A 144,179-nucleotide genomic window follows, 5' to 3' on the forward strand; every position below is an offset into this window, starting at 1 on the left:
GCCACTTTTTACTTGATGGAAGTAATAATAGTATTTCATAATAGTATTGATAGTATTGAAAACACATAAACTCATAATAACAATCTATAGTGCATTAATGATAAAATTTATTTCAACATATTAGTTAGCTACTTGCTTAGAATTATATTCACTTAGCACGTAGACTGGTTAAGACCAGGGCTTCTAACAGAATGTCTTCCATAATTTACCAGTTAAATTTACAGATGGTCATTATCAGGGGTATTTACAACTTGATAGGTGCTATGAATGTTGATTGTATTTAGTACTTTTTGTACTAGTCAAGAAGAAATAGTTCCTCAGATGTTTAGCATTTAGCTTTATGTTTAAGAACACTAGCCTGAGAGACCATATAGATCAAATCCTCCACTTTATTTGTATCATATTAAAAAAATCAAAGTCATAGCAACAAAAAGAATCCAGAATGCGATAAAATATTCATAAAGATATTTGTAAAGAAATACAGTCATACCTAAAACAAATGGCAGTAAATGAAAGAAAGTCTAAAAAGTGGAGGGAATGGATAATATGAAATAAAGTAAAAATAACCCCCAAACATTTTCACAGGCTACGGAAATCACAGAAGGGAAAAGATATATGTCTATGACAGAGTGAGGGTCTCTTTAAAATGGACAAGAATTTTAAAGGAAAGATCAAAACGGGTGAATTTTAAATATTGTACCCATTAAGCAGTCAGTATTAAACAAAAGCATCGTTGAAATAAATATTTTAACATCAAAGGGTGTAAATTTCCATACGATTTGTTTAAAGAAAAAAGCTACCTTAGTCTTTGTTTAAATGTTGCTGCCTGACAAGGATTTTGTGATTAATTTTCTCTCAGGTTGAGGAAACAAGAATTGAGCAAAATCATTTGGGTGTGGGGTCTGGAAGATTTATGTAATTTTCAACGTATATTACTCATTGGGCGAACATGGTTTAAGGAAAGTCAGTAAAATCAGAGAATGTGGTCTCATGGTAAGTCTTGATTTTAGTTTGTAAGAAAACTTGCATATACAGGTAACCAACTTTCTGGAAATAAAAGAGAATAAAAGACACATAACGTTAACCTATGTGGACTCCTCACCCTACCTTCCTTTTCTCTTTCTGTACAGTTAGCTTCCCACGCTCGTGTCAGCTCTTGGGTTTATCAGAGCAGTGTTTTCGCAGAGCGGCCTTGCAACGCTACTGTTGTACCCCGAGTTCCAGCCGGGTCCCCCGCTCCAGGAGCCCCAAACCCAGGCTCCGGCCAGTTCCTGCACCGAAAGCACCGCTGGCTCCCGGGGCGTGGGAACCGGAGGCGCGGGCTCCCCTCCCGACTAGGCGGAGCCGGGCCGGTGGGGGGAAGGGGGCCAGAGCCGCTCCGCAGGGCCTCAGTCGGGGGTGGGCTCTGCTGCGCGGCGCGCGCAGTCAGGGACGCAGTCACATCGCTCCCGGGCCGCGAGGGAAAGACTGGGGGTCCGCGCGGGGCCAGCATCGGGGCTCGCCGCCCCCAGGTACGCCCAGGAGCCTCGCCCCGCCCCGCCATTCCAGCAGGTGGCCGAACCAGCTAGACCAGCCGAGCGCGCCCCGGTTCCCGGCAGCAGCAGGTGGCCCCGGACTTCCCGCTTCGCCGCAGCAGGGCGGGCAGCGCGCCCCGTCGCGCCCCAGAGCACCCCCAGCTACCCGCGCCCGGCGGCATGGAGGCGGACGGGGTCCGGGAGGAGCTGGCCCGGCTGCGCTCGGTCTTCGCTGCCTGCGACGCGAACCGCTCGGGGCGCCTGGAGCGTGAGGAGTTCGGGGCGCTGTGCGCGGAGCTGCGCGTGCGGCCGGCCGACGCCGAGGCCGTTTTCGAGCGGCTGGACACCGACCGCGACGGCGCCATCACTTTCCAGGAGTTCGCGCGCGGCTTCCGCGGGTTCCGCCGCGGGGGGCGGCACCGGGGCTGGGGGCCGCGGGAGCCCGCGCCGGCAGGGGCCCACGCGGGGCCGGACTCCGGGGACAGCGAGGAGAGCGAAGGCGATGAGGACGCCACGGCGGCGCTGGCTGCACCCTGGGACCCGGCGAGCCCCGGCCGGGCTTGGCAGGACTTCCAGGCGCGACTCGGGGACGAGGCCAAGTTCATCCCCAGGTGCGTGAGCGGGTAGGAGGGCGGGAGGGGGGGAAGAAGGTGTTCCCGTCGCTCTGTGCATTGCCTTCTCTCCTTGTTAACCCGCGGAGTGCGCGGACCCACTCTACCCTACTCTTCCCTGGGAGCTGCTTTGCGCCATCCACCACTCCAACTTTTGCAAGAGAAATCCGGAGACATGAGGAGAGGGAATGCGCTCATACGCAGGGTTTGGGAAGAAAGTTTCACACGGTCATTTCTGAGTCCCGCAAAAAGCACTGTTAATTTCCTGGGGCCTGAATGAAACCGTAGCATCTGGAGATTTTTCCGGGCGTGGGTTTGGGAGCGCTGTCCACGACCCTTCTGACCCGGTGACGTCACCTTCCACACCAGGTCTCCTCTGCACCGGGACCAGCGACCCGGGCCTTCAGCCAACTCTGCAGCCTCTGTAATCGTTTTTGCATATGTTGTTTTTCTATGACTACCTAGAAAACGAGACATTGTTGGCATTAAATTATTGTACACAAATATTCGGTGATATCTACTGCGTGCTAGGTGTTTTACCGAGTTCTTCTGCTTAATTTTCAGAACAATCCTGGGAGGTAGACTTTCTTACCTCTGATTGATGCAGACACTGAGACCCCAAAATTTAGACCTGCAAGACGTTAAGGAACTTGCCCTGTGAATAAAAGAGCAGGGATTTGATCACAGATGTTGTGAACCTAAACACTTTTGCTTCTTACACAATCGAATAAAATAAAACCATACAGTAAATTCTTTACTCCTATGACTTGGACAGAAATGATGTATTAATATCCTTACTAACTTAATTCTCAGGGGGAAAGGGGTTGCCTGCAGGTTCAGAGCATGAAGGGAAAAGTACTGAGCTTTTATTCTTTGAGGTTAATTTGTGTCTATCCATGCCTAGGTGTCATGGTTTGTCTCCAGCTGCTACTGTCATTTCTTCACCAGGCACTACCAACATGTCAGTGCTGTCACATGTTCTTGTGTTCTGTGGATTTTAGTTGAGATTTTATGGTTCTCTGGCTGTGATTGTTGAGAAGATCTGAAAGGTATCATTTTGGTTGACAATTCACCTGTCTGAGACATAAGACTCAGGAAAGGTAATAGCCCTGGAAGACATCTGTGGCCTTGCTCACCCATTAACAGTTAGACCTGCAGGGCTGGGAGTCCTCACTTCCTTCTCCGTTCAAGTGTTCCCTCAGGTTTGGAAAGTCGGGAACACGGGGCACGGACAGTGACTCACCACAGTATGACAGGGATTATGTAGAGAAAGTGGGTGTGATACCCATCTTCTTTATTATTGACAAAGGAATTACCATGCACTGTCTTTAGGGAATTAGAACAAGTTCAGCATTGCTATAAACTCCACTCTTTGAATCATCTTTCATCTGTAAGTTGGTTTGGGTCCAGCTAATTAAGAAATGTAATAAGGTAATTAAGTATAGGAATAAGGAAGGGTGAGCCCACAGGGTATTTTATACACACGCACACACACATGAACCTACTTTGCACAGTTGTGAAGTCTCAGCACTGAATATTTGACACTTAACTTTTAAATGATTAAAATGACCTTCTTAGGATCAGTGTACAAACCAGGACTTAATATTATTGGTGACATTGTTATTATGATGTCTCCCCAAACCCTTCAGAGGTTATTAATTTAATGGGTACCTGTGTCACCTGGTAGACCTGTGTTTTAAGCCCCACCCCCTTCTGATTCAAGATTAACAAATATAATATTTGCCTTCCTGTACTTGTTCAATTGGAAAAGAACTAAACTGAGTTTCTTTGGCTGATTGTTACCATGACAGCCATGGACTGTTTAGGTAAATTGGATTGCTTCTGCTCCACTTCTGCATGCAGCTGTTCACCTTCCCTTTCTCCCATCCAGATGTAATAAAAAATCTTTTGGCGATTGACGATGCTGTTGCCATTATTTCAGCCAAATTAACTCTGCAAACATTGTTGAGTGCCTGTTGTGTGTCAGACACTATTGTAGGTACTGCCCTAGGTCCCTGGGGACAATGAGAAGGATGAGCTGTATTCATGCCCTCAAAAAGTTCATAGCATGGGTGAAACGTTTCTCAACAATGTCATCAAATAACATTTTAAAGGTAAGAGGGTTGTGTGCAGGAAATTCCATATACTGTGGACATAGCCCAACAGACTGCTGCGAGCAGGAGCTTTTTGTGAAGTTTTGAGTGAAAAGGTCATGTATTTGCTCATTTTGCTCCATAATATATTTGGGCTTGTTTTAATATTAAATACTGTATTTTCTTCCAATGAGAAAATTGTTCATCCAGGAAGGTATTTCATCTGGGGGCTTTGTTTCCCACCTGACACTCCATCTTACCCCTGGTAGCATCCCCCATGCCTATCTCCACGGGTATCCGTGTCCAGTTTGAGAAGGACATATATTCCATATAAGAATGTTTGGTTCTTGTAGAGGCAAAATATGATTGTATTGACAGGATTTCCATTTCAAAGATATTCAAACTCTTAGTTCAAAATATTAAGCAAGTTTAGGTTAAGCTTGGCAGTCCTCAGTAATTGTGATATTAGAGGGACGATAATATTGTATTGTGAAGGGATGAAATGGTCTCTGGGACATGTGTCAACATGTTCATAGCTTGGCCGCATGGGGAAGGGAGAGGAGAGATGGAGGCAGAGAGAGATCAGCAAGGGGACAGGGCTAGAGACATGGAGTGAGGGAGGCCAGGGTGAGAGGAGGGGAAAGACAGAGATCAACAGACAGACGGACTGATGGATTGACTGGACAGTGCCTCGGTTTCCCGTCTCTTCCCCCTCAGTGAGTTTATGGCCCAGAGTCAGCTTGAGATGGAATAGGCAATGCCACTCTGCTGTGTTTGATCTCAGCTCTTGAGTATCTTCAAAATGTGAGCATCTTGGTTTGGATTGTTCTGGTTGTGTTCGAAGATAAATACATATCTTTTTCATTCATATGGCCAAGATCTGGTGCTCATCCAAGGAGATGAAGATTTGTTCCAGCTTTGGGGCATGATGGTGGGTTGGACCCCAGTACTGGAAGAAGGTTAAGGGTGTTTTTGGCTATGTGTGATATTTATGTTTGGTACTGGCTTTGGGACCTGTCAGTGTACCAGCCACAGGCTTTCCAGAGACTGCCTGCCTTTTCTAGGTTCAGAACTGGGTCTAGGTATATATCTACTTCTCTTTATTTTCTGTTGCTGGTCTGTTGCTGTCTGTTTTTTTCTCTTTACTGTATTTCTGTCACAGCTGTGTGCATCTTCACCCTGCTGCTGAGTGAGAGAGACCTGTCAGGAAACCACACTCTGCCTCACGCCTTCCGAGCCTTTCTCCTGGGCATTGCAGGAGTCTGCATGGCTTAGCTTCTATTCTGTGGGTTTTACTTGCTTGTGGTCCCTTTTGGTTCTGGTATTTGAATTTCATCTCAAGGTAGTAACTTCTTTTTGACTTCCTGACTCCAGAAAAGTATTCTGGCCTTCCCGATCTTAGAGGATGATCAGTTTTGGCCATATAAGCAGTGGTCTACTCTCTCAGATATTGCTGATAATTCAGAGCTTTACTGTCAGGTTTTGATGAGAGACTCTTTACTCTGACCTTATGGTCTGGGCCAAAAGAAAAAGGCTTATTGTGGGGTGTCACTGGGAAGACTACACTTCAAAAACCACAGACTCTCCTCTAGCTTGTCTTTGAACCTGAAATTTTGATTTATACTTTTCCCAAATCACTGTTCAAATTCATGATCATACTACTCCTTTCACTGAGCATGTAACAGTCTTCACCTGTTTGATTTCTACCTGGGGTATATGTCAAATGTAAAATGGAAGTAGCTGCATTATGCTAATCTGCTTTGTTGGGAGGTTTGGAGGCTGACGAAATAAGAACCTTTAGATGGTGGGAGAGGCTAGAATGCCATGGCGACTCAAATGCCTGTTTTAATTTTTCTCCTGTGATTGTACATACAATGCACATTCTTGCTTCATGTATAAGTTGTTAAAGATTAGGTAGCACCTGACTGCAGAATGTAGTTGGAAAGAAGAAATGGGAAGAGATAATTTGTCATGGGTAATCTGCTTATACAGGGGTAATCTGACTATATTAGTCTCCTATTGGGTTATAAAGTGGAATGTAAACACTCTTTCACAGAAGGAAGTTGTAATGGTGGAATTATTGTATGACACATGATTTCCTTGGAATTAGTTATTCAGAAAAACAACTTTGTTGCTTCAACTTGTAAATATTTGGGCTCTTACAAATTATAATTGCTTTTGTCAGAGTAATAAAAAGAGAAGAGTGAATTTTTATCTTTAGGATCCTAGACTATATGTCCTATAAAAATGAGATGCAGATTTTGCAGTAGCTCAAACATGTTTCTTTAATCTTTTCTCTAACTCACTTAGTGTCCTAGTCACAAGAGAGGCTTCGTAGGCTTGACCCTTTCCTTCAAGGGGCTTGTTGTCTCACCTCCGTAGGGGGAGTTTCTGTTCCTGAAGGACTGGGATGCACTGTAATGAATGGAAAAATACCTCCTGGCTTGTGCCCGAGACTACGGACATTTCATGTCAAGAGTGTTTCTCAAATTGCAGGCCACATACCCTTTGGGTCTTTACGCATATGCTCCTGGGTCTTAGAAGACTAAAGATTTTTGTTTTCGTTTTGGTGAAACAGAAAACAAATTTAATTTGAGCACATTTGGAATCACCTGGATGACTTTTCCATTACAGATTTGGCCACATGATTTCAGACCCTGTCCTTGAGTTTAGGATGGTACAGATCTCACAGCACTACATTCCCAGTCTCGGCTGATGTGGGAAGGCAGAGCTACAGGCTTAGCATATGGGTAAATGTGTGAATTGGAAGTGGCTGACAACACAGAGTGTTGGATTGCCTGTGGACTCGATAGAAAGAGATGGGAGATTGGATGTTGATCGTGGAAGTGTGCTCCAGAGAGCCACACGCAAGCTGCCTGTGCCATACGGACCTTGGCTGTGGGGATTCAGTTCCAGCTGGAAGTGCATTCTGTCAGGTTAGAAGGACGTAATGTATATTAGTCTCATAAATGTTTTGAAGCTGGGAGTATAAGGGGTTTATGTATGGTTTATGTTTGTTCATGGTTAAGTAACATGATATAAACAATATTTATATCAGCTCTGGAATCCATAGGAGACATTTTCTTTGATGAAGTCTGCATGTTAACCAAGTGTGAGAAATAGTGTTCCAAAAGGCCTAGGAACCCTCAAAAGCTCTGTAGGATGGGAAACATTGGTTTCTCTGTTTTTCATTGCTTATTGGTCCTGTCTGTCATTTAAATTGAGGGCATAATACTGTGGAAGAAGTTCATCTTAAGTTGTTCCCAGTCTTGTCATTTTTCTACGGAAGAGATTCTCCTTGCCCTTTTCCTATGCCTGCCTGCTTGCATGTCCTTCTTTTAAAAATGTTTTTCGTATCCATGTATGGCTGGGACAGTGCTAGGCACTGGGTCCTTTAAAATAGTGTCCTGTCAAAAATCAAAGCTTCTTGGCCAGTGTCTTCCCACCCAGGGGTGACAGTACCACTGAGGGTTATAAAAAGGGAAGAGTCGCAGGTGAATGGTCTGAGTCCAGCTCCTAATTGGTGGTCACATGTCAAGTAGATGAACTAAATTCTGGGAGATTCCTCCTCACATCAGTAGAGGAGTTTTCTCCATTTGTCTCCTGCGGTGGTGGTGAAATTCCAGCAAGAGAGAGACCCTAGACTCCTGTCAGATGATCTCCAAGTTCCTGTCTCTTGCCATCCTGTGGTTTGGGCATTGGAGGGGGGCTCACAACCTCAGAGGCCTCTGGGGCCAGGTGGGCGATGCTGGCCTGGTGGAGGGTAGTCTGGGCCCAGTACCAGCCTCCACCTCAATGGCTGGGGACACACAGTTGCTGTCGTGCCGCATATAGGCCCAGTGATGCCGACTTATAAAGGACAGTGACAAATCCAGACTTTAGTGGAATTCTCAGTTTTGCATCCTCTGTGAAGGTCAGTGCATGCAGGAGGGAAAAATGCTGTTTCCCATTTGCCTCCTTTGTTTCCTGCCTGGGAATGTGCACTGGTACGTCCCTGTTTCAGGTGTGATCCTGCTTTGCTGGCCCGTGTTGACGTGAGCAGGTCGCTCCATGGCACCCTGGCTCAGACCTTTAACTGTGCTGCTCCTTCCCTTTCCCAGCATGGGGGGGTAGTATTTTGACCCAAAGACAGTCTATCTTTACTCTCTTTTCCTGTTCACAGATGTTACTGTAATTTTCAGTGTTACCTTTTTCAGGCTCAACAGATGGTACTGTACAGTATTTTCTACCTCCAGGTTATGCTGCCCTGAGAAGTGCGTCCTTGGGGAGGAGGGCTGAGCTCTGACCATGTTGGGATGTCGAGGACACCTTTTCCCCTTGTCTTTCTTTCTCTTCATTTGAAGCTGGAGCAGTTCTAAGACATGTCACAGGTTTTAAGCATGTCATAATTTTTAAAACATGTAAAAAAATCACCAGGAGGCGCTCCTCTCTCTGAAGTCACCCGCACTTTCTAAGTGCATAACCTTTTAACCTTAAACTTTGTCTCTCCAAACCTTTCAAGGCATCTCTCCTTGCTGAGGTTGCCTGCTGCACTTCTCTCTTTAAGTAACCTTAAATAAGACTTTCACTCTGCTTCAAAAAAAAAAAAATCACCTGGAATGCAATGAATTCTGATAAAAAATAAGGGGATTTAGTTATGAGAGGTCATATTTTCTGGAAGGCAGTGGTGTTTTCTTTCACTGTTGGAATACTTTGTCCTTCAGGCAGAAAGTTTTTTATGGGGATGAAATGTTGCTCAACATCATTAATCATTGGGGAAATGCAAATCAAAACCACAGTGAGATATTGCCTCACATAGGTTAGGATGGCTGTTATAAAAAAAAAAAGTAAAAATTGCTAGTGAGGATGTGGAGAAATTAGAATGCTTGTGCACTGTTGGTGGGAATGTAAACTGGTGCAGCAGCTGTAGAAAACAGGATGGAAGTTCCTCAGGAAGTAAAAAATAGAACTACCATATGACCCAGTAATCCTACTCCTGAGTTTGTCTCCAGAAGCATTGAGATCAGGATCTTGAAGAGATGACTGTATCCCCATGATCATTACAGTGTTATTCACGATAGCCAAGGGGTAGAAACAATCTATGTCCACTGACAGGTGAATGGATAAAAAAAACATGGTATATACATACAGTGGAGTATAATTCAGTTCTAAAAAGGAAGGCATTCCTGCAATGTGTGACAGCATGGATGAACTTGGAGGAATTATGCTAAGCGAAAAGCTAGACACAGAAGAACAAATGCTGCCTGATTGCACTTAATATGAGGGAACTACAGTGGTCCTACTCTTAGAAAGAATGGTGGCTGCAGGGGCTGAGGGGAGGGGGAAAGAGGGAGTCACTCTTCAATGCGTATAGAGTTTTAGTCCTGCAAGATGAAAAAATTCTAGAGATCTGCTTGATGACAATGTGTGTGTTGTCAACGATACTGTACCGAACACTTAAAATTTTAAGAAGGTAGATTTTATATTATGTTTTTTACCATAACAAAGACAAATATGATGGAAATAGGAATTTTTCTTTACAGAGATAAGATATTTTAATAGCTACAAAAGCTCTGCCTTGTTTTTTTTTTTTGGAGCAGTTTGAAATACACGTTCTGCCAAGCTTTGCTCCTTAAATGTACTGATACCTGTCACTTTAAGGTCACCAAGTAGAAACACGGAAGATACTAACACATTCTGAGAGCTACCCCTCCCCCACACATCAAGGGCAATCACTCCCTTTAATTTCAATTTTTTGAATTTAGTTTTGGGACATTTTATAAGGGACTGGTCAGCCGTGAAAGCCCATTGTGATCATTTACACCTGTAAAATTATGGAGCATGCTCACGTGGCCCTTTTATTTTAGTGGTATCTTTGCCCAAGAATCATTTTTAAATGTGTGGATGTAAATAAAAAAGGGCAGATGAGTTACTTGTTCTGAAATCTGAATGCAGGGCTGGAAGTATCACCTGCCACCAGCTGCCTGGCCCATCTGGGCCACAGGTAGAGGGGCCGGTGGTGGGTTGTGCAGGATTTGTTGACTTTCTGTTGCAGGGTTTGTCGTCCATCTGCTTAGGCATGGCAGCTACACCATGGCATCCCCTGACATGACAGTCACCTTGTAGTTCTCACTTCTGTAGAACAGAGCTCTGGGCTGAGGTGGAAGGATTCCTGAAGAGTCAACCAACATTTGCCTAGAGAAGTCATGTGTTGAGTTGTTCATCTGTCATGGTTTCTGTCAGACATGCAATAAACTAGGGCTAGTGTTTGTGACACAAATACTTTTTTTCTTCCTCCGTGGGGATCTGTTGACATAGCATTACTGAAGTCTGGCAGATATAGTTTGGGGATGTTAATGAGTGAATTACAGTGCAGGCATTTCTGCTCTAACACAATATATATATTCCAGGAAAACTTACTATTCTGCAGACACACAGAGGGCATGGGGAAAAAAAGGGATGAGGGCCCACTACTGAATATTTGTATGACTTTGTATCCAGAATACTCAAAAACCAGTAACAATCCTAATAAGATACCAATACAATAAAAAAAAAGTCACATTGGATTCTTCATAGACATAGAAATAAACCCATCCAGAAAACCTGTGGATGTTTTAAAAAAGCAAAAATACAGGCTCTTGCAGCTTGTTTTTGAAGATGTGGGTAGGCTGATGCAATGTGGCATATGGGCGCTGGCTGCTGAGTCATGGGAACAAGGACAAAATGCACGAAGATCTGAGAGAACGAAGGCGAAGCACACGGGCAGGCTGCCAAGGGGAAGCCCAGGGGCGAGTGGGTGCTGTGTCCTGCTGTGTTGCCCTGAGCCTGCTGCCCTCAGCTGTGGTGATGGACTTGCACTTGGTAGCTGTTACTTGGGGATGCAGAGCATTAACATGCTGGGAAATGCACTCTCCACTTGAGCATCATTCACTTGTCGCCCTAGGGAATGAGCTAATTGATGCTAAAGGATCCTGCATTGTGGTCTCAGTCTGTCTGGAGCACAAATTCATGAGAGGCTACAGTAAGGCCCAAAGCCAGAAATGGATGTTAGATTGATCTGTGTGTACAGACTCAGAGGTTTAGTACTGGTCTAATGGGTAATGCATTGCCTCTCTCCTAATAGGTTAACGTGAATAAGCTGTCTTCAGGCTAATAAAAATTTGTCAGTGAACGTAGGTTGAATCCACAACCTGTGAAGTCCACAGATATATGAAACAGGTTGGTACAATCCTAGTGGAACTCTGGCGACAATGAAAATATTATGGTATAGCTGAGTATTTGGGGCCTTAAAAAGTGACCTACTGTATCATGTTGAATGATACTTACAGTTCTTATTCAGCAACTGAGTAAGAATTTAGTTCTTAACTGAATTCAGCTTATTCAGTTGAATAATCTTATTCATCTCTTGGAGGTGGGACTAGCATATGTTCCCTGTGAAACTGGTATATTTGTTTATATAGGATATGAAAGTGCAATGACTTAAGTCACTATATTAGTTGGATTCTCTAGAGAAACAAAGCCAATAAGACAAGAATGTGTGTGTGCATGGGTGTGTATGAGGGAGAGAGACTGATTGAGTTCTAAAGAATGGCTCACTTGATTGTGGAGTCTGGCAGGTCTAAAATCTGCAGGGCTGGCTGGCAGGCTGCAGACCCAGATATGGATAAAGTGAAGATTCCTATGGTCAGGATTCTCACCTGGCCCTGGTCGGCTTGCTCACTACACACATGTGGGCAATATGTTGTTATTGGCTCTATATAAAGAGCTCCGTCCATGCTCTGGGTGACACGGTGGCATGGCTGCAAGGCTGCAGGAGAGCAGAGACTGGAGTGGTGGCAGCGCTGAGGACAGAGACTGAGACGTCTGCGAGGGCAGAGAGGCCCAGAGGCAGAGACCGGCTTGCTGCATGCAGACTCGCTGAGTGGATGGGATTCTAGTGATTGACCTGCCACCATGGGTATAAAGTTGGGTATAAATCCTTTTACCCCAAGAACATTCCACTGTCATTCCTCAGTCTCATTGAATCCATAGTGAACTTGCCCAGGGCTGAAACCCATTGGCAAGACACCAGGGAAGAGTTGATGGAGCAGTTACAGCCTGAAGGCAGTTTCACCTCTTCCTTGGGGGAAGGTTTTCAACTAATTGGATGAAGACTGACCACATTATGGAGGTGTCTTGCCAATGGCTTTCAGCCCCGGGCAAGTTCGCTATGGATTCAACGTGACCAAAGAAATTGACAGCAAAACACTCTTGGGGTGAAAGCATTATACCCAACTTTATTTCCAGGTGGCAGGTCAGTCACTAAAATCTCATTCACTCAGAGTGAGTCTGCATGCAGCAAGCTGGTTTCTGTCCTCTGGGCCCCTCTGCCTGCACAGCCATCCACACAGCCATCCTCTGGGCCTCTTTGCATAGTCGTCCCACACAGCCAGCCTCTGTCCTGGGCACTGCCACCTCTCCAGCCTCTGCTCTGCTCTCCTGCAGCCTTGCAGCCATGCCTCTATGTTGTGCTCAGAGCACTGGATGGAGCTCTTTATATAGTCAGCGGCAATGTATTGCCCACAGGTGTGCAGTGAGCTAGTCAGCCAGGGCCAGGTGAGAATCCTGGCCACAGGAACTCTCATTTTATCCACAGGAGGGTAACCTTGCTTTACTCAAAATCTAGTGATCTAAATGTTAACTTAGAAATACCTTCACCACAGCAATATCCAGACATTCATTTATGACCATGTATCTGAGTACTGTAGCCTAGCCAAATTAATATATAACATTAACCTCCACTAAGAAACTCTTTCATATAGTCTCAGTTTTTGAGATTCCCTGTTATGAGAATCAGTTTTGAAAAGCTCAGACAGCATTTTTTTTTTTAGTGCTTGCAGCTTTATAAAATATGTACCAGAAAACTTTCCAAAAAAAAAAAATCCTTACATATGTTATATTCCTCCTGTACCCTTTCCAAATGTCTAAACACTTCAAAACAACATACCAAATTTCAGTGGCAAATTTAAAGTTGTTAACATTTTTCTGTCTGCCAGGAAAAGGCCTGCCCTGCCTGTGTCTGTGGCTCTGGAATGGCCCCCTAATTATAAGAGGGCTATACTTCACTCTCGTCTCCCCTTTCCATCCTCGCCATATAATCTCACTCTTCATCAGGATATGTGTAGCCCCAAACCGCACACCTCACAGAAGAGACATTTTGGATTTAAGTAGCCTCCGCCATCGGGCAAGTTGTGCCAGCCTTTACATGGCTGCGCTTTTCCAGGCAAGCTAACTGCTTGCTTGCTCACATCCTTTCTGCTTTTCCCTTCTTCCTTTTCCCTTCTGCAAGAAGGGAATTCTGCTAAGAAGTCCAGAAGCTGAAGTTTTAATGAGAAATAGTATGAAATCTCTTAGAGTAGGAACAACTTCTTACTCTGCTGTCCGCAACTACTAGTTTTTGCCCCTGAGTTTGTATTTTCCAATTTGAGAGGCACAGGGAAGCCCAGAAGTGTTCCAACAGATACAGGTCCTAAAATTCAGCTGTAAGAAAGCTGCTAGTTCTGTGCTCATGTTCCCAGGATGGGGCATTTTTCAGTTTCCGGAGCTCAGCAGACACACCTTGTCTCAGGTGTTGCTTCTCAGGGGCCTCAGAGGAATGGCACTGGCAACACCTGGGAGCTGTTCTAGACACGCAGACTCTGATCCCCACTGTTGTCAGGCAGCTGCATCTGGAAGGTCTCTCCCTGTGCACCAGGTGGAACCTCAACCTGGACTGGGGTGGGTTCTTGACTGAGAAAGAATTCTCGAGCAGGTCGGAGGAGTGTAAGTAAGGAAGGAATTCACCAAAGCAAGACTAGTGGTGGATGGCAGCAGCTGTGCAGGCAGCAGAGAGCAAGGAAGAGCAGAGGGAGGAAAGGGAAGCTCATTGAACTCCTTCTTGGCATAGGGAAGATCCCTTGCCAACTCCTGAAGCCAGAGGCATCTGGTGTCCAGTGTCTGCTTGAATCTCCCCAGCATGGGAACTAAGCCCCTACCATCCCAGGATTTGGGGGAGCCACAGAGTCTGGATAGGGTGAGATTATGTTCTGAGAACTTCCCAGAGGCAAAGAAAGGAGATTTCTGGGCAGGCTACTAAAAAGCATGATTGTACAGCTACAGTTCTGTCTGAGTCACCCAGGCAACAGGAGTTTGCAAGCCCAAATCCGAGATCTTAATAATCCTTTGCTACATATCTGAAGTAGAACAGTGAAGACTTGTGCTTACATCTAGGAAATTGTATAAAATAGTGAAGTAACAAAGACGCTTACCACTGGGAAAAGGGGTCTTTTATTAGCCTCCCAAGAGGCTTGGAAGAGTACAGAGACAATGCAGTAAGTTAAGCAGCGAGAAGTCTTTATTTAAGGCAAAGTACACACTCAAAGAAAGGGGAGTGTGGGCAACCTCAGAGAGGAGGCATGCTTAAGGGTTTAGGATTCTGTCTTTTAAGGCTTTCAAGAATGGGGCAAAGGTTGAGGGCAGGGAATTGGGGGTGGACATAGGCTTGATATGTGGTCTTGTGTTACCTATCACCAGTGAGAGACATTATGTCATCATCCATAGTCTGTACGATAAATTTAACAAGGAATTTCTTGAACCTGTTTTTCTCTAAGATAGTGATTACCCTCAAGCAGTGGGGACATAAAATTTAGGACTACTTGCCCTGCCTTAAGAAAGGGTAGGTTGTTGGTTAATCACCATAAAACATGTTAGGAATTTTACCTCCTAATTCCCTGGTTTTAAAAATGGAATCTTAGCCTTAGGATGGAGTCCCTCCTGTTCTTACTCTACTGCTTATATCTCAGCATTTTTCATCATAGGCTGGAAAAATTAATCATGATGCTTGTCCCATGTCCCTGCCCTCGCTCAGCACCACAAGCCTGCTTGAGGCATCTACATTTTAACAAGAACCCTGGGTGACTTGTGCATGTGGAAATGAGAAATGAAGATATGGGGTGTGGCCATGTTTGGCTGGGACCTGTTTTTTAAAAAGTAGAAAAGGCCTAGGGAGAGAATGTTGAATTTAGGCAACAAGATGTACTTCATATACTTCAGAATTTTGCCTTGGGTGCCTCTGGTTGTTTGAAATCTGAATTGTGAAGTGGTGATGAGTTTACCATGAGGATAAGTAATGTATACTCTATCAAGTATATTGCATATTTTCTGAATGTATTCTTCAGAGACAAATAGACAGAAGAGGGTGCAGAACTTAAATGTACAGCTTGTTGGGTCTTCATAGATCGAATGCTCATACAGTACAACATCTAGAATGAAACAGAACTTCTTACCATATTGCAAAAGTCCCTTAGTGCTCCCCTCCAGTTATGACAGCCCCATTCCCAGGGTGATCATTATCCTTTGCCTGTCTTTTTTACTTGCATACATGGCCTCAAGAGTGTACTTGGCTTCTTGCACACAGTGTGATGTTTGTGAGCTTGTAGTTGTAGGTCTGTCTTTTCCATTGCTGTAGACTATTCCACTGTGCAAAGATACCACAATTTTATTTATCCATTTTACTACTCATGGCCATTTGTGTGGCTGCTGCTTTATGACTGTTTTACACACATGTCTTTTGGTAAGCATACGGACACATACAATACATTGCCTTTAATTAAGTGCTTGCAAAATACTTTTTTTCCTTGCTAAGTCAGGTCATCACAATGGAGTCTAGTTTCATCCTGAGCTGTGTGTAGGATATTCCCAGGACTTGTGGAGGTGGTAGTTCATCTTGGCCAGTTGAGTTCCTGAATGCATTTTTCTGCTCTTGCTCTCAGGCTGCTAGGTTATAGTTTCCTGTTGCTGTTCTTCCTCCCTTTCTGGGCACCTTCCTTTGCTGGGAATTCAGGAAGAAACTGATCAGATATAGTAGAACTGCATTCTAAAATCCCTCTTTGAGTGAAGGCTATTCCCTTGCCAAGCAGGAGTGTCTCAGAGGCTGTTTTACCTTTTTTCCTGACTTTCAGTCTTCTTTTGGATTCTCCATGGTTTTCACACCTGAGTTTCAGATGGTTGGAGGGCTGCCATCAATTTGAAATTATTTTTTTCAGTTTTATTCCTTTTCCATTTTTACTCATGTTTTAACTCTGTTTCCCATTTTGTTCATTTTGAAAGTTTCTCAGAGTAGACACTGTGGTTTTAAATTATATTTATAGAAATTATGCCATTTAGAAATATAAGCACAAACCATGGATTTATATTATCATGAATATATGTGAGAAGTAGATGTCTAGCTAAGAGTGGACGTGGGCTTATGTAGAGATGAACTCATGGGAGTCTGACAAGATAGGGGCTCGTACGTGTGTGTGGGTCCCAGCCCAAAAGTTTTCAGTCACTGAAATTATTTTTAGTGCTCTTTTATTTTTTTGTTTTGGGGAAATGCTACAAAAACTATCTATACACAGAGGTAAACAGATACTACTGTTCTGTGGTTTCTCCTTGTCCACTCAAGCCAATTATTGTAATGACTTTATGACAGCTCTTTCTTTGCTGCTTGGATTTCATGTAACTGTTCAGCATTTATTTCCATTTTTAGCTTTTGGGGCAGCTGTGCTGCCCAGAGGGGATGTTATCCACACAGGTGAGAGAGAAGAGCAGTTCATACGACAGGGAACAGGGACTGGAAGCCAGGGAAGAATAAAGGTTTGAGATGAAAAATGTAAACTGAGATGAAAGTAAATACACAGCTCACAGAAATTGCTTTTTGCTTATCTGATGAACCAGGGAGTTAAGATGATGACTCAATTAAAAGAAGACCTGCTTTTCCTTTCTGGGCTCTCCTGAGGGGCTGAGGTCAGATTCCTCCAGGAAATAGTGTTTGAAAATCTGAAGGTTGTTTGCTCTCTTAGTGGGCTGAGTCTCTGGGAGCTCAAGAGTGGACTAGTTTTCAGGATAACTGGTCCAGGTATAATGTGAAAAAGTCAGATTTTAATAGGATTTTTGGCCACCGTCTTTGTTGAATCACATTCCAGAAAATCACCCTTCAGTTCCTTAGAAAATCAAATGAAAAAGTCATTAAACTTCCTGCAGGATGCTTGGAAAGCAGTGAGGTGGACAGTTGATGAGCAGTGGAGTATATCTTGGGAAGCTTTTACCTTGGAAAATACGCCCCAGGGAGCATGGAATGAGGCGGAGAGCCTCTCAGGGTCTTAACTGTTGAATTGTCAGATTAAAGACATCAACATTTTATTTTAAAGGATATGTGTTCAAGAAAATTTTAAGAGAATTTCTACAACTAATTGTGCTCTAGTTTGATATTTTGGGTCCATCTCTTTGCATAAAACAGATTGTTAAACTTACTGATGTAGCTTTATGTTTGAAGGTTAGATAACAAGGTAAGGTAGGTAGGTAAAAATCAATGATTCTATAAGTTAAAAGTAGATTAAGAACATTCTTTCTATGATGTGTTTTTTATACAGTAAACAAGCAAACACTACCATGCCTACAAATAGTTTTAATTTAAGAGAATTCAAAGATGCTATGGAAAAATGATCATTTATTACATGATCTTTCAGAGTCAAGTCTTTGAGAGAGGCTTTTAAGAAGGCCAGAGCAAGTTGTATAGTGTGCAACAAGTTTTTTCTTGCCAATATCATCTATACTCAAGTGTTAAGTTTGAGATTTAACCATTGAAGAAAATGTGACGTTAGTTTAGGCACCAGTTATTTTTCCATGATAAGTTTGAGATTTAACCATTGAAGAAAATGTGATGTTAGTTTAGGCACCAGTTATTTTTCCATGATATCAACACTAATTTAGAGTTAAATGCTGGTAATGCAATAATTATTAGTAGGTGTTCAATATATATTAAATACAAATTCAACAAATAGGTTTGCTGCTGAGTGAACAGGTAGAATGCACTTACATGCCTGAATAGGTTAATTTTAGGAGAGAAAATGTGCTCTTTATTGGTACTCATGGTTTTGTGTTTTATTAAGAAGTCATTTGGAGTTTTTAGAAAGACAAGAAAATTCTTATCTTCTATAGGAGCTTGTGGTTGGTTATCTGTGTAATACAACATTTTAAGTCTGTCTTGATTTACATAAAATTGTGATTTAATTTGTGTTTTTGGAACTACCATATATATTATAATATTTATAAACTTAAATGTACATACACTTTTGTTAAAATTGTTACTTGTTTAGTACTGAAGAAATATATTTAGGATTCACATTCTAAAATATATTTAGCCATTCAGCTGGCGTTCTGATTTCAGCAACCTCAACCCATAAAAACATAAATATGAGGTGGAAGGAAGAAAAGGGGCCTCTGTGTTTCAGAAATATTAGTTACAGGTTCCAGCAGGACAGTTTCTTGAGTTGAAAATTTCTCACTCTTTTCTATTATATCATTATATAATAACTATTGGGCAACCTCCCACCCCCATTGGAAACAATGAGAATGTCAAAAAGGGCTAAATTAAGCAATGGGAAGGCAGCCAGCTGGTTGAAAGATAGTAGCATCTGCTCTTTCTTGTAGAGTTCAGATGCAGTCTGCATGCTTTCTAGAATCTCTTTTCTCATTGTTCAGAAAGGGATTGACTCTTTCTGCTTGGCAATCAGATTTCCCAGGTTCGTCTCCTCACCGGCCGCGTGCCCGCTAATGTTCATCTGCTCCCTCCTCACTGATTCAGTCTCTGAGTCTGTCCAGACCTGCCTCTGATCTAGAACAAAACTGCCTTCTCCACTTCACCTCCCGCTGAGTCTCACCTCCCCTCATTCAGTCATGAATGTAACTAAAGAAGATTACAAGCAATTTTATAGGGAATGACTTTAGAGTTGCATTCCCCCTTCAGCCTCATTCAGTCATCAATGGTCAGAACTATGGGCTGTAGAGGCTGGTAGAGTAAATGAAAGGTAAAACATCCACAGAATCTCAGTACACTGATCTTTAGATAAAGTGTGGCAGGGGATCTGGAGGGGAGAGATTTCTTGTGGTTGGAGCAGTCAGGGCAGGCTTCCTGGAGAAAATGGCTTTCTAGATAGGAAATACAAAAGATTTAGATTTGGATCAGAGACCAATATTAAACAACACTTTGACTAGGGAGGGATAAAGCTATTCTGAACCCTTTTCAGTCTCAGATATTGAAAAGAATAGTTAAGGGATGGGATTATGTGAAATCGACAAAGATAACATGTATGATCTGAACATTGTCTCTTTTGTTGAAAATTTATGTGTTGTGTGTTGGGCACTGTGCAAAATATTTGAGGACAGTGAGCACCTAAGAGTGCTTAGAAAATGAGCAGGGGGAAGGAAATGAGATAGGAAGCAGAGTGGCCATAGGATTGATTCTCCAACCCTGAATTTTCTTGTGAATAAAATGAAAAGAACTAATATACTTAGAGTTATCTAATTTTATTGGAATTTTATTGTCTGACAAATTGCTTTTATTGTATATGTGGTCTTATAATTCTATTCAAAAAGCTTTTAAAAATAAGGTTATTTCTAAAATATATTAAAATTTTTTATGTGCATTCAAGCAAAGAAAATCTTTACATCAATTACATGAACATTAAAAAAATTGAGTAAGCAGAGTCATTTGGGAAAATATTCAAGCATTTTAATCACTAATTTATATCTATTTCTAATACTTTTCCCATAATGGCTTGATATTTTCTGCTATAAAATTGCTTGCAGTCTTTTTCAGTTACATGTTATGATTATTTTTCCCTATAAAGGGAAAACTGAGGAAATCTGAATAAAGTATGGCCTTTAGTTAATAGCAATGTGTCAGTGTCAGTTTATTAATTGTAACAATGCACTGCACTAATGTAAGATGTTAATTATGGCAGAAAGTGGGTGCTTGTAATATCCTTCTTTCCCTTCTTTAGAGTTACATTTTATGACTATAAGTTTGAAATTGTTGATACCAGCAATGACTCTTTTCTGTAGGTCATAATGTTTTTAATTAAAAAATTCTCTCTACAAGGGCTGAGATACAATTGTAGAGAAAATTCTTTGATAAGCCTAGAGCAAATTCTGGTAAATTCTCAGTCCTTTTTGATTTGGTATTGACATGTGAAATATTTATTACATGCCATATGTAAATATTTCAGCCCATGAATGTCACAGTATTGATGTTTTGGTCTTCCTTCAATGTACTTACTTTGACAAATACTTTGACAAGTTTCTTAACTTTTATAAGACAAGACTTGTCAAATCAGTTGTCTCCACTTACAATGCTTTTGAATGTTTTTCTTTACTTAGATGCTTCAAAATTGTAGGCCTTTTTAATTTAATTTAATTTTGGTGTTATTATTTTATATTAGAATATAAATTTAATCCAGTAAAAGTAGAAGGTTGAGATATTCCAAATCATAATTATGGAATTTAGGAATTAAATATGCACGGCCTTGTGGTGTCATTGTGTAATCTGGTCCATCCATCAGTACCTTCCTGTTTTCAGGCTTACTTTTTGCTTAATTCCAATCTGCTTCAAAGGCCAAGGTAGTTTTTGTAGCTCTCATTGTTGACTAATCTGACAGAAGTTTTCCAAAACATTTTGAACAAATGTAGTGAAAACTTGGGGAACTAGTTTACAAAAAACATAGGGTGATTTGCTAAGTAGTTCTTCAAAGTTTCAACCATTTCCAAAACCCCAATGATGACAGGCCACACAGAGATTAAGTAACCACCACCGAAATGTTTATAGATACTGTAACTATCTGTGTTATTATACTTGAACTTTTGGCAGCTGAAATAAAGCTTCTCTTTCAATTGGTAGAATAGCAAAGCCTATTTGGATGCAAATAAAAGCACCACCATTAATTCCAGGCACATTTCTACTTCACAGATGTCTTAATTTAGTAAAAATTTAATTTTTACTACAATACTTCACTCTTATTTTTCACTGAATTTATAAAAGTTTAGATTGATTTTTTTAAATCTTCAGTGGATGAACTTCCAAAAGCTTTACTTTGATTCCATGAAGTGGGTAGAAAAAAATCAAACCATTATTGGAATTAACTCAACTGATTTTCTTTTTGAAGCCTCTGATCAGACTGACATCAAACTAGCTTCATTCTGCTAAGGGAGACAATGTAAACACCTACTGCTTTACTGTTTGCATTTGTACAAGAAAACTTGAAATAAAAAATGCACAGTTAACTTAGCACTGCCATTTGATCTAAGGGAAAGGTCATGCTTTACAGGTAGTGTGGAAATGAACTTTCAGCAGATGCATGAGTGAAACTATAGACTCTGAACAAAGTTCTTAAGATGTAGATGCTGATGCTTTTTCAGGAGCTTTTTATCTTCTGTTTTTCATTTGCATAATGGTATCACTGTAGTCCACCATGGTGGAGACCAAATGTTGACAAACTTCTTTTTGTAAGCTTGTTTTTTTAGAATGTTTCAGATATATGGAAAAATTGTGAAGATAGTACTGAGTTCCCATATACCATTGTTACAAGTAAGGAACTGACATTGTTATTAACTGAAGTCCATACTTTATTCAGATTTCCTCAGTTTTCCGTTAATGCCCCCTTTCTGTTCCACACATTACATTTAATTGTCATGTCTCCTCTTGGCTGCAGTAGTTAAACATTGTGAGCAAGTTACACATTTATCACCATCTTTCTAATGGAAAGGAAATTTGGTACTTAACTTTTTATTCAGCATGCACCTTTGTTTTTGAGGTCAATGCTGCTAAAAGTGTTTATACAACATATAAAAGCATTACCATTCAATAAAATAGCCAGTCATATATTTAAGCTGTGATATAAATGGTTTAATCTCAGTAGCAAGAACATTCCAGTTACTTTCTATTGCTCTGTGGAAGGACTGTCCAAATTCTGTTTTCTGTACCTGTTTCATGTGTGTGTGCCTTTAATTTCCTAATTTCCCATTGGTTTGGCTGAATGGCCTCCTGTCAGCCCTACACTTCTCACCGGTAGGCCAGCTGAGCAGCCACCTCCAGTCTTTCTCCATCACCATCTGAGACCTAAGGACTTATCTGCCTCCAGCTTCTCTTGTCTGAGCTTAATTTATTTTATCAGTGAGCATTCTGTTTCCTGCTCTTGAAAGGAAACTTCTAGTTACATTGTCACTGGAAAGGGTCAGGAAAGTAGAGCTGTGTTTATCACGGATCATCTTCTGATTTAGCCACATATTAATGAGAAGTCTTTTCATTGCCCGAGTGTCTCACACACTACCAAGTGAGAGCTGGAGGTAAAAAGTACAGTTCCACCAACTCACTGTGTCTTATTTTAATGCAACTGTTAATAGCTTTAATGCATAGTTAGTAACAGTGTAATAATGATCACCAATTGTTCATGCATCTTTTTGATTAGCACTTATCCAGAAATTTCTTTTTTGTTGAATCAAAGTGGACAGGATACAGGGGAACAAGCATAAACTGAGACTGGGAAGGTGATAGATGTCATTTAATTCCCTTTTAAGATTTGCATAGGAACTGATACAGTACTCTTTATTTTCTCCCCAACATGTATTTTTCTTGTCAAAATAGAAAGAAATTTTCAGTGAAAACTAACTTTAATATATCTATTTGCACTAATATTATTAGATTATGCCTCATTTAACTTGACTGAAGGCAAGTTGATAGAAGAGAAATACTGGAAGCATGAATGTGCATTCTAAGATAAGTACTCTTAGAGATGTGCGTATTCTCGTGGACACACGTACAGCACATTGATAATGTGACATCCTTATTGAAAAAACTGATCCGCACCTAGGGGCAAGATGTGAGCAGAGGCCTGTTTTCCTGGATGTAGAATGGTTCGGTCTGCCTTGCCCCATTGTCATTACTGTGCTCAGAGCCTTATGTTAATTGACTATAACAAGGATCAAATGAAGGCCCATTTGGTCCTCTGCTTGTTTTATTGGAGCACAGCCCAATTTATTCATTTATGCGTTGTCTCTATCTGTTTTCATGCTACAACGGCAGAGTTTAGGAGTTGTAACAGAACTCATAAATATTTTCTATCTTGTGTTTTACAAAAAGGTTTACTGACCCCTGGACTACAAGCTGTGCAGACTGACTTCAGGCATGACCCAGCTGTCATGGTTCAGTTTTCCCTGCTCTGGCACCCACAAGACAACATTTCTGTCCATGGAGCTTCTACACCACAGCACTTCTTTCCTTTTAGCCCTTTCCCCAAACAGGAGATAACCACCTACTTGTTTCTGACTTATTTGAGTAAAGAGGAATAACAGATGATAGCAATGGCTAACTAACCTTTATCACTTACTACAGCGTGCCCTGTCCAGGTGTGTGCCGCACTGGGGGGGTAATCCTCATGTTACCTGGTAGATTCCATCACTATACTCACTTTCTGTCTGAGGAAGCTGAAACTCAAGGTTAAGTGTTTTGCCCTGGATCAGGAAGCCAGGATGTGGGGAGGAAGCATTTGGACTGAGCCAGGCCATCATACTTACCCGCACACTGTTCATTCATGGCTTCAGAAGCTGGTCAGGTGTGCCTGCTCTAAACCTTTAGCACAATGCCTCTTGCTGTTTCTGTCTTTTTCCCTCTGCTGGCAAACTCCCAGGAACTAAATGTCAGTGATTTCAAATAGGAAGCATTTGCAATTTGAAATGTTTCTAGACTGAAAAAAATCTAGTTATCATGCTCATGTCCCAGAAAGTTTCCATTTTAAAACCTTTTTGGGGGATGTTACCCAAATAAGCACTAAGGTAAGTAAAATATTTTTCAGGGTGACATGAATCCAGCAGAAATTTTACCTGCAGGAGCCGTATTTGGGTGGGGGGCCCTGGATGAGGCACTGGTCATTGCATACCTGGACTAGATCACCCTCTGACCAAGCAGAGGCAAAACAGAGGCCAGGAAAGCCCAGGCCACTGGTCTGGTTGTCTTTGTGAGTCTGCAGGATGGTGGGACCATGGTGAGGAGACCACTGTTTGTTTTCTTTGGAAGGAAGAGCCAGATAACCATTCTGTAACTGAATCAATGGGGAGTTTTAGACCTATTTTATTTTAAATTAAGGTATCATTGATATACAATCTTATGAAACTTTCACATGAACAACATTGTGGTTTCAACATTCACTCATATTATCAAGTGCCCCCCACCCACCCCACTGCAGTCACTGTCTATCAGCATAGTAAGATGCTATAGAGTCATTACTTGTCTTCTCCATGCTGTACTGCCTTCTCTGTGACCTACCTATATTGTGAGTGCTAATTATAGTGCCCCTTAATCCCCTTCTCCCTCCCTCCCCATCTACCCTCCCCAACCCCTCCCCTTTGGTAACCACTAGTCCCTTGTTGGAGCCTGTGAGTCTGCTGCTGTTTTTTCCTTCAGTTTTGCTTTACTGCTATATCCACAAATGAGTGAAATCATTTGGTACTTGTCTTTCTCCACCTGACTTATTTCACTAAGCATAATACCCTCTAGCTCCATCCATGTTGGTGCAAAGGGTAGGATTTGTTTTCTTTTTATGTCTGAATAATATTCCGTTGTGTATATGTACCTGTTTCTTTATCCATTCATCTATTGATGGTCAGTTAGGTAGGGGAGCTAGACCTTTTGTAAGAACAAAGACCAGAGTCATTTCCGGTTAGAGGTGGCTGAGGCAGAGGCACATCTCATCTGGAAAGAAAGACTTGAATTTCAGAAAGGGAATGAATGCTGCCCTGTTCTAATAGCACAACTGTATTTGGCCTACAGAATGTATTTTCTGGTTAGTTGAGGTTTATTATGATAGTAGGTGTACTTTGTAATAAAAGGTTTTTGAAATCAGGAATTTTGACTCAACTTGAATGGGGGAAGAAGGATAAGCCTCTCTACTTGCTGACTAATGACAGTGTGGCATTCAGATATGGCATCTAGAAAGACCAACTGGTGTCACCTTATGGGAATATACTCATTATTCTTATACCCAAAGAGATATAAGCTATTGTGTTTTTTTAAAAAGACTTTATTTTTTGGAATAGTTTTAGGTTTACAGAAAAATTGAAAGGAGGGTACCAACATCCCCCATGCACCCCTGCCCCTCCACATGCACAGCTTTCCCCATTGTCAACATCCTGCGCAAGAGTGACACATTTGTTACAATTGACAAACTTATATCGACACATCATAATCACACCAAAACCTTATTTTTCATTAGGGTTCACTCTTGGTGATGCACATTCTATGCTTTGGATAAATGAATAAGGACTTGTATCCATCATTATAGTATCATACAGAGTATTTTCACTGCCCTAAAAATCCTCTGCTCTTCACCTATTCATCCCCCCTCACTCCCCTCCAGCCCCTGGTAACCACTGATTTTTTTACTCCAAGTTCTGGCTTTTGAAGACTGTCATATAATTGGAATCATATAGTATGTAGTCTTTTCAGATTGGCTTTTTTCATGTAATATGCATTTAAGCTTCCTCCGTCTCTTTTCATGGCTTGATAATCTAATTTCCTTTTAGTACTGAATAAGATTTCCTTGTCAGGATAGACATAGTTCTCCATTTACCTACTGAAGACCATCTTGTTGCTTCCTGGTTTGGGCAATTATGAATAAATCTGCTATAAACATGCATGTGCATATTTTTGTGTGGACATAAGTTTTCAACTTCTTTGGGTGTGAAATACAAAGGAGCATGATTGCTGGATCATATGGTGAGAGTATGTTTAGTTTTCTAGGAAACTGCCGAACTGTCTCCAAAGTGAATGCAATTTTGCATTCCCACCAACAACGTATGAGAGTTCCTGCTGCTTCACATCCTTGCCAGCATTTGATGTTGTCACTCTTTTGGATTTTGTCCATAGGTGTATAATGTGTGTGTAGTGAGTACTCATTGTTGTTTTAACTTGCATTTCCTTAATGACATATAATGTGGAGCATCTTCTTATATGCTTATTTACCATCTGTATATCTTCTTTGGTGAGGTGTCTTTTAAGGTCTTTGACTCATTTTTGAATGGGGTGATTTGTTTTCTTGTTGTTGAATTTTAAGAGTTCTTGTGTATTTTAGATAACAGACCTTTATCAGATGTGTCTTTTGCAAATGTTTTCTCCCAGTCTGTGGCTTGTCTTCTCACTTGCTTGCATTGTCTTTCACAGAGAAGTTTTTAATTTTAATGAAATCCAGGTTATCAATTATTTAATTCATGAGTCACACTTTTGGTGTTGTGTCTAAAATGTTATCGCTACACTTAAGGTCATCTAGGTTGTCTCCTGTGTTATCTTTAATGGGTTTTGTAATTGTGTGTTTTACATTTAGAGCTGTTCTCTATTTTAAATTCATTTTGGTGATGGGTGTAAATTCTGTGTCTATATTCCTTCTTTTGCAAAAGGAAGCCCAGTTGTTCCAGCACCATTTCTTGAAAAGACGATCTTTGCTCCATTGCATTACCTTTGCTCATTTATCAAAGATTAGGTGACTGTATTTATGTAGGTCTCTTTCTGGGTTGTCTGTTCTATGCCATTGATCTGTTTGTCTGTACTATCACATTTTAGTGGTCCATAATTATACACATTCTATAGTAAAGGAAAGTAGAGATTAGTGAGAACTCCTGAAGTTGCAAATTTCAGGACTAAATGACAGTGGATTTAGAGTTACCTTTATCTCTGCAAACTTGATTTGAAATCCTTTGCTTAATTCTCTGCTTCAGCCAAAATGTTGTGCAGATGGGAATAGTTAAGATGCAAACCTGGTGATGTCATCTTGTCCTTTAAGCCTCCCAGTGGGTTCTCCTCCTCTCAGAATAGCTACCTCCCTCCCATCTCTTTACTGGGCTTCAGGCCCCTGTGTAGTCACTGGGCTCCTGCTAACTCCTCCCACCAAGTCCACATCTGAATCTGCTGCTCTCAACCCCTCTCCGTCTCTCCAGCCTCACCAGCTTCTTCCAGTTACAGGAAGTGCTGGTCTCTCCTCTGGGCCCCAAATCTCTTAGCCTGTGGATATTGGTGCCTGGGACAGGCTACCCACCTCACCTTTTTCCCACTTCTGCCAGGTTGACATCTGATCATCCTTTAGGTGAGCTGCCAAGGCCTGGCCGTGTTCAGCTGCTCTCTACTGTCAGCATCTTGTATTTAACCTTCACAGTGAGCCTCCTGAGGGAGGGAACCTAGTAGCTCCTTAGCATTTCAGTCCAGGATCTAACATGGTGCCCTTTGGATGGCATGGATGTTTGCCCAGATGTTAGGGTCATAGTGTCAATATTCTTATGGCAGTTTATTTGTAAGAGCAAACCTGGGGGAGTTTATAGCTACGTGGACACACCTTAAGACCATGCTTAGCTAAGCTTCCTGGTTAATACATATCTCCCGCTTTGTCATGTTTCATAGTTCTGTGGGTTGATTTTGAATCCAATGTCTTTTGCTGTTTTACACAATTGGGAAGCAGTAAACTGTTAGCGTAATGGTTGTGTGGTCTCTGCCTCAGACTGAGTTTGAATCCCAACTCAGCCGCTCAGTCACTGTGGTGACCTTGGGCCTTTCATTGTTCATTGTTCACTGTGGTTGCCTAGGTGTTTCTAGAATGATGTAGACATTGGCATTTAATGCTGTTTGCTTTTGCTCATAGAAAACCCTTTCTGGGTTTTAGATCTATGTAACTTATAGTTTGAAGAAGCAGGTGAGCTATCTCTCTTAATGCTTAAAGCAGCAAGACTTGTAATCTAAGGGATAATTTTCCTAACAGCCTTACTGGGTCACTGTGTTCCTTTATGTGGAGTGGTATTTCTACTCTTGACTATTTCCTGCAAGATTCCTGAGACCAGAGGTGTCCTGGCATTCTTACTACATTAGAAACACATAAACACAGATATAGATGTTCTTTTCTAAATAAAATGTTAATCCTATGAAAACGTGTGACCTTTAAAAAGTTTACACATCTTAGGCATAACTGTTGTCCTTCTGAGTTCATAATATCCTTTTTAGCTTCAATGGGGATAGTTGTAATTTAAAATTTTATTTCCCATTGATCATTTAAAATTTTTAAGTTGTGAATTTTTGATCGGTAATTAACCATTACCACCATCTTTCATATGAACAGTCTTGTAATTTATTGAACAAGAAGATGAATAAGCTCGGATTTTAAACATGTAAAACTGGTTGGTGATTCAGGGTGCATTTTTCTCTGATTGCATTTCATTTCTTTTTTTCAGACATGAATTAGCATTAGTGGCTCTCTCAGCACAGAAGTAGAAACTATTTTTGTCTTGACTAAAACATACAACCTGACTCTTAATCTTTACCTGGTGTTTGTCATGTATACCTATAAACAGGTTTGCATAGTGTTTGTGAATCCAGGTGTAATCGCCTTAGATGAGGCTATGGATTTAAGAGATTGAAAGTGCTCCAGGCCTTGTCACTACGTGAAACTCTCCTCAACACTCACATGTGCCACACTGGGTCAGGTTCTGATACAAACAGCTGCGTGTATAGCATTGTGCCATCTCTGCTTGTTTACACTTTGACGTCAGGAACCAGTACACCCAGGAGGCTGGTGGCGACTGTACTCACAGGAGCAGAAGAAAAGACTGTCTTGGCTCCTAGTAAGGCCCCAGTGTGCTGAGCTGAAGAATCCACAGGTGTTAGGCTGCCTGTGCAGGCAACACCTTGTAAATCTTACACAGATAAACCAGGTATGATCTCTTGTTACAACAAAGTATTTTTTATTTTTGTTTTGTTTTTTCTAATGTCACATGGTTCCAGTGTACCTGCCTGAGATTCTGGGAAGTCAGCTTTCTCTGTGTGCCCTAAAGGAGTAGGACAGATGGGTATTTGTGGCACAACAGTTAACCATGGAACAGATTTTCTGCTAGTGGCAGATAGTGGCAGATATTTTCTATAGTTAATCTATTTGTACACATCACTGTAAACTATTCCTGAAATTCTGTGTATTAACACCAGGACCAGCAAAGGATGCAAGAGAATTTACAAATCTTTATGTTTGTTTCTTATTTTAGAAATTTGCAGAAAGCAAGAGAATCTACTGAGACATCCAACTTGTGAATATTTTATTGCCGTGCAGTTAGCCAATAAACAAGGACTTGGTGATAGTATCTTAATGGCCATCCCTGACAGGCAGGTTGCTGTTCACAAGAAAGGTGTTATGCTTTGTATCCTACTGGCAGTCAGTAAAGGCAGAGGCATTAATGATCCTGTTATGCATTGAAATTACATGGGAAAATCTAAGAGTGGAGTTTTTTTCCTCCCTGCTCTCTAGTAAATACGGTTCACTATTGCAACAAGTATTTGAACTCAGCTCTCATGGAAGGAATGGTGACAGCTTTCTGTGTCTTATATCATTATCATCATATAAAGGGACTTACTCCTGCAGATTTATTAATAATATTTCACTTGAACAGTTCTTTTATCATAATTGGCCTCTGCACAGATTGAGTAGTTTATAAGAGCAAACTTGGGGGAGTTTATAGCTGCATGGACACACCTTGAGGCCATGCTTAGTTAAGCGTCCTGGTTAATAAATATCTCCTGCTTTGTAATGTTTCATAGTTCTGTGGGTTGATTTTGAATCCCGTATCTTTTGCCAAGATTCAGCTGTTTAACACAGTTTTTGCTTGATTTGCAAGCAATACACTGTTTTGCTTGATTATGTGGTCTCCAGCCTCATCCTGAGTTTGAATCCCAACTCAGCCGCTCGGTCACAGTGTGACCTTGGGTCTTTCATTGTTCGCTGTGATTGCCTGGGTATTTCTAGTAACAAATAACAGACTGGGTGACGTAAACAACAAAATTTTATTTCTTGCAGTTCTAGAGCCTGGAAGTCTGAGATCCAAGTGTGGGCAGGGCTGGTCCCTTTGAGGCCTCTCGCCTTGGCCTGCAGTGGCTACCTTGTCCCCTTGTCTTCACAAGCCCTTCCCTCTGTGCCACGTAGCGCAGCAGCCCCTTAACTTGAGTCAAGGGCCCTTCTAGCCTCATAGACTCACTCCTTTCTCCTCTAGCAGAACAGCTGCCCAGTCACCAAATTTCTTTTGAAACTATATTATATATATTATATATAATATATAAAAATGTTATATATATTAAATGTGTATATTATATATAGGATTCTATAAATATGACTATATGAAGTAATTTTTAACTGACTTTAAGATGATGGGTGTATCTACTCTTATGATCATAAAGGCTAAAGTACATTTTATTAGGGATTGGTGGAACATGCTATTAAGTACTTGGTTTACTGTTACCATCTTTTATGTTATTCTATTTGCCTTTCTACCGAAGACAAGAAAAACCAGCAGTGACCAAAAAAAAATCCTTCCCTATTAATCCCTACCTGTTCATTTCAATTCCCTTGTAGGCCTTCATCTTTTAATATTAAATCATCACATTCTACAGCTTTAAAAAAAATAATATTGTACAACCTAAATATATACCATTTCTCTTTGTCAGCCATACCTCAGTAAAGCTGGAAACAAAATAAAGTTGTTCCATTGTGAAAACAGTAATGTGGAGGGCAATGCACCCCCACCCCCCTTCTCTGAGATCTCTGAGTACTATGTTGCCTCCATTCTGGTCAATCCATTGTTGCCTTTTTCTTCTTTGTTTCTTTACTTATTTGTCTCTTCTCTGAAAGTATTCTGAATATTTGCCTTTTTATTTTTTACTTGGTTCAATTTAATTTTTAATTTCAATTTTTTTTTTTGGCAGAAAAGAGCAAGTTGGTACCTTGTATCAAAACATCAACCTTGTGGAGCCCAGACTAATTCAGCCTTATGAACATGTTATAAAGAACTTCATCCGCGAGATCAAACTTCAAAGCACAGAAATGGAAAACCTGGCCATTGCAGTAAAAAGGTAGTGAGGTCTTTGCTTTCTGAGTGGCACCTGGAGTCCTTTAGCTGACTCTCTGACCTGGGTGGTGCATGGACTGAGCTGCATTGTCACGTTACGGTATGGGTGGACTACCTGAACCTCAGGAATCTAGAGTTTTCTAAACTAAGCCAGCATGAGGGCAGTGGGGCCAGGCAGTGCTTTGTATGGTCTGCCAGCAGTCCATGCATAGGTCACTGTGATCCAAATATATAAACTCTTCAAGGCCAATGATTTCACACACAACAGCTCAAAGAGATTTGTTGCCTTATATCCATCCCCTTGAAACATGCAGGAAACAGCTCATCCAGAGCGGCAGGACTCATCTGAAGCCTGGCCTTGTCACTGACAGGTGTGCAATTTTTGGCAGGTTACTTACTCTCCCTGAGTCTTACTTCTGCATCTGCACGGTGAGGCCATCAATATCCACATCCTCCGGGAGTTGAGACTTGGTAGATGATGTAGTGGGTGAAGCCCCCCGCCCCTCACCTGCCATACGGTGGGCACTCAGCTGGGTCTTTCCCTCTCTCCAGCTCTCCCCACCCGGCCCCAACTGAAAGCCAAAAAATCATTGAATCCTTACTGTCATATGGTTTACAGGAGCTGTAGCTGAGCTGGCTTATGTAGGGTATCTTACTGGTTCTAACAGCAACTCAGTGCGAAAGAATAATGTGTATGTGTTGCAATCCAAACATCAGCCTCTTTGCTTCCTGGAAGAACAACACTCCTTTGACGTTAATGGGAAAGAGGGTATTTTGTTTGTCACAATTCCTGGCTGTTCTGCTCCACAGATGCTTCTCACTGGCAGCTGCTCTTCTAGCACTCCAAGTGTGCTGCACACCCCACGGGTCTCTGCTCAGGACTTGCAAATGGCCGCTTTGATAGGATGCCCCGTCTGCTTCCCTTCAACACAATGACGTAACTAGTTGACCCTTTGGAGTGACTGAAGAGAATTCACGTGTAGAAGAGAAAGCATTTTAAAATGTTGCTGCTAAATAGAACTTATTTGATAGCCTAGAGTCATGTAAGAGTTGAACTGTTCCCAGGAGGTTTCTTAGGAACCTTTCCAGGTCCTGACTCTGGTCTTCTCCCTCCAGTTTGCCTGCTAGGGGCCTTCAATAGGATAATTGGGTGGTCCTTGAAACTCTGCATTCTGTGGAGCATTATGGGGTGGGGGTGACTAGCAGCCATGCCATTGCATTTTTAGAATGCCCAGTGTTATGAAAACAGACTCACATGTGCACACACAGGTACACATACACAGCCCCACACAGGTATGTGGGGCACACACACACTCACATGACCTTTAAGGACAGCACCATGCAAACCCCTAAGGGAAAAAGAATGGCGCTCTTTAAGCTCTCTTCAGCTCGGCTGCTGCCCCCACCCTGTGGACTAGCGCACAACATTACATTGAGTTATGTTAGTGGTTCTGTCCTGCTGCCTGGGTGGGATCCAGAGCCAGTGTCTGATGGGAGCCTGGGACCTCCTACTGGCTCCTCTGTCTCTCAGTGTTTAAACGACTGCTGTGAGTGCCCCTTGCACTCTCAGCTAAGGGCCATCACCCTCACCTCTGTTTGCTGGCTGGGGAGGTTCTCTATCTTTTTGCTGTGTCCTTGCACCTGAAGAATGGGTTCCTGTGTCCTGATGGGAGTCCTGGACTAGGTTACAGTGGATCCACACACTCAGCCTTCTACTAAGAAGTAGGAATTGCTGGGGCAAACACTGTGTTGTTATAAACTACCCTGGTTTACCAAAAATAAAACAAAAGTTGAGAAGTGAAAAAGGCAGAAAAGAACACTTTCAGGAGCAGTCCCAGATGCCCAGATGTTTGGGACTGGATATCTAGAAGGAATGGCCGGAAAAATAGTCCTAACAAAGGGAGAAGGGATATGTGTGGCTTAGCTCTGTACAGAGTTGATCCAAAACACAAAACAAAGCAAAACAAAGTTGCTTTGGAGGTACAGAATTCCTAAACATCAAATGGCAAGTATTTATAAACACACTAGAAATAACAGACTTTCCAAACTTTGTTGATGTGACCTCAGCAGGCTGCAAGGTAAGAACAACGAAAACAGGAGCAGAAGTAGTTACAAAACTCAAAATTTTACTTTGGGGTTGTTCTCCTACCCCTCAATGCTGGTTTGGAACTTTAGAAATTAAGCTAAGGAACGAGCGGACTGTGCTGCATAGGTGTAAGAAGTGGAAAACAGGTGGGATGGTCAGATGCCATCAAACTGGCAGATGGGAGCTCTTACATTGAGGTCCTGTTCTCTGCTTACTGCTAGCAGCATGCCACTGGTCCCAGTGCACTGACTGTAAATCTCATGGTGTCTGCTTTCACGTCTCATATCCCTTAGTTGAGTGGGAAACACATACGATTGTGAAAATTCAGATAATTGGACATGTTGATGAGAGAGATCAAAAAGTCTCAACCATTCTAAAGTGACAGATGTCTCCATAGTAGACAATTGCTAAATAAAACTATTTGGAACTCTTCTCAATGAAATTGTCCCATTTTTAACTTTTTGGCAAAATAGTATGTTCTGCCTCCAGAGAGGTGTGACTTATTGATTACACTAATAAAAGAAAGAAAATTTTTCTGGCAACCATACCTACATTCTAGAAGTTTAGGGAACTTATTAAAAATAATTGTTGAGATCCCTTCCTTTCTTCCCTTTTAACTGTAGCATAGAACACTGTGTGTTTCATATAATAAAATTTCAGAATCCTACCTAAACCATCTCTTTGCTATGGAGTTGTTTTTTTTTTTTTTTGTCCTGGGTTGTGGCTCAGTCATGGCAGCTAAAAGGATTTTCAGTGATTTGGTATCTTTATCTCTTCTTTGCCACAATCTAGCTTAATATTGTTTAATCTAATTTACTCCATTTTTTAATATGTAGTTTTAATGTCATTTTCCACCCAAATGGTCAAATTGCCTATGTCATTTTATTATGTGCAAGGCACAGGGAATATTATTTTAAATAGTGTGTTTCTCATCATCTGTAAGATAGAGAGCTTGAAATAGATGCGTTTTCTCTTATGATTCGTCCGAGAGTGTAACAAAAAGGTGTATGTGCTCTTGAACTCCAGAGCCCAGGACAAGGCAGCCATGCAGCTGAGTGAGCTGGAGGAGGAAATGGACCAGAGGATTCAGGCGGCGGAGCACAAGACACGGAAGGATGTGAGTCTGTGGGACCAGCCCCCTCAGGGGCTCTCAACCCGGGCATTTTTAGTGGTGGTGGTTTGGGGGCAGGTAAGGGGAGAGAGAATACACAAGTCATTAAATAAAGCGGATAATTCAGATAGCGGCAGGTGCAGGTAAGAGAGTGTGTGATAGACAGGGACAGGGAGATGAGGCTGCTTCAGGCCGCGGGGCCACAGCCTCCTTGTAGAGGTGGCTCAAGAGCTGAGGCTCCAGGGAGAAGGCGGAGCCACCTGCAGGGGCAGGGTGGCTCCACTATTCGTGCCCAAGTCCACTGCCAACTTGAAATCCAGATTACAACGAAATTAAAATTCTCTCTGTAATCTCTGGTGTTTTATAATTTAATGTATTTTATCCATCATCACAGGAAGTCTTGTAGTTGAAAGTTGGAAGCTGCCTTCAGTGATTTGCACAGAAGACCAATTAAGATTTTTCCTTATTGAAGAAATATATTTAGGTGATGAATGTTTACTGAAAATAGAAAATCGACTTATTTCTTTGAGTAGCTTGGTGTTAGGTTGAACATTCTGTATTTTTTGGTGTTCATTTGCCTGCTAACTCCAAGAGGCAGCAAAATGGAATGGGAAGGCCTGGGTGTTGGCATTGATTGGCCTTAGTTTGGCCCCTGGCTCTGCCTTTGTGGAGGGCAGGTGGCGCTGGAAATACAGCCTAAGCTCTGACCTTTGCTGTTGCATCTTTAGGATGGGGTAGTGCCACCCTTCCACTTTCATGGGAAGTAAGCCTGATGATGGGCTTGCCTGCCTAACAGCGCCTGATGTGTGGGGGTGCCCCTGGCTGTTGCCAGCCTGCTCTTTCCTATTGCTCTGGGTACTTGCATGCTTTCAGATTCTTTGCCTTAAACTGCTTTGCCACATAAATGCCTTTGGGGGTCTTTCTTGTCTCCTCTCTTAATATCAAGTTGAATAACTGCTTGATGTCATATTCAATAGAGTAGGTAGTTCAGAGCCCATGGGCCAGCTTAGTGCAAGGGGTAGCCCATTCTTCTAGCACTTTATTTTTTGTAGTATAAAACAGGAAAATCACAGATTTTTTCTGCCTTTTTTTCTCGCCATCTATTCTGTACTCATTCATTAATCAAGCACTTTTCAACACATGTGTATTGTGCTAGTAGTCTCACTGTTTCTTCTCCCAAAGTGCTTTTCAGATTGTTACTTTGTAGTGGAAACCTTACCATGGCCCCCACCCCTTATAACTTAATGTTTTGTTAATGATAACATGTGGCTCACCTCGGCTCCCTGTGGTTCTTCACCATGCGGCTCTGGTCCGGTCAGCTTTCCCTCCAGCTGTTTTTTTTTTTTTTTGCCTTGGTGACTGTTGTCCCAGTCCTCCCCACTTTCCTAAATTCTGCAAAACTCAAAGTCCCCCCATTCTCTTTAATGCGCCTAGTCCTCTAGTCACTTCTTCCTAACCTTGACTCCGATTGCCCATGTACCGTATATTCCATTGTTTCAGTTAGGTTTTTTTTTATATTGTAACAGCTTTATTGAGGCATAACTGGCATACAATAAAAGGCATGTATTTAAAGTGTAGAGTAGGACAGTACTGGATATATGTACTGTATGTATGTCTGTATTGTGGTGATTGGACTTCATTGTACCTACAGATCGATTTGAGGAAAACTGGCATCTTAATAATATATTGAATGTTCTTATTCAAAAACCTGATGGTATTCAATACACAGATCTTGTAAGTCTTTTCTCAGATTTATTCCTAATGCAACTCTAAACAGTGTTGTTAAATATTTCAATTTTTGATTATTCATTGTGAATATATATAAATACATTTGATTTTGGTTTATTGGTCTTATGCCCTGTACAACTGTTTACAGTGTTTACACTTGGTAGCTTTTCTGGTAGAGAGTATCAGATTTTCTAGGTAGATGGTTATGTATTCTATGAATAAAGGCAGTTTTTCTTTTCTCTTTCTGATCTGGATGATCATTTTATTTATTTTACTTTCCTTCTTGGCATTGGTTAAAAGAAGAATAGTGATAAGAACAGGTCTCCTTGTCTATATTCAGTCTCAACATGAAGTATGATGCTGGAGCATGTTATTCTTAGATGCCCTTATTAAATTGAGCAGGTTCCTCTGTTCCTGGTTCATAAGACTTTTTGTTTTAATCAGGAAGGGGTATTGGATTTTGCAAAATGCTTTTTCTATGTCAATTGGAATGGTCACCTTTTTTTTGCCTTTTTAGAATATTAATATGGTGAATTATATGGATTGATTTTTTAGTATTAAAACAAACTTGGGATAAACCTCACTTGGTTATGATGTATTACCCTTTTTATATGTTGTTGAATTCATTTTGCTTAATTTTGTTTATCATTTTTGTATCCATGCTCATAAAATATATTGGTTTGTAGTTTTTTAATGTCTCTGCCTGATTTTTGTATCAGGCTAATGCTGGTCTCATAGAATGAGTTGGGAACTGTGCCCCTGTTTCAGTTTTCTGGAAGTCTGTGATGAGTTGGTCTGAACCACTACCATTTCTCATTTGTGTTTCTGAAGTGACGTCCTGTCTGACTCCCGGCACCTACCTGTTTTAAGTTAGGATTGGGAAGAACTCAATAGTGATAATTTCCCTTATAGAGCTTTGCATAAAATATTTTTAAGCCATAGAAGTTGCTATGTTTGGGGTTGTGGCCATGGATTTAGGGAAGAGATTTGCCTCATGGCAACCAAGTCCATTTTGATACCAGGAAGGCTGCCCAATCAGCCCCTCACTATCTTCCTCCACCCGTGAGGTGGGCGGGACTTGTTGCCTCACCTGTAAAGCTGGACGAAGCCAAGATACTCACTTAGGGAAAGGTTACCATGCATGAAGATGTTTCTCCTCTCCTAAGCATAGTACATTTAATTTATATGGATTACTCAATTTACTTGGATAATTTAATGTAATCTTCATAATAATCCAGTAAGGAAATGGGGGCATCAGGTAAGTTGTCCTGGCTAGACAGCCAGTCAGTGGGCAGGAAGACCCTGTAACTCAGGCAGCTGTTCAGACGGGGGATCATGCCACCTCTGTGGAGAGGCCCTACCTTACCCCCATCCAGCTCACTTCCTGTCACATCTCCCTGTTTTATCCTCTTAGTACCACTCCCTGAAATCATCTGTTTTCTGTCTTCCCCACCAGGATGCATGAGAGCATCCATTAATCTGTGTTCCTGCTCTGCTCCCCTGTGCCCGGGACTGTTCCTCGTACACAGTAGGCCTATCAGCAGATATGTGTATAATCAGTTTATGGGTTGTTAAAGGAGAACTTTCCTTGAATGTTGAACATAGGATGTAAAGTTCCATAATTTGTAAAGGGAAAAAGGAAACTTAAAGATGTCTGGGCTCATAGGAGCCTCAGGCCTTGACCTCCTGGGTGCCCTCTTGCCATCCCTGCTCCTGCGGGACACACTGGAGAAGTGCCAGCCCATGGGGAAGAACTCTGCACAGAGATTTGCTGGTGATGTGATTTGAATTCAGAATAGGCGCTAAGCTCTTGCAAAAAGGGTAAACCTGCCAGGCCTTCCGGGGTCCTGATGATGTGGTGGGATTCAGGCAAGCACTGGGGCCCCAGGCTGTTGCCGTATCTCTTAATTAATTATGGCAGCAATTAATTAAACCAGCTAATAAGCATACTGCAGCCCCTGTCACAAAGTGAGTAGCGGTCTCAGGGGCGTCCCTCCAGGTGGGGTGTCGGCTGTGGGATCTGCAGCTCCTTCCCCTTTATAGCTCAATTCCAGAAGTGCTGTCCATCTGAAGTCATTTGTTTTGTTTTACCACCCTTTGGTGTCAGCCTTAGTTTGACACAAAACATTTCTCACTTATGGGATTTTGAAGAACCTTTTTGAGTAAAATATATATTTTTTCCTTTTAGGAAAAACGCAAAGCTGAGGAAGCTCTCAGTGACCTCAGACGTCAGTATGAAACAGAAGTAGGAGATCTACAAGTGACAATAAAGAAGCTCAAAAAGGTTGGTTGTGGCATCTAGACTTTTAGGAATAGCCACAGTGTATCAGTGTGTCTGAGTTATGAGTGACTGGAAGTGTTTAGATCGTATTGAAATGGAATCAGATTTCAGAGTCAAATTGGACTCCTTGCGAAGACTTTTTTTAAGGGCCCTTGGTGTCCTTTCTGTTTCCAAGGTTAACCTGTCTTTTGCATATTTCTGACCCCCTGAACAGCTGTCCATCAAATCCCCATTTTCTTTCCTGAGGTCTTCACCAGCCAAACGCCCTCAATTCCCATGTGTCCAGTGGACTGTCCGCTAGCAAGCAGTAGTAGAGCTCTTTCCTCATCATGTATTCCTGTATCCCTGCCCACAGCTTACTGCAAGATACATGGGAGGTATTCCGTGAATGTTTATTAAATGAAATGAATATTCTTCTGTGTAGAAAGTTCCAGATCTAGGAGGCCCCTGATCAACAAGAGGTGGGAGAGAACTTGTTGAAGCGTGAGCAAAGGTGTGATGGAGTTTTGGTCTTTACTCTATTTGGCTTCTGATAAGTAGGGTATGTTGCCCTCGGTGGTGTGCTGGTAATGTTTAACAACTGGCTCTGGGGTGGGAGGCAAAGGGAGGGCTTTGTTAACACTTGCCGATTTACATGGTATAAATACTCCCACCATGACTGATTTCAAGCTACCATGTTAACATCACCTAATGCAGAGTTTGGGAAGAGATGCTTAAAATAGCTCCCACCTTCTGGTACCAATTGTCTCCAGAACAGCACTGGATTCACTTCTTGCATGTGGATTGTCTCCATAAATAATGGAAATATGTTGGCTAAAATGAAAATGGATACTGAAAAAATAATCACCCCTAAAAGTGGCATTGTGAATTTGGGCACAGCACTTTGCTTCTCTGGTTGTTCTTCATTTCACCTTTAATGCTTCTTCCAGTGTTTATATGCAGTGAGATTATGTGATGATTAACTGGTATTTTGGAGGCTATTGCAGCTTAGACATATGGAATTATTAAGAATTCACCCCAGGTGACTTAGCCTTCAGAGAAAACTGTTATCAATGTTGACCTTTTATCTAATTTTCCAAAGGCCATTAGACTATACATACGATGCTTGTGTTACTGAGTCTGAATGGACCAATCCCTTGTTTATGCAAAAGTCACAGATTCTCCTCATCACTATCTTCACTTACTTCCATGTCTTCCCAGACCTTTAGCCTAAGAGAAAGTTATGCAAGAAGATTCACAGAGTTTCATGCCCCAGCACAGCATATGATGAAGCACAAACAGGCACTGAGCAGAGTCACAGGTGATGGACCCAAGTCCTACTGTGACTGTGCTGGGGTCTGCCTGTTACAACTGGGACGTTGGCTTCATCTTTCTAATCTTTAGTTTCTCGAAGGCAAAATGGGATCAATATTTAACTGTCCAGGCTAGCCATAATGGCTGATGTTTCAATATCATATGCTATGGAGCTAGCTATTTTTCATAATTTGAAAAATCTAATTCTCAAACTTTGTGAGGATGGTATAAACATCCTACTTTTATGGGTGAGGACACCAAGTTCCAGAGAGGTGAAATAACTTGTTTAAAGTCACAGAACAAATAAGCAATGGAATGGTCTTACTATACGTCAGTGCTTTCTCTCTTACACCAGACTTCCTGCCTGCTTGATAGGGTTGTTCTGCAAGAGACTAAGAGATGATTTATATACAAGTACATTAAAGGCTGTAAAGAACTATAGGAGTTTACAAATTTATTAGAATTGCCATTACCTTATGCCACTGATTCTGAGAAACTAGTATTTCCCACAGTTTTTCTCCTCTGAAATGATCACGCACCTTACAGTCAGTGAGTCTTCTCAGTTGTAGTCAGACGTGTGGCAGTCATGCCCTATGTATGTGAGCACCTTCAGTTGATATGCCATCTGGCAAGAGGAGGAAAGTCCAGTGCTCAGTTACTTTGACTTTGACTTAGACTTAAGCTTGATGAAATATGCCATTCACTTGATCAATGCACACTCAGTGGAAACCCACAGATCCCTAAAATTCCCAGGAGATATAAACTGTTGATAGGGGAGACATTTTTGTTGCCCATGTTATAGATGCTTTTTGGCCAATTTAATCTGGTCATATAACAAGTCAGCCAGCAAGTGAAGCTCCTGGGTGTACTTAATGTACTTTTGTGTAGGTGTCTCTGGCTTCATGTCATACTTAAATTTTATTGGTTTCAGTCAGTGTAGTAAGCATTTCCTGAAATCCCAGTGAAGACAACATAGGTGAATCTGACAGCAACTCTGCTCTTAAAAATCTTAGGGTCTAGTAGGAAAGGTAAGATATTCATAAATAATTATAATGTAGGATAGAGGGTGTTAAGAACCGTTAAAGTTCTAGGAGAATATAAAGGTCCAGACTCCTATGTGATGTAATGAAAGGGTGAGGGTTGAGTTGCTTGCCAGTTTAATAGTTTCCCCAAAGACCTTTCCGATTGTTTAAAAGAAAATTCATTAAACAGCAAAATCCCCTTCTTGAAAGTTGAAATTATTTAAGGCAGATTTTCAAATCCTTATGGGTTATACGTAGTTCAGTGATTTATGAAGTTGTACAATGTTGAAAGTTGAAGACTGATAGAATTCCCATATCTCCGTTCAAGGATATTCCTAACTTGACTGAATCAATGCAAAGTGGGTTTGTAAAAACAACTTTTATTTGCTCTTTCAGCTAGAAGAACAGTCAAAACATATTAGTCAAAAAGAAGATGTGGCTGCATTAAAACAACAAATTTATGATTTATCAATGGTAAGGATCACCTTTTGACTTACAGAAATGTATTTCCTGTTCAACAGCTGTTTCCTAAACATAGTTATGCTATTATTTCAGTGTTCCAGGAATAGAATTTAGGTATAGCTTAAACCTATTTAAAAACATAAAACAGACAATGACTACAAGAGAAATTAATGCCACATTAGAAGTTAATACCAATTAGAGAAAGTCTTTGAAATAGCTCCAACCAAAAGTATTATTTATGTGGGCTTTTCTGTCAATGCTTACCCCACCTGTTGTGAATGCTTCTATTTATTTTTTATTCAAAACAATAATGGCATGGCCCTTAAACTTTAAATAGCTAACCCTGCATTCTTATAACATCAGCTCTGGTCTGTATCCTGGGCGGGGGTATTATTGCCCTACCCTTCCTCCACCTTTACCTTTTCTGTCCCTTTTCCATCTTCTGCTGACCAGATCTGTAGTCTTTCTGTTACCAAAATTGATAACATTTACATCTGTTCTATTATCATTAAGTTTATTTTGTTTTTAAGTTGAAGGCCAATAGCGAACATTTCCTTTATCATGACTTAAATATTCTCACTGCAGAGCCAAGAAGTGAGCCAGCATGAGCGAGACTTGTATTTCTTTTCCTCCAGTCATTATCCCTGTGCCCCTCAGAAGGGAAGTTTCCAGCTGTATGGTCAAATGAATCCCCTTTCTCCACCATCAGTTCCAAATTTCTGTCATGTCTTAGCTGGCTTTGTATTTGGATCATAACTTTCTTGTAGAGTTGCTTGTTTTTCTTGAATTTTCTGGTTGAGCTTTAGGTTTCTTTCTGTGGAAAGGAACCCTGCTATCCCCATGATCTCACTGATACAACTTCTTATTTATTCCTCCCAGTGCATGGCATTTATTTTTGTCTTCTTGAAGATATTAATTTTAGAGTCCACAAAACTTGAGCCATTATTGACTGATTGCTTTTCTGACTTGCTACCCGTCATTCTGGAATCTGATTTTAGGTCACTGGTGTAAGATTCCTGTGCAGATAGGTAAAGAGACTGCTCGACCTCAAGGCCTCTGTCCTGAAAGAGGGTCTCCCGAGGAGCCCCCTGTGTGTGAAGCTGGCTGTCAGAATGAGTGGGATATAGATATTCATAGAGAAGCTTTAGCTTTCCTTATAGGAGCATTCACTTCTTAAAAAGACAAACCCTGTCTTGTTACCTTGAGTCAGCTCTGGCTATCTGCTGTTCTTTGCTAGGGCAAGAGAGGAGATGGGCTGGGAGGGTGTGCATCAGTGTACACATTTGATCTCTCAGCTCCACCCCTCATTCCCAGTCTTTGGGGTTCCACTTGGCCAGTTACCTTCTATGTCCTGCAGCATAACTTTCAACACACATCTTCTATACCTTCTTTTCCTGTACAGTTCTCCCTTTGTCAGCATTTCCATTCAGTTTCTATCTTCCGGAAATGTGTTTTAAATCGTATCATTGCTGGTGGGCCCCTCTTCCATTCTTTTCACTTTGATTGGTTTCCTTTAGTATTTCATGTTAATGGGTCTCCAAAGGGAAAGAAGACACATTTATGTGCTCAGTCCACCATCTTGAACTAGAAGCTCCAGGGAATTTTTTTTTTTTTTTGGTAAAATATAGAAATTTCCTAACTACATTCATTTATTTTTAAGTGCAAGATTTAAAAATGTTAGGTGATAGGATTTATTATAAAAAGTAGTTAGTCTAACCTGGTATTAGTTACCATCAATTCACAGAATATTTATCTGTAGTTTCATGGCTCTCATTAGTGAAACAGATATTTAGATGTTTGGTTTCAATTAATTTGCCAATAATATGTTGAAGTACCTCATGTAAGCTCTTGACTATTGTAGTTCAGAACCAAATATCAAGTATTTAAAAACAAACTTGAGGATTTAGATTTTTGATAGTTCATAACTATTTCAAATTACCTTGAATTAATAATTAGTTCTCTGAAATCCTAGATTTGAAGGATTGTGGAGGGTGAGGGGTGTGTGGGAAGACTGCATCATGGAACTCTGCCTCTAATGACCTGCCCTGTTCCTTTTCTCTAGGAGAATCAGAAAGTTAAGAAAGATCTCTTAGAAGCACAGACGAACATAGCCTTTCTTCAGAGTGAATTAGATACTTTGAAAAGTGATTATGCTGATCAGAGTCTGAATTCTGAAAGGTATGAAACTTTGCGTTTTCTTTTATTGTTTGAGCAGAATATTTAGATGACCATCCATATAAATGAAGCTCAGCTATATAAAAACAAAGGGCTATTTATTAACTTTGTTAATATGTTCTTTGCTTTCTAAAGATTTTACTTTCAGTGTCTTACTTCCTAGTGCCTTTTGTGTTTTTAAGTTTTAAACAAACAGATTAATTAGCTTTATTATTGGCTACTCAGGACAGTGCAGGGCTTAACAAATGTTTGAATTACTGGAAACAGAAGAATATACCAAAATGTCAAAAGTTAGTTGTTAACTAAAGTGTTCCAAAGGTAGGAATCCTGGCTCTACAACAGAGGAGAAAAGTAGATTTCTTAGCAAGTTGTTTTATTTTGCTATGCTTTAGTTTTGTGGTATGGTGTTAATAACACAAGACCTAACACACATACACACACACACACAGGCATTTATATGTATACATGGATATTTATATAGGACATATAAATGGATATGTAAGCATAAAACACACATATATGCAAATATAAAATATATATGACTACTTACATATTTGCATATAAGTGCATATACACACACATATATACACACACACATACATACTTGTACACTTGGGAAAAAGATCTTTTTGTTTGTTTGCAAACTAATCAGAATTAAGTTCCTGTAATAGAAAGTAGTGAATCATTTATTAAGTACTTCTTTTATACAGATCCCTGAGCTAAATAAGGAGTTATGAGTATGCAGCATATGAAAAGAAAAGCTGTGGTCTCTCTTTGAGAGCTTCAAATCCAGTTGAGAAAGATAAAAAGCTAACAGGCTACAGAGTTAAAACATAAGTGCTAAAGAATGTCAGAAACGATACCCCTGGTAGTGGCACAGGTTGGGTCCACTGCCACATGAAAGGTAGGCACAGTGTTCTTTTAACTGTATTAAAGAGGAGACATGAGGCTGTAGTTTGGGAGGAGTAGGTGTGTTCGTCAAGGGGAGCAGAGGCAGGTACACTGCCCCCCTGGCACTCCTTGGTGCTCCACTAGTATTAATGCCTTCAGTCCATAGAGTATATGTGAGATGGGGATTTTCAGTATCCCCATTTCACAGATGGGAAAAGAGAGTCTCAGGAATGTCCCAGGTGAGGTGCTAACCAAAGCATAGGGTGAGCTCATAGGGTAGAGGAAGACTGGCTGGGGGAACAGTGGTCAGACCCCCAGACAAAAAAAGATACTTTGAATGGAAAAGTAAAAGTTTAAAAAAATTAAAAAATTTAAAAGCTAGCTTATACCATCAGGGTTCAGAATTCTTGGCTGAGAATTTAAATTCCTATAGGCAATTGGGAAATTTTTAGCTTTATTGCCTAAAGAGTGGATGGACAGGGAATTGTGGACAAAGCTTGCTTGATAGCCTGGGAATTTTTGGAAGCTGGTGATGGGGTTTGTCTGCTTAGAAATGGGGCTGAGGTAGAACAGGGCTGTGGGCAAGTGGCTGATGTTCTGAGTGGACATTGTGAGGCACAGGCCAGGGCTTCCTAATAAAGCAGAAGAGGAGTCACTGAGCACGAGTTTGTAGTGATCAGAGAAAGCCTGGTCCTGTGGGTTCCCCTGTGGTTTCTGGTGAGAAGGGGAGGGGAGGGGGAGCAGGAGCCGGGGCAGGCAGGGAGAGGAGGAAACAGCTGGGGTTGGGATTACATAGGTCTTGGAAGGAGCAGACACCGGTGAGAGGTGGGAGTGAGCTGCGGTGTAGGGGCTTGGAGTGAGCCTGGTGAGGGGGCAATGGGAGGTCAAGGGGTCGGTCCCAGGGAGGAGCAGAGCCAGCAGTGGTGGGCATGGAAGAGCTCACGGGGCTTGGCGGGGAGCAGAACCTTGTACAGGAAGCAGAAGGTGTGAGTGACCTTGTGAGTCTCACACGGGGAGGAAGAGCCTGCTGACGGCACAGGGGCGCCTAGGAGGACCTTGGTGAGATAGAAAACCATGGCCAAGGACCCATGTCTTTAAAAAAGGGGACTAACGGGTCAGGGAGGGTAGGAAGAAGTGTGGCAGGACTGAACACCTAATTCCCATTCAAATATATAATACAATTTTACAGGGACCTGGAAATAATCCGAGAGTACACAGAAGACCGAAATAGTCTTGAGAGGCAAATTGAAATACTCCAGTAAGTCCTTGTGTAAAACTCTCATTACATTTACATTTCACTTACTTTTTGTTAATAAAGCACATGCCACATATAACACAAGTTACCATATTGTAAAGCCTGGGTTTGCAGGTCCACACACGTTTCTTCTCTGTGTTGCTGCATTCGGCACATCCACTTAGCTTTCTGATGCTTCTGATCCTAAACCAACTGTTCAAATCCAGGGACTAGAGTGTAATTCTCTGAAAGTCCCTGCACGTCAGTGATGGGTCCAGCGTGTCTTGTGAGACCTCTGGAAAGAATAACAGCCTGACCTCACGGGCTTTCTCTGCAACTCAGCACACTGAGAGGTGGTCTGGCGTCTCATGTTAGTACAGGTCACAGGGCCAGGCTTACGTACTCATTCTTTCAAAGTTTATCGTGCTCTTGTAGAGGTATATTTTTCTTAGTTTTTTTTTTTTTTTACCCTATTGAAAATACTATATCTGCTCTGTCAAGCTCACAGCTGAGTCAGTAATTCCCACCTCTGAGCCTCCCTCACCCCTTTCTCTCTTTTCTACCTATGCATTGTTTTCTTCTGGGTTCACTTTCCCCAGTGAAGTAAGGTCAGGCTTGACAAACTTTTTTTCACCATTTTTAAATACTTCTTAAGTCTCACCTGTGGCAATCACCAAGTTGACATATTGCAATAATGAAGTTGATGTATTGCAGTACTGCTGTTTGATTATTTATTTACTCATGCAGCGGATTTTTATGCAGCACCTTTTATGGGCCAGGGGTGCCAGGAGCTGAGGATGGAGGGGCAAGTAGGAGACAAAAATCTCTCTCCTGTGGGGCCAGTCTAGGGGAGGAAGACTGAAACTGACCAATAATTATAGGCATAGATATAAAATGTCAAAAGAAAGCGGTGGGACAGATGGAAGGGGTGCATCCCCTGAGGGAATACACTAGAGAGTTTCTGCCCAGCCAGGTCCAGGGCCAGGAATTGTTCCCAGTGGAAGCAGCGATTGGGCTGAGATCTGAAAGACAAATAAGTCTTAAGTAGGGAAAGATTAGCCACCCTCCAAGGCAGAGGCTCTGTTATGATCCTCATTTTATAGAAGAGGTTGATGATGCTCTGACACGTCAATGATCCCCATAGGTCTTTTGGAAAATCCATGGTTGAGTTGGGATTTTAACCCAGAGTCAACATTGGAGCCTTTAACTGGTCCATGATAGTGCCTGGAAGGACAGCACCAGGCCATGAGCCAGGCGAGGAGTGGCTAGGAGAAAGAACATCTCCATCTGCAAACATGTAACATCTCGGATCTGCACCTGGCTGGAGCACATGTAGGGGGATAGAGAGCAGTGCATGGGGCCAGCCGGGGCCAGGCATTTAGGAAACTACCTGAGGGTGGAGTGGGCTCCTCAGCAGAGCTAATGCCTTCCTAAAATGTCTTGAGACTTTTAAAGAGAGCTAATACATCAATTGAATTGTAGTTCTAGTTATGGATTATAACCTCAGTTTATGAGGTTTGAAGGGAAGTGGTAGAAAGTTGCAAGAGGTCTTAAGTGAATCCACATTCTGAACATCACAGCCTGAAAAGAAAGTGGTGACATTCACCCCCACCTTCTTTTCAACTGTTTATTCATTTTATTTGCTTACTCTGTAGAACAGCTAACCGGAAGCTGCATGACAGTAATGATGGCCTACGCAGTGCCCTTGAAAACAGTTACAGCAAGTTCAACAGATCCTTGGTATGCAATAGAATTTTATAACGTGTTTTGTTCTTTCTTCTGGCAGAGTATTCTGGTGTAAATCATGTCTTTTATTAGAGGAGAACTTACAGTAAGGAGAAACTTCCATATGATAAGAGGAGGCAACATTCTTCCAAGTTGGAAAATATGTCAGCTCTCTGCAGAAATATATGTCTAAACTCTTTGTTAGATGTTCAAGGAAACCAGAGAAGGATGTATAAGGTGTGACCTGGCTCCTGGTCACACCTTTATATTTGTGTAGGGAGTTAAGTAGGGAACTAATATGTGCACAGATGGCAGTAATGTAAAAGAAAGTGGGAAATCCCATGGAGGTACACATAAAATACTGCCCATTTGAGGACTGTGAAGATGCATCCAGCTGAGATATGTTTAGACATATTGAGTATTCTTTATGCCAGTGAGATTATCCTAGTGGGGGACGTTGGATTTTAACACCTCCTACAGAAACAAGCTAAGCCGCATTTGGAATTTGGAAGACCTTGCTGAGACTACATGTGTCAGAAAGCCTGTTCTCCCACTTTTGGGGTTTGGCTCCAAGTGTGGGGTTCCAGTGCTGTAGGTTAGCATAACTAAGCCAAGTTCTGGTTCAAGAAGAGACAAATCCAAAGATGTTGGTATTGCAGGTCCCAGCAAATCTGGGGAACCGGGATGCCCCTTTATGGTTTATGCAGGAGGAGATGGACTTACAGCATGAGATGGAGAGAGTACTTGGGGCACTTACCTTATAATTTTTGCCTGGATTTTCATGCTCACATTTGTTCATACAGGATACCAAACTTTTAATTATATTCGACATTAACTAGTGTGCTGTAGTTAAAAAATATGTGTGTGTGTGTGTGTGTATCCATAAAAGGTATATGTGGAACAACAAAATAATACTTATGTATTTTATGTATTACAGCGCATGAATAATATATCACCAGGGAATACAATTTCTAGAAGCAGTCCCAAATTTAATAGTCATTCTCCTCAGCCTCTGGGCTATGACAGGTATGTCAGCACCTACTTAACTTCTTGTTTGAGCTCAGGTTAAAAGGAAAGTAATTGTCCTTAGAGGTGAATTAAAGTAATAGGATATATTTTAGGCCCTAATTTCTATTCCCTACTACCTTACTTAAAGTTTCTGGAACATGAAAACATGTAAAAATTAAAATTAAAAATGTTTCAGGGAGGGCAAAGTGGTTTACTTAAGACATTATCATGCTTGGTTTCACATATGCTCACCTTACTTCATCCCTGATCATGTCCTGTTTCTTAGAAGTGGGCTCAGTAGGAGGTGTCTGAGGGTAACCCGTGATGCCATGGTATGTGATGTCGTGGTGTATGATGTGAGACTCGGCGCATGATCTGTAAATGTGTGATAGTGCAGTATAATGCTGTATTAACTATGTATGAGGAAAAGGAAACTTTCAAACAAATAGAGATATGGCTAACAAATGTTTATGAGCTATTGGAGGAGTCACAGAGGCTTATCAGAAGTGAGAATTTAGCTCTATTTTTGATCAGTTTAATCAAATGAAGTGAAATAGTAGCCCTGCTGTAACTTGAGATCCAGCAGTAAAAATAAAAAGATTACATGTGTACACATTTGTGTACATATTCATGTGTCCAGTGTTGTTACTTAAAAAGTTAATTTCGGAGTATGTCAGAGTTTGAAAGTAGAAGGGAATGCGTAAACTACAGGTTTCTGGCTCTCCATTTCTGATATGACTTTCCAATTCATATTCATTCCTTTTTCATGAGAACTTTTGGTCTAAAGAATAATGTATCTAATATCCTGATGATAGCAAAATGTCAGGTTCCCTTTCAGGAAGGTCTGTTACCAAGGCTTATTGGTGATCACTTTTAAGAAAATTCTCTCCAGTTTTGAGACGTTTTTATTGTACACTGATTTGTGAAATAAAAATTTTAATGGCTTATTGATTTATAGGCAGCTTGTTCTGTTACTGAGAAAGAGCATTACTTTTTGAAAATGTGTGGGCACGATGCCATTTTTCTGGACTTATATTTAAGATCAGTTCTGAGCCCAGAGTGGAAAAGATATACATAACTGAAAATTATTTCAAAAATTTCACCATGATTCATTTTTGAAGAGTAGATACCATGAATAAGGCTCAGGGGTACTGGATAAAGAGCTCCTTGACAGTAGGTTCTAAGGAGCAAAGTGACCACTGTCCAGGGGCTCAGAGTGCAGAAACATAACACTCGTGTGTACACGACCTTGAACAGTAGTAGCAAGAGGGCCACCAAGGTCCAGACTAATGTTCCTTTTCAGAGGGCTGCTAGTTTGATATGACAAGTTAACATTTGATTTTCTTTTTGATGCCACTATAAAAACTTAAAATCATGTTGTAAATTTCATTTTTGTTTTTTATTAAATGAAACTTTATTTGAAAAATACTCTTAAGATTAGAATGCTATGCTTACTTGGATAAGAGAATTGTCATATCAGTTAAATAACAGTAGCCAAACCTAAAAGAGTGAAATCAAAATTAGCTTAGACAGAAACACCTTCAGAGCTGTGCCATGGCTGTGGGTGGTCAGGACCTGGCTGCCGTGAGCTGAGTCACACCTGCAGGTCACCCCTGCCCCCTGGTCCCTCACGGTGACACCCTCCTCTTCCTTCTTGGGGAGTCCTGAGGATTCAGGGGATCCTGGGACAGCTTGTGGCTTCCGTGGGCTGCAGGTGGAGCAACAGGAGCAGAAGGGCCACTTGGGAAAGGCTGCAGGTGGGCCTGGGCGTCGGCCAGCATTTGTCTGATGCGGTCGCCTTCTCTCAGCTTCACAGGCGGTTCAGGATCAGCTGGCCCATGAGTCCGGCGGCAGCCAGCGGGCCCTCCATGGCTGCAAGGGCTCCACTGCTCTGCCTCGGAGTGCCAGGTCCATGGTCACAGGGGATGGCTCAGAACCCTGCAGAGTTCTGTCACTCAGGGCAACAGGGGCCCTCATAACAGGGCAGGGCAGTTAGGTGGGGGAGGGGAGGCCAGCCAGGTTCTAGAGCACTGCTCTCCCTACCTGGCCCTGCAGCCGTCCTGGGTGACAACGCAGGGCCGAGCCACGTCCCTTTCTGTGTGTGAGGGCAAGTCAGGGCAGTGGTGCTGGGCCACGTTCCAGCTGAGGCCCTGTCTCTTGATTTTACATTTTCTTCTGCCTCAGGGATTTCCACTGCTATCCACCAGGGTCCTGGCATCTCCCTCGTCCGAGGCTCCCTCCCTCCTCGTGTTGGTCACTGTGGTGTCAGGTGAACATGTGCCCAGACACTGTTTATGGAATCCTGGGAACACAAGTCAGGGCACACCACAGCCATGCTGTCTGCTGCTCAGCCTGGTGGTGTTCTGGGTTTCAGTGGCAGGTGTCCCCAGACTAAGATGTGTGTGCCCATATGCCTCCCAGGGGTCCTTCAGGAAGGGGTGGTGGTCACACAGAGACAGGCCTGACTGTGTAGCCTGCCTGTGGACGAGGGCTCGGGCCGGCCATGGGGATGGTGATCCTGAGTCTGTGACTGGGGTCGCTGCTGGAACCTCCACCTGGACGGAGTGGGGGTGGGTCAGGAAGCAAGTTCACATTCACACCCATCACTCAGGGGGCAGTGTGTGAAGTTCAACTCAAGGGTCTGAAGTACAGGGATCGGGGAGGACCTGAACACGCAGTCTGCAGCCTTGCTCTGCTGGGTACCCCATGTGTGGGTGGCCTTCCATGACACCAATATCGTGGGCATCATGGAAATCACCAGAGATCACTTGACCATAACTGTGACCTCCTGTCCACTGGGGGCTTCCACTCAGGGGTACTTCCAACCAGCGCCCCTCCCAGGAGGAGTCCACGGAGCTCACCCCCTCTGCCTCCCTGCACAGGACAAGGACGCCTTGGCTGTCTGAAGTTGGAGTTGACATCTGCCAGTCATCCTGTGAAGGGTGGACTTGCTCCTGGATGAGGCGGGAAGGGCCCTTATTTCAGGTTGGAAGGTTGTCTTCATCCAGTGTTTTGAACAATGACAGAACTTTATTTTCCAGTTCACTGTTTCCCTCTTCAGCTGCCTAATCTATCTATTAAACTATTACTTTCAGTGAGTTTATTTTCATTACTATAGTAGTATTGGTATAGATACAAGTAATAGATATACCTAGTTGTTTTTCAATATGCCTGTTTTCTTTTTCTATAGCATTTCTTTTTTTTAATTTTTTTTATTAAGGTGTTATTGACAGTACATTCCTATGAAGGTTTCACATGAAAAAACAATGTGGTTACTACATTTACCCATATAATCAAGTCCCCACCCATACCCCAATGCAGTCACTGTTCATCAGTATAATAAGATGCCACAGATTCACTGTTTGCATTCTCTTTGCTACACTGTTTTCCTCGTGACCCCCACACCATATGTACTAAACATAATACCCCTCAATCCCCATCTCCATCCCTCCCGACCTGCCCTCCCACACCCCTCCCCTTTGGTAACCACTAGTCTCTTCTTGGGGTCTGTGAGTCTGCTGCTATTTTGTTCCTTCAGTTTTGCTTCATTGTTATACTCCAAAAATTAGGGAAATCATTTGACACTTGTCTTTCTCCACCTGGCTTGTTTCACTGAGTGTAATATCCTCCAGCCTCATCCAAGTTGTTGTAAATGGCAGGATTTGTTTCTTTATTATGGCTGAATAGTATTCCATTGTGTATATGTACCACATCTTCTTTATCCATTCATCTGCTGATGGACACTTAGGTTGCTTTCATATCTTGGCTATTGTAAATAGTGCTGCAATAAACACAGGGGTGCATATGTCTTTTTGAGTCTGAGAAGTTGTATTCTTTGGGTAAATTCCAAGGAGTGGGATTCCCGGGTCAAATGGTATTCCTATTTTTAGTTTTTTGAGGAACCTCCATATTGCTTTCCACAACGGTTGAACTAGCTTACATTCCCACAAGCAGTGTAGGAGGGTTCCTCTTTTTCTGTTCTTGCCAGTGTTTATTGTTCTTAGTCTCTTTGATGCTGGCCATCCTTACTGGTGTGAGGTGATATCTCATTGTGGTTTTAATTTGCATTTCCCTGATGATTAGTGATGTAGAGCATCTTTTCATGTGTTTGTTGGCCATCTGAATTTCTTTGGAGAATTGTCTCTTCATATCCTCTGCCCATTTTTTAATCATTTTATTTGCTTTTTAGGTGTTGAGGCATGTGAGTTTTTTATATATTTTGGATGTTAACCTCTAGTCAGAAATGTCACTTACAAATATACTCTCCCATACTGTAGGATGCCTTTTTGTTCTGTTGATGGTGTCCTTTGCTGTACAGAAACTTTTTAGTTTGATGTAGTTCCATGTGTTCATTTTAGCTTTTGTTTCCCTTGCTCAAGGATATGCGTTCAGGAAGAAGTTGCTCGTGCTTATATTCAGGAGATTTTTGCCTATGTTGTCTTCTAAGAGTTTTATGGTTTCATGACTTACATTCAGGTCTTTGATCCATTTCCAGTTTACTTTTGTGTATGGGGTTAAACAATAATCCAGTTTCATTCTCTTGCATGTAGCTGTCCAGTTTTGCCAACACCAGCTGTTGAAGAGGCTGTCATTTCCCCATTGTATGTCCATGGCTCCTTTATTGTATATTAATTGACCATATATGGTTGGGTTTATATCTGGGCTCTCGAGTCTTTTCCATTGTTCAATGGGTCAGTTCTTGTGCCAGTACCAAATTGTCTTGATTACTGTGGCTTTGTAGTAGAGCTTGAAGTTGGGGAGAATAATCCACCCAGCTTTATACTTCCTTCTCAGGATTGCTTTGGCTATTAGGGGTCTTTTGTGGTTCCATATGAATTTTAGAATGATTTTCTCTAGTTCATTGAAGAATGCTGTTGGTATTTTGATAGGAATTGCATTGAATCTGTAGATTGCTTTAGGCAGGATGGTCATTTTGACAATATCAATTCTTCCTATCCATGAGCACGGGATGTGTTTCCATTTATTGGTATCTTCTTTAATTTCTCTCATGAGTGTCTTGTAGTTTTCAGAGCATAGGTCTTTCACTTCCTTGGTTAGGTTTATTCCTAGTTATTTTATTCTTTTCAATGCAATTGTGAATGGAATTGTTTTCCTGAGTTCTCTTTCTGCTAGTTTATTGTTAGTGTATAGAAATGCAACTGATTTCTGTGTATTAATTTTATATCCCACAACTTTGCTGAATTCAGATATTAGATCTAGTAGTAGTTTTGGAATGGATTCTTTAGGGTTTTTTATGTGTAATATCATGTCATCTGCAAACAGTGACAATTTAACTTCTTCCTTACCAATCTGGATGCCTTTTATTTCTTTGTGTTGTCTGATTGCCATGGCTAGGTCCTCCACTACTATGTTGAATAAAAGTGGGGAGAGTGGGCATCCCTGTCTTGTTCCTGATCTTAAAGGAAAAGCTTTCAGCTTCTCACTGTTTAGTATGATGTTGGCTGTGGGTTTGTCATATATGGCCTTTATTATGTTGAGGTACTTGCCCTCTATATCCATTTTGTTGAGATTTTTTATCATGAATGGATGTTGAATTTTGTCAAATGCTTTTCTGCATCTATGGAGATGATCATGTGGATTTTGTCCTTTTTGTTGATGTGGTGTGTGATGATGATGGGTTTTTGAATGTTGTACCATCCTTGCATCCCTAGAATAAATTGTACTTGATCATGATGGATGATCTTTTTGATGTATTTTTGAATTCAGTTTGTTAATATTTTGTTGAGTATTTTTGCATCTATGTTCATCAGGGATATTGGTCTGTAATTTTCTTTTTTTGTGGTGTCTTTGCCTGGTTTTGGTATTAGAGTGATGCTGGCCTCATAGAATGGGTTTGGAAGTATTTCCTCTTCTTCTACTCTTTGGAAAACTTTAAGGAGGATGGATGGCTATTAGGTCTTCACTAAATGTTTGATAAAATTCAGCAGTGAATCCATCTGGTCCAGGAGTTTTGTTCTTAGATAGTTTTTTGATTACCAATTCAATTTCATTGCTGGTTTTTGGTCTGTTCAGATTTTCTGTTTCTTTGTTGATCAGGCTTGGAAAGTTGTATTTTCTAGAAAGTTGTCCATTGCATCTAGATTATCCAGTTTGTTGGCATTTAATTTTTCATAGTATTCTCTAATAATTCTTTGTATTTCTGTGGTGTCTATAGTGAGTTTTCCTATCTCATTTCTGATTCTGTTTATGTGAGTAGACTCTCTTTTTTTGTTGATAAGTCTGGCTAGGGTTTATCTGTTTTGTTTATTTTCTTGAAGAACCAGCTCTTGCTTTCATTGATTCTTTCTTTTGTTTTATTCTTCTCAATTTAATTTATTTCTGCTCTAATCTTTATTATGTCCCTCCATCTACTGGCTTTTGGCCTTATTTGTTCTTCTTTTTCTAGTTTCATTAATTGTGAGTTTAGAGTGTTCATATGGGATTGTTCTTTCCTGAGGTAGGCCTGTATTGCAATATACTTTCCTCTTAGCATGGCCTTTGCTGCATCCCACATATTTTGTGGTGTTGAGTTATTGTTGTCATTTGTCTCCACATATTGCTTGATGTCTGTTTTCATTTGGTCATTGATTCATTGGTTGTTTAGGAGCATGTTGTGAAGCCTCCATGTGTTTGTGGGCTTTTTCATTTTCTTTGCATGATTTATTTCTAATTTCATACCTTTGTGGTCTGAGAAACTGATTGGTAGAATTTCATTCTTTTTGAATTTGCCGAGGCTCTTTTTGTGGCCTAGTATATGATCTATTCTTGAAAATGTTCTATGTGCACTTGAGAAGAATGTGTATCCTGCTCCTTTTGTTTGTAGAGTTCTGTAGATGTCTGTTAGGTCCATCTGTTCTAGTGTGTTGTTTAGTGCCTCTGTGTCCTTATTTTCTGTCTGGTTGATTTGTCCTTCAGAGTGAGTGGAGTGTTGAAATCTCCTAGAATGAATGCATTACATTCTATTTCCCCTTTAATTCTGTTATTTTTTGTTTCATATATGTGGGTGCTCCTGTGTTGGGTGCATAGATATTTATAATGGTTTTTTCTTCTTGTTGGACTGAACCCTTTATCATTATGTAATGTCCTTCTTTGTCTTGTGTGACTTTCTTTATTTTGAATCTATTTTGTCTGATACTAGTACTGCAACTCCTGCTTCTTTCTCCCTATTAGTTGCATGAAATATCTTTTTCCATCCCTTCACTTTTAGTCTGTGTATGTCTTTGGGTTTAAAGTGAGTGTCTTGTAAGCAGCATATAGATGGGTCTTGTTTTTTATCCATTCAGTGACTCTATGTCTTTTGATTGGTGCATTCAGTCCATTTACATTTAGGGTGATTATCAATAGGTATGTATTTATTGGCATTGCAGGCTTTAGATTCATGGTTACCAAAGGTTCAAGGTTAACTTCCTTACTATCTAAGAGTCTAACTTAACTCACTTTATATACCATTGCAAACACAATCTAAAGGTTCCTTTTTCCTCCTCCTTTTTCTTTCTCCTCCATTCTTTATATATTAGGTGTCATATTCTGTATGCTTTTTCTATCCCGTGATTGACTTTGGGGATAGTTGATTTAATTTTGCCTTTGCTTAGTAATGAACTGTTTTACTTTCTTTACTGTGATTTTATTACCTCTGATGACAGCTCTTAAACCTTAGAAACACTTCCATCTGTAGCAGTCCGTCCAAAATACACTGTAGAGATGGTTTGTGGGAATAAATTCTCTCAGCTTTTGCTTATCTGGAAATTGTTTAATCCCTTCTTCAAATTTAAATGATAATCTTGCTGGATAAAGTATTCTTGGTTTGAGGCCCTTCTGCTTTATTGCATTAAATACATCATGCTACTCCCTTCTGGCCTTTAGTTTTTCCACTGAAAAGTCTGATAATAGCCTGATAGGCTTTCCTTTGTATGTGGTCTTATTTCTCTTTCTGGCTGCTTTTAATAATCTGTCCTTATCCTTGATCTTTGCCATTTTAATTACTGTATGTCTTGGTGTTGTCTTCCTTGGGTCCCTTGTGTTGGGAGATCTATTCACCTCCATGGCCTGAGAGACTATCTCCTTCCCCAGATTGGGGAAGTTTTCAGCAATTACCTCCTCAAAGACACTTTCTATCCCTTTTTCTCTTTCTTCTTCTTCTGGTACCCCTATTAAGCAAATATTGTTCTGTTTGGGTTGGTCACACAGTTCTCTCAATATTCTTTCATTCTTTAGGACCCTTTATTCTCTCTGTGCTTTAGTTTCTTTGTATTCCTCTTCTCTAATTTCTATTTAATTTATTGTCTCCTCCACTGTATCTCATCTGCTTTTAATACCCTCCATTGTGCTCTTCAATGATTGGACCTCCGACCAGAATTCATTGCTGAGTTCTTGAATATTTTTCTGTACCTCCATGGGCATGTTAATGATTTTTATTTTTGAAATCCCTTTCAGGAAGATTCAGGAGATTGATTTCATTTGAATCTTTCTCAGGTGTTGTATTCATAATTTCAGTCTGAACCAGGTTCCTTTGGCATTTCATATTTGTATATGGCACCCTCTAGTGCCCAGAAGCTCTGCTCTCTGGAGCTGCTCAGCCCCTGAAGCAATGTTGCGGGTCGCAGGGGAGCAGTATTGGTGCCTGGGGGGAGGAAAGTCTGTTTCCTGCTTCCTGGCTGCTATGCTTGCCTCCACTGCCAGAACCAGTGGGATGAGCACACAGGTATAAGCCTCTATGCTTTGTGTTTGTTGTTGCTATAGATGGGGCTTCCCTCTGGCTGGCCTAATGCCAGGGTGGGGTTTTCCAGTTTGTGAGCCAGGTGGGGCTCACCAGGAGAAAGGCGCAGTAGGCTGCGTATCACGGAGGGCATCCTTCAAGCTGTGTAGCCAATCAGGGAGCTGGAGTGCCTGAAGATCATGAAAGTTCCAAACTACTGGGCAGAGTGCACCTGGACAATTTTGTCTACCTGTCCTTCTCCTGAGCAGTAAGCTCTGTGCAATCCTTGTCCCTTTAGTAGCCTTCTTGCTGTTAGGAAGTCTCTCAGACTGCCCACCTTTCTTTTGTCCCAGAGCAGCCAGATTTGGATCCCTGCTTTTCCAAAGCAGCTGGAATCTCAGTCTCTCCAGGTATTCTGCCTGTCTTAACTTTCCAACCCCCTAATCATGAAAGTACCATGCAAGCACCATGAAATGTAGGTTTGTGCTCCCAGAGCAGATCTCTGAAGTTAGGTATTCAGCAGTCCCAGGCCTCCACTCCCTCCCTGCTCTGTGTCTCTTTCTCCTGCCAGTGAGTTGGGATGGGGGAAGGCTTGGGTCCTGCTGGCCACAGTTTTGGTACATTACCCTGTTCTGTGAGGTTTATTCTTTTCTCCAGGTGTATGCAGTTTGGCTCAGCCCTCTTTCCTGTTGCTTTTTTCAGTGTTAGTTGTATTAATTATATTTTCATATTATATGTGGTTTTAGGAGGAAGCCTCTTTCTCACCTCTCACGCCGCCATCTTTAATCCCTTGTAAATTTTATTTTATTGCTTTTGTGGCCTTATTGGATTTCAACTTGTGTATTCGTTTTGTGTTTTTTTCTAGGAACTCTAACAAAAGTATAACTTGTTTTATATTTTCATATGACCTCATTGTTATGAAAATATTCTTTAGGCAGATAAGAATAGTTTACTTTTAAAGAGCATATATGTATATGTGTGTGTGTGTGTGTGTGTGTGTGTGTGATCTGTACCTATATTTTTAATTTAGAGTCTATATATTCTAGGTGGTGATGGCTCAATTCAGGATTTCACTTCTCCTTTGCTCCTTATCAAAAAGACAAATAAGTTTAAAAAAAAGTTCTGATGAATAATGACATAGAGGGGAAGTAGTTTGTGCTGTATAATGAGAGTGTTTTGTTAGATCCTTTATAGATTAACCTAAAACCAGTTTCAGAAGAACAGTTTCATAAATGATAAAACAACAAAAAAAAGTCCACACACACACACACACAACTAGCTAGATAGATTGCGATATGGTATGAAATTTCCTGCCTCAGGATAAAAACTTTATAATTGAGCAACATTTTCAGAGAGAGTTTGGTGGTTAAATTATGTTTTTAGTTAATTTTAAGCATTTGCTAATGGTACCAAGATATCTTTGACTTTTCAGATCTATGTCTTATACTTTCTTGTGTTGGGATCCCCTTCTCTTTCTCAGCATAGCCATCTCTTATTATTTCTCATATCTGGAGACCTAGTACTTGACCACTACTCCATTCTGATGAGATCGTGGATGCCTAGTGGCTTAGATGGTGCCCAGTGTGTAGTGGGGACTAAATAAGTTATAGCCCCCCCTTTTTTATTGTTTTTATTTCAATGTAAACTTAGATTCTTATGAAAATCAAAAGGAAAAGCAAAGGTTAATAGGGAGATAGGCACTTTCTTTTGATTCTCCCATCGATGAGAATTTCTCCTTCACTTATAAAATGTTAGAGTGTCACAAATGGGAAGATCCACAGAAGTCAAGTTCTAGCTTTTATCTGAGGCACCGTCCTATGAAACCCCTCCTAAAGACATCTTTCTAGACTATGACTCAACACCTTGTAACAGAAAAGTCATATGTCAAACCATTCCGGTACCACACATTTTGGGTGGCTTGTCTTTTTTTATCATGTTGATTAGCAATATTACTTCCAGAAAAGCTTATCAGTTGGCTTTTATTTTGTCTTGTGCAACCTGAGAGAACGTATTCTTCTTCATATGTCAGCTCTGTAAGTATCGGAAGAGAGGAATCATTGAGATGGAAGCTGAGTACTGAACCATTTCTACTGTCTGAGGGTTTTGAGTCTCACACTTGCCTTTCCCATCCAGGATCTCAGCAGTCCTCTTAAGTAGAGGTGTTATCCAGGAGGGATAAGTTGTTCAGAATGTGGTCTGACCAGGTTAGAGTGAAAAGATTCACATGCTGCATTTTTCTTAATGCAGCAATTCCTTTTGTATCAGGAAATACCGGAGGTAATTTAAAAAATAGCTTTACTAAATGTTTGAGTGTCTTTATCTTAATGGATTGAACTTTCTCTTAATAGAATGAACTGATATTGCCTTGAACATTTTATTTCCCCGATGGTTAATCATGGCATACCACTGTGACTCCTGGCGAACATGAGCATGTCGGCCTTCTTGGTCCCTCTGCCGGTGGAATCCCTTGCTGTGTAGTCCTGAGCATTGTGAGCCCTCAGGTTAAGCTCTCTTCCCCTCCGTCACCAGGTCGTCCCGCTCTTCCTATGTAGATGAGGACTGTGACTCCTTGGCCCTCTGTGATCCTATGCAGAGGATGAACTGTGAAGTTGACAGCCTGCCTGAGAGCTGCTTCGACAGTGGCCTGTCTACCCTGAGAGATTCCAATGAGTATGACTCGGAGGTAGAATACAAGCACCAGAGAGGATTTCGGAGGTCACAGGGCACGCAGGAGAGCTTCGGGGGTGATGCATCGGACACAGACGTAAGCCCCACATGGCGCTGTGCTCCTAGGCCTTATTTTCAATAGAAATCTGTCACCCTGTTTGACTTTTATCTATTGTGGGAATACGTTTTAAAGGTAAATATGAAGCACAGTCAGTAGAATGTTTTTTTTTCTCCACTGATTAGGGAGACATTCTCATAGATTGCCATCTGGGGCCACTCTGTTCTATAGTTTTCTTCTCATTAATCCATGATGTGTATGTGTCATGAGATACTTTGTTAATGGCTGACTTTAAAAAAAAAAACAGGTTCCTGATATAAGGGATGAAGAGACCTACGGTGCAGAGGGTGTGGCTTCCGTCTTAGACTGGAAGCCCCAGGGACCTGCTGGTGAGGGCAGCCTTTCTGGCTCTTCACGGAAGCCCATCTCAGCCCTTTCGCCTCAGGTGGGTGTTCCTGAGATGCTTCCGTTCGGGAATGCTGTGATTTTCCATGCCATGTAGCCTCTTGGGGACAAACCTGGCACTATCTTTGTCACCCCTGTGGCTTTTTCTCCCTAGATGGACACTGAGGATGATAGCCATAAGTCTGCCAGCTCACAGAAGGCTTTCAAGATTGTGCTTGCTGGAGACGCTGCAGTGGGGAAGTCTAGTTTCCTCATGAGACTTTGCAAGAATGAATTTCGAGGAAATACAAGTGCCACCCTGGGTATGGTCCCTTTTGATAATGGGGACATGACCTTTTGCTTGATTTTATTTTTTTTAGGGATTGTATACACAGCTCGCTGTCCCTCTGTGTGCATCCATGATGGATATAGTGCGTGTGTGTGTGTGTGTGTGTGCGTGCATTTGTGCATGTGTCTGTCCTTGTCCATAAAATCGTTTCTCCTCTGTTTTGGCTAAGGCCCAACTTTAGGAAAGGAAAACTGACAAAGGACAGAGGCATCTGCTTACCCAGTCAGATCTACCAAACCAAGTGGAGCTGGAGATGACAGATTCGTTTATTTAGCAAACACTTATTGAGTCCTACTGTGAGCCAGATTCTGTCGTAGGTGCTAAGGATACACAATGAACAGTGTTGATTCAATCCCAGCCTGCAAGGAGATTACATCCCAAAGGAGGGAAATGGATGGAAAAACAAATAAAATGCATAAGTTTTGGAGAGAGGTACAGTTTTACACAGGGTTGGGCCAGGAAAGCTTCTTGGATAAGATGTAATTTGATGTTGATAAGGTGACATTATTGCCAGCCAGTTGTCATTATGGTCAAAGTTATAGCCAGATGCACACTCCTTCCTTCCCCTACTTCACCTCGGAATATATAATACCTCTCAGAACAAGGAAAGAAATAGTGTTCTGATTTCCCTAATTTGCATAATATCAGCAAGAGGAGTTGAAGATATGCAAATGATCATTTATTTTTCTTCTTCATCCAAAGAGTTCTTATTTTGATAACCAGAAGTGTTAGAACAGTTTGATTACCCTCTTCACAATGGGCATCTTTGTAAATTTATGGTTCTCTGTTACACCCTTCAAGATAACAAAGATGAAAGGTGAATTTGATTCATAAAAAGACCATGGCATTTGGTTCAGTTGCTAGAGAGCATGTTGTATGTACATATAGTATATGTATATAAAAATACATATATACATACATATATACATACACACACATATACATGCATAGAATCATAGGTACTCACATGCATACACATAAATGTGTATACATGTACACATACACAGATGTAACTGAGTTCGGCTAATTACCTGGGCAAAGTGAACATAGATTTTCATTTTGTCTAGATTAAATCCTTCCCCAAGTCAGCCAACCTGCAGCCGGTGTCTGTGCACACACGTGTGGCCTGACTTATAATTCCTATTTGAAGGTCACGCTCCTTGAAGGCCGTGTTCATTCCTGTCTGCCTCTCTGAGCTTTGGCTTTATTGGCTTTTGTCTCTAAGAAGGGCTTGAAAGTAAAAAGCAGTGGAATTACTGACGTCGTTCTCCGTGTTCTCTTACACCCCTTTTCAGGTGTTGATTTTCAAATGAAAACTCTCATTGTGGACGGAGAGCGAACAGTTCTGCAGCTCTGGGACACGGCTGGCCAGGAGAGGCAAGCTCTCTTCCTAACGCTTCAGGCTCTGCTTCGCTTTGCACAGACCGGCTTCGTAGGATGCTTGGTGTTTTTATACTCATGGTTACATAATTGTAGTATACTGTATAATTATATATATATATATATATATATATATATATATATATATATATTAGAATTTCAAGAATGCTGGCTTTTTTCTTTCTACCTTCCTTTCTGCCTTCTCTTATGTATTGGTGTGTGAGAAGAGGATCATTAGCTTCCTTTGAGCTGATGTTCAGTTGGGAAAAAGAGAGCACTAACATGAGAATTTAGGCGAGGTCACTTCTGAATGCAGTGACAGTGTGAGGAGCTACTTAGCTGGGGTGCAAGAGAACCTGTCAGCTTCCCTTGACTCAAGGGCAGGGGCTCAGACTAAATAACAGACTTGTATCTGGCAACAGTACCTTATTTTGCATACATTGTGGATGACCAGAAGCATTGAGCATTTTATCTTGTCTAGGGAACAGAATCTATCCAACTGGTCTAAAAGTAGGTAGGGGGTGCCTGCCTGCCTCTGTACCAGGCACCATTCAGGCTGCAAAGATTCAGCAGTGAATGGACACAAAACCCTGCCCACATTGAGCTCATATACACCAGCAGACTGAGAATTTCAACATGTAAAAAATATGTGTAGTTGACATGGCCCTATTTAAGATACTATAAAATATTACATGTGGCTTAGAATTAGGACATGTCTGTAGAGTTAGGACATACACTCTTCCTCTAATGAACATCCCAGGCCCTCATGTTTGCACAGCCTCTGGCACACTGTGGTGTTCCACATAACTAGTTCTACTCCCCCAACCCACAATACTCCTTTCCCACCACCCCCAAAATAATTTTTCTCTGATATGCATTTCCTTCCCTCCTCCTCTGTGTCCCCCATGTGGGTTCTGGTAGCTTGTTGCTGTAGCGAAATGTCTAGATACTATGGTCTCTATTACTCTCAACCTTGTCCTGGCTGTGCTCTGGGTTTTCTAAACATTGTTGGGATTGTTTGGTGGAGAAAATGATCGACTTCCAAATCAGTACCTCAGATCCTCATCCTGCTACCCTGCACTGGGTCATTCTAGGCTATTTCACGGTAGCATGTTGCCATTAGATTCTTATCAGTTGGGGCGTTTTTTAGAAGATGTGGAAAAGCATGCATGAAAGAGATGAAGGATGGTGCCACACCAACTGGCCAACTGATCAGGCCCTTACGTACATTCTCTTCTCTTTTCCAGATTCAGAAGTATTGCCAAGTCTTACTTCAGAAGGGCGGACGGCGTCTTGCTGCTCTATGATGTTACATGCGAGAAAAGCTTCCTTAATGTACGGGAATGGGTAGATATGATTGAGGTAAGAGATCAAAATGGAGAGACAGAAACCTGATGTGGGACAGATGCAGGCTATCTTGGAAAATGCTGTCTCCCCTGGTTGCTAAAGCCACCCTGACCAGAAGCCATTGGCCCAAGCTACCAGGAAGGGCCCGGCGTTAGCAGCAGTTTCCTGGACACTTGGCAGTACTGATCTCTTCCTTGGTAGCGTGGCAAGTTCCACACAGCCAAGAACACCGCTGAAGGGAACTTCTGGGAATAGAACTTCTGGGTTTTCTTACAGATAAAAGCAGAGACCGCAGGAAGCAAGTGACCATGCAGTTCACCTGAGAAGCAGCAGCTCTTACAAATGGGGGGACATGGGTGGGTGTGTATATGATGAGACATGTACGTGTGTGCTGGGGGTCCAGGGGAAATGCCCCCTGGATGTGAGTGTGTGCAGAGCTCAGGTCTAAGCACCCTTGCTCTCAACACTGTTCTGGAGTGATTTGGGTCTTTACATATCCCACAGTACCACTGACGGACCAGTGGATGTATTAATCATGTGTGGTGACATCCGTGCTTTCTTTGTGTCAAATGAGACAGTGACTTTCATATGAGGAGCTTCCATATCCTTGGTTTCATGGTAACTCATTTTTAAAAGTAGAAAATCCTTTTGACAACAGTGAGCTGCCAACAGTTACTAATCGACATAAAACTGTAGTTCAAGCTGTGGGTCAGCACACTCTCTTGGAAAAAAAAACAACTGGTAGCTAATATAGTTTTTCCAGTCTGCTACCTAAATTTTTACAGGCATTAAGTGCAGTGGTGGCCAAACAGAAAACTGATTGAGCCTCTAGATTCTTCAGTGTAGCCTCTCAGTTCTTCATTTGGGGCTATCTTATACCCTGTGAAAACCAGAATTGATGTCCTCGTTCCACTAAAGAAGTGATATGAGGAATGACCAGTCACACTGGCGTGAAGACTTAGACATTGATAAAGAAATGTGCATTTTGTTCTACTGAAGTATCATGACCTAAATTTATTATCAACATGTTAAAAGTGTGTTGACATTTATGTAATATTTTTATTTCACCAAGTTTTCCACATGTTGTATTCATGGCTGTAATGTATCTGAGGAAGGAAATGAGACATGTCGTGTTATTCTCCTTTTTGAGGAGAAGCTGGACACGTAGTGTGTGGCACTGGCTTATATTTAGAGGTTGGGATGGGAAGGGGAATTGGACCTCCTGATTCAACACTGGTTACTCCTTCAGTAATGCACCAGAGTGAACAACATATTAAGAAAGGAAGCTTTTCATATCCAGAAAGGAATTCCAAAGTACAGTTAGTGCATAGGGAAGAGCCATCTACTCGGGACAAATGGCCTCTGTGGGGTAGAGAGCTGAGTCCAGAGAGTAATGGATAAGTCTCACTAACTATATCTATGGGTAGTTAAAATCCATAGAACTTTTTACTGTTGAAACTGGTGGAGTTAGTCCTCATTTTAAGTCTTTGGCTTATGCTCAAGAAAAGGAGGCACAGAAGGCAGGGTCAGCCCAGTGTTGAAATAACCCTTAGTGACCAGCCACAGTGCATGGCAGGGCCCCTGCTGCCAGAATTTGCTAAGCATCTGCTCATGGTAGGTGACCTTTCAGCTATTCCGACCACCTTTCACAGAGTCTGAAAAGGAAGATAACTGTATCGAGATACATTATTGAATTTGTTATGGAGAAAAAAATCAGATGCCTGGATCAAAAACCCATTGGGTTACAAAATCTTGTGACAAAATCATGGATAAAATAAAACTATGGCCACTCACTTACCTGTCCTGAATAATTTACTGATCAAATATTTGGGTGAAAGTTGAATGGTGACACTGGAGATGTGAGATCTCTTCCCGACTTCTCTGCATCCAGAAGTATTTTTGGAGTACCTACCTTGTGCCCATCCTGTTGTAGGCTGTGTAGACCTATCCGCAGTCAAAGAGCTCTGTCCTTACGGAGTTTGTGCTCTAGTGGGGGAGACAAGACAAGCAACCAAAACACAAGTGAGATAAAGAGAATGATAGAAATGGGAAATATTATAGTACCAGCGGGCAGGGTGAAGGCTTTATGGGAAGGCAGTGGGCTCCACTGTGCTCAGGGTATTCTCACCAGAAGGTGACACTTGAGCCAAGACTTGGAGGAGGTGCCGGTATTTACCTGTATGACTTTGGGGAAGTCACTGAGACCCGGGGATTCCCGGCTTCCTAAGGTGAATATCTGATCAATGGGTCCGCATGATGCTCCTTTGGATCCTGAGCTGTTCACCAGAGAACATGCCTCGTTAACACCTGAATGGGTGGGGTGACTTGTTTTGCGGGGGTCTTTCATCCCCTACTCCCCTGTGCTGTGGCTCTACTCTGGTGCCTTTGGTTAGAGGTAAATGTTCTGAAGAGAAAGGGAGTCCAGTGTAATCTCATGATTTTCAAGTCTCCTTTCCTGAACTTGTCTTAGGTACGGCACCAAACTGAAAGAGTGTCACAAAGAGCAGTTCCTGTGAGTCTCAGTTAGGGCTGCAGCCTCTCCTATTTAGGAGGCAGAACATACATGTCAGGTTGTCCTCCTCCATTCTCACTGTAGCCTGCTGAGGCGGTGTATGCCCTTACCACCCCTCCATTCTGCAGGTAGGGAAATGAAGGCAGAAATGTGAGGAGACTCACCTGATTTCATGCAATGAGTGGCTGGGTGCTGGGAAGTGTCTAGTCTTGAGCTCAGCTCTGCCCCTCAAGCCTTACATTCCTCCCACTCCACTGTGAATCGGAGACAATTTGCACCTGCTGATTTGGGAGCATTATCCTTAGAATTCGTTACTTCCAATGATTGGTATTGACTCTTCATGAGAAAAATGCTGACCTTCAGGACCTTTCGATTTTGCTCATGTTGTAAACCACATAGCAGTGAGTGTGGAACTTTCCAGCTCTGTTTTTGCCCATTATAGCTGAGGGATTGCTTGTGTGTTTTGTACCTGGGGTACTAAGTTGACTTGTAATCACCATTGGTTGGAGTGAAAGTTGCAGAGAATTGTGTGGGTACCAAGCCAAATGTAGTTCAGTGGTCATGGCTCTTGAGTTCATACTGCAAGCAAGGGTGGAGCCAGTTTGGACCCTGGCCCTGGCCTTTGCAAGCTCTTATTTAATCTCTCTGAATTTCAGGTCCACACCTGGCAGTGGGGGAAAAGTTTGGCTCTTTGGAGATATTTTGAATTTAAAAGATATTATCTATGTATCAAGGGCCACACAAGGGGCTTTTGGAAAATGGGGGCTGGTGGTGGTATGGCTACTGCTGTCATCATAACTTGTCCAGTATTTGATGAATGCACACTTTTTTCCTTTTTTTCATGGTAGGATGCAATCCATAAGAGTATTCCAATCATGTTGGTGGGAAACAAGGCAGATCTTCGTGACACTGCTGCAGCAGAGGGACAGAAATGTGTCCCAGGCTACTTTGGAGAAAAACTGGCCATGGTAAGAGTACAAATGGTCCAGACTGGAATAGTCCTTCAGAATTCACAGGCTCTGGAGTCAGTGGCCTTGACTTCTGTGTACTTTTGCTTTAAGAGGTTCTTTGACAGACCTCCACCCCCTTTGACGGGGCTCCTGTCCTATTCAGGCAGAAGTTCCAGTGGCCCAGACTTTCATGGATGTAAGTATTGCACCAAGGCTTAAGTCTCTCATGAAGGTGAAACCATCACTTGATCATTTCCCCGACTAAAGAGCATTGATAAAGAGGAGCCAGCATTATCCCGTCTTCCTCCTCATGCTCAGGCAGTTCCTCGAATCCTGCTCTAGTCCTGGAATCCAGGTAGAGGAAAAAGAATGGGTGTTATGTTGTGAAAAGATGGCTAAATGACCTAGGGTTAGCTAGTGTGCCAAAGGTAGAAGTCGTGTAGTGTGTCCCCTGGGTGGGAGGGAGTCGGAAGATTTGTGTTTTTCTCTAAGATTTGTGCTTAGCTGAAATAGTCTAAAATTATTTTGGCTGTGTATTTGTATAGAGGATGAAGCTCATTCCTGTCTACATTATTACTGTGGGCAGTGTTTATTCTCCCACAGTTATCATTGCATCTGAATGCTCTGTGCAACCTTGTGACCTGCCTTGCCAGGACAAGGAATCAGGTATACCTTTAACCAAATAAGAGCTTCATACTGAGCAGTTTGATCTGATGTCATTGTCATTGTTCCCTGTAATCAGCACTATGATAGGACTGCTCTGTAGCATATGCATGTGAACTTGAAAAAGAAATTTCAGTTTCACTGTTATTAAGTTGGAAAATCTTTCTTGTTTTACATTTTACAACTATGAACCAAACATAATGAACATCAAAACTAGGCAATGAAATACAGAAGAGATTCATTCAGTACATGTTTGGTTGTTCACTGTGTGTTGAGCAAAGAGTAGAGCAGGCAGTCCTTGTCCTCACGTAGTTTATTTTCTGGGGGAGACTCACATTAAATGCATGTGACTGATATGCCAGACTGTCCTACAGGCTTCTCTAGAGATCTTGCAGTTTCTGGCCACATGCAAGTTTTATTCTCTCATGATTTCTGAGTTTCACACACTTAGGCCTAGCATACACAATTCCCCTTGCCAAAGGACTTAGTAGTGACTTTTCAGAGTTAGAAAACAATCTTAGCTTCAAGAGAGGATTACCTAAAAATCTAAAGGGTAGGTAGGAGTCAGCCTGGAGAAGGGCACTAATGGGCATAACGGATAGCCTCAGTAATGGGAACTGCAGGTGCAAAGGTCCTGAGATGGGAGGGAGTTTGGAGCACTGAAGAAATAGAGGGAAGGGCAAGGTAACTGGGAGTTGTGAGGGAGGGAGAATGATGGTGGGTAAAGCTGGGAGGCTGGCTGGGGCCACTTTCAAGCTATATGGTAAAACATTTGAATGTTACTTGAAGAGGAACAGGAAGCATTGAAAGGTTTGAAGCAGGGGAGAGATACAATCAGTGATCATATACATAACTGCTGGTAGGTTGAGTAGTAGAGAACTAGAAACTGCCCATTGATTTCAGCAATGTGGAGGCTGCTGAATATTGATAGGAAAAGATGATAATGTAACAGGAGATGTGTGTTAGCTGTGGGCCAAAAGGAGACCTACTTTTGATGGACATTTAATTCATGAGTGGTTACCTTAAGCTACCATTTTGATCTCTCTCAAATTATTTGATAATGTGTGTGACTGTAGGAAATAACTTTAAAATGTGAAAATTTGTGTTGTGTTTTTTTGAATGCAAAATAAAAATCTAGGAGCTATTTCTGGAATCACTAGGCTCAAACTCACTTTTTTCAAGTATTGACATACTGAATCAAATTTCTTAGCTATTAGTCTTAGCATACTCAATGGGAGACTTATTTTATTTTATTTTATTGGTCTTAAAAGCTAAGATTCCAGGAAACTTAGTTAAGGCTTCATTTAATGGTGTGTATTTCTTTTCTGTAGACATATGGGGCGTTATTCTGTGAAACCAGTGCCAAAGATGGTTCAAATATAGTGGAAGCTGTTCTCCATCTTGCCCGGTAAAGTTCTGCTTATATTTGGAAAACTGGAAATGGGATAGAATTGTGTATGTCAGATGTCTTGACCATACATTAATATGCATTGGAAAACACTGTCTCTTTGTTTGGTAGTGTTCGGCACACAATTAAACATGCATTTTATGAAAACTGGTCATGCTGTGTGTTCACTGTGAACACTGACAAGATACCTGGCCTGCCAAAAAGAGCAGGTGCTCCTGAGGTGCCGTTGACATTTCTGCAAAATGTCACCCAAAGCTAATAGTTGACTTGTATGAATCATTTCCAGGAACCAGATATTTAAACACAAGAGACTATCACAAATAAAACTATTACTATGACATTTTCTGGGGTAAAGGGGAAATAAAAACTCAACAGAGCAAATTATATATCATACAGTTGGAAACTGTTCAAATTATTACCCAGGTAATTATTAAGCTAAGGCAGTCATTTTAATAATAAATAACATTTGGGGATGTGGATTAGAATGAAAATTGTATTATTGAGGAACTTGGATATAAATGTGAATGTTTTAATCCTAGTTTTTTTGCCACAAATGAAAGAATGATTTTTTACTGACCTACAGGGATTAAAAGATACAGAAGAAAAAGAAAAAAATCAAAATGTGTGTTAACAAAATCCAGGCCAATGATCTTTAATTTCTAACGAAGCAAAAACATGATTTTAGGCATGTAGTCATTCTCCTGGTCATTTGTGAGGTTATTAGGTTTGACATATTAACTTTAGTGTGATAACTGGCCTCTTCTGCTGGTATACATTAATAATTAAAACACTTTGCAGCATTTTAAATGCTGCTTTTCTATTAATGATATGGTGTTTATAGTATTGTCTAGCATGCTTGGCCTGGGGCCTTCAGAAACACCACTGCCCTCACTTGAGAGAATCAGGAAACAGGCCCCAGATCGTAGGGCGCCTGCTTTGCATTATGTGATGGGGCTTGGCAGATGCCTCGGCTTGAACCAGTCTTTGAACATTATCTCCTTTGATGTCAGTCAGAGAGAGAGCCACCTCCCCCCACCACACTGGAAGTCATCTTTGTTTAAAGCAAAAACAGTCCTAAATGTAAGTGTGACCTAGAACAGGTAGAAAAAAGGCTAACTTTAAACATGTGTTAATTCAAGTGAATTGCATGCTTTTTGCCTGTGATTAGTAGAAGGATCAAGAGCTAATAACATATTTGTCAAACAAAAGCCCAAGTAAAACTATAGTAAATTGGTTTGAAATAACTGTCTCCATTCCCCGGTGGGTGCCTAGGGACCCCCAGCTGTTTTGGTCGAGCAGGATATGGTCAGCAAAGGTCGGGGGTCCCTGAGCTGCACTGCAAGCAGACCATCGCTGCCTTGTACAGTGTTTTCACTTCTTCTGATGGTTGTGTTGGTGTTTCTGAAATGTCCCTGGGGATCTGGATAGAAGTGATGTGCCTGCAGAGGCAGCCGGGTGTGGGAAGGACCTGCAGGGCTTCAGAGCTTCACCAGTCCGTGGCTGGACAGGAGCCAGGTGCCTCCTTAGCCTGGGGCAGATGGGGGTTGAGTTGCTGCTCCACAGGCTGCAAAGGGTGCCCCAGCCCAGGCCCTCAGCATGACTGTTGGCCGCAGTCTCATGTGCTAGAGGACTGCCCCTGAATAGCTCTGGGAGTCTTGCTTCAGGCATCTCTATAATCTACAAAATGAGTCAGGGGACGTGCTGAAGAAAGTGACTTCCAAGGTCCTTCCTGGTTCCGACAGTATGTGCTTCTGTATATAACAGCCTGTACTCCACTGAAAAACATAATCACTGTTTAGTGCTGATTCGTCTTATGGGGTCATGTTAAAGTTAAATGACTCCAAATTGTCACAGTCACACCCAGCTTGTGGAATCGATTGCCTTTATCATATCATAAAGGTGGGAGAGGCTGTAAACCCCCGAGCCTCTCTCCCCATCCACTCTGCCTGCCCTGTTTACAGTGCAACTTCCACACAAGCTTGTGTTTGTTTACCTAAAACACCTGCATGCAGAGGCATTTGAGAATGAGGTCGCTTCTTGTGAATCACTTAGCAAGGAGTGTTCTTGTCATGATTGTACTGTGGTCTTGTTTGAGGCCTCCAGTGTAGCTTTGTTAGTGATGTGTTAAATAGAAAAATCACAATTGAAGTAAATACGTAAAAACAGTGATTTGCTTTATCCTCTGCCCTCAGATTTATTTGTTAAAGTATTTAAATCTTATATGGAAATGGTATAGTCTCCTCAGGTGAAATTTTATCATTTTAAAACGTTTTGCAGCCTTTGTCGTGTACAATGCAAAATGTGAAGTTTTCGATTGAGCTCTCACAGTATAATTCCTAATATCCCTTTCACACCAAGTTGTGTCATAAATCATGAACTGGAAGAGTTTATGGATTTGCACTGTCTGAAACAGTATTCTTTGAAGAGAGGCCATAAATGTTTGGTTACAGCCTGAGCTACCCTGCTTTTTCTTGGAAAACCTCTCAATGCCAGAAAAAGTTTCTCCTAGAAGTGCGATTTCCCTCTAGTGCTGATAGGACACCTCTCACAATCCTTTGCCCATTGGTAAGGAAGTTTGCCATCACCGGAACCACAGGCTTTAAACATTTTGCAGTAGATTCAAGTTGAACAGCCATTTAATTGGTCAATAGCCTGAAATTTGAGAAAAACAAAAAAATCTCAGGCTGATGTATTGGTTCAGCCCAAGAGATGAGTCCATGGGTTATAAATCTGTCCAGAAGACTGAAACACTTAAAATGGAGTTGTTAATAAGCATATGGTATGGTTTTTGTGAAGCAGTTTAATTTTCTCAGCCTTAAACCCTGTTTTAGATGTTTGGAATTGTATCTTTCTGAATTTCCTTTAAGTGGGACATGCCTGCAATTGCAGTGGATTGAAGGCACTAAAGGCCAGATGAATGATGTGGGTACATATTTCTCCCCCTTAGTATTTGCTTTCAGGTTCAATAATGCCTGCATTATTATGAGCACTCAGCATGTGAAAGCCCCATACGAGGTTCAATAGAAATATCCAGGGAATGTAAGACAGGTCATGACATTTAACATGGGAGACCAATAGAAAACATGACCTGGCAGCCATATGACATGTAGCTGATAGAGGCCACTGGACCTCCCAGGAAGAAGAGGTGTGAGTTGTCTTGTGAGGAAGCTGTGTCTATTATACCCATTGTACAGATAAGCAAATGGAGAATTAGAGTGCTTAATCAACTTGCTCAATGTGACATGGCTACTAAGTAGCAAAGCTGGGGCTTTTCACCACCGATCTGAGTCATTGGCTTGCCACTTGAATATTGGTGGTCTCAGGGTTCTGTTATACATTCTCTTCCTCTTTATCCTCTCTTTCCTAATGTCTTCCTTTCCCATGGTTGCTAGAACTATCTGTATCTGGTGACTTTCGATTTCTGTATTTTAAACCCTTGCCTCTTTTTAAAATTCCATAACTCTATCCACACCGTCAACAACTGGAAATTCCAAAGGAGTGACTGTACCCAACATACCCAAACCCTGAAGTGTTCATTTTCTTTAAATTGTTCCTTATTCCATATCCCCTATCTCAGGAAACTGCCATAATTATAATTCACAAACAGTAAGCTGGTCAGTTTTGACCTCTTCCTCTCTGTCACCTGCCTCTAGTGGGTCTGTGGGCCCTGTTGATTCGTGACCTCTTTGCAATCTTTCTGGAATCTGTCCATTCTCATTCTCCTCCCTGCCCACCTTTCTCCCTCTCCCTCTTTCCCTTCCCACCCCACTCCACCTCTGTCTCTTTCTCTGTCTCTCTCTCTCCTTTCTGTGGAGGGCCAGATGTGATGTTGCCCCAGAAGTGACATCACCAGATGCGGGCACCAGGGAGTGATAGCACTGGAAGTGAGATCACCGGAAACAGAAGTGACTACACCAGATATGAGATCAGTCCAGAAGTGACATCATTATGAGCTTGTGTATATAAGTGGTGCTCAGAAAATAAACTGTGTCACTTGTCTGCCATCAGCAGGCAGTGAACTCCCTGATCCCAGCCTTGGTTTCCATGTCTTTCTTGTGTCTTTCTCTGTATTGTCCTTAAGTTCCTCACTCCCACTCCACTCAGGTTCAGCTGGTTTGTGGAGCTGGTCTCCACACCTTTCCTTCAGTCCTGGGGATATCCTACCTGGGTTAGTGCAGAAGGCACCTACGTTTTTGCTTCACAATTTCCTCAACATCAGTTCATTCTCTACCTTGTAATCAGGGTAATCTTTATAAATAAATATCGAAAATTCATACCCACTTTCTTGCTTGCATGCCACACAGGTGCGCTGCCTACAGCACAGTCCAAGCTCCTAGGTGGGTGGGTGATAGTCGCTCACAGCCTGACCTCACCTGGCTTTCTGGTTGCAGCTCTTATCATGCTTCCCAAATAAACGATAATCTGTAGACTGCAAACTTTATTTCTAGCAGTGGCCAAGCTTTTCTGTGCCTCTTTGCCTCCACACATGCTCTCCCCAGCACCTGGCATCCCCTTTCCTCATTAACTGAAGGGGAACTCCTGTTCTTTCCAGAGGTCCTTGCAGGGTCAGAGTCCCCATGATGCTCCAGTTCCACGAGGCCCACCCCCTGCTTCACCCAGCCGGGGTCCCCCCTCTGGTCCTGCGGCACGCCGTGCTTGTGTGTTAGTGGCTCTCTTGGGACCCTGTAGCAGTTGATTTAGACTTCTGTCTCTCCTTCAAAGATCACTAATTGGGGTCCCTGACTTGGGCATAAATTGGGTATTTGTTGAACGGCCAAATGACTGAGATTATGCCTGTGGAAGTTGTGTTACTTTTCTTTTGCCACTGAAACAAATTCCTGTAAATGCAGGGCAGATTTATCATGTTAGAGCTCCGGAGGTCAGAAGTCTGAAATAAGTCTTATGGGGTGTGATAGGCTGAATTGTGTATCTTTTTTCTTTTCCTGAGTCTTTATCTCCACATCTCTGAATTGAGGATAGTAATGCTCACCTATCACCTGTCAAGTGTGTGTGTCTGTGTGTGTGTGTGCATTATGTGTATTAAATGAGGAAAATGCGAAATCATGAAGCCTAGTATTTATTAGCTGACCTTTAGAAAGAATTAGTTTTTTTTTCTCTCTCTCTTTTTCCTCTGCTGGGATATCTTCTTTTCAAAAGTTATAACTAACTTTTCAAGTTAGCATATAGCACCTTCTAGAGCTGTGCTGACGAACAGCCACTAGCCACCTGAAGCATGGCTAACGAAACTGAGATGTGCTGTCTGTATTAAAACATGCTGAATGGATTTTTAAGACAGTATAAAAACTGTAAAGTACTTCATTAATATTTTTATTGATAACATGCTGAAGTGATAATATTTTTGCTATACTGAGTTAAATGAAATTATTAATAAAGCTAATTTCACCTGTTCCTTTTTACACTTTTTAATGTGGCTACTAAAAATGTTTTAATTGCTTATGTGGATTACATTATATTTCTGCATTGCTCTATTGGGAATATGCCAATTCCCAGCAGTTTCAGTTATCTACTGCTCTGTAATAAACCATTCCCAAAACTTAGTCCCCTAAAACAACAACCACATTTAAATTTCCCGACATAACCAGGATTAGCTGGATCTCAGCTGGAAGGTTCCTCGGCTGCTCTCACATGGGGTGTCTCATGCATTGGCAGTGGGATGGCCCCGGCGCTGTGGCTCATGCTGGGTGCCTGCCACCAGAGCGCTCCTCCTTGTGGCCTCTGGTCCTCCAGGGCTTTTTTGCTGGCCTCTCTCCACTGAGGGTCCCTGGAGTTCTCTAAATGGCAGCTCAAAGTGTTACTGCCTGGCTTGGAGTCACAGCCCACCATCTCCTCTGCACAGTCGGTCTAAGCCGTCACAGAGCCAATGCTTTTGGGGGGGGGGCGTGGTCTGTGGGGCGGGCTCCCCTCTCCTGGTGGGGCACCTCCAGGCACTCACAGGGAAGGCTGGAATTGTTTGGGGCCATCTTGGGGATGAGTATCACAATTTTTTCAGTCATAGATTGCCGTTCAGCTTGTCCAGTGTGGGCCTTTAACGGGTTCCTATTTCACAAACGTACCTGGTGGCTACATTCAGAAGGACACGCCCCTAGGAGATGGCTGTAAGGTCTTAGGCATTTTTTGTCACTGTTGCCTCTAGTGGCTAATTCTAAAAGAAATTTTGGAAGAGGCAAAGGGAAGATTTTTCCCTGGGTTTTAACCAGTCATTGTTCTCTCCATGATCATGTATAACTAAAGAACCACTATAAAGTCATTGTTACTTTGATTAAGTCAGCAAGAGTTAGTCAGGGCTGGACGCCAGGTTCCAGGGTGTTAAGGAGTACATGGTGCATGGAGCAGGTTACACAGCATGCGAAACCCCAGGAGTGGGTGTGTGTGCATGTGTGTGCCTGTGTGTGCCTGCATGCATGTGTGTGCCAGGGGGCTGGTGCTCAGCATGCAGGCCAGTTTGAATTCTGGCTCCATCACTTCTCCAGCCACGTGACCTAAGAGAACTTAACTTTTTTAAAAAAACTTTTTTCCTCACATACAAAACAGGGCACAAGAAATTCATATGGTTCTTGTGAGGATTAAACAAATCAACCCCTGTGAAGCATTTAGAGCAGCGCCTGGCTGACCCACGGTGAAGGCTCAGCAGTGCTGTGTTAATTTCCCCTGAGCCATGTGTACCTCAGTAATCCCCTCTCTCTCCCTCTCTCTCTCCCGCTAGGGAAGTGAAAAAAAGAACTGATGAAGATGACAGCAAATCTGTTACCAATCTGACTGGGACCAGCTCCAAAAAGTCAGCGCAGATGAAGAACTGTTGCAATAGTTAAATCCCAAACACCCTTGGCCTGGGAGGTCTTCATTTCTGGAGTCCTGAATCCGTGTGACTTACTGGCTTCTTCTATGGAGTGGCGCATCCTAAAGACCCTGTCACACGGAAAGCCACAGTGCAGGAAAGCTGTGCTCTTGGGCCTTCAGGAACCCCAGCTCCTCTTTGCTCTGTGCCAATGAATGATTTGAACCATCCAGTTAAATATGTTTGTCTTGTCCTTATAGAATCTCAGAAGATAATGTGTAAATGTTTTTAAAGTGGTAAAAATTCACATGCTCAGATCAAAGCTTTAGGAGAAACTCATGGACATACTTAAATTCATGTGGCAACTGCCTTTACAGATCACCTATGACAACACATATGTTATATATGCAGTACTACAAAGTACTAGGAAAGGGGGGTTATCGTCCTAGCTCTGCTGTTAACTTGCCTGGGGTCTTGGACATGTCACCAGCCTATGTTAGGTCTGTTTCCTCATCTGTAAAGCAAGCAGCTTGGCCTTGCAGGCTTGGCCTCTGGGATCCTGTAGCCCTTTGAGCAACGGGAGGAAGAGAACAGTTAGCACTCTGGTTAGTTGTACTTATTAAATATTGGAGTATTGATTATTCTTTCTGAAAGAAGAACAATTTAATTGAGAAAAAAGGGGTAATGTTTTAGGCTGCAATGGAGGCAGAAAAATATATTTTTTTATGTATAAAGAAAGAACACATTTGTGACAAAAACATTTGTATATAGAAGAAGGTATTTTATCATCCCAGGATACTTACAACGTCCATGGTTTAAATTCAATGTTAAAAATGGTCATAAAAATATAAAAAGTCACATCTTAGTGGCAGAACAATGCCCAGGAAAGTTGTCACTCTTCACTTAAAAAGGTGCACCAGCAAGTGGTTGCCAGGGGCTGGGGAAAGGGAGGGACAGGGAGTGACTGCTAATGGGTGTGTGGTTCCTTTGGGGTTTGAGGAGAATGTCTGGAATTATATTATGATAATGGTTGCACAACTTTGTGAAAACTAAAAAATTACTGAATTGTGTACTTTAAAAAGGTGAATTTTATGGTATGTGAATTATATCTCATTAAAAAAAATACGCTAGCTCTTAAAATGGTTTAACATTTTGCTAACAAAAATATGCATGCTTAGACCTTCCCGTGATGTAAAAGCATTCTCTCCCAATAGAATGCAAATCCCTAACTCCCTAGTTGCCAGCATTCACTTCCTTAAATAATGAGCAATGAAGGAAATGATATATATGGTTTTGGAAAATCATCTCTTTAAGAAGAGGAACTGAGGTTAGGAGAGGTATGTCAGAGGCCTTTCTCTAATGTGCTAGTGACCCATCCTCACCGATGACCTAGTTGGTCTGGCTCTCCTACAACCTGGAAGTTCTAGACTCCCAGTGCCTCCCAGACATCCCCATGGAAATGTCTCTATGAGCCAAAGGAGTCAACACCTGACCCCACGGTGGGTCAATGAAGCCTGCTTTTTGGTTTTTGGTTTTCAGTGGACTGAACCAGTAAGTTATCCCCAACTGGAGGTTTGAAATTACTTGGTTCATACAGGTCCAGTCTCCAAGTAGCCTGTTGAAAAAACTTATATAATAGCTGTTATTTATTTTATTATATAAGCTAAAAACATTCCTTTTTGTTAAATTAAAACATTTCCATATAGTAGTTTTTCTGCTCATTTTTTATGATCAAAGCTTAAATTCTCTACATTTTTTAAAAATGAAAATTGACCAGATACCATCTCTTGTGCATATAGATTATAATTAGCTATGACATCATTTAGCTTTCAAAAGCATGCCTCCTCTCTGATGAGGACATCTCATTTTTTACTAGTTTTGTCTATCAAGCAACTCTGCCACGGATTCCTGTTCCCTGTTTCCTGTTTTTTGATCCCAGAAAACAAAAGTTTACATTTTTGACCAACAAGGGATGCCTTGTTTCTGGAGAACTGTCACACTGAACAGTGGTGGGAGTGGTTATTTTTGTGTCATGGTGACACCAAGCTTTTGTCCTGCTGTTTGCCATGGTGACATCCATGGAGTCCAGGTGAGAAAGGGCCTCGTATCTGTGTGTTGATGGAGAGGACACATGTTTGGCCACAATGGCACAAAGCTATGTTAGTATACATGTTACTATGTTGCCTTTATTTATTTTCCCCCAAAGTGTCTCTCTTTAATCATCTGACAGTTTGTATTTAGGAGTACACCTTTGATACAGAAGTACTATCATGGTCTTTGCCTTTGGATTACATGGCCAGCACATCCAAATTGATTTGGAAATTATATCAGCACCTCTGATAGACAAAGCAGTGATCATTATTTGAATCTAAATGAATATTTTGGCTACAAAATCCAAATTAGAGGTTTATTACTCTGCTTAGCAATCATGGTTAAAGAAAAGCTATGTAAAGCTCTTTCAGCTGCATTGGTGGGAAGTCATCATTATCAACAATATTTAATTTCATGAAGGCATTCTAAAATTGAAGGCATATTTTTTATAAGAACAAAAATATTTAATGTTTTTAACTTAGACTTGATTTGATATATTTGCATAGTCCTGTGCCAGTAACTCATCATGACTCAGTGTTTCCTTTTAAATTAACAATTATACTATACTCCTTTTTTATGTATGCTGACACATTGGATAATATTTTAATTTCATCATGGAAGAGTGTTGTATAAGGAGATATTTTTCACTGTTAAGTTTTTAGCCTCATGCAGTTTCATAATTTATTTTTTCCACTTGCTGCTTTATATGACATATGTGACATTTGATTATTTTGATACTAAATGTGATTTGCATAAACCCAAGTCACACAAACCTCTTGCAGAAGATAAAATTGAGGTTAAAGATAAAGATTTATTTTCGTATTTGTACAGCAATCAACTTTAGAGTGATGGTTTTGTAGGCTTTTATTGTATATGTGTATAAGAAATTTCATATGTATATATTAAGTAGACCTCTGAGTATTGAATACTTGTTTTATGATTTTGATTTATATGGTTTACTTTTTCATAGTATTGGCCATATTTCATTTGTGCTGTTTATTTCTCTCCAAACCATTAATAATTATACCATAAAGTGTAATTTTTATAGCAATGCAAATGTCTAAGGAACTACAAATATTTTCTGTATTGTAAATTCAATAAAGTGTGCTTCTTTGGCCTTTTGGGTTTTGTTTCGGCTTTACTTGCAGGCGTCTCTGAAGTAATTTTAATTCTATGATGTGCCTACATGAAACTGCCTCTGAAATACTTGTATTTTCTATCCTGGGCAGCTGGCTTATGGGAGAAAAGAATAAACACATGGTCTTAGGTGCGATGGCACAGCGATGTCACATTGGCCAGCAGGGCAGCAGGTTAACCAGCTTGGGCTGTGACAGCCAGGAACAGAGACTTTCAGTAAAAACTTGAGGATGTGCGCTGGCCATCCTTGTGACTTGGGGGATTATTCCTTTTCTCTGACGCCGTCCCCCTTCCTCCACTTCCACACTGCCCAGCTAACTCCTCATCACCCTTCCTTTTGAGCTTAAACATCACTTCCTTCCAGAAGTTTCCCTTCTTAGTCCCTGAACAAGCCTCTGCTCCCTTGTGTAGCATCCTTTCTAACTGGTCAGTATCCTTACTGCCCTTGTCCTTGTTTAACTAACTCGGCACATGCCCTGAAAACCCTTAACCCTGTTGTCTGCAGCTGTTTCCCTTCTGCTGTACACACTGCTTGAATGGGTGATGGAAGAATTAGCCATCTAAATAAGGCAGGCTTGGCAAAGAGTGTCTGCAGACATGTACGGAGACGTAAGTACATGATAGTCATGGGCAGTATAAAGCAGAGGCAGCATGTTTTAGTGGCCACAGGTCTGAGCTCTGCAGCCAGCCCACCTGGGTTTCCATCTAGCCTCATAGACCTACTAGTGGGGTAACTGAACAAGGGGTGTAACCTCTGTCTACCCCTACTTCTTCACTGGTAAAAAGGGATGATAAGAGTACCTTTCTCATGGAGCTGTTACGAGGACTTAATGAGTCCCTGTATGTGAAGGGTTTGGGGTAGTACTTGGCACGTTGATCGCCCTCAAAAATAAATTTCGAAGCACCAGTGCTTGCATCGGTCTTGCTCAGGACCCTGGGTACTGCCATCAGTGATGAACAATTCCCAACCTTTACCAGACTACTTGGGAGGTATGGGGCATGGTAGAGGGTTCACTTGGACATGCGTTCATTGACTACTTCCCACCTCTCTTCTTGGAATTTCAGTGGACACAAAGTCGGGTATCATATAGGACAGGATATTGCATAGGATTCAAAGTGAAGGAAATCATTGAGAAAAATGAGGATGGAAAATTGAACAGGATGGAAAATTGTGAATGCTGTCCTTAAGGTGTGGGATCATCATTCATTAAGGGCTGGTTGGATCAAGTAGTTGAAGGCATAAAGAAAATAGCAGAGCTCTGAGTGGAATCTAAATGACAGTAAAAGTGGTGGGTTAAGGGATTCTCTAACTAAACAGAAGCTAACCTTTAAACTATGACAAGCAGCCTGTTGAGAAGGACTCCAGTGGATAGTCCCAAAAGTCCACATGATGGGGATGAATCCCTAGGAAAGCATAGGTTTTGTAGGCTTAAAAATAAAAACACCAGCTTTTCTTTGAGGTCTCAATGTTTAGACATGTTTTCATAGCTGAAAATGGAAAACAGACAACAATGCTCCAACTTGAAATTACAGGGTAAGTTTTCAGCTGCAAATTTCTGGGAATAATTACTCAGGATTTTTTTTGTTATTTTTCTGCTTCTGTGTATCAGGTTTGTTTTTGAATTTTTATTTCTTAAATTTCCATAGAATGGCAGTTTAGTTGTAAGGCCCTTTAACTTGTGACCTCTCAGGCTGATAGCTCATGAGCCACATTGCATAGAATTTGATGCACTTTCCTAGAGCTCTTCACTATCCTTAGGATTTTAGCTTTCTGTAAATATTTCATTCCAAGATTTCTGGCACATCTTCCCATCGCCGTGCAGCAGGGCAGCACCCAAGAGCCAGATAAGGATCCCTTTGGGGGAGTCTTATGAATAGTTTCCAGTGTGATTTTAAGGGTAAAAGTTAGTGTTCTTTAATTTGCCACAAATACTTTCTCTTCTTGATCAGCCATTCCAGGAACATATATTTTAACTCTTACATAAAATCCAAAAACTTCTTAACACAATTTCTAAGGCCCTCTGTGATCTGGCTCCTAACTGCCCATCCACTAATTCAGTCCCATTTACGGTGTCCTGGGTACAAGTCTAGATGCTGGGGATACAGAGTGGACGAGACAGACTCAAGCTGATCATGTGGTGGTGGGGTTGACAACAATAAGAACAAATAAAGAAGGTTCACATTCTGCCTCCTCCCCACCTTTCTCCACCTCAAAGTCTACAGATGGGCACAGGAACCTGTCCCTGGACACACCATCTCTCCCAGCAGCAGCCCTGTACTCAGGCTCCACTCTCTGCCCGGATCACCGCTCTCCCCCAACAGCACTTGCCTGCCTCTGACAGGTGCCTGGCATGCCGGGTGATTTACTAAGGGGGGCTGACCCTTCCCTACCCTGGTTGTACACTCCAGCAGGCTTGTGACTCTGCCAATCCCTCTAGGTTTTCTATGCCTCCAGCTCCTTGGAAGCCCAGGAACAGCTTGGAATAATGTACTTTACTGAATGAAGTAAAATACGTAGGATTATGAAGGAAACCAAATGCTATCAAAAGACTATTTCCAAGATAGTTTTTATATTTTGTGATAATAGCAGTATTTGTGCTGGCACATTAAACTACAAGATCTGGGGGCAGTTCTGACAACCACCATACTTTTTTTTTGTGAGGGCATCTCTCATATTTATTGATCAAATGGTTGTTAACGACAATAAAATTCTGTATAGGGGAGTCAATGCTCAATGCACAATCATTAATCCACCCCAAGCCTAATTCTCATCAGTCTCCAATCTTCTGAAGCATAACGAACAAGTTCTTACATGGAGAACAAATTCTTACATACTGAATAAGTTACATGGTGAACAGTACAAGGGCAGTCATCACAGAAACTTTTGGTTTTGCTCATGCATAATGAACTATAAACAGTTCAAATATGAATACTCATTTGATTTTTATACTTGATTTATATGTGGATACCACATTTCTCTCTTTATTATTATTTTTAATAAAATGCTGAAGTGGTAGGTAGATACAAGATAAAGGTAGAAAACATAGTTTAGTGTTGTAAGAGAGCAAATGTAGATGATCAGGTGTGTGCCTGTAGACTATGTGTTAATCCAAGCTAGACAAGGGCAATAAAACATCCATGGATGCTGAAGATTTCTCTCAAAACAGGGGGGGTGAGGTTCTAAGCCTCACCTCTGTTGATCCCCAATTTCTCACCTGATGGCCCCCCTGCGACTGTGCCTGTCTTAGGTTGTTCCTCCCTTGAGAAATCTTACCCGTCTCTGGCTAACCAGTCATCTTCCGGGGCCATACAGGGAAATGTAAAGTTGGTAAGTGAGAGAGAAGCCTTATTGTTTGAAAAGGTTAGCTTTTTACTTCTTTGCATATTTATGCCCTGTGGCTTCTATGCCCAGCATTTGTCTTGAGGTACCTTTACCACTTGGAAGAATTGTGATACTCGGTAAATTTGATATGAGGCACGAATTCTATTTAAGGGTTGTAATTAGGAAGGAAGAAGAAAAGCTATAGAAGTAGCAGGTGGAAGAAAACTTGGGAAGATTGATTATTTCTTTGACATATCTTCTTGTAGAGTAACTTCAGCATGTATAGGTTTTAAGCTACTACTTAAATTGCGCACACACATTAACATAATAGGAGTACAGTTACATAACCAAAGCATACCTGTAATTACCATCCATCTCCAGTGAAACCAAGAAAACCAGTTAGGCACCTTAGGCATTTGTGAAAACTTATCTATGATATGGTGGATATTGTCCAACTGAACTTGAACAGTCTGAGAGAAATCAGACAAATTAAAACAACCCATTCCTGGGGACTGTTCACATCCCATATGTTCTTTTAACAGTAAATAGTCCGTAGTTGAAAGATTTTGGAGTGCTACAATTTGCACTTCTCCTAATTCTTGGTTGAGTTCCAACAGTACAGATCCAGTCAAATTTGGTGTTTTACTGTATGCACAGGCCAGCTTAGATATCTCCTTCTTCATTCCCATGGCAAGTCCAGGAACTGGTGGGATGAGTGCATCTACACCTGTAGCAGTGTGTGGATCTTTGTTGGGTTTTTTGATGATCATCTTCTGGCATGAGTCTTCCAGAGAGTGCTGATGTTGGAAGTTCTTTTTCATATCGTATCTTAGTTGATTTTCGGGGTAGCCAAATTAGGCTTTGACCCTCTGTAGAAACACAAACAGGCCCTTTGCCTACACTTTTATATGCCCTTTATACCCTTGTGTAGAACTCATTGGAGGTCACCACACAGGAACTGCCTTTTTTTTTTTGGTATCATTAATCTACACTTACATGACGAATATTATGTTTACTAGGCTCTCCCCTATACCAGGTCCCCCCTATAAACCCCTTTACAGTCACTGTCCATCAGCATAGCAAAATGTTGTAGAATCACTACTTGCCTTCTCTGTGTTGTACAGCCCTCCCCTTTCTCCCACCCCCCCATGCATGCTTATATTAATACTCCCCTTCTTCTTCCCCCCCTTGTCCCTCCCTACCCACCCATCCTCCCTAGTCCCTTTCCCTTTGGTACCTGTTAGTCCATTCTTGAGTTCTGTGATTCTGCTGCTGTTTTGTTCCTTCAGTTTTTCCTTTGTACTTATATTCCGCAGATGAGTGAAATCATTTGGTATTTCTCTTTCTCTGCTTGGCTTGTTTCACTGAGCATAATACCCTCCAGCTCCATCCATGTTGCTACAAATGGTAGGATTTGCCCTTTTCTTATGGCTGAGTAGTATTCCATTGTGTATATGTACCACCTCTTCTTTATCCATTCATCTATCGATGGACATTTAGGTTGCTTCCAATTCTTGGCTATTGTAAATAGTGCTGCGATAAACATAGGGGTGCATTGGTCTTTCTCAAACTTGATTGCTGCATTCTTAGGGTAAATTCCTAGGAGTGCAATTCCTGGGTCAAATGGTATGTCTGTTTTGAGCATTTTGAGGTACCTCCATTCTGCTTTCCACAATGGTTGAACTAATTTACATTCCCACCAGCAGTGTAGGAGGGTTCCCCTTTCTCCACAGCCTCGCCAACATTTGTTGTTGTTTGTCTTTTGGATGGCAGCCATCGTTACTGGTGTAAGGTGATACCTCATTGTAGTTTTAATTTGCATTTCTCTGATAATTAGCAATGTGGAGCATCTTTTCATGTGTCTGTTGGCCATCTGTATTTCTTTTTTGGAGAACTGTCTGCTGGACGTCAAGCCTTTATCGGATCTGTCATTTTCAAATATATTCTCCCATACTATAGGGTTCCTTTTTGTTCTATTGATGGTTTCTTTTGCTGTACAGAAGCTTTTCAGCTTAATATAGTCCCACATGTTCATTTTTGCTGTTGTTTTCCTTGCCCAGGGAGATATGTTCAAGAAGAGGTCACTCATGTTTATGTCTAAGAGGTTTTTGCCTATGTTTTCTTCCAAGAGTTTAATGGTTTCATGACTTATGTTCAAGTCTTTGATCCATTTCCAATTTACTTTTGTATATGGGGTTAGACAATGGTCCAGTTTCATTCTCCTACATGTAGCCGTCCAGTTTTGCCAGCACCACCTGTTGAAGAGACTGTCATTTCGCCATTGTATGTCCATGGCTCCTTTATCAAATATTAATTGACCATATATGTCTGGGTTAATGTCTGGATTGTCCAGTCTGTTCCATTGGTCTGTGGCTCTGTTCTTGTGCCAGTACCAAATTGTCTTGATTACTATGGCTTTATAGTAGAGCTTGAAGTTGGGGAGTGAGATCCCCCCTACTTTATTCTTCTTTCTCAGGATTGCTTTGGCTATTCGGGGTCTTTGGTGTTTCTATATGAATTTTTGAATTATTTGTTCCAGTTCATTGAAGAATGTTTCTGGTAGTTTCATAGGGATTGCATCAAATCTGTATATTGCTTTGGGCAGGATGGCCATTTTGACGATATTAATTCTTCCTAGCCATGAGTGTGGGATGGGTTTCCATCTGTTAGTGTCCCCTTTAATTTCTCTTAAGAGTGACTTGTAGTTTTCAGAGTATAAGTCTTTCACTTCTTTGGTTAGGTTTATTCCTAGGTTTTTTTTTTATGCAATTGTGAATGGAGTTGTTTTCCTGATTTCTCTTTCTGTTGGTTCACTGTTAGTATATAGGAAAGCCACAGATTTCTGTGTGTTGATTTTGTATCCTGCAACTTTGCTGTATTCCGATATCAGTTCTAGTAGTTTTGGGGTGGAGTCTATAGGATTTTTTATGTACAGTATAATGTCATCTGCAAATAGTGACAGTTTAACTTCTTCTTTACCAATCTGGATTCCTTGTATTTCTTTGTTTTGTCTGATTGCCGTGGCTAGGACCTCCAGCACTACGTTAAATAACAGTGGGGAGAGTGGGCATCCCTGTCTAGTTCCCGATCTCAGAGGAAATGCTTTCAGCTTCTCGCTGTTCAATATAAGGTTGGCTGTGGGTTTATCATAGATGGCCTTTATTATGTTGAGGTACTTGCCCTCTATTCCTATTTTGCTGAGAGTTTTTATCATGAATGTATGTTGAACTTTGTCAAATGCTTTTTCAGCATCTATGGAGATGATCATGTGGTTTTTGTCTTTCTTTTTGTTGATGTGGTGGATGATGTTGATGGACTTTCGAATGTTGTACCATCCTTGCATCCCTGGGATGAATCCCACTTGGTCATGCTGTGTGATTCTTTTGATGTATTTTTGAATTCGGTTTGCTAATATTTTATTGAGTATTTTTGCATCTACGTTCATCAGGGATATTGGTCTGTAGTTTTCTTTTTTGGTGGGGTCTTTGCCTGGTTTTGGTATTAGGGTGATGTTAGCTTCATAGAATGAGATTGGGAGTATCTGCTCCTCCTCTATTTTTTGGAAAACTTTAAGGAGAATGGGTATTATGTCTTCCCTGTATGTCTGATAAAATTCGGAGGTAAATCCATCTGGCCCGGGGGTTTTGTTCTTTGGTAGTTTTTTGATTACTGCTTCAATTTCGTTGTTGGTAATTGGTCTGTTTAGATTTTCTGTTTCTTTCTGAGTCAGTCTTGGAAGGTTGTATTTTTCTAGGAAGTTGTCCATTTCTCCTAGGTTTCCCAGCTTGTTAGCATATAGGTTTTCATAGTATTCTCTAATAATTCTTTGTATTTCTGTGGGGTCCATCATGATTTTTCCTTTCTTGTTTCTGATACTGTTGATTTGTGTTGACACTCTTTTCCTCTTAATAAGTCTGGCTAGAGGCTTATCTATTTTGTTTATTTTCTCAAAGAACCAGCTCTTGGTTTCATTGATTTTTGCTATTGTTTTATTCTTCTCAATTTTATTTATTTCTTCTCTGATCTTTATTATGTCCCTCCTTCTGCTGACTTTAGGTCTCATTTGTTCTTCTTTTTCCAATTTCAATAATTGTGACATTAGACCATTCATTTGGGATTGTTCTTCCTTTTTTAAATATGCTTGGATTGCTATATACTTTCCTCTTAAGTCTGCTTTTGCTGTGTCCCACAATAGTTGGGGCTTAGTGTTGTTGTCATTTGTTTCCATATATTGCTGGATTTCCATTTTGATTTGGTCATTGATCCATTGATTATTTAGGAGCATGTTGTTAAGCCTCCATGTGTTTGTGAGCCTTTTTGCTTTCTTTGTACAGTTTATTTCTAGTTTTATGCCTTTGTGGTCTGAAAAGTTGGTTGGTAGGATTTCAATCTTTTGGAATTTACTGAGGCTCTTTTTGTGGCCTAGTATGTGGTCTATTCTGGAGAATGTTCCATGTGCACTTGAGAAGAATGTGCATCCTGTTGCTTTTGGATGTAGAGTTCTGTAGATGTCTATTAGGTCCATCTGCTCTACTGTGTTGTTCGGTGCTTCCGTGTCCTTACTTATTTTCTGCCTGGTGGATCTATCCTTTGGGGTGAGTGGTGTGTTGAAGTCTCCTAGAATGAATGCATTGCAGTCTTTTTCCCCCTTTTGTTCTGTTAGTATTTGTTTCACATATGCTGGTGCTCCTGTGTTGGGTGCATATATATTTAGAATGGTTATATTCTCTTGTTGGACTGAGCCCTTTATCATTATGTAGTGTCCTTCTTTATCTCTTGTTACTTTCTTTGTTTTGAAGTCTATTTTGCCTGATATCAGTACTGCAACCCCTGCTTTCTTCTCGCTGTTGTTTGCTTGAAATATGTTTTTCTATCCCTTGACTTTTAGTCTGTACATGTCTTTGGGTTTGAGGTGAGTTTCTTGTAAGAAGCATATAGATGGGTCTTGCTTTTTTATCCATTCTATTACGCTGTGTCTTTTGATTGGTGCATTCAGTCCAATAACATTTAGGGTGATTATTGAAAGATATGTACTTATTGCCATTGCAGGCTTTAAATTCGTGGTTACCAAAGGTTCAAGGTTAGCCTCTTTAGTATCTTACTGCCTAACTTAGCTCGCTTATTGAGCTGTTATATACACTGTCTGGAGATTCTTTTCTTCTCTCCCTTCTTATTCCTCCTCCTCCATTCTTCGTACGTTGGGTGTTTTGTTCTGTGCTCTTTCTAGGATTGCTCCCATCTAGAGCAGTCCCTGTAAGATGTCCTGTAGAGGTGGTTTGTGGGAAGCAAATTCCCTCAGCTTTTGTTTGTCTGGGAATTGTTTAATCCCACCATCATATTTAAATGATAGTCGTGCTGGATACAGTATCCTTGGTTCAAGGCCCTTCTGTTTCATTGCATTAAATATATTATGCCATTCTCTTCTGGCCTGTAGGGTTTCTGTTGAGAAGTCTGATGTTAGCCTGATGGGTTTTCCTTTATAGGTGACCTTTTTCTCTCTAGCTGCCTTTAAAACTCTTTCCTTGTCCTTGATCTTTGCCATTTTAATTATGTGTCTTGGTGTTGTCCTCCTTGGATCCTTTCTGTTGGGGGTTCTGTGTATTTCCATGGTCTGTTCGATTATTTCCTCCCCCAGTTTGGGGAACTTTTCAGCAATTATTTCTTCCAAGATACTTTCCATCCCTTTTCCTCTCTATTCTTCTTCTGGTACCCCTATAATACGGATATTGTTCCTTTTGGATTGGTCACACAGTTCTCTTAATATTGTTTCATTCCTGGAGATCCTTTTATCTCTCTCTATGTCAGCTTCTATGCGTTCCTGTTCTCTGGTTTCTATTCCATCAATGGCCTCTTGCATCCTATCCATTCTGCTTATAAACCCTTCCAGAGTTTGTTTCATTTCCTTAATCTCCTTTCTGGCATCTGTGATCTCCCTCCAGACTTCATCCCATATCTCTTACGTATTTCTCTGCATCTCTGTCAGCATGTTTATGATTTTTATTTTGAATTCTTTCTCAGGAAGACTGGTTAGGTCTGTTTCCTTCTCTGGTGTTGTCTCTGTGATCTTTGTCTGCCTGTAGTTTTGCCTTTTCATGGTGATAGGAATAGTTTGCAGAGCTGGAACTAGTGACGGCTGGAAGATCTTCCCTTCTTGTTGGTTTGTGGCCCTCCTCTCCTGGGAGAACAGCGACCTCTAGTGGCTTGTGCTGCGCAGCTGCGTGCAGACAGTGCTTCTGCTTCCTGCCCGGCTTCTATGGAGTTTATCTCCGCTGTTGCTGTGGGCGTGGCCTTTCTTGGGCAGCTACTCCAAAGTGGTGGAGTCGCGTTGGAGGGGGAGCAGCCTGGAGGCTATTTATCTCCATAAGGGGCCTCCCTGCTCCCTGCAGCCCAGGGGTTAGGGTGCCCAGAGATCCCTGGATTCCCTACCTCTGGATTAAGTGTCCCGCCCTGCCCCTTTAAGACTTCCAAAAAGCACCCGCCAAAGCAAAACAACGACCACACACACACAAAAAAAAAAACAACTAAAAATTTAAAAAATAAATAAATAAATAAAAGCCACTCGTTTTTCTTTATTTTCCAGCGCCAGCCTCAGGCATCTGCTCACCAGTCTTGCTGCCCTGTTTTCCTAGTATTGGGGTCCCTATCACTTTAAGACTTCCAAAAAGCCTCACCAAAACAAAACAGAAAAAAAAAAAAAAAGGCCACTCTCTTTTCTTATGTCCTCTGGCGCCAGGCCTCCGGTACCCTCTCACCGTTCTTGCTGTCCTATTTCCCTAGTATCCAGGGCCCCACACACGCACTGTGTCTGCGCTCTGATCCGGATGTCTGGGGGTGGGTGTTCAGCAGTCCTGGGCTCCGTCTCCCTCCCGCTCTTCCTGCTCTTCTCCCGCCGGGAGCTGGGGGGAGGGGCACTCAGGTCCCGCCGGGCCGGGGCTTGTATCTTACCCCCTTCGCGAGGCGCTGGGTTCTCTCAGGTGTGGATGTGGTCTGGATGTTGTCCTGTGTCCTCTGGTCTTTATTCTAGGAAGAGTTGTCTTTGTTATATTTTCATAGGTATATGTGGTTTTGGGAGGAGATTTCCGCTGCTCTACTCACGCCGCCATCTTGGCTCCACCTCCTGCCACCATACTTTTGACATTGTCATGAAGGTAAACTGTATTTTGAGACATCTGCAACAATCTAATGTAAATCATAAATATCTGTGATTTTCTTGCTGGCAGAGTCACAGGGACTTGTGGGGTTCATTTCATTTTATGTTAAATGCTCAAATTTCAGTTAGAGCTTAGTGAAAATAAATGTGTCATTTTTTCCATAAAAGGTGGAACTATGGATTTCTGCCCATAGAGCCAATGGGCCCATGGCCCCAGGTGATAACCCCTTGCCCTGGGTGAGAAGCTGAAGATCTAATATATTCAGGTGAGAATGCCCAAAACTGCAAGCTTGACCTGGTGGAGTTATTCTTCTCCCTGATCCAGCTCAGGCCTGCTTCCGCCTGGAAGCCCACTGGAGGAAGGGGAGTGTGTCCTCTGCTCTGTTCTGCTCAGCACCCCTGATCTACTGACACACCCCCCTCCAGCTCCAAGCAAGGGGAGCATGGTTCTAACCCCATAGATGCTGTTTATATGCTAGAGAGATAAAGCTCAACTAAGAAAAAGAATGAATGTGGCCAGCAGTTCTTGACTATCAAGTGTGCTGAAGCGTGAGGATAAAATGTGCCCCTTGCAGGAATGTGTTGTAGCCCACCTCCTGCCTTATAACTGCAGCTCTGAAACCAGCTTGACTTAATTATCCTCCTTATAGACACAAACACTGGCTGAGGAGGTAAGAGAGATATAAAGTCCTCAAAATAAAAGCAAAAATAAATCCACAGCAAAATTTCCACAAATTGGCACATGGTACATAAGATTGAGAATAATTGGGTTAAGAATTGGAAATACTGAATGTTTTCTAGGATGAAACAGCATATCATTTTTCTCCTCCCTAAAATCCTATTAAAACTAGAATCACATGGTTTTCTTGTAAAGCTGTAGACCCACAAGGACAGAAGACAATAGCAACAAAACTGAGAAGCTGGAAAGTAGGTGGAAAATTGGAAACTGAGTTAATCTAAGAAAGCTAAATCCTAAAACAATAGTGGGAGAAAGCTGAGAACAATTTGGATTTACATTGCGAATTTCCCAAAAGGCTCAGGAACTGGCAGAAGCAGGTTCCTCTGAAACTGATATGAGGGAAGGAGGGATGAATGCCATTTGAGAGCAATTCTATCCTTATGCATTGTTCTCCCATGTTTTGCTATTACTACCCTGGCCAAAGTCTGGAGATGTATTTTACCGGGTAAAACATAGGGTTTGTTAGATTGCAGGGTGGGTGCCAGGCACAGTTGAATGTGTTGTTACCATTCAAAGAAGCAGGGGAATTAAGTGACAAACGTGAGCTAAAAGCTTGCAACTCCCACACTGTTTTCAGGACACTGACACCTTTATCTTTCAGAGACTGAAAGACATTCCCCTGGATACTGACCAGACAGCTCAAAAGACTGCAAGATACTGATATCAGTCATCTTTCTAACAAATGCACCCCTGCCCCATCACCCCAAAGTGAAGTTCAAAGTTGGCAAGTTGTTCCGCACACTCAGAACTTTCAATCAAGATTTTAGCTCTCGTGAACAATCCAGGATCACTGTGTATCTGTGGAAAGTCTCTAACATGGAAAACAGAGACCAAATAAAACAGAAAGTTATCAACTTGGGAAAACAGAACCTATGCAGAGAAGAAAAACCCTATATTAATATCTTTAGATAGATAGAGAAAACTTCTGCAGCCCTGAAACAAGAACAAAGTACTATCAAAAGGAACATGCGCACAGCAAAAATAAGCTCTTAAAAATTAAAAACATGACAACGGAAATTAAAAAACAATATAGAATTAGCTTGATAAATTTGAGGAGTATTTCAGAAAGAAAAGCACAAAGAAAGAGAAAGATCTCCTTCCAGGAGAGGAAGAAATCTAACATCCAAAAATAGCTCTTCCAAAAGTAGACAACAGAGAAAGCAGGGCTGCATAATCAGACAAGTAATTCAAAATTCCAGAACTGAAAGATGTCAATGGGTAGGTTGAAAGAGCCTACCTAGAGCTCAGGAGAATGTTTAGGAATAAAGTATATGGTAGTGAAAACATTCTCCAAAACTTGACATAGAGTTGGCCAACTAAACATTTATATGATATTTATATGAGAGAAAAAGAAAAAAAAATTAAGAAACAATAATTAGAATGGTTGTGCTCATTTCAACAGAAATACCAGAACTAAAAAGACAATGAAGCAATTTGCCTTTAAGTTTCTGAAGGAAAATTATTTCCAAACTTCAATACTATATAAAAGTGTATATACTTTAATACTTCTATGCCTAACCAAATTTTTAATAAAATGTCAATAATAATGACATTGTTACAATATTCAAGGTATCAAAACCCCTTATCTCTCATGCACTGTGCACCTTTTTAAAAGAAGCACCTGGAGGTCTTGCTATGACAAACGAAGAGTAAGTGACATGGAATCCTGGAGATAAGAGATTCAGCACAGGAATGGTATGAGGTCCAATCCCCAGGGAAAGCCCAGGATGAGAAACTTGGCCAGTTGAAGAAAGATGCTGGTCCAGACTGGAGTAGTGTGATGTAAGAGAGCTGCCACCACAAGGTGCCATTCCACAACCTTTTTATCAGAGGACAGGATGCCTGGGTAAGTCTGACCCGGATCCTTACCTGTGCTCCTTTGTCCTTGTCACGGCTAAGGAAGTTCCTGCTTGCCCGCCCCTCCGTGCCCTGCTGCTTGGATTAGCCAGTCATGCTATCTCACTGGAATATTCCCACTTTTACCTCTCCTGAGAGGTGGTGGGAGGCCACCGGGAAATAAGAAAAGGGAGAGGAAAGGAGGAGAGAGGGACAGTGAGTAAGCGAGGGTGTGCAACCCACTCTTTCTGCCTACACTGCTGCAGACGCCTAGTATCCGGCTCACACCACATCCTCCCACACACCCATCTCTGATCTGGAAGCCCTGTTCCCAGAGACTAACTCACCAGATTTGCAACTGATATGCCCAAAAAGAGGGAAGGAAAGAGGTTATGAGGAAGGGAGGGAGGGAGGGAAGGAAGGAAGAGAAAGTTTAGTGTTACAGGGAACACAATTTAAAACACATCTCTGATTCAGATATTTTAATTTCATTCAAAATATTTAAATCATTTGCCTATTTTTTTATAACTACAGATAAATGGGCCTTCACAACAGTATTTAAAATTTTTTGATTAAATGCAGTGCTGGGTAATTTGTATTATCAGACCCTGTAGTAGTTATTTGTCACCGTCTTTACTACCAGCATCTGATACCCTTCTTCTCTAGTGGGGAGTCTCACACAGGTGAATGTTGGTGGGAAGCAGAACTTCATGGATCCTGAGAGAAACTGAAAGGAGCAATCATTCCTTCCCCTCATCCTCTAAAATCTAGGGTCTGTGTACATAACCTAGACATAGCTATCACATGCTCCCACCCAGCATCTAGCTAGAAAGGAGATTTGCAGACTTAAAGGCCGTTATTTAGCCACGCAGGCCAGTGATGCCAGGGGGTGTAGGTTGGCCACATCTTGACTGGACCCCGGACTCTCTGGGGCATGACCTTGGCTGCACTCCCCGGGGCCGAGCTTCCCTTGGCTGCTGCTTATCTTCTTTAATCCACGCTGGGTTCTTGAGTCTTCATATTGATTCTGTGAGTTACCCATGGACTTTAGTTAACATCATTTTCTGCTAAGATTCAAAAAGAAAAAAAAGGTTGTAAGATGCAATGAATCGGTTCATCTTTCTAGTTTGTTTACATGTGACAGCTCTTAATTTTGATATCAAACCCCCAATTATTAGTATATTATATGTATTTTGTCTTGTTTTTCTACTTGATCTGACAAATTAACACAAATTTTATGCTTTGAAATAACACAAACTTATGTTTATAGTCTGGAAGCCAGAGGTACAAAAACGGGTCATGTGGACTAAACTCAAGATGCTGGCAGGATGGCATTGCTTCTACAGGCTCTGGGGAAAATCTGTGTCCCGTCTTCTCCAGCTTCGAGAGGCTGCTGGCATTCCTGGCTCTTGGAATGGCATCATGCCCCCACCCACTCCAGCAATAGCTTCCTTTCTGCCCTCACAGATTCTCCGGTTCTGACCCGCCCTCCTCGCTCTTTCCCTTGCAAGGCCCCTTGTGATTATATTGAGATGACCTGAAAAATCCAGGAAACCTTTTCCATCTCATTAATTGCTTCTGCAAAGACCCCTATGATAATAAGGTAACATATTCTCAGGTTGTAAAACATCCACAATAATTTTGTATCGTTATCTTTTTCTTTTCACAATCTCCACATTACTAGGTGATACAAATTTTAAAAATATTAAATTTACTCTTTAATCATTTGTCTTTTAATCTAATTTTGAAAACTTAAATCAGCACACAACCAAAAGTTTCAGACTTTTATTTTCTATGGGGTTATGTTGGCGATTAAAAAAAAAAATTCCTAAGTGCTTTTTGAAACAGGAAATGAGCATTTATCATTTCAAATATTAAATTTTTCTAAGTGACCAAAACTTGACATAGAGTTGGCCAACTAAACATTTATATGACCCTGATTAGGGGTGTACTTTCTGAAAGATTGAACAGAAAGAAAAACAATAAAAATGGCATGCTCCCTATTGATGAAGCACGTGTCATTCAGTTGACAAGATCACGAAAGAGGCCATCTCTTTGCAACTGAGGAAAGGAACCATTGACCAGTTTCAGCAGTGTAGCAACTGGGAGACTGTTCCCATGGGTTTCTCCTCCAGCCACTGGGTTAATGTGTACTTTGTCCCTCTTATCACTTTAGAGGCTGTTCAATGGCTGCCAACAGATACAGTCCTTTGACAATTTCATAACTCCTGAAATTGTAGATTCTATGGAATATCAGTGGGAGCACTGAGCAGATACACTGATGAGTTACTAAAAACATATGTCACAACATGTACAACTGACCTTGTGCAGATGGTCTGTCCTAAAGGGCTCTAGACATCCACCAGCAAGTACTAGAAGAACGTCAACTAGACTTGTAGTTACCTTAGATTTGGGCAAGACACAGAGAGGGAATTACATTTCTGATTGTAGACAGGAAAACTGGAATTTCCTAAGTATTTATTGTATCCTACAAGCTTTCTACATATTTCCTCATGGTATCCTTGCAATAACTCCTGTTTTAACTGATAAGGAAGTAGGCTTAATCAAGTTGGGTGACGTAGCTAAATTAATTCAGGGCCCAAACGGTGGAGCTGGGATTCAAACTGTCCAAGAGAGCACCTGCCTCAGGCAATGTATGTTTTACAAATGTATTGAGTCTAAATGGTTTTGGAAAAGAAAATATCTCAAGATTTAATGATTATTATGTATATCTTTTTAAAAAAAATCACAGGAACATCATTTCTTTCTATTGTCTTGACTCATGAGCTCAAGTGCCTGGGAGGAATGATAAGACTCTAATGTGGCTCATTTCTGATTCAAATTCAAGGTGGCCACCTGAATGGCTTGTTCCCTGTGGCAGGCCAGGAATCTTGCCGTTCTTGTGTTAGAATGACTATGGTTGCAATAGGGCTTTTCTCCCTCTGTCATTAGTATTGGAAGCTCCTAAAAAATAGTTCTTGATTTCCCAGCTGTTGGTGGGCAGAACAAACAGCCCAGTGAGTGGACACCCAGGAGAGAGTTAATGCCAGTGCTAGAGGGATGCTGGAGATTATCTACACTCAGCACTTTGCTTTATGGGTGAGGTGACTGGTATCCAGCGACAGCCTGGGACTGTCTGTGTGGTTTCAGAGCTGGACCCAGAGCCCAGGTCTCCTGTCTTCAGGCCAGCAGTTCAAGATACCACACATCCTCCTTCTTTAATAGGACTAGGAACTGAGAGAGTTTCTGTATTTCTCTCTCTCTTTTTTCCCTTGATTTTTTTCTTTCTCTTGATTGCAGAGGAGAAGGCATAAGGGCATGGGGACTCTGCTTCAAGGCACAGAGGAAGGAGACAACTAGAGGCATATGGCCTGGCCTAGTGACTCCTTTGTCAAGTGCGGGGGCCAAGGACAGGCTGCTTCAAAGATGTGCCATGGTGGCATGCAGCCTGTGTCAGAGATGGAAGCAATCAAAGCCAAAAAGACTGCTAAAATTCCTCCATGTTCCATTATTTCTGTGTGGCCCTGCAGACCTTTATTTGCCAAGCATTTACTCTTTCACATTCCTATGAGTTGCTTCCCTTTTTCCTTTGAAGTCCCAGACACATACCCACTACTCTGTGGTTAATGATGACGTATATATCTCATTGTCCCTGTCTGTGGAATCTGTGTTTATGGATTCCCTTTACATACATAATTAAACTTTGGGTGTCTTCCATTCTGTTAATCTACCTCATTTCATTTGATTCTTACACCAGATAGAAGAACTTGAAGGGTAGAGGAAAATGCTTCTTCCCAACATAAGCATTGAAGTAAAATTCTTTCCCTCTGTGAAAATTAATAAAGGGAAACCTCACTTGTGTGGTGTTGGGAAGCAAGCCTGCACAGGGAGCTCTCAAGCCCACCACTCCTTGTAAATTCAGACCCCCACCAATAGAAAGCCACACCACACTGTTTTAGCTACTTTATTCCCCACCAGGAGGGAAGGTTTCTACCTCCCTGGCAGCCCAGCCAGTGAGAGACTGTCACAACTCAGCCAATGAGAAGCGATGATACATGAGACTCTCAGTTTCCTCCAATAGACTTTTTGCTTAAAATAGCCCTGCCAGCTCAGCCCCATCTTCTATAAAAGAGTTCCTCTCCTTTGTTCTCCACACTTGCCTTGCTTACGGTTTTGTTGTACCTTCCATGTCCCAAATTGCAGTTCTCTGCTGTTCCCCCATAAACCCGTTTTTGTTAGTAAAATAATTGACTGTTTTATTTTTAAGGTTAACATTGTTGTCAGCAGGCAGTGGCATCTGGGGAGGTATGTCCCTGTGCACTAAGAGAAACCTCAGCCTGGACAAGAAAGGGTTCTTGACTCTGATCAAGAAAGAATTCTCGAACAGATCAGATGAGTGTAGATAAGGAAGGAATTCATTAAAGCAAGAGTAATAGTGGATGACAGCAGCTGTGCAGGCAGCAGAGAGCAAAGAAGAGCAGAGGGAAGCTCACTGAACTTCTGCTCAGCATAGGGCAGACCCCTTGCCAGCTCCTGAAGCCAGGGTCACCTGGTATCCAGTATTTGCTTGAATCTCCCCAGCATGGGAACTAAGCCCCTACCATCCCAGGATTTGGGAGAGCCACAGAGCACTAGATGGAGTGAGATTATGTTCTGAGAACTTCCCAGAGGCAAAGAAAGGAGATTTTGGGGCAGGCTACTAAAGAACATGATTGTACAGCTGCAGTCCTGTCCATGTCACACAGGTGACAGGAACTTGCAAGCCCAAATCAAGCTCTTAGTAGCCTTTTCCTACTTGTCTGAAGTGGAAGGGAGAGAGTGAAGACTTGTGCTTAGGTCTAGAAAATTCAATGAAATAGCAAAGCAACAAAGACACCACTGGAAAAGAGCAGAGACAAACGTAGTAAGTTGAGCAGCAAGAAATCATTAAGGCAAAGTACACACTCAAGGAAAGGCAAGTACAGGCAACCTCAGAAAGGAGGTGTGCTTAAGGGCTTAGGATTCTCTTTTAAGGCTTTCAAGAATGGGCAAAGGGCAGGAAGAGGGGTGGCGTAGACTTGACATGTGATCTCATACTGTCTGTCTCCAGTGAAAGACATTATGTCACTATCCATAGTCTTCTAGATATTTTGTAAGATAAACAGCACACAGAATTTCTTGACACTATTCTTCTCTAAGATAGTGGTTGCCCTCAAACAGTGGGGACATACCATTTAGGACTGTTTGCCCTGCCTTAAGACACAGTAGGTTGTTTGTTGATTACTGTAAAATATGTTAGGAATCTTACCTCCTAACTCCCTGGTATTTAAAAATGGAATTTTAGCCTTAAGATGGATTACCTCCTGTTCTTATTATACTATTTCTTATTCCAGCATTTTTCATTTTAGGCAGGAAAAATTAATCATAATGCTTGTCCCATGTCCCTGCCCTCCCTCAACATCTCAAAAACAAACAAGTAAGCAAGACCTTAACTTAAGCTACTTGGTGTATTTACTGTAAAGCACTTACCATCAGGTAATTTTTTAAAAATAAACAATCTAATAGGCAAAAGACTGAGGAAATTAACCACTGGTCTTAGGGGAAAAAACAGTTTATATGAGCAAGTTTTATAAAGAAATACAAATCACATAATGACTCATTGGAGCATAAATTCAAGAAATCTAGTTGATTTTTTTCTTCTACTGATATGATACTTCAAGTCTTATAAAAACCAATTTTTTCCTTTCTCCAGTCTTCCTTCCCTCCTTTCTTCTTCTTTTCATTCTTTCCTTCCTTTCTTCTTTCTGTGTTATATGCACTTACTTGCTCATTTTTCCATTAAGTCTCTGTTCTGGATTGAAGCAAAGGATATGTTGAAATCCTAAACCCAGGCACCAGTGAATGTGACCGTAGTAGGAAATAAGTTCTTTACCGATGTACTCAAATTAACATGAGGTCATACTTGACTAGGGTCGTCCTTAATCCAATGTGACTGGTGTCTTTATAAGAAGGGAACATGCACATAGAGAACTGCATGTGGTGATAAGAGTCTGAGATTAGAGTTATGTGTCTACAAGCCAAGGAATGCCAAGGATTGCCAGCCACACTGAAAGCTGAGGGAAGTAAGGAACAGGTTCTCCCCTAGAGCCTTTAGAGAGAGCATGGCTGTGCTGATGCCTTGACTTTGGACTTATGTCCTCCAGAACTATAAGGGAATACATTCATGTTGCTTTAAGTCACCTAATTTGTGGTAATTTGTTACAGTTGCCATAGAAAATTAATAGTCACCAAACATTTCCAAAATTTCTGCTATATCAGAAGCACTGAGTAGCATGTGTAGTGGGGAAAAACAAAAAGGACCAAAAGGGTGAATATGGTAAGCTTTTTGCCCTTTAAGAACTCATAGTCTAGTAGTCAGGTCAGGAACCTTAGGGGTACCCTGATCCCACCCACAGGTATATCACCTTTCACAACAGCAATGAAGGACAGGCGACATCTAGGGTGACGTCTGCGTGTTGCACTTTCAATGCAGGGATTGATCACAGGGAAAACTGTGAGGAGAGGAAATGTTAAAAAGTCTTTAGAGTCAGCTAATAATATTGGCTCCTAGAGAACTGAAGGCAAAATTTTACATTGCTAAAAACAACTGTAATATTGAGGGTTCTGTTTTGAGTTATTGTGGGGTCTAGCCAAGATGAATAGGGATGAAGAAATAAACAGAAAGTCCTCTGACAGAAAGTCCTCTGGAAATACTTCTAGCAAGTATTCAAGGCAACACAAGGTGCAGAGATCACTAGCTCCCCAGGACCTATGTCACCTTCTGTTTTTCTAAACCCTTCTCTGCCCAATCATCCACAGGAGTAAATTCCTGCTGGATTGACTTGAATTAAGTTGTGATCATTTTCCAGCTCTTTTACATAAAAAGTCAAAAAAGAGGGAGGAGGGGACCCATGATGGCTCTACTTTTTGTGCCAATGAACTTGCTCAGATTGGCCTTGTCCCCTGAAGCCTGGTTCAAACCATCTTCTATGAGGACTTTGGTGAAGATGGAGAGAGGAAGATGGAGAAGAAAGTGTGGAAAGTCTGGAGCAGGGTGGAGCAGCAAGGAGCAGTGACAGTGGGATGCAGAGGTGGTTTGTTCTCAATCATACAGGGTTAGTCAGCTGGCTCAGCCCAGTAGACACTTGGAAACAAAGTGCAAGCACCTTGATCAAGCCTAACTTGAATGCTTCACAATCTAAATTTTGTAAAATAACTTATGGGCTACTTCAATTTAAAAATCAGCTGCTCATTGAATAGTTTCAATTTAGCAACCTTAGTTTTGAAGATGTTTATCCAAGTATTGGAAACAGCCAAATCGTTTGAATAGGAGGCAGCATGATACAGTAGATAGATGGCACCAAGGATCTGCATCAGGGATATGTCTAGATCAGTGTTTTTCAACATTTTTTTCATTATCCTTCCACCAAAGAGTCATTTTAGACATATTTTCCCAGTAGCCTCCTGCATGAAATTTTAATACCATACATATCTTACATATCTGTTTATGTTCTTTGGGCTTATCTGTCCTTTATATATTTAAAAAGTAAGATAGCCTTCCCTTTCAAGAAGCAATTTCTCCCACCTGGGTGCAATATCACCCTGTTGAGAATTCCTGGTCTAGATGAGCACTAACTTCAGGACCTAGGAACCCCCAAGCTGGGACAGAGGTCAGGGGTCACAGCATTGTCTAGAAATCATGGGCTTAGAAATCTGACAGACCTTGCTGGAAATTCCACCTCTGCCACTTTCTAGCTGTGACTTTGGGCAACTTACAGAACTTTTCTTGAGTTTTAGGTTCCTCCTCTGTCTAATCTATATTAAGGGTGATTTAGATTAAAAAGTAAAGAATGTTAAGTACTTTTCATGTTGCTGCTCCATGATCAAAGTGGATATTCTAGCTCTTCGCTAGGCTCTTTTCCATCCCTCTGCTTGTGCCATCAAATGAATGGCACAGGCAAGTCAGGGAGATATACAAACGTGAGCCATTCATATGCAGAGATTTTTCTTCCTTGAAGCACTTTTCGATAAAGATCTTGATGACCTCCTTCTCTAAAGGGGTTTGCTGGGCCTGGTGGCCTGAATCATTGGGAAGCTCTGTCTTTGCTTCCTCTCACTTGGCTGACATACTGTGGAGAGAAAAGAGGCCCTGCAGGCTTCCCGGACACTCAGGACAAATAGAGCCAGAATGCCTGGGTCTCTCCAGGGAATTAAAAAAAAAAAACAAATGGGAGAAATATATTTTAAAAACAACAACAAAAGAAGAGAAGTCATAAGTCCTCAAAGTGTTTAAAATAAAAGGACTACACATAGATGAACTGTCCAGAAGAAAATTTGCTTCTCTTCAGTTGTGGTTCCTGAGTGTAAGGTGACTTGGGAGTGGGAGAAGAAAAAAAATTATGTGACAGAGAACTACTTTTAAGAAGATGAATGAAAGAGGAAAATGCTTTTTTTGTAGTGCTGGTGGCACTCATGGAGATGTTTAGAATGGTGGTTAATTTCTAAACGAAGTGTTTGAAAATAATCTCTGAATTTTTAGGTGATGATGATGCATTTGGATAGGTCAGGACTTTTGCTTTTCTTTTACCCACAAGATGTCTGAATTTTTGCCATATTAAAAGATACTGAAATCTGAGACCTGGAAGGACTTGAAGTAACAATTTCAGCTTTTTGACAAATGCATTGAGAAAACCGAGACCTCCCAGAGAGGTTAAATCATTTACCCAAGGCCACACTGTTAGTGAGTAGCAGATTGCCATACCCAGGTTTTCTGAGCTCAGATCCACTCATCTTTTCACTCCAAGTTAGCAGTTAACCAGGACTCAGAAAGGGCACAGGCATGGAGACCCATTGCCTTGGGCTGGAGTTCTGGCTCTTCTCCTTTTAGCAAGGTAGCTTTAGAAAAATAATTTAACTGGCCTGGTTCAGATAAATAATAACACTGTGGAAGAGAAAAATTCTGCTTGTTGTGAGGAGCAAATGTTTCTGCACATAGTAGGTGTTACATCGACTCCAAACCCAGGTCTCCTGGGTTTGACTATCAGCTCCTTTGGCTGCATGAAATGGGTCTAACGCAGTAATGCACAAGATGCCAAGAAATGCTAAAGTTTCAGTCAATTTCAATCATGTAAAGTTTGTTCAGTATCACTCATGCATATTAAAACAATAATACCATCTCACTTTTCTTACTGATTAGCATGGAAAGTTCAAAAGTTTGATAATTGTGTTGGTATTTGGGGAAACAGGAACACTCATAGTTTGGAGTATTAATTGGTATCACCTCTTTGGAAAAGAATTTGGCAATTCCTATCACAATTTGAAATACACATACTCTTTAACCCAGAAACTTCTCTTTTACAAGTATATTCACACACATCCAAATGCATATCATTACAGAATTATCTACTGTAGCAAAGTTTGCAGAGGAACTAAAATCACATCTTTAATAAATGGATTAAATAAATCATGGCATGGCTGTATATTGGAATACTATGCAGCCACCAAGAAGAATGAAGCAGCTCTATGTATACTGCTACAGAACCATCTCTAAGAGGTATCATTAAGTGAAAAAGAGAGGTACAGACTATTAAGTGTATTATGATATGGTTTGTGACATAAAGGTTATAGATGAATAGATACTTATATATGTACAGGTTACCTGTGGAAGGATGAAGAAGAAATTCATGGGAGGAAAATTGGGGAACTGGGAGACAAGGGCAAGAATGAGATTACCATTCAATATACCTTTCGGAACCTTTTGAGATTTGGTCCATGTGCATGTAAAAAAAATAACACTCACACACTAGCCAAACATAGTCCTTGTGATCTCTGTGCTGGCACAAACTGCTCTCCGGCCCATCTAATCTCCCAGGTTCACCTCTTCAGGCTCATTGGCCTCTTGGATCCTCCCCTTGGCTCTCTCTTGACTCCCAGTACCCACCACTAGTCTCCTTTGTCCTGACAACCCATTTCAAACAGGCTCCTCTGGCTTCCATTGCTGGCGCTCTGTCTTGGGCATGATGCCACAAAGGCTCTCTGGCTCCATGGAGCTCGGCTTGCCAGAGCCTGCCAACTCCTGGCCAGGCCAGCCAGGCCATTAGGCAGTTTGCACCTGCTGCAAGCATTGTTCAGGTGCAAGGAGGGGATGTCTACGTGGTTGTCCATTGTATGGACTCGTGGGGCTGCCTCGATTGACATTTTGCCTTTTATTGGCCCAGGACCTCTTGGGTTCTTCATTCACTTGTTTCTTCGTTGTTGGTTTGTTGGCTTTTTTATTCATTCCTTTATTCAATACTTCTGAACCAGAGCTACAGTCCAATGGGATTAAAGTTAGGGGCATGTCTGGGGATTTCCTGTCCCTCTACTTTCCTTTTCCCCAAGCCCATGGATAATTTAGATTTTATTATATCCTGATAGCATGAGATTTAATAATTAAACCAAGTGAACATGCTGCATGAACAGTGACCATTTCTGGTAATTATAATTAAATGACCTTCCTTTCACCTTCACCAGAAAGCATCCACAAGCTAAAACAAAGAGGCATTTTGTTTTATGACATTTGCAGATTAACTTTATTGCCCTTGTCTGATTTTCTTTTCTTTTTTTTTTGAACCTGTGAAATCCTTATTTTTGAGGCTTTTCAATGTTCCAATTCTCTGAGGGCATCTTGGGGAGAACAGTAAATACCTGCAGGCAGTGGACCACTTTATACCTTCAGCCACCAGAGACCTTGGGTAAGGTTAGAAGTGTTGTCAGAAATTCCATCAATATTGAACACACCTCTGGCTTGACTGAGCTTTGGAAAGACCTCCACTGATCCTATTCAACATTTACTGAACACCTATCCCAGACAGGGTATATACTAACTGACCTCAGAAAAGTCACATTTGCCCAAGGCGTGGGAGGGGAAGGCGCAGGAAGCCAGGTGGGAAAAGCTAATTTCTTGTGGGATGGATGACTGAAGATTGGTTGGCTCAGCTCCTGCAGAAGGATCCAGGAGAAAAAGCCATTGGTCCCAGAATACTGGTAGAGTTTATGGCCCCTGTTACAAGATCTGACCTGAATGGGCATCCAGGTGAGACAGGGACCGTGGGCTTAGACACAGTAGCATGAGGGCCTCCAGAAAAAACAAAGCAAGATAATCCATTGTGGGATTTGCTTTGGCCTGCTGGGGGGCCCAGCTTATTATTCTGAATTTACCCAGGCTGCTTTATTTCCTCCAGCCCTAAACAAATGATTTGCAACCTGGGCAATGTAGCAAGCAGGCACAAAACAAGTAGTAAAAACAGGAAGGACTCCGTCTTGAAAATAGCATTGCATCTTAAAATCCAACTACTTAAAAAGTAAGTTTCTTAACATACTCTTAACAAACAGACAATAACTCAGCCCACCTTGGGAGCAAAGCAGGCAGCCTTGAGTGATATGCTCCCAGACCAGGAAGCTGCTATCCTGGGAAGAAATCAGAGCAGTAAATTTCTTCTAAGTAACCCAGAAGACTAGTAAGAAATTTAATGTTTCTTCAAAGATAAACATTTTGGGACCACTTACCATGTGTGCATCCCTAGCCCTTTGTCTGTGAACCGCTTATCAAACCCCTAGACAATGCACCACCCTGGGGCTCTCTTGTCCCCTCCTGGCCTGAGCCAGGACCTCTGTCCTTTCACTTTATCTCTAAATAAAAGCCTCTGCCTTCCTCTCTTACCTTGAGCGTTTGCGAAGTTCATTCTTTGACTCCACAAACAAGAACCCCGGCATCATAGGTAGTAAAAGAAATCTATAGAATGGCAGCAGGAATGGTCCCTGGGAAGGCAATGGCTTTCATTAAGTGGAGACACCATCTTGGACAAAGCATAGGAAAAAGCAGTATGGTCTCCTGAATTGTCCTATAGACAGTGTTCTTTAATGAAATAGTTTAATAGCACAGATTTTAAGAGTACAGACTCTGAAGACAGACTGAGTACCTGGGTTTGGACCCAGACTCTCTTTTAAGTTTGCTTAACCTCCCCCGACCTCATTTTCGTCATCTTTGTCCTTTCTAACCCCACAATACTTCCAGGCTTCTGAGTTGAGCCAGAATAACTTTTGAATAAATGTTACTTTTAGAATCAAACTGTAAGTTCTGACCATTTGGATCTACTCAGACTTTTGCAACAATCCATTTCCGAATGATTTTCTGTCAATTCTGTTCAAGCCGCAAATCAAATCTAACCCTTGTATGAAAAAAGATCTGTTCAGGGAAAAGCATTTTTCAAGTACCCACTGCAACTGTTTCTTAAAGGACCGCCCTCTTTAAGGCCAATGATAATTTTTCACCGAAAACAACTTATGGTCATGCTTTTTCCATAATATGGTTTAAGTGAAACCGAAGGGATAATTTCACTTCTTTTCGCCAGCCCGAGACAGCAGGAGAAAGGCAACGTCGGCCACTGTCTCCTGAATCGCGGTGCGTCAGTTCTTCAGCGCTACCTCTAGGTGGCAGTGCAGCCCCAGACAAGGTTCCAGGGCCTCCGCTGCCTCCCCTCCCCCCTTTTCCCGGCTGGCAGCACGGGTTGGATTGGCATGCAGGTAAAATAATCATTAAAAATAAATGCAATCAGAAGAAGTAGGTTATTATAATGGCACACTGAAACTGCGTTAGTAGAAGTCTGTCAGCCTCCCATTAGAAATGTTGTTTCAGAGGAGTTTGCTCCTTGGCTGTGAAAATTGCTAGAGGTTAAAAGTGACACTGTAGGTCTCCATCTTGTAGCCTACTTAATCCTAAGAAGTGATTTTAGGTGGTGCGGCAGCTTTGAAGTCGGGCAAAGACATGCAGATGGATGTGTTTACCTTAAGGCAATCTGTAAGTGTTTTTGTAACACTGAAATGCGCTGTGACCCCTGACATTTTCAAGCTTCTTTGGCCGTGTGAGACTGCCTGTCGCTTGTAGGGCTGCAAGATTAAATTTTGAAACACTGTCGTGTCAACAGGAAAATACCAGACAGCTGTTTAGTAAAACACTGGGAAAGGCCTAGCCACAACCCACCGTCCATTTATCGGGGGCCATTCACTGCCCTCACTGCTCCTGACACCATGGTCTCCTCCGCTTTGAAAGGAGGAGCTGCTCTCCATGGCCATTAGCATTCTGGGTGTGTCAGGATGTTCAGGGTCGGGCTGTGGTAACAAGCAACCCCCAAATCTGAGCGATTTAGCACCACCAGCATGTATTCCTCACCCATCCAGGGTGTCTGACTTGGGTGGCAGGGGAATCATGGAAGCTCTGCCATCTTGTAGCGGCACTCATGGAATATATGTGTTCTTGGGACTTCCACCCTCTGTTCTGTAATGGACTCTGGTTCATTGTAACTGTAACTTCTGGCCCTGGTTCTCTGCTCACAACTAGTTATGTGGCCGCACTTGTGGGCATGGAGTGGGAAAATACGGGGTGACTACCACAGCTTCCATTGTAACTCACTTTTAGCCCCTCGTTTTATGATTCAGATTCTGCTGGGGGCAGGGGTGGCTATCTATACTTTAATGTTGTCAACCATCAACACAAAATGCATGCTAATTTGTGTTTAATTATCTCAGTGAACTCCCAGGCCACCATCTAGGTGCAGGCTATGTAATTTTTTATGAGGAGACTTGTTTCCCTTTTCAAGACAAAATTAATTTCTTCTCTGGGCTTGGTGACACCTTCATACTGTTCATACTGATGGTTTTGCTCTTGTCGCAGCCAAATGTGCTGCTCTTCTACCTCCCCCGAGAGAATAGAGTCTCCTTGATGGCAGGCACTCATTTTTATCCATCTTGTATTGCCTGAAAAGATACAGATGACAAGAATAAATGGCTGGGAAAAGTTATCCTATGAAAAACAATGATCAAATGATGTTTTTGAGCTCTGTGTGCTCGAAATACTCATTATTAAGTTTTTAACTGTATAGTATACATAGACGCCTTGACTCTTTCGATTCCAATCATAATTCTATAAGGGGGGTAGCTGAGGAAACTGTTTAACGGCAGTCAAGTAATCTCCCCATACTTGTGAAGTATAAAATGCTAGAGTTATATTTCCAATCCAAGCCCCTTTAATTGCAGAGTTGTACTTCCAAACCATTGTACTATAGTGATTTATACCAATTCACATGTTTTAATAACAAAAACATAATTAAAAACATAACTATGCTACAATGACCTATATCCTGATTCATATGCTTTAATAACAAAAATATAATTAAAAACATAATAATGATTAATTGGAAAGTTCACCATGCAAAGTAGCATCAGCTTGGATTAAAGCCTCCAGCAAATGACAAGAGACTTGGATTCTATTTCAGGTGCCAGTTTAACCACTTTTTGGTTGCATGACTTTGGACAAGTCTCTTCATTTGCCTCATCCCAGTTTCCATACCTCTAAATTGATGGTTAGGTTTGGATCATTAATTTTCAACTTTACATACTGGAGATCTTGTTAAAATGAAGATTCTGATTCAGCAGACAGGGACCCTGAGATTCTGCAATTCTAACAAACTTCTTGGTGACACTGCTGTTACTGGTCCATGAAGCACATTTTGAATAGCCGGGAGCTACATGATTGCTAAGGCTTACCGGCTATCTGGTTCTGTGAGTCACTAGAAACTTGACTGAAATGCTACTCAGTTTACGTAATTGGCACAAAACTATGAAACAATCAATCTGGTTATCGTAAAACGTAGAGGTACTTGATCAGTCATCCCAACATTTGTGCTCTCTTCCTCCAACAGTGAATCTGGTTTCCCTGGAGATTCTCTCTAACCCCCAGTGCCTGTGCTTCAGGTGAATTTGGTAGATATCAGTGTTTGAAGTTTTCCAGCCATAACAACTGGTTCAGGGAATGCCTGAGACAGATTGAAAACCAATAAAATATCCCATGTGTTCCTGAGAACTGAGGGACAGGGGCAGAGACATCTTCCTTCTGGACCTGAACTTGAAATACTAGAACTACTACAGTCACCAAGAGCACAGCAAGGTACCCACAGAGACAGTGGAAAAGAGAAGCTAAGTCCTGGGGCAGCTTTTTGAGCTTTGCTTGTAAAAGTAATTGGGCAGGCTCACCCACACATGGTTAGATATATTTATTAACTTGTGTGTGTGTGTGTGTGTGTATGTGTATGTGTGTTGCATGTGTATGTGTGTTGTGTGTGTATGTACGTATGTATGTATGTCCTTGTATGTGTGCGCCATGTGTGATTGACTGATTAAAGGCTTATAGCTGCACAGGTCCGATCTCCTTCCAGATCTGGGCTCAGCATTGGGTAATGGGCCTGAGGAATTCATTCTCCAAAATTCAAAGCTGAAGTCACCATTAAACACCAAGCAGAAAATACAGCAGAGGCATGGATGAAACCAGGAGGTAGGAAATGGTAAGGAAGCCGCAGGACATTCGAGGGGTTCAAGGCCAGAAGGTGATGGGTAAAAACGCCCCTGCGGAGAGTCCCTCAGCTGCTGGAGTCTGGCTGTGGTCTCTTCCACAGGGCAACTCTGGCCTCTGCAGCGGGCAAGGAAGGAAGCATGCCAAGCCAGGAGGACACCCAGGGAGACCATCCTGCCCTTTCAGGCCTTAACACAGCAAAGACATAGACTCCAGACTGGAATTTGTTTTGGTCAGGAAGCTGCAGCTTGTAACGCTTTTGTGTGTATCCGTGTGTGTGTGTGAAAGGGAGAGAAAGAGAGAGAGAGATTATTTATTTATTTTCCCACAGAGGCAGTCATCTCAAATCGTCCCCTGAGACCGAGCAGCTGTGATGGATGTCACAGATGATCTCTTCATAGGACTGCCGACTTCGCTTTGACCTGAGGCAAAAGCTATTTAAATTTTATTAGGGAAGCAGGCCAACCACCCTATTAGACCTCTGGGTGATTAAAAGAAAGTCATCCTGTAAAACGTTCCATTATGTACATCTATTAACTGACCATGGCTTCTTGGTGACTTTAAAATATCTGATAGGTAGAAAGCTAACAGTATATCTGAATCAGTCTAAACACACTCAGTTTTATGGAGTATCATGGGATCTGTGTTTTTCCTACAGGACCAATCCCCTGCCTCTGTGCCATCTACCCGAACATGGTTGCTTCAGCATATTCTGAAATCCATGTTCCTGTGATTGTTTTTGTCTTGCTTCAGTGACTTGGGAGCATTTATCCATGTAATGGCATAGTCTTCCGCACCACTGCTTGTATAACCCTCATGCCTCAGTGCATCTGCTGGATGGGATGCAGACAAAATGCTGCTTAGTATATTTTATGTATCTAAATGAATATTCATAGCAAACAAAGGGGGCAGACATTTCAAAAAATACATAATCATTTTGAGGCAAATGGTTAATTTTTTATCATATATAATAACTTACATCCTGTACACCCCTCATTTGCCATTCAGGACAGTGTGTGGCACCATATTTGACTGAATGGTTGATACTGACATCCTGGCTTATTAATAAACCAAAACACATCCTAAAATATGATTCAAAACTTTCATCTTGGGTTAATTATTCTGCAAGAGTCATTTACTTATACTTGTATAATGGTCATTTGCTTGTCATTTACTTGTAGAAGGATATTCTGAACAGCAAATTTTTGCTTGGGGAAAATTAGACAAAAAAATGTATCAAAATGATGCTCATATTAAGGCATAGACTCATAGAGGAATCTAATGCAATTGCTAAGAAAGAATAAGATAGATGTAGACCAGGAAGGATTTCTGAAAGCAAAAATGATTTTTTACTAAGTATATATAGTGTAAACCCATTTTATTAAAATATTAACAGTACAAATAGAACAGGTTTGTATTCTCATAAAACTATCTAGGAAAACATACCAAATTGTTTTCATGAGAGAAGTACAGTAATGGGCTACTCTGTCTTTCTAAATACATTTCCATATCATCTTACTGTGGAATTTTAGATGAGAAAAAAACAAACTATATATTTTCTTTCAAAAAGGGTCTCAACTTAGTATATATGGAAATAATTCTGGTCTATTAGAAATCTGGCCACCAAGAAGTGAGCTACATGGTAAGATGAAGCCATTTCCATTGATGTTTATGGAAGAAAGGACTAGATCCCTCATCATGACAGAAATCCTTGGACTTCTGGTTTAGGAACTTAGGGACAGCGGATCCAGCAAAAATGAAATATTGATGGGGTTAGTGTCTCCCCTGAGCTCAGGCAGGCTGTACAGCTGTACATATCAGGTCCCAAGACTCGTCAGAGGCCCCAGCCAATGCCCTCTCTCCATGAGAATCTTCTTTCCATTTTAAGGGTTAAAAATATCCAAGTTTTGAAACACGTCTGCTATTGCATTTGAAAGCTAAGTAATACTTTAGCTCATTAACTTAAGAACCCTAAAACACCTGTGCCTTCATCGCTTCTGTTTTATTGCTGTGCTGTACAATTCTGGTTTTGAGTGTGGGAAATGAATTAATCATGACTCTTCCATGTAGCCCTGTGAGGCAGTGAGCCCTTATTACGGTACCTTCATTTTCCAGATGAAGGAACACGGCATCAAGAGGGTAAATGATGTGCCTGGGATTGCACGTGGGTCAGTGGCAAAGTTGTTAACAGTCAAGCCTGGGTTGGAGGGGTTCATCTCAGATTCATTCTTCCCTTCAGCATTAAAAACAATTTCTGAAAATCCAGGACCTTTATCATCAACATACAGATTCTGGCATTTTGGGATTCTGAATATTTGATTTTCATAGTAGAGAAAAAAGAGAAACAAAATTATCGAGTTAGAAAAATAAATATATAGCAAGAACATTACCAGTATAACTAACCCCTTACCATTGAGCCTAAATCTGCATACCTGTGAAGAATTCAGTACTTACAAAAAGCCTGTGTAGAAACCATTTGTTTCCATCGTATGGGAGAGATACAGAAATACTCTTTCTGTCTGCTTTGTTTTTATAAAAACATGCACAGGGCCCCTAGAAAGGTTTGAGACTTGCCTGTCTCAGATTTGTATGGTGTAGCAATGCATTTGTTTGAATTGGGTCGTGCTATGAATAAAAATATTTCAATTATGTTTTTCAAAATCTAAATTAAATCCTCCATTAATTTGATGGGAAGGAGTCAGATAAGGTGAATCACATTATCCAAACTCTCCTGAGATGCTCACACCCTCACTGAATCTACTGGGATTTTCAATTCATTAAGTGCATTTACGAGAATTCAACAGCGGGGTTGTTTTTATTTTGCTTTAGGTCTTTGGGGAACTTTGTTTATACAGGCAAACAATTTTAATCATGTGCTTCCTTATGAAACATGTGCACACGCTTAAAATTATTCTTCCTTGGTGGAATGAACTGAAGATCCCACCCCTCCACCAGGGCAGAAACTTGGTGATTGGAGAGATGGAGGGCAGATTTCTGGCAAATAAAGACTGGCCGCGGAAGGCAGCAAGTGCATTTTCAGGATAATATGACGAGGGGGAGTTTGAGGGGCAGTGGCTTGGCATTGGGCTTGTAGGAGCAGCTCTATGAGTTGCTTCCTAGGTTGGGTGTGGGTAGGTAGGGCAGTTCTCAGATACACAGCCCAGAAGATGAGGACTCTTGCTGGTAACTAGCCGTGTTGGCCTCTGGGGTCCTCAGGAGGACCTTGCCCCTCACAAGTAATGTTGGTGGGGAGAGGTAAGCAGGGATAATCATACTGTTCCTCTCCAGGAGAATCCACTCTTCATTCCAGACTGAATCTGCAGAAGCCTCCATTGGTATCAGCTAAAGCTGAAGGTGTTCACGTAGAGAGGAGATGGCATGGGGTGGTGTGAACCTCTGCTGTGCTGTGGATAGGGAGCAAGGTTGGGGGCTAGTCTGGTGTGACCTGGGGGAGGGCCGGTGAAGCCATGATAAATGAGGATGCTGCAGGAGAAGCTGAGAAAGAATCTGGAGAGGGGGCAAGTTACACATAAGGAGTACATCCAGGGATAGTGTGTGTGGGGGGGTGACAGGCAGTACCCTCCAAAGATCTTTTGTCAGGGGCTGTAACGGAGAAGTGTTCTGGGCAGAGAACATAGCATGGACCAAAATAGACAGCATTGAGTTCGAGTACGACAGCAGCTTGCTGAGACTAGAAAGATGGTGGACAGTGTGACAGTGACTCTAGAAAGGTAAGATTGGGACAGATCATAAAACTTGTTTGATGCCTATTCCCAAAAAATCAATTCTAAAAGTTAGCTAGAACTATTTAGAGTGACTCATTTCCTCTTGGCCAGTATCACCTACTCCTTTTAATAAAAATGCATGCTCAAATCATAAGTGCAGATAAAGAGGTAGACACCTTTTTGTTTTGGTGAGCATCAATCATTTAGCTAGAGTAATACTGTTTGCCTAGCATTCTCCATAAACCTTTTTGTGCTAGTTATGTATCCTTGTGGGAGGGAGGAGTTTAGGGGCTGTCCGTTGTACAGGTGACACAATGGAGGCCTGGGGGATCAGGTATTTCTAAAGCTACAGGGAAAATTCATGGTGAAGTTAAGGCAGGAACCAAGACTTCTCAGCCCCGCGTTGATATCCTTTCCCACTGAGCTATGCTGTCTAGTGTTACTTTAGCCAGAATCTTTTCCTGGGCAAATATGTCTCTCCCACTCCTTTCAAAAATGTGGAAGAAGAGTTGAGTGACAGGGTCATCTGGTACTAACAAGAAAACACTGGATAATTGTTTCATCCCCGTCACTTTCAGTAGGATCTATTTTCTCTCTCTCCTCTTCACTCCCATCGTCTCCCCTCCTTCCTGTCCCACGGGCCAACCCTCTCCAGTTCATAGAGCAATATTGAGCCCAGCTTAATAGCATATCTTATAAAAGGTCTAAGTTAGATTTATTTTATCCTTCCGAGGGGAAATGATCACAGAAAGCAAGACTATTTCTTTCATTTAGGCCACAGGTTATCACCTGTGGCCCGAGAACCACTAGCTGAAATTATTTGTTATATCCTATCTGGGACCTGCAAAAAAATATTAGACATTGTTTTGAAACATCATTGAATTTGATCTTTTCTTGATAGAAAGTTGTCATTAGTTTATGCAATTGTTAGTATGAGCAATCAAGCTGTTTCATGTTTGAGTGTACATTTTGTAGAGTGAAATCTTTTTTGGTACAAGAGGGCAGAATTTAGAAATATGGTACTGAAGAGATGACATATGACTCTTATTTTCTCTCTTTTGGGGGAATTTGTTATTTTAAAAAGGAAGACTGCAGTGCAATCTATTTCATTCTGTTTTGACGGTAACCTTGCCTTATATAACATATCAATTTTGAATAATGAAAATTCCCTTCCCCCCCTAAAAGCATAAACCTTTCAAACTCAGAGATTCTAGCAGACAGCTGATAAAGCTTTAACTTTACTGAACGTGATACTGTGATTAAGGAAATGTGGACTTTCGAGGTAATCATCAGTTCTTCTGCATGAACATCTAGCCTGGGATTTTGCCGCCTACTATGTTTCCTTCTTAATGACAATGTTGGGAGGCTTCCATGTAATTGAAATTGCCCCCTTTGAAGAATTGATGTGTTAAGTGATTGTGTAATCTCATGATAAGCCAGTAATGGAGAAATGAAGAGAATTCATATATGGCACAAACTGGAAATAAATAGACAATCATTCAGTACATTTCTGTGCCACTCTGCAAGTTTGTGCTATAGAATTAAAGTAGTTAAGCATTGCCCACTGTTGCATGAATTTTAAAAGATATTTCTAGACTGTTTTAGGTAGAGTATAAATCAATTCCAGTTACATTCTGTGAATCAGCCACTCAGCGTGAAGGACCATGTATATCTCATGGGGGCATGGGGGCATGGGGGCATAGAGTGTATTGCTCAGCTATTTCTACAACACTGCTGCATTTTTTTTTTTGAGCAACTCCAAAACTTGCTCCCAAGTATGTGGGTCTGGTGCACTTTGACTGGGCAAGGCTAGACTGGATTCCAGGCTACGGGCTGTAGTTCAGGTTGGGTTTGGGTCGGCTCCAGGAGTTCTTCATCCTCCTTAGACCAGAAGCTATTCAGAATCTGCTCTTCAAATGGCAAATGGCAAATGCAAGAGAGAAAATATGATACCACAGGAGTTCTCAGCCCTGAACTCTCACAGTGTCTCTTACACCCATGATTCACTGGCAAGTTGCAGGGCCAAACTCAGCGGGAATGCAACGGGGCAGGAATCTAAGTCACATGGCAAAAGCCATGGATGCATAGAATTGTATCATACATAATAATTGAACAGAGTGAGTTTCCTGGCCTCAGCCGAGCAGTTCTCCGAAGAGTGTAGAGTCGAAGGATGGTCCATCTCTGGGAAGCAACTCCCTGCCGCCCTTTGGCTGTTTCACCCACGAGCGGGTTCCCTTCCATCTCAAGCCCCTGCTCTCATTGCTGGCACAGGGTTTTTGAAGATGATGTGTCTCCTAGTCCATTCTTCAGTATTTCGCTAAAACATCTGTTATCAGACCTCAGGAATAGGGAGTTTTGTTTTTTCTTTTTCTTGCCAGTTCAGGGATGAGCGTTTGGTGGGAGTCATTTCTTTAGGTTTGGGTTCAAAGCTCTGAAACCAATCAATACTTTGAGTGTGGAGGACAGAGGCATCGCCTTGGGGAACCTGGCCAGCTTCCCGGTTCAGAAGACTTAAGTCACAGCCACAGTCCTTAAAGCAGCCCTGTAAGAGCACATTAGGTACATTTCTTCATTCTGTATTAGAAATGTCCTAGCATTTTTGGAATGAGATTCTTTCTAGTATTTGGATCATAGACATAATGGATCCCGCATTTCAATTACTGACTCATACTTCTGCAATGTAAATTTTGTAACTTCTTGCCCACAAATTAGACTGAGTTATTTATGTATGAATGTGTGTAGGTCTGTAAGCTTCAGGCTTGGGTGATCGATGATGCCACTTGCTGGGGAGGGTTCAAATGGGGAAGATGATTGTTCAGTCCCTATCATATCACACTCAAAGTGTCTGAATAGGTGGGGATGTCCTTTACCCAGCCATGTAGCACACAGGAGGAACATCCTAAGTATCTGTGAGTAAGCAGAGTTGGGGTGCCTGGCCTGGAGCTCAGCAGGGAGGGCAGCCTGAAGGTGTAGAGCAGGTGTCTTCAGCATAGAGGGGTGATGGCATGGGCATCTTCGGTTCATATTATGTCCCTCAGGGAGTCTACATTTTGTGAGAGTGAAGGACCAGGGACAGGCAGGGGAGGTTGAGAAGGAGCAGTTTGAGACCAGTGAAGATAACCAGGAAAGAAAGAAGTCATGGAAACTCAAGGAAGAGACAGATCCGAGAGGGGATGAGTGGCAAAAAGCCAGAGGCCTACAGTGCCTGGACCCCTGGAGCCTCCAGCCCTGGCATCTGGGGGCAGGGAGCAATCACTATATAGTTGCAAAAGTTACAGCTTTTTGTATAAAGCAAAGACTCATTCAGAACCACAATGACCAACATTGCCCCTTAAGCATGATTTTTAATTAATAAACCTCTACAGAATTAGCATTATTTTTAAAAAATTATCTCTTCTTTTTTACCACTCTCCATCCACTGTTTGCTTATTTGCTCATCCTAGTGTACATGTGAAGTGGAATTAGAATGGTAACCTGTACTCCCATGGGAAACAGTTTTAGTAACTACAGAACACTTATGCATAGTTCCTTAGTCTCATATCTTTATTCATTTTCTATGCTACTTAGGGAAATCTCCACCCTCCCACCCCACCAGCTCCCTTTAATGAAGTTATGTCATATGTCTGTAACACAGATTCTTTTTTAAACAAATTTAAATAAGTGTTTACCCCCTTGACTTATTTCTCTCATACCCCATCCCCTGCCTCTGGCAACCACCAATCTTTTCTCTATATCCGTGAAGTTGGTTTTGTTTTTGTTTTGTTTTTAGATTCCACATATAAGAGAGATCAGAAAGTATTTGTCTTTTTCTGTCTGACTTACTATACTTAGTATAATGCCCTTGAGGTCCATCTCTGTTGTCACAAATAGCAAGATTTCATTCTTTTTTATGGCTGAATTATTTTCCATTATGTATATATATGTACCACATCTTCTGTATCCATTCATTCATCATTGGACACTTAGGTTGTTTCCTCATTCCAGCTATTGTAAATAAGGCTACAATAAACATGGAGTAAGTATATCTTTTCAAGCTATTGTTTTTGGTTTCTTTGGATAAATGCCCAAAAGTAGAATTACTAGGTCATATGGCAGTTCTAATATTTTGAGGAACTTACATTCTGTTTTTCATAGTGGCAGCACCAATTTACATTCCTACCAACAGTGCACAAGGGTTCCCTTTTCTCCATCCTTGCCAACACTTGTTATTTCTTATTTTTTTGATAATAGCCATTCTAGTAGATGTGAGGTAATATCTCATTTTGGTTTTGATTTGCATTTCCTTGATGATTAATGATGTTGAGCATCTTTTCATGTACCTGTCAGCCATTTGCATGTCTTCTGTGGAAAATGTCTATCAGATCTTCAGCCCATTTTAAAAATTGGGTTGTTTGTTATTTTGCTATTGAGTTATATGTTCTTTATGTATTTTGTATATTAGCCCCATTCCTGATATATGATTTGCAAATATTTTCTCCCATTCAGTAGGTTGCCTTTTAATTTTGTTAATGGATTACTTTGCTGTGCAGAAGCATTTTAGTATGATGGAAGTCCCACTTGCTTATTTTTGCTTTTGCTGCTTTTGTTTTGGGTGTCAGATTAAAAAATAATTGCCAGGACCTATGTTAAGGAGCTTACTGCCTATATTTTTTTGTCTAGGAGCTTTATATTTTCAGGTCTTATTTCAAATCTATAATCCATTTTGAGTTAATTTTTGTGTATGGTATAAGGTAGTGGTTAAATTTCATTCTTTTGCATGAATTTCATGGCTGACCGGTTTTCCCAGCACAATTTATTGAAGACACTATTCTTTCCCCATTGTATATTTGTATATTCTGGTCTCTTTTGTTGTAAATTAATTGACCATATATGCATGGATATATTTCTGAGCTCTCTATTCTTTGCGTTGAGCTCTGTGTGTGGTTTTATGCCAATACCATACCATTTTGATCCCTATAGCTTTGTAATTAGTTTGAACTCAGGCAATGTGATTCCTCCAGCTTTGTTATTCTTTTTCAAGATTGCTTTGGCTATTTTTGTGTGTGTGGTTCTATACAAATTTTAAGGGTATCTGTTCTATTTCTTTGAAAAATGTTGTGGAATTTTGATAGAGATAGCACTGAATCTGTAGATTGCTTTGGGTAGTATGGACATTTAAGAATATTGATTCTTCCAAACCATGAGCATGGAATATTTTTCCATTTATTTATGTCTTCTTAAATTTCTTTCATTAAGTTCTTACAGTTTTCAATATTTATAGGTCTTCCATTTTCTTGGTTAAATTTATTCCTAGGTATTTTATTCTTTTTGACACAATTGCAAATGGGATTGTTTTCTTTACTTCTATTTCTGATAGTTTGTTATTAGTGTATAGAAATGCAACAGATTTTTGTGTATTGATCTTGTATCCTACAACTTTATTGAATTCATTTATTAATTCTAACAGTTTTTAGTAGAGTCTTTAGGGTTTTCTATCCATGCTATCTTTTCATCTGCAAATAGTGACAATTTACTTCTTTTCCAATTTGGACGATTTTATTTCATTTTCTTGTCTAATTTCCCTGGCTAGGGCTTCTAATACTATCTGGAATAGAAGTGGTCATCCTTATCTTTCTTATTCCTGATTTAAGAGGAAAGGCTTTCAGCTTTTCACTATTGAGTAATGATGTTAACTGTGGGTTTGTCATATATGGCCTTTATTATATTAAGGTACATTCCATCTGCATGCACTTTGTTGAGAGTTTTTTTTATCATTAATGAATGTTGGATTTTGTCAAATGCTTTTTCTGTATCTACGGAGAACATATGACTTTTATCTTTTATTTGTTGATGCAGTGCATCACATTGTCTAATTCGTGGATGTTGATCCATCCTTACATCCCTGGAATAAATTCCATTTGATCATGGTGTATGATCCTTTTAATATACTGTTAAATTCCATTTGCTAGTATTTTATTGAGTCAAAAAGTGCCCCTTAGGCAACAGCCACAAAGATCAGGGCATCCGATGTGTGTAAAAAGCTCCCCTCTGGGAGATACCAGTGTTCTGGAGCACAGCAAAATGGGAGTGTGAAGATGGTACTCAACAGTTGCCATCCCTGGAGAAGGTTCCAGCAAGCTCCTAAACATGTGTGTTAAAGTAGATGTTTGCCTCTCAAACCCATGTTTTAATATAAGCGGGTATGCCTCCGTCACTTAAGTCTAGGTGCAGCTCGGTGCCTCTGAACTGGGCCTGGAGTGGCTAAGTCTGAGGCACAGTCCCCTTAAGAGCTGTTCCAGATTGTTACAATCTTCTGGGTCATGGGATGCAAGCTGTGTTGGTTTTCAAAGCTGGATATTTTGAGGGCTGTCTCTCAGGTGCAGGTCCTAAACGTTGAGGTACTCTATGTGGGGTTCTGACCCTTCGCTCCTCAAGGAGAAGTTCCAGGTTTTAAGTTTTCTCCTAGCTGTGGCTTACCATGCTGGGGATGGGGTTTATGGCAAGTTTGTGTCCCAGCCTCTCCTACCTGCTTCCGTGTAGTTTTCTTCTCATTTGCCTGATGCATAGTCATCACTGAGCCCACCTTCAGATTTTTTTTAAAAAAATTCTTCCCATGTAGCTCTAGATCGGTGTGTCTGTGGGAGGAGGTGATCCAGGATCTTCCTGCGTTGCCATCTTGAACTGGAACTTTTCTAGACTGAGTTTTTAAACATTCTTCAGATCATCAAAAGGATGAACTTTCTGCCTACAGGTTTGGAGAGAAAGTCACTGGCAATGAACTTTTAAAGTAGCATCAATTCTAGAAGAGTTATCCTGGAGGCATAAAACATTTTCAAGGTTTCCCTAAGTGCTCCTTGAGACAATGGTGCCTCAGTGATTGAGATTTGAACTCCTGTGATCCACTCAATACTGACAAGGTTATTCTAAGGGCTTTGTGCTCTCAAACACGAGCCGCATTTCATTACCCCACATTTCAACAGAACTTCTGAAATGCCAGGAGTTTGCCTGCTGTTCCCAAGCTCGGTGAAATATAGTCTGGTCCAGCAGGACCTCACCTTTGGATGGGGCCCAGTGTGAATGTGAAATGCTAAGTCTTTATAGCCAGAGCATTTCAAATGGCCTTTCAGTTCTTAATTAGCAGATGCTTTCTCTACTACCGACTAGCCGGGACTGACGTGGGGGAGAATTTGCCTAGTTCGCAGGGGGGCCTGGGAGAGCCATTATCAATCACAGTGTGTTAGAAATGAAAGATTGAAGAAAAGATGATTAAAGCCCCAGCGGCTGCCTTCACAAATGAACTTCAGGAGAAAAAAGCACACGTTAGTGTAAATGTGGCAAGTCTTCATATTGGAGCCTGATGAAATTAAAGGCGATGCCAGGTAATATAAACCACTGCTGAATCTTTCTTTTATTAAAACTGGGCTAAAACAAGGAGTAGGAATTTGTCCGGTGCAGTAATTACTTCTGTACCTTCCTGATGAAAGCTCTCTTGGGCAACCCCCCTGCCATCTACCTTCCATTTCCTGCTGCTAATACTTTCAGCTGCTAGAGAAGAATAAACACGAGCTGAGGGGAGGGCAATGCCACAGCTTATTTACTCATGGATTAAATATTTCTAAGGGGAACACTCGTGGTGTTTTTCTCACTCTTTCTGTTGCCCTGAATTACTGCCTTGAGATTTCCAGGTTATTTGGTCAAATACCTAGAAGCATATGTGTTGGTGACCACAGAAGCAGGACCAAACCCCACTGGAAACATCTGTTGCATGTGAACATACTATACGCCAGGTACTGCAGCTGGAGCAGGAGATGCAAGGGAGAAGGTACAGAGCATGAGGGGAGGGATAAAAGACACTGGTTAGGAAGAAGTGACAAGTCTCCCAGGTCCTAGCTGATTACAATGTGGCCTTTGAAACAGCATGTGCATCCCCTGGAAGCTTATTAGAAATGCAGAATCTCAGGCCTTACCCCAGAGATAGAGTCAGAATCTGCATTTTAATGAGATCCGCAGGTGATTCATATGAACATTAGAGTTTAATTAAGAAGCTCTGGTCTATGGACAGCCCTTGAACTGGGGGAGCTATCAAAGCCAGGGAGACTTAAAAAATGCAGAGGATATTCACAGGTTCTCGGAAGGTGTTTGCAGAGGTCATGCCCATTGAAGATAGAAGCAAACAGCTAGAGCAGCAGAAGCTCACATGGAAGTTTTATAGTTAAAGCAACAGAGCTCTGTCCTTTAAAGGTGACTGAAATTTATGCAGCTGTTGAAAAAAATTAAAACTCATTGCCATAGACATCCTCATTATGAAAAAGGCACTGAATAGTCCAGAAAGGATGGTGTGGGTGAGGGTAGGACGTGGAGCTACTGAAAACAGAAGGGACACACTGAGCACCAGGCAGGAAGACAGGAGAGTGGGCCTCTCTGCACTTTTTGCTAAAAGCTTTAACTAAAGTATTAGTGAGGTGGAGCTAACAATAAATCCAGACCATGGTTATCCAGGTGAATTCGTTGTGACTGCATATCCATATCTATTCCCATGTGTACTTAAATGAACTCTTTAATATACTCTGTATAACTTATTCACAAATGGGTTTTGTTTCTTCACCAGCCTGGGCTCCTTTCCTGGCTCCCCTTTTGTGTGCTGTGTGATTTCAACAACCTTATCTTCACCTTATTTGCCTCAGTTTCCTCAGCTTTAAAATTGGGATCAAAGCAGTACTCACCTCATAGGTTTGTTGAGAATTAAATGAATTAATACATTTTATTTGCATAAAAGAGGGCCTGACATGTGGTTAGGGCTTAACAATTATTAGTTATGATTATTATTTATGAAATCCTGAAGTAAAAACATCTACTCAGGTATTTTCAGGAGACTTTGCTGAAAGAGAGTTTCCCCGGCACTGGCTGTCACTCTGCTGGCACCCAAAGAAGACAGATCCCATCAGTCAGACCTGTTCTTTTTAGGTGCTTCCTACCCCCCATATGGGTGATAACATGAACATTAGACAGGAGTCTAAGCAGTCATAAATGAACTTAAATGTATTTTCATATAGCCAAGAAATGAACTCTTTGGAAAATAGAAAACCCATTACTTATCTCTGCTCCCAGAAACCTCAGCCATTTTCTTGCCTCCTTTCTGTTCCAACTCACTTTGAAGGCCATGTCCACACCAGTAGTTCCTGGATAAATAGTAAGAGTTGAAGTAGTATGGCTGAATCTCATTCTTTAAAAATTGAGTGAGGAATTGAAATCAATCTGCAGCTGTATTTTGCATCTTATTCCATATTTCAGGAATAACAGAATACAAATTAAAATACGATAAACTTGTAAACTATTTAGGATCAACTGAAACTCATTAAGAATGAGATGTTTACTTTTAAAAGCAGATTTAATACAAAAGTGTTTTCCTCCAACTATTTTGCAGTTTTTCACGTGCATTTTGAAGGTTTTTCCTCCTTCTCTGCTGCCTCTTCCTTTTCTTCTCCTTTCCTGAAGGGCATTTCTGCAAGGAGATGTCATTAAGAACACAGCTTGTCATAGGTGATGGTTGTTAATCTCCACAAGCAATGTATTTGAATAGCTCTTCTTGAGGAGGAATAGCAATGTTTAAAGTGAATAAATTTGACCCACATTACAGACTGGATATCTGAGAAGTTTCTCATCATGATTCTGCTCTGATGTTGTCACCATTTCTCTTCTCTGGGCCTCAATGTCCTCTCTGTGAAATCTGGACTAAAATATAAAATCATATAATCATCCAAACTTAAAATTCTAGGCCTCTGTGATTATGAACCTGCACAAAACAATCATGAGAGGCATTTCTAACCAGTTAGTTAAATTTCACCCAGTTTAGGAGAATTGGGGTCAGGAGCCAATATGAGACAGTCCTAGGGAGAAATTCAAGTCTTTCCCTGAATATAGTACTTCCCTTGGGTAAACGTAATCTAAAGAATAATTTATTTTCCTGATTTCCCTCTAGTTTGGGGCCATTTTGCTCAGCCTTTCTGTAAGATGGATTTTTATTTTCAAAAGTGATTTTCTTGCATCTGCTCTCTTTATATCATTGAAGACATTGTTGACAATCTATACAAAATCAGGTGGAAGAGGTCTTTGGGATGCAGATACATTACACCCATTGTTGCTTGGCCCACATGGCCCAGGTTTGGCAAGAGGACATGGCAGAGATTCAGGGAAGCCCTGAGCCATAGGGGTTGCAGTGACTGGATTCCTGGGCAGCCCCTTGCTACCCTCCAGCCCAACCATGCATTGCATTTTTTTCTGTTTTCTTTCTGGCTTCCATAAATAACCTGCAAAATGGACATCTGGCTGCCAGAAAAATCAATTGGCCCTTATATTTTCCCTAATTAATTTCTCATTGTCAAGCATTCACAAGGCATTTGTAGTGAATAAACTAACATCTACCTATTACGGTGCCTATGATAGCTGACAAAACAAAGATAGATTCAGGGTGGAACAAGCAGGCAAAACTCTATAACTGAGTGCAGTCTATCTGGACTTCTTATCTTGTGTATCTGTAGAGGACAGTGTTTTTCCAAATAAAATTTATTAATACGAATAATAATAATTTCGAGTTTGATATGTTATCTTTATAGAACTCTACTTTTCTATTACATTGTAGTGTTGCAAAACCTGTGGGTATTACAAATGAATAGAAAATAGGGATGACAAAATGAAAAGTAAAGTCATAAGGTATTAGAACATTCCTAAGGTTTTGAAACATGGGTATGAGGAGCACAGTAGACACATATTAGGTGCTCAAGACATATTTAATGAATGAATGAAATTTTCCAAACAGTTCTTATGTATATTTCTACCTATGAGCAGCTTAGGAGAGAACCCCATTGCCTTATCATTGCCAAAGTCATCCCATTCTTTTCCAAATTTTAAATTTATAAGTCATACATTTTTATTACACACCCAAGAGAATGACTAAAATAAAAAATATGGAAAATACCAAATGCTGGTGAGAACATAAGAACAACAAGAACTCCCATCTATTGCTGGTGGGAATTCAAAATTGTACAGCAACTTTGGAAAACAGGTTGTCCGTTCAGATAAAGTTAAATCTACACTTATAATACGTCTCAGCAAGCACACTCCTATGTGTTTGCACAAAAGAAATGAAAGTTTGTGTTCATGTAAAAACCTGTACACAGATGTTTATAGGGGCTCTATTCTTAATCACCCCAAACTAGAAATAGAAACAACCTAAGTGTGCTTCAATGGGCAAATGGATAAACAAATTGCTGCATCCATATGAATTAATACTTGTTAGTAAGACAAACGAACAAATTACTGAGGCATACAACTACTTGGATAAACCTCCCGGGCATTATGCTGAGTGAAAGAAGCCCATCTCAAAGGACTGTGTACTGGTTACACGAATCCAGACATGTGCTATAATTTACAAAACATCAGAAAAAGCATCAATTTTATGATATGGTAAATTTTAAAACAAAATTAAAGAAATAATACATTCTTATGGAAGACAAACAATAGGGAAATGTAAAAGTAAAATGGAAAGTCTCCGTCCCACACCTCCTCCTTGTACCAGGGTATGCAGCCTTTCAGAGCTCTCTGTGCTGTTCTGACAGGCTGAGTGTCGCTGGTAAGGACATGGACTCAGGGAGCCATGTAGCCTCCATCTGGGTCCCAGCCTCCCCACTTACTGAAGCTCTGTGACTTTGGGCAAATTACTTAACCTCTCAGTGTCTCAGTTTCCTTCTGTTCAAAATGGTGCTTGTGACAGTGTTATAGTCATTTACATAGCAAGCTCTGTGTATTTGCCATTTTTAACATCCAAATGTATTACATGCACACACAAAATAGATTTTTATTATTTACATAGTTTTGACTCTGCCTTTTGTTCATTTGACATTACCTTAGCAACATCGTTCATGTCAGTGTATAAAGATCTTTCCTGCTTCTATGAATGCCAAAGGCTGTATGGTAGTAGTGTATCATATGTATGAATTATAATATATTTAACATTACATATTATACACAAGTAATACATATTATACACAAATAATACGTATTTAATACATTTAATGTTACAATGTAATACATACTCTTTTAAAACAGAATATGTAATATATATCTCTATATTAAATATATAGGTATATGATATATTGATGTTATAATATAAATGTTTTATTTTATATAAAATATATGATGTATATTTAATAAAGTTCTTACTGATGAAAGCACCCTTTTAAAATTAAACTCGTTTTTCACCTGTGAAAAATTTTCTCCACCCATCCCAATGTCTTTGTTCACATTTTATAGCTCATGGCTGGTGCCTTTTTTCTCTTCTCACCCTCTCCTTCCTCTTAAACATCTTTTCCATGAATTCTGGGGCTTTTGGGAGTGCTGGAGTCGGCTGCCCACCACTCGAACCATAAGGTTTACACTCTCCTAAGGTTGCTTCTTAAGCCCATCCTGTGGGTTGCGGAGTCCTGGGGCAGAAAGGCGTAATTAGGAAACAAAACTGGACTCAAGCTGGGAAGTTTGGGTGTGAATCCTGCTGAGTCATCAGTTAGCTGAGTGAAGCTGGGAACTCACTTTATATTCTCTGGTTCTCAGTGTCTTCAGCTGTAAAATAGTATGGTCAGACTAGATGAACTGCAAAATTCTGCATTGCCTCCATTTACAAAATGAGGGAGCCAGGGCTCACAGAAGTGAACTGATTGGCCAGTGGTCATCCAGGAACTAGGATGCAGAATTGAGTCTTGACCACAGATCTTCAGATTTCAAATTGCAGCTGCACCAAGCTGACTTGAGCAGCGCCACCTCAAAAGGTCACTGAGCACCATTTCCTACCATGGGCATGTGTGCCTCCACTGGGGAGGCTGTCCCAGCTGGGCCTCACACCGCGGGACACCCCCACTGACAGGGCTGTGTTCTAGAGCACTGCCTGCTCCCGTCTCTCCCGGGTTAGGCATTGGGGGCGCAGCTCGGGTTTGGCCCAGCCGCGAGAAGCAGCCCTGTACAGATGGTGGTGCTGCTGGTTGCACAGTGGTTGGGCCTCCCAGCGCTGGGGAGCACGGCTGTGCTCGTTTCCAAGCCGCTCTGACAACATTCCTCTCCTGGCAGCCTTGTACTCTCTCCTCCAGTCTTGTGCAAGCAAATGGCTTTGCGGCAGCTTTCCTCAGCCCCCGGGTAAGCTAGGCTACAGCATTCGGCCTGTGCTTTTGCATACATTTCACTTATTTGCACTTTTCCACAAGGCTTTCTCCAGATTTCACTGCCTCTTTCCTTTCCATGGATTTTTCTTTGGGTTATATGAACACAGTCCCTCTTTTTAGCCAATATTAAGATTATTGAAAGAAAATCCCAAACAAAAATTGCCAGCTTCTCCAAACACACAAATAACAAATAGAAAATCAAAACAATGAACACGTACATCCTACAAATTCATAAAAAGTGCTCCTTCATCATGGCCCCATCAGCTTGAAATGGGAAGACACTGCTTGTTTCTTACATGGTTCAAGCATCGAGTGTTTGTCTATTGCCACGTATCTTTAACTTCTTTTGGATACAAGCCACTGGGCTTCGGGTTTGTAACTTCATTCTTTGCAGCTGAGTTTTTCCTTCTGCACTACCTGGTTTTACCTGTTCCTTGAGTCTTGTGCAATTATACAACCTGATCAACCGCTTTGTTACTCCAGACCAATCGTTCTCAATTCTGCTGTATCTTAGAATCACTTGGGGATTTCATTTGTCTTTGTTGGTTTCTATGTATGCATATATTTAAAGGTAGCTCGAATGGCTTGTGGGTAAAGGGTACCAAGAAATGGACATTTGTAAACGGGATCAACTCCTTCCTTTCTCTATCCAGCTAACCTATCCTTTTCCTCTTTAAGTGATTCTCAGATAGGAAATAGGAGCTTCCAGTTGGGTGGGTGGTGACTTCTGAGCCTTTGATCTGACAATGCATTTATTACTCTGAAAGTACTGTGGCCCAACCTAAGGTCTTAGAGGCACTATTACGGGTCACAAGATGAACACAAAGTAGATGTTTTGCTTTCTTTTTTTATTTTCTCTATGCCACTCATTTATAGTTTTGAAAACAGCAGATGAATTATGTAGGATTTTTAAACTCCTCAATAAAATGAAAAAGGAAAGGGAGCTCTAGGTTGCAGATACGTGCACAGAAAGGTTTGCCCCAGTCATTATATATTTCAGATTATATATGTATTACTATTGAGAATATATGTGAGTCTGGTTCTTTTTAAATACTTAGGGACATTCTGGCCGTAAAGACACAAGGCACTTTGCACAGGTTGTATGTTTAAGCTCATGGGAAGAGAGTCATAAAACATACTTCCATGTCCACCTTCTGCTACATATTGAGAAAACTCTTTTCCCTTCACCTAAGCACCTGTGTTGAATTTGGTAGCTGTGGTGTTTGGACTGATTAAGCAGTAATTAATCTCCAGGCTAATTATGAGCTCTGTTGTCATTTTGCTAGATGTAATTAAACTGCATAGCTGGAGAAAGTTTGGAAACTATGGTTTCCAAGAAAACTCTTCCCTGTAACTTGGCAAGGAGCTCAGGAATGACAACATAATCAGCCAGTTAAATATAAGCTGGAAGCCTGATGTCCTTCAGGATGAGTTTATAGGAAGAAGACAAATGTATGTTCACAAGAGGCACCTGCTGTTTTACTGCTGCCTTTTTGGAAAGAGCTTGGAGTATTCTAGAGGTTTCCTCTCATTAATCCTTTTGATAGCTTCATTAAACAGGAAGGGGGACAAACATTTTAGTCTCTTTCAAACAGATGAGATGATTTACATCATGAAGGCTGACTGTCTTGCAAAGGACATAGTGTCTGTGGGTCAGAGGAGATTTCAATAGTTAGCTTCCTTACAAAATAATGATGATCACCTACGTAGATTCCTTTGGTAACCATCAAATATATAAGAAAATGATACTAGCATGAAGATATGAATATGCCGTTTGGTGAATTAGTTTTTGAAGTCTTTTGGGGCCAAGGGTCTGTTCATTCTTTAGTCTAGGGTAAGGAGATGCAGACCAACTGTATTAGACCCATGGCAGCTGTAAGCTAACGGGGAGGGACATTGCTGAAAGATGTTTGAAGCAATGAGTCAGAAGGTGTATCCGGGTCATATGTCCATAAAAATCAACCTGGTGACCTCTTTGGCAAATAAGCAGTAGGTTTCCAATGCCTGGTATAAGTAGAAAGACATACTTCATTTTGCAATTTTAAGTAGGTTTTAATGTTTTACTAGAGATCTAAGCTGATTCTTTGTCTTGAGAGGTTAGAGAGTACATGGCCAAGGAGAAAGCATTTAAAGCATGGTACAGCTACTGTCACTGAAGTTTCTGAAAGTGTATGTGGGTGTGTGCGTGGACCCCACCAGTGATATCCAAGAATTCAGGATGATGGCTGGGTGGTACACTGACTCATATAGGTAGAGATTGAAAATTGTTGAATATTTTTCATAGTTTTATTTATGGCAAAGCCTTACCGCTAAAAATATTAGGAAAAATTTCACTTTGAAAATAAATTTGTCTCAGCAAAACTGTGAACCATTTAATATGAATTGTTAAATGAGTGATACTGGTGTTGTACGAGTAGAACCAAATGATGAAGGTAGCACTTTGAAGACTAGAGATTGGGAAACAGGAGTCTCAGTCCCCTGCCTCTGACTCCTGTTAGGAGGTCTGTCTTCTTGATTCCTTTGCCTCAGCAGTAATTCCATTCTGCAAAAGGCAACTCAGGTAAGAAGACTAATGTGTAGAATCTTAAGTCACAAAGAGGTGTGCCATTATGCCATTACTATTGCAATAATGAAAAAATAATAAAAACCACACCCAAGTGCTATCTTGTCTCCAAATTAATTTTAGTGCCCAGTCATTTGACTAACAAAGGTTTGCATCTTATGACATACGAGTTAGTGCCTGTAATAACCACAGATTATGATGATTATCCCCTGAGAGTGCTTAGCCTTTCTCTGGTATGCCAGGGAACCAACGGCCACACTTATGTCTGTTCCTTTTTAACCACGAACAAATCAGTAATGGCAGGAGATCCTGCCATTGACTTTGGCTTTAGAAAATAATGGAGACTCAAAGGAAAATACCCCAACCCACATTTCCCAAATGACTGACCCATATAACAGCATGGATGAATGTCAAATGCCTTGTGCTAAGTGAGAGAAGCAAAATTCAAAATGTTGCATGCTTTTTTATTATATTTATGTGATTTTCTGGGCAAAATAAAACCATGGGGACAGAAAATTCATTAGTGGTGACCAGGGGTCATTTCTAAGAGGCAGGGAAAAATTTTCAGGATGATAGAACTATTCTCTATCTTCACTATGGTGGTAGTTGTATGACTATATTCATTTGTCAAAACTCTTAGAACTGTATGCTAGAAAAGATGAATTTTGCTGGCTGTAAATTACAGCTCAATAAAACCTGACCAAAAAACAAGTGTTCTTAGTGTTCTATAAGAAGAATTACAAATAAAAGGTAAAATAATAGTCAAACCAAATGAAAGGCCACAAATACTTGTAAATCATTTCCTGAGGGAGGAGAAAGTCAGGCTCAACTTGTCAATTGATTTACATTGACAGTCTCTTAATCTGTATGTCTAGTGTGGAAATGACAAGTATATGCTTTTATACAAACTGTTTCCATTCCATCATTTTGTTTTTGTTTATGACTAGATTCACTTCAGTCCTACAGTTCCTCACAGTTTGAAAGATGGTTAGGTCCTGGCAATGTCACCATGGGAAAGAGTGGCTTCTCCAGCTTGGTATCGGATATAATAAATCACTATGAATGATGGGCCTGTAGCAGATTTTCCATATAAAATATGGTTGTCTTCGCTTTTGGTACAATTAGGAATTCCTAAGAGTGGAAAGGACAGAGAAATTAGGAACATATGTATACACTCTGGATATAACATCTTCAGAATTGTTTGGGAGTGGTTAATTTATTTAATAGTGTAATTAGGCACACATAGGGGTTTGCAGCCCCTCTTAGCATGTGTGTTCCTGTGTTCAATGCTCATCATACTGTATGGAGCTCTCTTACACACTTGGGTTTCTTTGGTTTGTGAATTTGTTAGGAGGAGGAGTTATATTTCATTTCTTTTTTAAATATTACCTAGCACAGTATTTGTAGGAACTTAAAAATTGTTTCTGAGTGAGTAAGTTAAAAATTATGGCTTTATAATTATTTTAAGAGTTTGAGTTCCATGTAAAAATAGACTTTTTGTAAGGAGTTGGGCAAGTGGTATGAATTGTGAGATGCCAAAATTGACACAGGAAGACATTAATGTGTGATACTGTAGAACATTTATCTGCAATACATGCTTTTTCCTAGAGGCATGCAGCTGGATGTGAAGGCTTCTTGAAACTTATTCTAGTCCCCAGTTGGGTCAAGCAAGAACTACTCAAAGCTCTTCATGCATTCATTACAAATAAAATTAATATAATACTATAAATGAAGTCATTTAAAAAAATGAATTAAAACCACATTGGTACAGTTTTAAAGGTTCCTCTGCCTTCCAGATAAAATATTTTATCAAAGTTTGGCATGTTTTTATAGACATTATTTTTACAGGGCTAACCTAATGTATTTTCTTTTGAAGCATTGGTATATTGCTGCCAGTTCTGATCATTCCATAGTTCAAATGAGAGGTACCTTTTCCTTGGGGCTTTTTAGAGAATTTTTTTTTTTATATAGCATGTGGAAGTGTGATTAATACATAACCTAGTTTTCATAATTGTATCTGCTGTGATGCTAGAATGAATTTTAAGATTTCTATTTCATTTGATTTGCTTTTCTTCTCTGGTTTTCTGGCTATCGCAGACAGTTAACCATGTTCACCTGCCCCCGCCTATCACCTGTCACAGAAGGCAGTACTCACCTTAGCAAACCCTCAGGGTTGTCTACTGATTACAGACTCAGTTAATTCTTCTCAGACAGCACAAACAGCCAAGCTCAGCTGCTCCTTTTTGTTGATTTATTTCCAAGAAGCCTTGCAGGATAGTGCCCACCTCTGTGGCTTCAGTTCACAATTTATCTTGGCTATGTTGCCCTTCACACATCATATTTGTCATCATCTCACTTATCCCAGGCTGACTAATCAATATATCAATTAACAAATATTTGTTGAGTACTTTTTGTGGTGGGCACGTGCTGTTTATCTTGCCTGGGAAACATGTCTCTTCCCTAAGGCAACTAGCCTTTGCCTCTGCTTTGGAGAATCTGCCCTCCACAGCTCTCTGTGCTTTGGGTCTCCTGCCTGCTCTGGCAGTGGGCACACGACTAAGACTGGCCAATCAGTGTCCTCCATTCCTCCGGCTCCAGGGACTTGTATGGTGATGGACACGCAATCTAAAACAGCCCAGTAGAAGTGAATTCCATGACTTTCTGTTCACATTTTTGGGAAGAGAAAGCCTCTTTTTGCTGGGGTTACTAATCAGGTGAAATATTTCTGGGCTATCTTTAATATTCCTATAAGAGAATTTTTAGAGAATGAAACCAATATACAGAAGAAGTCAGAGCTAAGGAATGGAGAGAGTCCTCTTTAGAAAGTTTGATCCAACTGTGCCTAATGCTGATATCAGTCTGCACCTGGACTTTAGAACACTTTTAAATCCAATTTGTGTTGTGGTTCTGACCTTCACTTAAAATAACAACTGATTAAAACAGTCATGTGCAAAGATTCTGGAATATATATATTTCTGTTTTTTAAGGGTTTACAATTAATCAAAGTATAACATGGATCATATCAAGTTAAAATTACTCTTCAAAACGTACTACTTGTCTATCCATGAAATTATTGCTTCATGTCGGGATTATTTGTGTATATCCCTTTCTTCTGTGATAAATTACAGAGAAGACAGCTTGTCCTTAATACCTAGTGCTATGCTTTGCACATGGAAAATATTGAGTAATTTTTTTTATTGAGTTTACATGAAAAGACAACTAATATTACTCAGGGATTTGTGGTAAATGCCAGATGAGTGGTTTGGATTATGACATCCTGTTGCCTTAGGTTACATGGCACTTTTTTGTCTTGTGGGCCAGGTCCTCTTTCAAATTGCTACCACCAGATAATTTTTGTTTTGTTTTGTTTTATTGAGCAACAACAGGGCTGAAAACCAGCAGTGAGACAGCTTTGTGGGGATAGAAGGGGAATTGGAGACTACGGCTCCAGGGATTTATGTTTTAACAAGGAATATGTTTCATTATCAAAATAATGTTCAGTTAACTTGTTCACTTACCAAACTTGCATTGATAAACCATAAAATTCTAAGATTTATAAGGAAAAGAAAATGAAGGAAAATTACTTCCCAAAATCAAAAATAGTGCAATAATAATCATATCTTGGTTATAGTAATTGTTTTTGGTCTTCTACTTGACCTAATTTTGACCTTCAAATTACTCTTAGCTACTTTTACATAGTTGCATTGTGGAGGCATTTTGTCACTTGTTAATGAGAACAAAATGTCCTGACAAGGTCTGATTGTTTTTCTTAAAGTTGTGAATCTTTGTTTTCCCTGGAAAAAACTGAAATGAACTTCCTTCCTGTCTGACTTATTTTTCTGTCAGACTTATTTCTGTTTTCAGAAATGGAATGGAGAGAGTCCTCTTTAGAAAGTTTGATCCAACTGTGTAACAAAGGTGGTAACAAAGGTGGCTGCATGAATTAATGGAAGCACCGGAAGCTACTTTGGCCCAAGTATAGAAATAGATATTCATACTGAATAGTTCTTCCTTTTCAATTTGAATCACCACAAGCATGAATGGTCTTCTGGTTATAGGAGTGTGTATTTGAGGATAAAAAACAATGGTTTTATTGCAGTAGCTTAAACTCAGAGAAGGAGCTGAAAATGTATGGGTGATATTCAAAACCTGTATCCTCTTCGTGTTGGATGATGTCATTTTGTAGGATATGAAAAAATGATGATTTAAGTTTAATAATTCCTTTCTATGGTTCTATTAGAGAAATAACATGGTATGTTTTTCCTAAGAGAGTGACCATTGGAATCGGAGAGACGCACGTTTAAATCCTGGCACCTCGTCTTTTCAGCTGCAATTTTCTCATCTGTTCCTGGTGGGGTTGCTGTGAGGACTCAGTCTCCTTATGCATATGAAGCCAGAGCGTACTGGTGGTAGCAGAAGTGGTTACAAATTAGTGGGAGTGGTTATTATGGTCTGAACTTTCCCCAGTTCTTTGCTAGGAAACATGAAATAAAGGCAATTAATTGCATTTTTTCCAGGGTAAATTGGGCCATAGGGCTGGCTTGGCCCCTTCTTTCTTCATTTTCTGTGTGTGCTCCTCCAAAGATGCCTGTGGGACTGACATGGGCATCCTTCCAGGAGGGAGGAAAACCGTTCTTCAGTTCAGGGTTTACTTCTCCAGAACATGAGAATGAAAAATAGTAAAAAAGGAACAGCCCCAACTACTGTCAAATTGTGAGAGTAAATCTATGTTGGTTTTCATGTAGCTGAGTTTTTTGTTGAAGGAATTAAATTAAATAAAATTAGCTTTGATCAGAAAAACTGACCCAGTTTCTTATAAGAAATAGGGATGTTACTGAGAATTAAACAGTGTATTGTAGAATAATGAAGATCATGAGAGGAAGAATTTTTGTCTTTTCTGTTCTTTGCTGAATCCCAGCTCCTAAAGTAAATACCTGAATATAAGAGGCATTCAGTAAGTAATTACTGAATGAATAAATGAATGCTGATAAAAGAAAGGACAGGTAGATTTGGGTTGTATCTTAAGCATAAATATTGCCATATAAAATAAATTAGATAGAAACAGTATGGTTAACCTAAGAAACTGAAGTTTCTTTTCTCTGAAAATCTCTAGAGACTCAGCTCTCATTTCTCCAAATCATGTCTATGTAACTTTTGAAGAGGATACATTCTGAGACTGGAAGTTTCTAGAAGTCTCAAGTAAAGTTTCATATCTGAGTTTTCCTCTTCTTGGAACTTGGCCAGCTTTGCCAGGCAACACAAATATTTATCTACTGTTAATCTTTTACCTACGATCATGCCTTAAGACAAACTTTCCTGCTACAGATCCATTTAGCTTCTTATGCCATTTTGTTGCCAGCCACCTGTTACCTGTGTGTACTGGTGATAATGACCCTAGTGATACTTGTTCATAGGTGACTTTTCCTTCACAGAAAGCAAGAAATAGTTCCTCCTTAGTATCTGGGCCATAAGGAAATAGCTGAATGACATAGCCGCTTTCCGTCTGCAGACAAAGGAGAGAGTTTTGCTCAAGGCTTCACAGGCAGTACTGATTTTCTGTGTGCCAGACCCTCTTCAGTCCAGGATATCATAGTACATTATGGTTCTACTCTTCTTTCAAACGCAGTGTAGTAAGTCAAAGTACTTCTTTGTTTTCTGTGCATCATGTTTTACTCATTCAAATTCCTAGTATGAGACAAGAATATTTACTAAAAGATTTCCTGGAAACTGTTGGGTAGAAAAACAGTGCTCATTTTATAATCAGTATGAAATAAAATAGTAATATTTTGAGAAAGAACTTTCTGATTACTACGCTGAGGTACTGACAACTTTTTTAGGACAAGGTAAATAATTTAATAATTAAGTGATTATATTTCTGTTGCCTAAACATCTGAGAATGGACAGGTTTCATGCTAAATGGCCTAATGTACATGAAACAAAAGTACACTTTTCTTGTTCAGCTACTCAATAGATATAATACTAGAAATAAACCACTGCCTACAAGTCCCCATCATAGCCATAATATAGCTCGTCAAGGCACAACTGGGAGACAACTTTGAACCAATGAAACCCAGAGATCAGAAAGATACCTATTATCGATTTAAAGATCATACAACATTAAAAACACCTTATGATGATGTTGGTGAAACCAAGGACACAGCTTATTAAAACCAACTTAGTTACACTGCATCGGTAAATTAAAAGACAATATTTCTCGTGAAACCAAGAATACTAAAATAGCAAAAGTCTCCAATGCTCTCCAGTTCCCTAGGAAGGATTATTTATGAAGATGCTTGATGGTCATATGTGATACAAATGCCAATATTTCTAGTAATATGTTTGTGTTCTGTAGGATTCAGGAGTAGTAAAAAAGGTGGCTGCCTGAATTAATGGAGCACATCTGGGCATCAGTCCAATAAAAATCTTGGCTGAATGCTTTCTGGGTTGGGTGGGATTTGATGCTGGCTAAAAAAGAACACCGACTGCCCTTATTCCTTTCCACTCCTGAAACAGGTCAGTTGTGTACCTTTTGGAGCAGAAGGCTTCAAGGGGCAAGTTTATTTTCCTTTAATGCAAGGAGTCCATTTTCAAATAATTTTCTTCTTTTTGGATAGACTGACATTACCTACAAATACCAGGTTTACCAGCAAGTCCTTAATAATGAATCTTCACTTAAATGCCGCTATCTCAGATTTATACCACACACTTCCTGTAAGATCAAAGTACAGTATGTAACTGTAGTTTCTGTGCAACTATACATGTAAAGATGTTTATTTTGTGCTCGGAACAATGGGAAGAAATGGAGTGCATTAACCAGGTCTTACAGGAATTGCCTTCTCTTCTGGCTTGAAATAGATTATGCTGTTTTCTGTGGGGGCATAAGGAAATAAAAACTCTAGGCTCATAAAAACTTCTGTCCCACTTGCCAATCAGAAATAGAAGGAACTGGCTGATGTTTAAGTGATTGGTGATGGACACAGAAGAAAAGACAGTGTGGTGTGAGAGAGCTGAGCCAGGGTGACTGTCACTTGCTCTTTGGAATTGGTCTGAAGGTCACTCTCTTTAATCATAGTCAAAGAATGGATGGAAAACCAAATTCAGAGTCAGAATACTTAAATTCCATCCCTAGTCTATCACTACTAGCCATGTTACTCAGGGTGAGCCACTGAACTTCTCGTGCACCCCTTGCTTCATCTAAATAATTGGAAAAATAAAAACTCTCCTCTGTGTCTTGCAATCATTTTCCGCAACTCCATGGAAATAATGTATGCAGAAATGTTTGCTGGTTGTGAGGAAAGATACCACTGTGATGTGTGGATATTATTGTCCTTTCTAATGGAAAACTCCCTGAGGGGTTGTACTTTTCATAAACCTCTTCCAGCTGCCTACTTTATTTCCTGAACACTCCTCCTTTGGCTCTTCCTTCTTTTTGCTCTAATTACATCCAGGAGGAAGCCTCCACAAGGAATTAATGAGCTTTAGTATCTTCATTTACCATCTGCTCCCCTCCCCCTTTTAACAAATGAAGGTGTGTCTCAGCCTTAAGACCTTGTGTTGGCTGTAGCCAGGCAGCTGGGGGTGATTTGGAAGAGAAATATTCTTTTTTCCAGGGTGTCAAGGTCACATTTGGATTTGGTGCTGCTTTTGGAAGCCAGATGGCGACTACAGGGTGAGAAGACCGTCTGTACGCTCTGCGATACACTAGCCCCACTGGCAATCATTCATTCAAGCATTCATTTATCCACTCAACTAACTGTCTGTTAGGTGCCAGGCACTGTGCTAGATGGTGGGAGAAAAAAGTTGAATGAGATAGACCCTTTTCCTTAAATTTCTCACATCCTAGTGGGGGAGATAAATACGTGTACTCAGGTAATTACAGTGCAATGCTTGAAGTGCTGTTAATAGTGCTATAGCACCGAGTCTAGATTTGGATGTGCGGAGAGTTAGAAGAGCTGAGTTATCCTCCACATTTGGGCTTTTCACCCTCAGTTCCCTCTGCGCCTGTTAGCAAGGGGATCTGGTTTGTGGGCCACTCAGTATCTAGCCAATATTCCCAACTCCACATCTCTCTTTCCCTTTATGCCTCTACATGCAGTGCCGTTGGGAGTCACCTCGGACCTAATGGCAGCATTGGAAGCCTTGTACATGAACAGAGTGTAATAACCTCCCTGTCTCTACTTACAGTAACTATGGGTCATCTATTCTTAACCACGAGGGTGCCAATCACTGTCCTAACAGAAAACAGATGGCACACAGGACTATTACAAAGGTGAACGTACAACCCCACACTAAAGATTGTGCAGGAATCTGGGGGTAGAAGCACTGAGCTGATACCACTTCTATGTCCTAAGGGAAAAAGAGAGCAATCAGTTACTGGAACCCAGCAGAAGGAGGGCCTGTAGAATTGGCCTTCTTGAGAGGTACAGTGACCTTCAGTGGCAGGACATAGCCCGCTTCGAGATTATCTAGCGCCAGGGGGACAAATCAAATCCCCTGAGTTCCCTCTCCTCCTCCCTCCCTCAGGTCTTTCTGGTGGTCTCCTTGCCCAGACCCAATCAGAAGCCCCAGGGCAGGGATCCTGTAAACCTCACCCATGGGGCCACCAGAGAAACGTGGAGAGTGGGCCTGGTGAGGCAGGCAGAAGGTAGCCACACACAAGGATCAACCACTAACATAAAGGTGTGGGAATATGAACTCGTCTGCTCCAGAAAGTTATGTTATATACTGTATATGTTATTATTCTTTATGCACACGTATTTTTATTATGCCTAAATACATATATACATATTACATACATGCACACATATGACATGTGTGTTTTCTGAAAACAATAGCTCATGAGTTTTGTATAATTTTTGCCTTCTTACTTGAGATACTTAGAGAGACAGTTGAGCCAGTTTTCCTCTTTTTTTTTTAACTGCGAAAATTTCAAGCGTATATCAAAATGGAGAGAATAGTATAATAAACCCCTTATGCTTATCATCTTGCTTCAACACTTGTCAATTCATGACTAGTCTTGTTTCATTCATACACGCACTCTATCTCTACCACCCAAGATGTTCTAATATCTCCTCCAAATCGTATCATCCCATTTTTGGCTTTTGTTCGACCAAAGGCATGTTACAACTATTTTTTGATGGATTACTTTTCTCAACCACAAGTAAGCACATATGTTTCAGAGCTGAATTATAAGCAGGAATGGATATATTTTTAAAAGGTAAGTCAGCCACTTTACCCTAAATTTTTTAAAAGTGAGAAAGGTTTAGTGGCCAAATACAATGAAGTCACGTGATTTTTATATAACTATTACTGTGTTACAGTTTTAAAATGTTGGCTTGTACCCTTATTTACCTCTCTTTTTTTCTTTGCTTTGCAGTTAAATGAAAGAAAACTTTATTTGGGAATTTAGTTCTGTCCTCCACACCCATATCTGGAGCCTGTGTGGGTGCCATTTACTACAGAGAACTTTGTCCCCTGATTTGTAATGTCATATCTTCCATGTATTAAATTTCAGTACATGCATGGGCCTGTGTATGGCATGTCTTTTTATTCCATTGGTTTATTATTTTTCAAATCATTGTGTCAATATCCCACTGTCTGAATTAGTATCATTTTATAATAATTTTCATTTACGGTGTTCAGAGTCTTCAAAAGTATCCTGACCTTTCTTGGCCTGCTCTTCCATATAAATAGATTTGGCTTGTCAAACTTCATGGTGGGGTGGGGAGAATTCCCTCTTCATACATAGCAGTTGATTTCTAAAATGATCTGAAACATAAAATGTATTTGTTGAGAACTTTGAAGATTTTCTAGAAGTTTATAAACTGAAGATTACAGAGGCCTGAAGCTTAAGACAAACAGGAACAAAATATGAGTTTTTCCTTATTTGTGCATGTGTTTTTTTAGCAGCATGTAGAAAGCTTGATTAAAAGAAAAAGAATATATCTTTGTAATTTTTGTATGGCAAGCATAGGATCTCTATCTCTCTGTTTAATGTAGTTTTCCATTCACTCTGAGATCCTGCAATGTGGTCTGTCTCAGAGACAAAAGAAGGCAAAATGGAAAAGAAAAGAAAAATGAATGACAGAAATCTTAACCAGTGAGGATAAAATGAGAGTTCCTGTGGCCAGGATTCTCACCAGGCTGTGACTGACTAGCTCACTGCACACCTGTGGGCAATACATGGCTGTTGAGTCTATATAAAGAGCTTCACCCAGTGCTCTGGGCATGACACGGTGGCAGGGCTGCAAAGCTGCAGGAGAACAGAGCAGAGGCTAGAGTGGTGGCAGCGCTGAGGACAGAGGCCCAGAGGACAGCTGTGCGGGATGACTGTGTAGGCAGAGTGGCCCAGAGGCAGAGACCGGCTTGCCTCATGCAGACTCACTCTGAGTGAATGGGATTTTAGTGATTAACCTGCCACCTGGAAATAAAGTTGGGTATAACCCTCTCACCCCAAGAACGTTTTGCTGTCAATTTCTTTGGTCACATTGAATCCATAGCGAACTTGCCCGGGACTGAAACCCATTGGCAAGACGACCAGTTGTCTCAAAAATATGCACTATGGACCCAAAGGGCAGTGCACTGAAGGAACATATTAATTGGCTGGTGATTTAAAGATATTAGTGATAAGGGCCATGGCTGTGGTATAAGTGAAACACCAGTAATTTTAAAATGGAGGCTCTGAGTGCCTTGGGTTTGTATCAGTTATCTCTTCCTGCACAACAAATTACCATAGATTTGGGGGCTTAAAACAACACAAGTTTTATCTTACAGGTTCCATGAGTCAAGATTCCAGGTGCTGTTTAACTGGGGATCTTCAATGGGTCTCACCAGGTTCTCTGGGAGTTTTTCGGCCAGACCCCACTGTCATCTGGATGAGGAACTGGAGGAAGAATCCACTTACATGCTCACTCAGGTCGCCGGCCGAATTCCCTTCCTGGGTGCTGTAGGACTGAAGGCCCTAGTGTTTTGCTGGCTCTCGGGTGTCAGCCAGCCCAGGTCCTGAGGTCACCCACAGTCCTGGCTATGTGGGCTGCCCCAACATGGCTGCTTGCTTCTAGCTGGCAGGCAGAATCTCTGACTTTAGGGGGCCCAGTCCCTTTTTTAAGGGCTTTCGCTTGATTAAGTCAAGGGCTCTCAGGATAATCTTCCTTGGTTTGGGCCCTTCATAACATCAGCAAAACCCCTCACCTGTGCCATATTCAGTTCAGAAAATGTCACAGGACCTGCCTACACTCAAAGATGGGTGAGCATTCAGGGTGTGGATGTGGGAGGGCAGGAGTCCCAGGCCATCCTAGAGGCTCTTCCCATAGAGCCAAAACAAACTGGAAGGAAATTGTCCTCTGTGGTCACAGTTCTGGCCACTTGGTAAATTGAAGAGCATTCCCGAGATGAGACTGGCAGAGGCCCAGCGCCTTAGGGCCATGTGGCTCTAGCGTGGGGGCCTTGCTGCCTTGTGAGGGGCCAAGCACACAGACCTCTGAGGAGCGGCCTCCCTGAGCTGTTCGGGGAGCCTGTGCTCTGAGCTTGCTCCCCTTCAAAGGAGCAGATGGGGGAATGTGGGCAGGATTCTGTCTGGCAGCAACCAAGTTCCTGCAGTCAGTAGCCTGGGGTAGAGTTCAACCTTGACTTTGTTCCTGCACCAGGAGATTTTGATTAGATGCTTAACTGCGATGGGAAACTAATGTTTAGGCTACATGGCTAGTGACCTGAGATGTCCAGAGACCACATTTAGTACCTACTCTTAAACCTGCTCCCCAGAACAAGGGTAAACGTGTGGGGTGCTTGCTTGGCACAAATGCAGGGCAAACAACCGTCTTCCAGGCTGTGCAACAATTCCCCGGGACAGGTGATTCCGGGTGTGACATTTGTGTTGTACATCTCTCTTCACCTTTCTGGCTGCAGCCTGTGAAAATTTCCAGCACAGCTGGGATTAGTGCCTAATGGCAAGAGAAAAAGCAATTAGCATTTCCTAACAGCTAACCAAACACAAAAACTTCCCCCAGCCTTGGCTGGAGCACCTTTGACCACTCATTGCTCCTCTAAGGCAAAGCCGTGCACCTTACAATTTGTCCTTAATTATACAGGAAAAAGAGGAATCTGTTTCTCCGGAAGAGCTTCTGAGAACCTGTTGGGGAAAGCTTTCAACTTTAATTACAGAAGAAACACTGGCTGAGGCAATGTTGAAAGGGAATTACCTTTCCTTTTCTTCTGCTTTGGCAGAACAGCTGGCCAAACAGGACACTGCGGCTTGGTTTAGGCAACCTGGGCAGGGCGGCTGCAAGTCGTGCAAGGGTTCGTTTTGCAAATCAGCTGGAAAGATTTCTTTGGGGCTTAAGGAAGCTAATTTAAACATTGCCTGTGTACAGAAACTTTAATCCCTCTTAATATGTCAGCTGTGCCATCAGAAAAGCAGACCTGTGTTGGCATACTCGAGAATAAAACCAGTATCGTCTTCATCATTCAAACCATCAGCCACAGACAAAGGGGAGGAACAAGAAAGAAATCATCCCAGCGACACCCAGATCTTTCCTATTCCATCTTGACAGGGTTTGCGTCCAGGCGGGCGTTGGCCACCCCCACCTTCCCGCAGCATCGCCTCCTGTTCCCCTTTATGGTAATTGAAGCTGGGCCCCAAAGCCCTCCGAGCCTTGTATCTTCTTCTCACATGAGTGACGCTTCAGCGATAAACTCGAACTTAAAGTTACTGAGGCGGAACTGAGGGTTCATTTGATAGCTAGTGGTTTTCAGCAGCTCTGCGGGGCTTCAGGACGCAGCGTGTGAGGGAAAACAATCACACATTTCATTAATGCGCTCGTGTGTGAAGCATCCATTAGTGCACTGGAGGTATTAATGACGTGATGCTTCAAACTGACATGTGGGGCATGACAGGAATTGCAAGGTCGGATGGGAACAGATGACACGGTGAACAAATATTTGAATGGCTTCATTTGCCTGCAGGTCAAATGGTGGGTTCCAAGGAGTGGAGGGCGTGGGGGCTGGAAAGGTATCTTTTTGTTTTAACAGAGACCAGGGACAGCAACACCAAGGAGAACACACACAGGCCTGTGTGCGCTCGTGTTCTCTCCCTCCCAAAGAAAACCAGAGTCTGCAGTAGTTGAAGCATAAAAACAGATTTCACTCAGGCAAGGTTGCAACTGGGGAAAGGAAAACCTCAGTTCAGAGCTGGGCTCAGTTCCAAGTATGGCAGCACTGAGAGGGGATTTATAGCTGCGGGGCAGGGTGGTGGGCAATGGAGGGGAAATCATTCAGAGGAGATGTCAGGAATAAGGGGGCATTCTGGCTGCAAGGCCTTGACAGGATTCTTGCTGAGGTCAGGCCAGGGTGATCGGATACCAGCAGTCATCAGCTATCTGAGAGTCGTCAGATATTGAGGAGGGGGGGGGTCTCTCGAAACTGCTGTGATAAGATTTTTTGCTAAGATTGGATCATGCAGATCCGACAAAGATGGACACCGAGGGCCCAGGCCTTAGAGGGGCTTAGAGAAGCCTGACGGTCAAGGTAAGTATCTGTCACCACCCTTCCAATCACACACACAAGGCCAGGAGCATAGGGTGGAGGCACACGGCACAGGGAATGGGCAAGACTAGCCAGAGCCATGAGTCACGTGATGACTAGATTGCAGGGAGGGGCCCGGCCGACTCTTGGCTGACAGGAGACTTTCCTCAGGCCAAGCTTCTTCCAGAAAACCCACCATCAGGCCAGGATGGAGATAAAAACGTGCATTCTCTGCCCAGCCTGATAATGAGGGCTGGGGAATCTGGAAATACAAGTGCTGGTTGGGACTGTCCTCTAGCCCCTGGTGGCACTGAATGGTACTGGGAGAAAACCCTGAACAATGAGATTTGACATAGCAGGGAGTTTGTTGCGTTTTTAGTAAATATGCAGAATGTGACACATGTTGGAACAGGGGTGAGTGTGAAGTGCTTGGGAAACAGGCCAAATGTGACTAATACTTATGGTAACATATATCTGGGTTTGTCTCGGAGTGGACTGGTTTGTGCCAATTGCCCCAGCATAATGTGAGGAGCAGCAGGGCCGGGGCATGGGGAAGGGGTTCTGGGAAATGTTCCATTTTTTATCTGGGTGCACTTTCCACAGGGGTAGACACCGTGCGCATATGATTGCCCTTCTCTGCGTCTGTTATGCTTTGATCAAAAGATGTTTTTTAAGTGTTCCAATTCAGAAACACCCTCATGCTCTGCCCATCACTGCCTCCACTTTCATGCTGTTCATCAAAGTAAGATCGTTAGCTAAATGGTTTAGGATTTTAGCTCAGTTTAGCTGACCAAGTAGAACTGTCTACTCCTTGATCAAGGTCTCAAAGACTGAAATGGCTGCAAAAGGAACCATCTGAGCAAAGTGAGCAAGAGTAGAACAGAAAAGGCCTGGCTGACCCTCAACATAACCCCTAGTCGAGGAGGCCGGCCTCTGACTGAAGAGGTCTGCAAGGCCTGCCAAGGCATCTCTAGCATTGCCATCTCAGTCCTAGAGATGCTAACATTTGTATTTTTCTTTTTTAACTTATGGAAATGTAATTCACTGAATTTTTTTTATATAAGCTGAACTGGGCAGTTACTGTTTCATTTTCACTTTGATAATGAGATGTAGAAGAACTATTTGATTTTCTCCCTGGGCTGCAGCAGTTGGAGGCTCACTGTGGATTCTGAGTGGGGAGGGATGGATGGCAGCAGATTGGGCAGAAGATGCCAGTAACACACAACTCAGGGTGACAAGTTTAACTCAACATGAAAGGTCTGATTGCCCTTGTTTTCCTTCTCTGGACTCCAGTGGTCATTCCCAGCCAGAGAAACAGTTCCCTTAATGCTGTCTCAAAGCAGTGTGAGGGCTGGTCGACCTGCAGCTAAATGACAAGAGAGCAGGCGCCAGGTGCTGTGAGAATCAAATGCCAGCTTGGGCAATCACCAATGGCAGCCCCACCCAAGAAGGTTATTGCAGGTATGGATTTTACATCTTGCATATTTCTTTTTCCCTGAAAGTGAATTTCAGGTCTGTTTTATATTCTTCTTAGTGACCAAAGAGGCAAAATATGAAGAGAGCCAAAGCAATTACTATGTGAGCAGCAAGATCAGGTTCCCCAAGTATTTATCCAATCAGTTAAGATGACATTGGTCTCCAGACTAAATAGAAACACCTATGAAGCTTTAGGACATTTTTCTTCTCCAATTAGAAGTTGAGTGTGATGAATCTTCCCTGATGGTATTTTCACATTGCTATTTACTCATTGCAACCCATGGCCCTATCTATGCTGGAAAAGACAGGGTTGTAATGAATCAGAGTAACAGGAGCTAGCCAGAGACGCTGCAAAGGGAAAAATTTTATGCCAAACTTTTTTTGGAACCAGGAAGATCTACAAATTGACCCTGTCCTCCCCACCCTCCCTCTACTGACTCTTGAACTTCATTTGGCTCTTCCTATCCATCCTTGAAAACCCAGCCAAGATGCTGCCTCCTCCAAGTCTGCCTGGATTCTTCCTCTGATATATTCCTATGAACCCTGGCTTCCCTCTCACAGAGCACTTGTCACACATCTGTCTCTTCCACTGGAACGTGGGTCTCACTGGACACCCACAGCAGAACTTGACATAAATATTCAACAAATGGGTGCCAAAAGGCCATACAAGAAAAGAAGTATGTGACGAATAAGTACATTTCCTTTCATAAGGAAATTGCCACAGTCTGAAATGTTTCTGAAATTGGATATTTGGTTATCTTGTTACACGTCTCAGATAACCAAGTCATAGTACCAGTCCTGGTGAAGTAAATGCCAATACTGGTGCAAACAATTCTGTTGGTGTGAACCATGTGGAACTGCTACTAATTGACTATCTCTGGCCTGAAAGAAGGGCAGTATCACGTGGTGCAATCTGGTTATTTCTCTTTCTGCATTAACGGATATCATTCTAATTGGAAAAGATGTGCTTCCCTGCGTACGGATTTTAGTCAGTTTTTGCCAAGTGGGTTGGAGCTCTGGCTGTGTTTTAAGGCTGTTGCAGAAGTGTTGAGCTTTTGCCGCCTCTAATTGATGACACTCGACTGTCTGACATTGACAGTAATAGCTGACGCTGGCTGGTGTTGGTGTGAGAGAGATGAATGACATCAGGGAGGGGAGCCTGGACCCTGCCTGTCCCCTGGTGCTTGAGCCACACTCAGCATTGCGACCTTCCTGCCTGGCAGATGACTCCTGACAGATGGCAGCAAGCTGAAGGGCAGGGTTGGCATTAATTAAGTCTCCCAAAAGTTATGTCTGAATAATTTGAGAGAACATTATAATGTTCCTTTTGGTGGTAAATGGAATTTTTTTTCTGGTAAAAATCTCTGCTTTTGCTGAATTTTTGTCATCCCTTAGGTTATGCCCCACAAAGAAATTCTCACATGCAGGAACTTTTTGTGCTGGAGGTGGAAAGAAGAGGGTGATGTGCCTTAAAAGAGGGGTGTTGAGCAAATAGAAGTACCTTATGTAAAGAAGAGAGGGTTGGAGGAGCAGAGGGAGGTGAACTCAGGAAACAAGAGCCTCTACACTCTGCTTTTTGAGTACAGCAATCTGACTGCAACCAGTAGCTTGTGAAATGATCTCTTCTAACTGAGCTAGCCCCAGAGCAGAATGGTAGGAAAGGTGTTTCATCAGCTACACTTTCCCCTGTAGAGGAAGCAAAGGCATGGTGCGAGGATAACGATCGGCTCTTCTACTCAGACCTCACTAATCAATGGCAGCACTTCCATCAGCTGAGCTGAAGCTCAGACATGACCTCAGAGCCCTTCTCAACACAGAGCTTGGGCAACCTCTGAGAGGAAATCTATTTACCATCCCTGCCAACATCCTGACAAACCCTGAAAAATATTGTGGCAAACTGACATACTGGCTGGCTCAATTTGCTGAGCAGCTTCTAAGTAAAAATCTAATTCAGATGGCTTTCCCATAGCCTTTCTCCTTATTAATGGTCTTCTTACAAGTTCTGCAACATTAATGTCCTGTATACAATAGTATTTGCAGCCTATTTTCATCTGCTTTCCATGTAAACCTAAGAATTTAATGCAGAAGAGTGTTGAAAGTCCATTTGGATTTTCTTCAAAAGATATTCATAAAAATTTTCAGTGTTTTGAGGACCAGATATATTTCTCAAAAGTTATTTATTTTTTGTTTGTATTCTAAATATTTGGAGATATAAAAATCAATTCTATCCAAACTTTATTGCCTACTTCCTATGAGGAAGAAGGATGCTGGCCCGATACATTTTTGAAAACTGGCTATTGATACTGAACATGTAAAACACATTTTTTCCGAATTTTTATTTTAATTGTTCTGTGCACTATTTTACTTTCATCTGCTCAAATTAGGTCTATGTTGGAGTAAAAGTGATATTTCCTTCTCACTTAATTGTTAAATTCTTCTCTTTCAACCTCCAATATTTGGAAACCAACATTCATGACTAATTCTGGGTCCCCCTGCTGTTTTTACGGAAACAAACAGGACATTAAATACCATAAAATGGATTCCTATTGTAATGAAACATTTTCTCTCTTTCTCTTTAATGCATCATGCAGTTGGCCTCAAATGTATCCATTGTGACTAGCCAAGTCCTTTACAGCCTATTTACTGGCCATACCTTGAACTCGGGTGGCTGGGACAAAACATGAACTGTGCCCTGCATGGAGAAGTGACTGGCTATTTAGCCACAGGTTCTTTGTTGGCTAAAGGCAAGCTATTTTTATGTTTTGTTTACTCATGGTCCAGAAACTCCAGAAATTTTGGGGTAGGTGGAGTTGAACAGGTAAAAAAAAGGCCTTCCTTGCTGCTGTCTCACACTTTGCA

At 41.3% G+C, this 144,179-nt stretch overlaps 1 protein-coding gene across 2 annotated transcripts; it reads left to right on the plus strand.

Moving 5' to 3' along the window:
• Window positions 1–284: 284 nt before the first annotated feature.
• On the plus strand, window positions 285–76,352 carry RASEF (RAS and EF-hand domain containing). 2 transcript variants are annotated; one of them, XM_036904321.2, is made up of 17 exons: window positions 287–2,125; window positions 30,806–30,952; window positions 34,061–34,151; window positions 38,062–38,157; window positions 40,866–40,943; window positions 42,994–43,109; window positions 45,187–45,255; window positions 46,887–46,971; window positions 47,894–47,982; window positions 59,189–59,423; window positions 59,692–59,829; window positions 59,944–60,091; window positions 61,413–61,494; window positions 62,745–62,859; window positions 66,205–66,324; window positions 68,301–68,377; window positions 75,102–76,352. In XM_036904321.2, the coding sequence occupies exons 1-17, from the start codon at window positions 1,695–1,697 to the stop codon at window positions 75,205–75,207; spliced, it is 2,223 nt and encodes a 740-aa protein (XP_036760216.1). In that variant the 5' UTR covers window positions 287–1,694; the 3' UTR covers window positions 75,208–76,352. The 2 variants fall into 2 exon arrangements, with proteins under 2 accessions (XP_036760217.1, XP_036760216.1); XM_036904322.2 differs by lacking the exon at window positions 45,187–45,255 and having other exon boundaries at window positions 285–2,125.
• Window positions 76,353–144,179: the final 67,827 nt, after the last annotated feature.

This window comes from Manis pentadactyla, chromosome 3 (assembly GCF_030020395.1).
Source record: "Manis pentadactyla isolate mManPen7 chromosome 3, mManPen7.hap1, whole genome shotgun sequence".
NCBI classification, from domain to species: domain Eukaryota; kingdom Metazoa; phylum Chordata; class Mammalia; order Pholidota; family Manidae; genus Manis; species Manis pentadactyla.

Excerpts from the sequence above, each read along its gene's own strand:
- RASEF (XM_036904321.2), top strand. The coding sequence starts at position 1,695 with ATGGAGGCGGACGGGGTCCGGGAGGAGCTGGCCCGGCTGCGCTCGGTC. Across the intron at positions 43,110-45,186 it reads CAGAGTCTGAATTCTGAAAG|GGACCTGGAAATAATCCGAG; the intron begins GTATGAAACTTT and ends ACAATTTTACAG. Across the intron at positions 59,424-59,691 it reads GTGATGCATCGGACACAGAC|GTTCCTGATATAAGGGATGA; the intron begins GTAAGCCCCACA and ends AAAAAAAAACAG.